General features: G+C 44.6%; 1 protein-coding gene across 3 annotated transcripts; it reads right to left on the bottom strand.

Annotated features, from left to right (window-relative positions):
- Positions 1-287: 287 nt before the first annotated feature.
- Positions 288-63,655, bottom strand: NSMCE1 (NSE1 component of SMC5/6 complex). 3 transcript variants are annotated; one of them, XM_077449106.1, is made up of 8 exons: positions 63,577-63,655; positions 58,475-58,593; positions 36,840-36,961; positions 28,277-28,354; positions 26,958-27,104; positions 13,020-13,136; positions 5,776-5,896; positions 288-1,393 (listed from the first exon to the last, which is right to left on the bottom strand). In XM_077449106.1, the coding sequence occupies exons 2-8, from the start codon at positions 58,578-58,580 to the stop codon at positions 1,281-1,283; spliced, it is 804 nt and encodes a 267-aa protein (XP_077305232.1). In that variant the 5' UTR covers positions 58,581-58,593; positions 63,577-63,655; the 3' UTR covers positions 288-1,280. The 3 variants fall into 3 exon arrangements, with proteins under 3 accessions (XP_077305232.1, XP_077305233.1, XP_077305234.1); XM_077449107.1 differs by having other exon boundaries at positions 63,546-63,644; XM_077449108.1 differs by having other exon boundaries at positions 63,509-63,602.
- Positions 63,656-121,896: the final 58,241 nt, after the last annotated feature.

The following is a 121,896-nucleotide window of genomic DNA, read 5'->3' as shown; positions in this document are numbered from 1 at the left end:
GCAGCGGATTGATAAATATAAAATCACTACAACCATACATATTCCCTTTGCACATAGGCACAGACAAAATGCTATTTATTCAGAATGACAAAAAGGTAGGGATCTGCAACAAAGTTTTTTTTAAATCCCTGCAATGTACATAAACCCAGAGGGGAATCATTTTTTTCTCTCAACAAAAGTAGAGTTACTCTTTAAATACTTGAAATATTTAACTGTATTTGCTGGGCACAGGTTTACTTTAAGATTCAAGGAGTGCAGAATAGAGACATTAATGAGAGCCCCAGCTGTAGCTTTTTTATCAAAGTTTTTATTTGAAATGAACAAGGTTCTTAAAAGGTTTGGCCTTACAGAGAAATAAGAGAACATCAAACATAATGCAGAACAGAACAAAGTGACACGTAGTGCACAAAGAAGCATGTGCAGTCATTGATTTTCCACATGCAGAAATAACCTACAAAAGCTTTCTATAAAACCAGAAGTTACAATATGTTAACAGTTCCTAACTTTAGCTTTAAATAAGCTCTCAGTAAGCTTCTGGCAGTGCTGATGCTTTTTAAAAACCTACTAAAAAGTCACCAAGCCCCCCCCCCCCCCCCTCAAGAAAGGCAGCATTGGCAGCTCCCATATTTCTATCCTTTAAGAATCCCTTCATCATCTATATTTAAAAAACTTAGAGCTAGAGTCTTATTTTGGGTTTCTAGACAGCTGCCCAAACAATTCCATTCCACAAGCATATTGGTGCCCACATAATCTGGTCCAAACTAACTCCTCCTCTGCATGAAACACGCAGCTTTACAAGACTAAACAGGGGCGTTCATCCTATAACCACTCCCCGCAGGCACGAACACGCAAAAAAAAACAGAAAAACAAAACGAGGAATGTGATTGTCACAGGAGGATACAGGTGTTTGTGATGTGCAAGCGGTGATTGACAGCCTGGCTTCACCTTCTCTATTCTAAGTGATAAACAAATGATGGTGCCTAAAGAGGCAATGTGCCTAAAGAGGCAATAACGGGGTCTCAGGGGATAGCCGGATAGAATGGAGAAGTATTTATGTTCACCAAGTTTTTTTTTATAAGCAGAGTAGTTTGTATTTGGCAGCACTTTCTGTGAAAACTGGAAAAGGAAAAACTGCATAATCCTAAAAGTCAAAGTGTGTGCAGTCCAGAGGATGTTCATAGAAGACTGCCCAGGAATGGACTAAAAAAAAAAAATACACAAAACTGTATGAAAGCACAAATTGCATATATACAAAATCAAAACCACAAATCATTCTGGAGTTATAAATGTCGTCTTGTCCTAGTGGATGCTGTTGAAACATTTTTTCTTCTCCCTTCTTCCACTCTGGACACCTGGGAAGTGGATGGCGTTTCAGGACTTTCCTGTGAAAATGCTAACAAACACAGAATATCCTCATTATGTAAAACAAAAACAATATTACTGTAGTATTTTGGTATTATAGTGCAAAAATAAATAGTCTGTAGTAATCCACAGCAACTAGAAATCAGATTTCAGCAATTTGCAGTGGGTAGACACATTAGGCATGGTTTACTATACTCCACTGGCATTTGCCCAATCAAGTTTTATTAAAGGAGTTGTAAAGGCAGAATGTTTTTTTATCTTAACCCTTTCATGACTAAGCCTATTTTTGGCATTTGGTGTTTACAAGTTAAAATCCATATTTTTTGCTAGAAAATTACTTGGAACCCCCAAACATTATATATATTTTTTAGCAGAGACTCTAGAGAATAAAACGGCGATTGTTGCAATATTTTATGTCACATGGTATTTGCGCAGCGGTGTTTTAAATGCAACTTTTTGGGAAAAGGGACACTTTCATGTCACACTTTATAATTGCACGCACTCGTGGATTGACGACAAAGTACGGTACCTAAAAATCTCAATAGGCCATGCTTTAAACATTTTTTACGGTTACCAGGTTAGCGTTACAGAGGAGGTCTACTGCTAGAATTATTGCTCTCGCTCTAACGACCGCGGCGATACCTCACATGTGTGATTTGAACACAGTTTACATATGCGGGCGCGACTTTCGTATGTGTTATCTTTGCTTTGCGAGCTCGCGGGGACGGTGGGCGCTTTAAAAATTTTTTTTTTATTTATTTTAAAATGAATAAATTGTTTTAAAAAATAAATAAATTGATCACTTTTATTGCTGTCACAAGGAATGTAAACATCCCTTGTGACAGTAATAGGTGGTGACAGGTACTCTTTATGGAGGGACCGGGGGTCTAAAAGATCCCCGATCCCTCCTTTACACTTCAATGTATTCAGATCGCCGAAAACGGCAATTCTGAATACTGTATATTTTTTTTAAACCGGTGCCATTGGCAGCCGAGTAAAGGGGAAGTGACATCATGACGTCGCTTCCGTGTTTACTATTAGGGTACTGGAACGAAGCTGATTACGGCTTCGTTCCAGTTCCTCCCCAGCAGCCGGAGGCATCAGAGCTTGAATCGGTGTTCCCGATTGAGCGGGAACACCGGTAACAGCGGCGGGAGGGGGTACGTCCCCTCCCGCATAACAGCAGAGCGGTTTTTTGGCTTCGGCTACTATGGCTGGATAGCCAATCGCCCGCTGTAAAAAAACGGTACCGGGATGATGCCTGCAGGTGCGGGTATCATCCCGGTATAACCCCCGGAAGCCGAGTACGCAGATCTGCGTACGCTCGGGGGGGGGGGGGGGGGAGGGGTTAATGCACTCTATGCATTAAGATAAAAAACCTTGTGTGTGTAGAAGCCCCCCCCCCAGCACCCCTCTAATTACCTACCTGATCGCCTTCTCTTTCCAGCAATGTCCACGATCCCCTGAGCCATCCAGTACACTTCTCCTGATTGGCTGAGACAGCAGCAGAGCTTTTTGCTCCCGTGGCTGTCAGTCAGCCAATCAGGAGAGAGGGGGCGGGGCTAGGTCGGGATCTGTGTCTGAATGGATACACGGAGCTCTGACTTAGCTTGGGTGATAACTTGTAGCAAGCTGCCGGCTGAGGGGCAATCAAAGGAGGGAGGGGCTAGGAGCAACAAAAGAGGGACCCGAGAAGAGGAGGATCTGGGCGGCTCTGTGCAAAACCAACTGCACAGAGGAGGTAATTATAGCATGTTTGTTGTTGTTTTTTTTTCTTTAAAGTGAGCCTTTACAAATCACTTTAAAGGGCATGTCTACCCAAAAATGCTTGTATTTTGCATAAATGATGGCAGTCAGATTTAAAGCTAAAGTTAAGCTTTAATTTTTTTTTTTCTACAGCTTTAGTCAGATCACAGCAAAAGCAGTCACTTCCAGCACTCAGAGGTCCTCAACAGTTGAATAGGACTACGGGACAACAAATCCAAATGCTTGGCAGATGCAGCCCTCCTCGGATAGAGGAATCCAAAGTGAAACTACAAAAGAGCACCTAGTGCATTGTCAAAAATTATTTGAGATATAGAAACTGGAAAAGATGGATACTCAGAAAAGTACAACTTGTGAAAGACAAAAAAAAAAACACAAGATGCCACAGTGCAGGATGCGCGTATTCCAGAAACACACTATGCTGGCAAGCTGACGTGTTTTGGGAGCACACCGCCTTCCTCAGAGCTATGCTGACCAACACATCAATGTTCAAATGCTTAATTACAGACACACATACATATCCCCATCCCAGAAAAACTCTGCCCCCGAAACGCATCAGTTTGCCAGAATAACGGGGTGTTATTGGAATACACGCATTCTGCCCTGTATGGCATCTTGTAGATTATTGGCTTTTACAAATTGTACTTTTGTGATTATCCATCTTTAACAGTTTTTATCTCTCAAATAATAATTTTTGGTAATGTACAAGGTGCTTGCGCCTTCCTGTTTGTTCTTTTGTGCCCGTACACACGATAAGAAGATCGGAAGAAAAAATTTGTACGACAAATGATTGACCGATTATCTGATCGTTACTATAGTGCTTTTGACAGCTGATTCTGACTTTGGGGATCTCAAGATGCAGGCTAGAAAACGTTGATCATACGTGAACACAACATCTGATTATCGTTCAACCACTTGCTGACCGCTGCATGCCGATATATGTTGGCACAATGGCAGCGGTGGGCAAATGAGCGTACCTGTACGTTCTTTTAATTAGCAGGACTAGCCGCATACAGCGTGACCGTGCACGGCGGACTCAATGTCACGGAGCCGCAAAACAGGGAAGTGCCTATGTAAACAATCCATTTCCCCGTTCTGCCTTGTGACATGACAGAGATCACCGCTCCCTGTCATCTGAAGCAGTGATCGCTGTCATGTGAGTTGAAGCCCATCCCCCTCCATAGTTAGAATCGCTCCCTAGGACACACTTAACCCCTTCATCGCCCCCTAGTGGTTCACCTTCACTGCCAGTGTAATTTACACATTAATCAGTGCATTTTTATAGCACCGATCGCTGTATAAATGACAATGGTCCCAAAATAGTGTCAAAAGTGTCCAATGTGTCTGCCATAATGTCGCAGTCACAATAAAAATCGCAGATTGCTGCCATTACTAATAATAAAAAAATAATAATAAAAATGCCATAAAACTATCCCCTATTTTGTCGACGCTATAACTTTTGGGCAAACCAATCAATATACGCTTATTGCGTTTTTTTAACCAAAAATATGTTGAAGAATACATATCGGCCTAAACTGAGGAAAAAAAAATTGTTTTTAATATATATTTTTGGGGGATATTTATTATAGCAAAAGGTAAAAAATATTGAATTTTTTTCAAAATTGTCACTTTTTTTGTTTATAGTGCAAAAAATAAAAACCACAGAGGTGATCAAATACCACCAAAAGAAAGCTCTATTTGTGGGGGTAAAAAAGGACATACATTTTGTTTGAGTGCAACATCGAATGACTGCGCAATTGTCAGTTAAAGCGTTGCAGTGCCGAATAGCAAAAGTGCTCTGGTCCGGAAGGGGGTAAATTCTTCCGGGGCTGAAGCGGTTAATTAGGACAGTTTTCGTCCGAAAAAAAATTGTAAAAGCAAGACTATACAAGCTTGGAAATAAAAAAAATACATTACATCACATCCGAAGTTGTATTCTGTAGTTTGAGAATTTTTATAAGTTGACTAAACTCTTTATTTTCGATAGGATGTTCAATAGAAACCGGCCAATGTACTGCAGCCAGTCCGACAGAAGCTGGTCATTCGGCCGGCTTCTGTCAATGGGGCATGACCAAATAAGGTTTGCCGATCAGCTCCCAATGACTCCCAAACACTCGCCGGAGTGTTCTGGCAGGGGGCCGTCACCCGTCAGAACACAATAGCACAAAACGGGGAGATCACTGTACGATAACACCGAAAAGAGGAAGGAGCCATGCATAACATCACTATCACGTTTGTGCACTTGTGAAAAGTGCCAGAAGTGGTTTTACATTTATTGAATAAATGATTATACAACAGAGAGCATTAGATTCTATTTGCTTTTATATCGATATCCACAATCCTACGGAGGAATCGGCTCTCTTGGATCCACTCAGACGATTAGGAGATTATTGGATCTCTTCATGGGAATGCTTGTTTGACCACCCTGTTGGTTCAGTGGGTCATAGTCCTAAGATGAGCAGCCATCTGTGTGTATGGTGGAGGTGCTGCATATTAAATGACACTTGCATATTCAATAGAGACAACACCTTGCACCATCGAGGATCTTTTTTATGAACTTTTTATGGAAGTTTATTTGGACTTTCTCTTATATATTTTATAAGGTTTATATGTTTATATTAAACCACAATAAAAGTTAGAACAACATACCTGGAATTTCTTGCATCCATTGCTCTGTACACTGAGGGCATCTTGGCCCAGACTGTCCTCTGAAATACTTTTCCACGCATGTCAAGTGAATCTTGATACCACAGTTCTCACAAATGTGTCCCTAAGCACACAAATGATAATAGAAAGCAAGAATTGAAGTTTACGTGTGCATTCTTTGCGGGCTATTGTATTTGTAATGACATCAATATTTATTGCACTGTAACCCTTTCACGGTCTGGCCCCACACTCCACTTTTAACCCCTTCACACCTAAGGGGAAAACAAAAATTAATGCCCAAGCACAATTTTTCTACGTTAACATGTGTTAGTAAAACCGTACATATCATCACCACTTTTTGCAACCAGGTGGATAGTACCTTTTTTTTTTTTTTAGGACAAATTGGACTTTCATTTGGTGGTAAATGGTAATGGATATCTCCTGTTTATATTTTTTATTTAAGAGAAAAGGAATCCGCTGCTCCAGGTATATGCAATACCTCTATTGGAACCAAGTAGGAGTGCTAGCCCCGGCCCACCTGTGGAAACTTGAGAAAAATAGGATTTTTAAGACAGCTTACCTGTAAAATAAGTTTCTTGGAGTACATCATAGGACACAGCGCCTCAAGTAATTACTTGGTGGGTTACGGGCCTACCTTCAGGTGTTGACACTGGTATAACCAATACAGGAATTTGACTCCCCTATAGAACGCCTCATCCTTCCAGGAGTACCTCAGTTTTTGTAGCCAAGCAATACAAGTAATATACTCTCACCCCATCAAACAGAGGGGCGGGAGCTCTGTGTCCTATGATGTACTCCAAGAAAAGGATTTTACAGGTAAGCGGTCTTAAAAATCCTATTTTCTTTATTGTACATCATAGGACACAGACCCTCATGTAATTACTTGGTGGGATGTCCGATAATGCTACTTGAGGGGAGGGAGACACAACCCGTAGGGTAACCCCCAGACCTGAGGACTTATACTGCTGCCTGCAGCACACTGCACCCGAAGGCGATATCCTCATTCCATCTTACATCCACTTGATAAAATTTTGCAAATGTATGTACTGAAGCCCGAGTCGCGGCCTTGCAGATGTGAGACATGGAGGTCTGGTGATGCACTGCCCAAGAAGCACCAACTGCTCTGGTAGAGTGCGCCTTAACTTGAAAAGGGGGAATCTTTCCCTTTAAAGCATAAGCTTGAATTATAACTTGCCGAATCCACTTAGCGACAGTGTATTTTGACGCTGCCTGTCCTTTTTTAGGACCCTCTGGCAGAATAAATAAGACATCAGTCTTATGAATCTGAGCAGTTTTCTTCAAATAGATCTTCACTGCTCTCACTACATCAAGACAATGTAGTGATTTTTTTCCCTGGAACATGGTCTTGGGAAAAAAGAAGGCAGGACAATATCTTCATTCAGATGAAAGCCTGAAACCACTGTTGGCAAAAAGCCTGGACGAGGGCGTAACACCACTCTGTCCTCGTGAATAACCAAATATGGCTCTTTACAAGAAAGAGCAGCCAATTCTGACACCCTCCTTGCTGAGGATATAGCAACCAAAAATACCAGCTTCCTTGTCAAAAGTACTAAAGGAATATGCTGTAACGGTTCAAAAGGCTGTTTTTGTAACACAGACAAAACCAAATTTAAGTTCCAAGGGCTTAAGGGTGACTTAACTGGCGGATTAATCCGCAGTACTCCTTGCATGAAACCCTGCACTAAAGAATGCGTAGCAGGCGGACTTTGAAATAAAATTGATAAGGCTGAGACTTGGCCATTAATAGTATTTAGGGCCAACTTCACCTCTACGCCCAACTGTAGAAAGGAAAAATTCTGCCTAGGATCTATCTCCAAGGGTGCCGACCCTTGGATTCACACCAGGAAACATAAGCTTTCCAGACTCTATAATATATAGCTCTAGAAGCTGGCTTCCTAGCATTAATCAAAGTAGAGATAACTGATCTGGAAAGCCCACGTTTCTTCAAAACGTGGGTCTCAATAGCCAAGCCGTTAAATTTAGCGTTCGTAGGATAGAATATCGGCCCCTGAGATAGCAGGTCTGGCCTTAGTGGGAGGGGCCATGGACCCTTACAATCTCTGCATACCATGACCTTCTGGGCCATGCCAGTGCTACCAGTATTACCAACTTTCTTTCCAGCTTGGTCCTGCAAAGAAGTCGAGGCAGCAATTGAATCGGGGGAAATGCATAGATTATTGAGAAATTATCCCACAGGGTCACCAACGAATCTGTTCCGTATGCGAGTGGGTCCCTTGTCCTGGACACAAAGTTGACTAGTTTTGTGTTGAATCTGGACAGCTTGAAACACTTCAGGGTGAAGAGACCTTTCCCCCGGGAATAACTGCTGGCGACTTAGATAGTCTGCCTGCCAATTCTCTACTCCTGGAATGAAGACTGCCGAAAGGCATGGGACATTCTCTTCTGCCCAAGTTAGAATCTGGTGCACCTCTCTCTGGGCTGAGAGACTTCTGGTGCGCCCTTGGTGATTGATATATGCCACAGCTGTGGTATTGTCAGATTGGATCCTGACAGGACAATTCTTTAACCTGGAGGTCCAGGTCTTTAGAGCCAGATACACTGCCTGAATCTCTAGGATTTTGATGGGCAAGGTTCTTTCGGTTCTTGACAGTCGTCCTCTCTAGTACTGCTCCCCAGCCTGTAAGGCTGGCATCTGTCGTTACTACCTTCCAGATAATTGGTCTGAAGGATTTCCCCTTCAGTAAGTTCCAGGATAGTAACCACCAACTGAGGCTTTGGGACAATCTTGGGGACAGCCGTATTGGCAAGTCCAAAGCTTGAATAGTTTTGTTCCAAGCAGACAGGATACTGTTCTGAAACAGTCTTGAATGGAATTGGGCATAGGGAACTGCTTCGAATGAAGGTACCATCTTCCCTAACAACCTCATGCAAAGGCGAATTGAAGGATTTCTCCTTGACCTGATCATCCTCACTAGCTCCTGTATGGAGCTGATCTTTGCGGGAGGCAAGAACACCCTTTTCTGGGCTGTGTCTATGATCAGGTCCAGATACTCCAGCCTTTTCAGTGGCTTTAAGGACTTCTTTAGGTTGAGAATCCAACCCAAACCTTCCAGGTAATTGCTTATAATGGCTACACCTTGCTTTAAGCGAGCCACTGACTGGTCTATTAAAAATAGATCGTCTAAATAAGCCAAGACAGTTATGTCCTGTGCCCTTAACCTGGCTAGAGGTGGGGCTAATACCTTTGTGAATACCCGAGGTGCTGTAGCAAGCCCGAAGGGCAAGGCTACAAACGGAAAATGCTTCTGTTTTACTTTGAACCGCAGAATCCTCTGGTAAGGAGTAAATATAGGGACATGCAGATATGCATCCCTGATGTCGATGGATGCCAGAAGTTCTCCTTGCAGGATGGAAACAACTGAGTTGATTGACTCCACGTGAAAGGAGTGGATCCTCAGGAACTGATTTAGATTCCGTAGATCTAGAATTGGTCTGGTATCTCCATTTGGTTTGGCACCGTAAATAGGTTTGAGTAAAACACCAAACCCTGCTCTTCTTTGGGAATCCGTATGATCACCCCTTGAGCCAAAAATCGGTCTAATGCAAAAGGGATGGTCTTTTGCCTGGATCCCTGGGAATGTTTGATCTGAGAAAACGGGATGGTGGACCCTCTTGAAATTCTAGCTTGTATTCTAGGGATACAGTGGAGAGAGTCCATCTGTCCTGAATTTCCCCTTGTCAGACTTCTGAGTACTTCAGAAGTCTTCCCCCCACTTTGGTGAGGGGAGATGCCTCTTCATGAGGAAGCCTTGGTATTTTGCTTTGCAGACTTGCGGTCTCAGGTCCTCCTTTGTGCCTGGGCTTAATGACCCTGGGATCTTCCTGTAGAGTCTGACGGCAGAGGCCGTCGCCCCTGCCTAGAGGTGGATGCCCTTGGTGCGGGGGGAAAAGTCTGTTTAAATGAAGAACGTTTATATTTTCTTTTGACTGGCAAAAGAGTACTCTTTCCTCTGGAAAAGGTTTGAATATATTTATCCAAACTATCGCCAAATAGTCGTTGTCCCTTAAAAGAGAAACTAGTTAAAAAGGTTTTTACAAGGTGTTTCCGCTGACCAACCCTTTAACCAAAGGGTCCTTTGCATGCGTACAAGTACAAGCACCAGGCATGATGCCTGGTGAATAGAATCCTTTATAGCATCTATGGCAAAACATAATTCTTTAGGCAGCTCGGCCAACTCCTGAACTTGTTGTGCAGGGAGCTCCTTGAGGGCATCTGTGAACTGGTCCTTTAAGGACTGACAGATGCCTATGGCTACAATTGCATGCTGGGTTACGGTCCCTGCTGAGAAAAAAGAGGATTTTAACAGACCTTCCAACTTTTTATTTGTTGGATCTTTAAGCATATGCACATTGTCCACTGGACAAGTTAAACTTTTATTCACATTGGAAATTGCAGTGTCCACTGCTGGAACTTTCCATCTTTTAGTGAATTTTTCCTCCATAGGATAGAGACCCGAGAATCTCTTTGGAGGGGAAAAATGCTTATCCGGATGATCCCATTCAGAATAAATAAGCTTTTCTAGTAATGGGTGCACGGGAAACGCATGCAAAGGCTGTAAAGGTTTCAAAAAACCCAAGGAGGAGATCGGACCTTCAGCTAACTAGTTAGGGGTAGCATGAAGGCAGAGCGGACCATCTCTGTAGGGCTCTGTACTTCAAATTGTGAAGTTGAGACTTTAAGTATTGTTTCCTCCGCAGAGGAATAATTTTGTTTTTCTTCCCGATCATCTGAAGGGAATACCTCGCTTTGTCCCCATAGTTCCTTTGGACCCTCCACTGACTGTAAAGAGTCTAAGGTGGGGGAGGGGGATCTAGGACGTTTGCTATCCACGTGAATGGAGGATGTGATTAAAGTCGCTAATCTTCCTTCTAAGCCCTGCATGGCAGAGGAAAGTGCTTCCTCAGTCACGTATATAGGGGCTGAAGTGTGTGAAGCAGTTGCACCACCGCTAGCTTACAATGACTCACCGTGGCTTGCCATGTCAGATCTTTCAGAAGAGGATGACAGTATGGAAGCATGACTAGGATTCCCAGGACCTGGGTGTAACACCTTAGGTACCTTTACGGTAGGTCTGGAAGACATGGTGCAAGGCACAAAAGCAGAGGTACACAATACAATTTGCTTAATAAATATAGCAGAATAATGTCACCATTATAACAGCTTAAACTGCTAAATAGGAATAGAGTTTCCTGTACTGGAAATGCCCTAGTATACACCCTCGCGTGCCCAGCACTCTGTTGTCTCCTGGTGTGACCGACTCTGCTGCCAAGAGACTTGCAACTGAGTGTCTGCATAGAAAAAAATCTCAGGTGGGACCTGATTGGTGTCCTCAGCGTCCTTCCCCCACTATGCGCTGTGTAGAGCCTACGTTTTGTACACGGTGCCATGTGACCTATAGACACGCCCCTATGCAACAGCCGCCCTTCGCCTAGATATGCCTAGTTCGCGCGCGAACAGCATGTGGGTCTGCGATAGCAGATCCTGAAAGGAGGGGATGACGCTGCCGCTATTGTCGGCCTAATGCCTGCAATACCAGGCGTGAAAGACGAGCGAGCGAGCGAGCGAGAGAGAGAGCGAGAGAGAGAGAGGTGGGGGTTCTGTCATCAGTCTTACAGAGTTAAATTCTGCAGGGTGGAGGTGCTGCCAAGCTGAAAAACCTGCAGATATGGGGGCACCGATCTCTTCAGGGACCCCCCACCAGGGTATATAATACCGTTGTAATGTTACTGCTGTATTTAAACAAGAACCCCCTCTGCTGGGACCACACAGCTATAGGAAACAGAGCAGCTGAAAAACGCATATGTTTAAAATGACTCCCTGTAAGGTACAAGGTGTATAGAACGAAAAAGCATTAGCTTCCTCCCTCACCCTGTCCTCGCTGCAGGATACTGCTGTAAACAGACAGATCCAAAACTTCACCCATCACGGCGGGCAGTGTAGTTTAAACCTTCAAAGCCTGGGGGCCCTTTAAAAGGGGTTCCGCTCCTTTGGGCCTTGTATAGCACCCCTCAGGACAACTTTAGGTAATGTAGCAAGACCAAAAAGAGTCCTGGTTCCTAGGGTCCAGCTCTCAAAGAGAAGCATTACAGGCAACACCTCGTTCTTCAATGCAAGGCCCGGGTACCATCTTATGGCCGCAGTGGCGTGGCTGGTTCCGGTTGTGGAGGTCTTTTTTTAAATCCAGCATGGATACCTCTTGGAGCTCCGCAGAGCATACCTTCACTCGTGACCAACACCTTAGACCAGTGATGGCGAACCTCGGCACCCCAGATGTTTTGGAACTACATTTCCCATGATGCTCCACTACACTGCAGAGTGCCAGGGCATCATGGGAAATGTAGTTCCAAAACATCTGGGGTGCCAAGGTTCGCCATCACTGCCTTAGACACTGGCGAAAAAACTGAGGTACTCCTGGAAGGAGGAGGGGTTATATAGGGGAGTCAACATCCTGTATTGGTTATACCAGTGTCAACACCTGAAGGTAGGCCCATAACCCACCAAGTAATTACATGAGGCTCTGTGTCCTATGATGTACGATAAAGAAAAGAAGAAATGGCTGCACATCTAAATGCTCCAAAACAAAATGCCTTTTATTGAAAACGAACAGGATATGCTTAATCATTACACACAGGTCAGATGTGTGAAACGAGTCTACGTGACTAATACCTGGTGTCCTTGGTGTATCTTGGTCGTTTCCAAAAAAAGGCATTTTGTTTCTGGGAAGACTGTCCACAAGGTTTCTGAGAGTGTGTCTGTGGGAATGTTTGACCATTCCTCCAAAAGCGCATTTGTGAGGTAAGGCACTGATGTCGGATGAGAAGGCCTAGCTTAGTCTACGCTCGAATTCTCCCCAAAGGTGTGAAGTACTTATTTGCCCATATAGCAGAGACAAAAACAAATATTTCTGAATATAGAGGGAATGCGTGTTGTAATAAACTAATACTGCCCAAACTTATAAGCAACTTTTTAGCACCAGATCAGAAGGGAACAGAGAGTTAATATATTGTACAGCTCAAAAATGATTTACACATTCAATACAAAGAATGATGGGGGGCAAAGTTCAGTAATTCATAGCAACCAGATTACCACGTTCTAATTTGCTGCTATACACCTGATAGCGTGTACTCATAACTATGCAAATTGTGAACACATTAATATAGACCCATTAAATCAAATGTGATACCTGAATTGCAATGTTGTGGCAAATGTTGCATTGTTTGACCACATCTTGGTAAGTATTCTGAATATAATGTTCCATTTCCATTATGCATCGAGTGTGAAGACTGTACTCTCCTTCTTTCTATTAAAAAAGAAAAGCAAGACAATGAGTGGAAGACTTTACAAAGGCTTATTTTGAAGTCAGTTAACCGATTATAATGCAAGCTACAGCACAAAGTCAGATCATATGAAGGTACAAATGCCGGAGGCTTTTTAGTGGTCAAATAAGGTAGCAGAAACTCTTATATTCTGATTTAACTCTGGATCTAAACTGGATGTAAAAGAATGGAGATCAGTGTGCTCCCTGTATTCTAGCACCACTGTCTCTTGTAAGAGATATCATATGATACAAGGCTGCTATCTTAACCAAAAGTGCAGTAAAAGTCTGTTATATATGGCTTCAGTGGGTATGAAACCTGAATTTCAAATACTGAGCCTACTTTACTACATTTAGGGATAATGTATACAAACATCTATTTTTACTTTTGTACATCAGTTTGTAAAGCATTTATAAAAAATAAATCTTTAAAGCAGTGTTTGAATTGAAACTTATGAGGCAGGGTACATTTAAACTGAGCTCCATTTTATTTCAAATGCATGCGCTCGGAAAGTAAAACTGTATTAATAAAATATGTAGTTCCCGGCTATTATACTGATCTATAAGCTGCAGTGCTTTCTTGATCAAACTTGAAACAAATATGCAGATCAGTTAGAAACCTATATGCATATTCTAGGTCAGTACTGAGTGCAGAGACAGCCAGACGTTTTCAGGAAGAGGTTAACAATTCCATCCCCTGAGGATGCATTTTCATGCGAATCGCGAAGGGTTGAATTTCAGAGCCAGAACGTGGCACTGCCACAGCAGAGGTCTGTGTGGCGGTGTTATAGGTGAGACTAGTGGCACGATATATTGTTTTATGCAATTTTACCTGTTCATTGTATGTCCTTTAATAAATACTACACTATGAGGCATATCTTTTGTTTATGGCCTTTGGTATTTTGGGACATATGAATGGAGCTCTAGCCTGTGAAGTGAGATAATATGAGAGGAAATCCTTGTACTGAAACCTGTGGACATTCCCGTTTTCACCTTTGATGCTTCTTATGATCTTTTGTAAGTGCGCACAGCATTGGGGTGAAAGCTGGTGTTCAGCAATTGCACTTATATTTATGCATGGAGTGTTACTCACCTGGGTGTAATTTATCAGAGTGGTAACAATATTACACCATATTATTTTTTTTTCTTTTTCCTGCCTATCTGGAGTTCCAGCGATAAGGATCAAAGGAGAGATTCATCATACTCCATGTGAGTGGCATTGTCAAAGTGTGTTATCTGCACTTGTGTAGCCACAAATTCTGGTAAGTCTTCAATCCTTATGGTGGTCAGACACCTTCCTATGCACTTACAGAGTGGGAATATTGGACTTTTTTGTTTAACACAGAAGTTTATGTAACTAGCGTTTACAGCGCTGTATATTTTACGCTTATGTTAATTCCATCCTCTGAATTGCTCTCCATACAGCATTCTTTTAAAAACATTGCAGTGCCAACAGGTTCAGTTTAAAGCAAGCCCAAGAGAAATATGTATGCTGCCATTATGGACTTCCTGTAAATGCCAGCTGCCTGGCTCTGTTCTGCCTCAGAACCTAGCATTTTCAAAAGGGAATTTCAACAATGGCCACCTACATATTTTCTCACAGGCTACCATTAAATGAAAGGCGCTGTATAAATGTAGGGGTATAGATACTTGCTATTCTCTTCAATAAAGTGTTTGTGAACCCTAAAAATTAACTTTTCTTATTTGCTCCCTTCTGCTCTAAATCACTGGTTCTCAACCTTCCTAGCTCTGTGACCCCTTGATAAAATTTCCCAAGTTGTGGAGACCCCTAACAGTAAAATTATTTTCATAGCGTGGGTTGTCAGCACCCAAGGCAAGACAAGTAATTTGCACCCCAACTCACAGATATTTAGCACTTATGATACATTTTAGGATGTACCACTCCTTTCTTTCCCTTTTATCTCTCTCTATCCCAATTTCTTGTAACCGAATCCCTCTCTCTAGCCATCTTTCTTGTTCTTTCTCTCCCTTTTTCTTTGTTTCTCCCCCTCTTTTCCTCTCTCTCTGTTTTTATTCTCTTACTCCTTGGTGGGGGGGAATGGGAGGAGTGGCAGTACTGGGGGAGTTCTGATCAGCCAACTTAGGTGCTCTTGATCAAGGTAATCTCTGATCTGAGAACTGTACTGGGGACCTTTAATGGCAACTATAATCACAGGTAGTGTTACTCACTGTCAAACAATATAATGTCCTTCGAGCCACCTCTATACTAAAAGCCCAAATCGGGTCTCTCAAATTACACTCTTATTTTGAATCAGCAGCTAGTGTTGCACATGTCTCATAAACCATGCAAAGATCATCCAATATTCTAAAGTACGCTGAACTTTCAAACATTAAAATCCAAATAGTGAAATAAAAAAATGTAAAGATTTGCTATATGTCAACAGCAATAAAGTGATAACGTGCTAAGTTACAAACAATATTCCAAATAAAGTGCTTTTGTGCGAGATATGATAAAACGTCCATATGTTAAGAAAAAAAGCAATCAATAAAATCCTAAAAACAATATAATGGTGAACCAAACTAAAAAAATATCCTTATTACAATAATATGTATATGTCTTTATATATATATGTGAGAAAAGGTGCTTCAATGTGCTGTGCTATCAAAAAAGTTCAATGGTGCTCCAATGTAATCCATGCGATTCAGTGGTTGCTGTGATATCAATTCAATATTAAGGTGCTGTGTGTGCACTCAGGTGTTCCCCCCAGGTAATGGCCACTCACATTAGAGCGTGGGACCTTGCTGATTAGGCTTGGTCAATGCATGCATTGGAACCTGTAAATGGTTCAGTGGTAAACTAGTGCTCCGTCCTGTCCCCTTCCCCAACGCGTGTCAATACAAGGGATTAATTCATAATCACCCCCTGAGGAAGATACGAATTAACCCCTTTTATCAACACGCATTGGGGAAGGGGACAGGACGGAACGCTAGTTAGTACATCCACTAAGGACGATCAGCATACCACCCCGATATCAGCTGCTACAACTCGGAGTGGCTCCCTGTAGCGCCATGCAAATGTGAGTACCCTGTACAGGATCCTGTGTTCATAATAAAAGTATTAAAATACTACACTATGAAGTCCTCCTTTTTCTATTGATATTACTGAGGCACAAAAGGGGACTCTATTACCATATTGAAGCACAGAGTGAGGCTACCACAGGAATCCGGATTTACCACTGAACCATTTACAGGTTTCAATGCGTGCATTGACCAAGCCTAATCAGCAAGGTCACACGCTCTAAGGTGAGCGGCAATTACCTGGGGGGGGGGGGGGGGGGGGGGTGGACACCTGAGTGCACACGCAGCACCTTAATATTGGATTGATATCACAGCAACCACTGAATTGCATGGATTACATTGAAGCACTTTTGAACTTTTTTTGATTGCACAGCACATTGAAGCACTTTTTGTCACATATACACACACACACACACACATATTATATATATATATACACACACACACACACACACACACACATATATATATACATATATACACACACACACACACACACACACATTATTGTAATAAGGATTTTTTTTAGTTTTCGTTATCACTTTATTGCTGTTGACATCTTTACATTTTTTCATTTCACTATTTGGATTTTATGTTTCAAAGCGCAGTGTACTTTAGAATATTGAGTGTTACTCACTGCATCTCCAGCTTTGGGGTTGATAGGGTCTCCAGCCACTCCCACTTCACATTCCTCTCCATTCAGCTGACCTCTAGTCTCTGCCCCCATACCATGAACTGAATGGGCGGCTGCAATGAGGCTGAGTGGGCGGCTGCGGGTTCCAGGAACAGACCAGCTGGGCGACCACGAAAAGGCTGGGAGAGCGGTACAGGTTTCAGGAACAGGCCAGGATTCGGTGACCCCTGGCAAATCGTCAATTGACCCCAGAGGGGGTCCCAACCCCAGGTTAAGAACCACTGCTCTAAATAAACCATTGAAAGTGTTTTGTTACATCAAATAAGTGCAAAAAATACGTGTTCATCATGTCAGAAATTCAGAGCTGCCCTGTGTACACTTCCTGTGTTATCTCAATAAGTGGAATTATCTCTCCAAATTCTTATGTTGGGACTACAAAAACATTAGGCTTTATATTGAAAAAGTACAGGAGGAAGGTTCTGAATAATTTAGCAAAAGAAACCTGGGCACAGCTGACACCAATCAGTTCACTACAGGAATTAGGCTGGGTTCACACTGCTAAGACAATACAGCTGTCCTACCTTGGATCCGACTTTGTCCTGCGACATACGTCCGACATTCAATGAACAGGGATCCGACTTAGATCCCCGCCAATAACAGGCACGGTTATTGGTATGAATCTTGAGGGGAAACTCCACACCAAATTTTAAATAAAAAAACTGGCATGGGTTCCCCCTCCAAGAGCATACCAGGCCCTTGGGTCTGGTATGGATCTTAAGGGGAACACCCCCAGCCAAGAAAACGGCATGGGCCCCCCCCCCAAAATCCATACCAGACCCTTATCCAAGAACGCAGCGGGCCGGTCAGGAAGAGGGGTGGGGGCGAGCAAGCGACCGGAACCGGTACCAGACTGCATGCCCTCAACATGGGGGGGGGGGGGGGGGGTGTGTTTTGGGGCAGTGGCCCCACCCACCCCAAAGCACCTTGTCCCCATGTTGATGAGGACAAGGGCCTCTTCCCGACAACCCTGGCCGTTGGTTGTCGGGGTCTGAGGGCGGGGGGCTCATCAGAATCCAGGAGGCCCCTAGATCCCAGCCCCCCACCCTATGTTACATAGTTAGTCAGGTTGAAAAAAGACACAAGTCCATCCAGTTCAACCACAAAAAAAATAAATAATAATATCATACAATCCCATATACCCAATTCTATACCCACAGTTGATCCAGAGGAAGGTGAAAAACCCCAGCAGAGCATGATCCAATTTGCTAAAGCAGGGGAAAAAATTCCTTCCTGATCCCCCGAGAGGCAATCAGATTTTCCCCTGATCAACTTTACCTATAAATGCTAGTACCCAGTTATATTTTGTACATTTAGGAAATGATCCAGGCCTTTCTTAAAAGCAATCCACTAAGCTGGCCAGAACCACTTCTGCAGGGAGTCTATTCCACATTTCCACAGCTCTGTGAAGAAACCTTTCCGTATTTGGAGATTAAATCTCTTTTCCTCTAGACGTAGAGTTCCCCCTTGTCCTCTTTGTTGACTGTAAAGTGAATAACTCAACACTATATGAATAACTCATTATATGAACCCCTTATATATTTGTACATGTTGATCATATCCCCCCTTAATCTCCGGTTATCAAGAGTGAATAAATTCAGTTCCTCTAATCTTTCCTCATAGCTGAGCTCCTCCATGCCTCTTATCAGTTTGGTTGCCCTTCTCTGCACTTTCTCCAGTTCGCCAATATACTTTTTGAGAACTGGAGCCCAAAACTGAACTGCATATTCCAGATGAGGTCTTACTAATGATTTGAACAGCGGCAAAACTATATCTCTCTCTCTGGAGTCCACACCTCTCTTAATACAAGAAAGGACTTTGCTCGCTTTAGAAACCGCAGCTTGGCATTGCATGCTATTATTGAGCTTATGATCTACCAACACCCCCAGATCCTTCTCCACTATGGATCCCCCCAGTTGTACTCCCCCCTGGTATGTATGATGCATGCATATTCTTAGCCCCCAAGTGCATAACTTTACATTTATCAACATTAAACCTCATCTGCCACATAGTCGCACAATTAGACTGAGCATTGAGGTCGGCTTGTAAATTGGAGATATCCTGTAAGGACGTTATTCAACTGCATAGCTTGGTGTCATCTGCAAAGACAGAAATGTTACTTTTGATCCCAGACCCAATATAATTTATAAAGATATTAAAAAGTAAGGGTCCCCACACTGAATCTTGGGGTACACTACTGATAACCTTAGACCATTCAGAGTAAGACTCATTAACCACTACTCTGAATTCTGTCTTTTAGCCTGTTTTCTATCCATTTACAAACTGATATTTCCAAACCTGTAGACTTTACCTTACACATGAGCTGTGTGTGCAGAACTGTATCGAATGCTTTTGCAAAATCCAAGTATACCACGTCCACCGCCACCCTTCTGTCCAAGGTTTTACTTACCTCCTCATAAAAATAATTTTTTGGGGTTTGTCCTATCTTTTGCAATCTGTCTTTCGTTTTGACTTTTTGCATCCTTGATTACCTTTTTACATATTCTGTTATATTCTTTGTAACATTTAAATGACACTAGTGTTCCTTCATTTTTATATTTTTAAAAGCTCTTTTCTTATTGTTTATAGCTTTTTTTTTTTTTACTTGGCCGTGAGCCACATAGGTTTTATTTTTAGCCTTTTAAACTTATTGTCCATGGGAATATACTTTGCAGTGAGTTTCCAAACAGTCTTTTAGAAGAATTCCTATTTCTGTTCTGTGCCCATTGATGCCAATATTCTCTCCCAGTCTAAGTCCTGGAGAGCAGCCCTCATCCTTGAAAAATTTGCTCTCTTGAAATTATCTTTCCCGTATGTGAGGTTTGCTTACAGCTAACATCAAATGAAATCATGTTATGGTCACTGCTACCCATCTCTTCCTTTATCTGAAGATTAGTAAGACGCTCTGCATGGTTTGAGATTACCAGGTCCAACAGATCATCATTCCTAGTTGGGGCCTCAATAAATTGGACCATAAAATTGTCCTGTAATAGGTTTATAAAATTTTGCCCTTTAACTGTCCCAGCAGTGCCATTACTCCAGTCAATTTCTGAGCAGTTAAAATCACTCATTATTATCACTGTCCCAGCCCTTGCAGCCATTTCCATCTGTGCAAGGAGCTGAGTCTCCACCTCTTCATTAACATTGGGTGGTCTATAACAAACCCCAATAATTAACTTTGAACTACGCACAGCTGTATGCAGTTCCACCCATAATGCTGCAGACTCATTCACACTGGCTTTGAGATCACTTCTCACATACATACAGACCCCTCCACCTTTCCTTTTTACTCTCTTTCTGAAAGAGTGCATAGCCAGGAATATTAATAGCCCAGCCATGTGAGGAATGAAGCCAAGTTTCAGCAATACCAATTACATCATAGCTTGGCAGACTTCTGGCATTGGTGAACAAACACTTTAAGGAATTAATATATTTTGAACCGTCACATACTATCCTCTTGGGTGTTCCGAGATTGCAACTAGGACTTGCTACTATACTTACCTTGGGTTTATGTGCTTTGGTTACCCTACCACTAATGCCCCTAATATTACCCTCTGGAATATGTTCCACACTGACTATCTCTGGACCCTCCCCCCCACCACCTAGTTTAAAAATCCCTCTAACTTTTTGCCCATCCTTATTCCCAGCTGATCTGTACCCTCCTCATTTAGGTGCAGTCCATCCCTTCTATAGTACCGCTTAATGACTGAAAAGTCACCCTAGTCCTCCAGGAACCCAAACCCCTCCTTACTACACCAGCTCTTCAGCCACTTGTTTACTTCCCCAATCTCCCTCTGCTCATGTGAATGAGTATGGGGTACATCATACCCCTACCAATTCACTTGGGGGAAAAGTGTCAATAAAAAAAAAAAAAACACACTAGACAGGTTTTTAAAAGTAATTGATTAGTCAGCTTCCGGGGGTCTCTTCTGACTTGGGGGGGGGTCTCTTCCGACTTCTTAGTTCTCTTCGGCCTCTTCTCCCGCTCTTCAGCGTCTTCAGCTGGGCTCCTCTGCTTTCTTCTGCTCTTTTACCCGCTCTTCAACATCTTCTTCCCTCGGGTCTTCTTCCGATGGTGACACGATGCGCTCTCCCCTGTAATGCTGTGTGCGAGGTGTGGAATGACTTATATAGACATGGGGGGGGGGGGGTCACCGGTTGACATCACTCGTGACCCCCCCATGCCTATATAAGTTGTTGCGCACACAGTAATACAGCGGAGGGTAGAAGATGATGGAGAAGACCGGGCCAACACTAGCAAAAGAGCAGAAGATAGCAGAGGAGCCCGGCAGAAGACACACCGGAGAGCGGCAGAAGAGGCCGGAGAGCGTGGAGAAGAGTCAGAAGAAACCCCCAGAGCTGCTTAATAAATTACTTTAAAAACCTGTTTAGTGTTTTTTTTATTGACACTTTTTCCCCCCAGGTGAATGAGTAGGGGTACGATGTAATCCATACTCATTCACATAGGGTGGGGGGGCATGGATCTGGGAGCCCTCCTATTAAAGGGGGGTCCCAGATTCCGATGAGCCCCCCCAACAACCAATGGCCAGGGTTGTCGGGAAGAGGCTCTTGTCCTCATCAACATGGGGACAAGGTGCTTTGGGGTGGGGGGGGCCGCAGGGTGCCCCCTTGACCCAAAGCACTCACCCCTCCATGTTGAGGGCATGCGGTCTGGTACGCTTCATGAGGGGGGGGGGCACTTGTTCGTCCCCACTCCTCTTCCTGACCGGCCGGGCTGCATGCTCGGATAATGGTCTGGTATGGATTTTGGGGGGACCCCCCACACAGTTTTTTTCCGGCGTAGGGTTAAAATCCATACCAAACCCAAGGGCCTGGTATGCTCCTGGAGAGGGAACCCATGCCTTTTTTTTGTTAAAATTTGGTGTGGAGTTCCCCCTCAAGATCATCAGAACACAAGTCGCATGCCAAAGTCAGATCATGCAAGATGGCGATCCAACTTCAATGATAGTCAATGGGCTGAAGAAGGATCAAGGTCAGACCAAAGTAGTACAGGGAGCATTTTCGTTCGGACCGACTTGTGTCGCACCAGTTAAGATGGCTCCCATAGGGAAACATTGATTTTCACAAGTCATGCGACATGAGCTCCCAATGTCAGAAGCGTTTGTCGTACCAGTGTGAACCCGGCCTTGGGCCCCTTTCACACAGGCAGACTGATTGGGTTCACCTGTCAGTTTTTCAGGTGGACCTGATCAGACCTTTCATTATACCCTACGGAGCAGTGGATGTAAATGGACATGTGTCCAATGGACATGTGTCCGATGGACAAGCGGAGCAGACACAAACAAGCCATCCACCTGCTCATCGGGGATCAGCGGACAGATTCCCAAGTCCATCCCATGTGATAAGGGCCTTAGGAGCCATTTCCAGCACATCACTTTTTTTATTTTATTTTTTATGTACTTTTAATGCTAGTTCACACCAGATGCAGTTCCCTGCGCTTTTTTTCTGCACTAAAATGCATGCACAGTGTTTTCCACGTATTCCAATGGCTCTAGTTCACATCAATGCAGTCAGTTCCAGTCAGTTTCTGCACCGTAAACTGACTGCACTGGTGTGAACTAGAGCCATTGGAATACATGGAAAACACTGTGCATGCATTTTTAGGGCCAGTTCAAACCACAAAATTCAATTATAAGTTCCGGATCAGTTTTTACTTACAGTTCACACCACATGCAGTTCCAGTGCATTTTTATACAATTTGCTAGGTTCCAGTACAGGTTTGTGCAGAAAAAAAAGCATACGCTACTTTTTTTCTGCACTGGAAACTGGTATGAACTAGAGCCATTGGAATACATGGAAAACACTGAATGCATTTTTAGTGCAGAAAAAAAGCGCACAGAACTGCATCTGGTGTGAACTAGCATCCAGGGTGTTCAAAGAGATACAACTGCTATGTGCATATATTACAGATTTGTAGCCTATATGTAAGTATATGTGTGTAATCACAGTACACATTATATTACACAATATACATCCCACTGACAGCCATCTAGGTGCAAAGAACAGAGTGATTAAGGGCAGGCAGCTTGTGGTCTATCCTTTTAGGTAGAACGGTTAAGCTCACTCACTATACACATTTTACAATATGAGGACCATACAATCAACTTTAGATTTACCATAACTAAACAAAAGCTGTTGGCAGATCTAAAATAGATTGTACAGTTACATTGTAATGTGTGAAATGAGCTTAAGTTCGAAAGCAAATGTTTAATCTGAGTCACTTTTGTGGGAAGCGCTTCACCATGAGGCAATAGAAAATACCCCACAAGCCAGCTGCACACCTACAAAGAACTGCAAAAGATGTGTTAACATTTTTCACTAAACATTTTCAAAAACTGACAGCTAGAATCATAAAGGTCTACAAAGCTGTAGTTGTAAATGCAGGATTCATTGACAGCAGCTAAATTTGATTACTAGACCAGTTACAGGAAATTAAAAAATAGTTATAAAATGTTCTGTGTACCGTTAATACAACTGCTAACAAAAACATTTACATTTCTGAGCCATTCTTAACTTTTGAATGTTCATGTTTGTATAAGTGTAATGGATTTTTAATGATCTTGCACCTGGGCTAAAAGTCTTCAAATTTACCCCAAATTTTTTCATTGTAACATACTGTAAGTAAGGAGAAATTCTGCAAGCCATTATATAATAGGTGAGGTTGAAAAAAGTCCATCAAGTTCAACCTATGTGTGATTATACGTCAGTATTACATTGTATATCCTTGTATCTTGTGGTCATTCAGGTGCTTATCTAATAGTTTTTTTAAACTATCAATGCCCCGCTGAGACCACCACCTGTGGAAGGGAATTCCACATCCTGGCCGCTCTTACAGTAAAGAATCCTCTACGTAGTTTAGGGTTAAACCTCTTTTCTTCTAATTTTAATGAGTGGCCACGACTCTTGTTAAACTTCCTTCCGTGAAAATGTTTTATCCCTATTGTTGGGTCTCCAGAGAGAATAAGTTCAGTGCTTTTGACCCTCATAACTAAATATCTCCAGACCCTTTATTAGTTGTGTTGCCCTTCTTTGTACTCGCTCCATTTCCAGTACATCCTTCCTAAGGATTGGTGTCCAGAACGGGACAGCATACTCCAGGTGCGACCAGACCAGAGTCTTGTACAGTGGGAGAATTATCGCTTTATCCCTGGAGTTAATCCCTTTTTTTAATTATGCCAATATTCCGTTTGCTTTGTTAGCAGCATTGCATGCCATTGCTGAGCCTATCATCTACTAGGAACCCCCAGGTATTTTTCCATCCTAAATTCCCTCAGAGGTTCCCTCACCCCCACCCCAGTGTATAGATTGTGTTAAAATTTTTGCCACCCAAATTCATTATTTTACATTTTTCTACATTAAAACCTCATTTGCCATATAGTTGCCCACCCCATTAATTTGTTCAGATCTTCTTGCAAGGTTTCCACATCCTGTGGAGAAGCTATTGCCCTGCTTAGCTTCGTATCTCTTGAAAATACAGATACTGAACTGTTTACCCCATCCTCCAGGTCGTTTATGAATAAATTAAATAGGATTGGTCCCAGCACAGAACCCTGTGGGACCACACTACACACCCCTGACCATTCCGAGTATTCCCCATTTATCACCACCCTCTGAACTCACCCTTGTAACCGGGTTTCATTCCAGGTACTAACCCTATGGTCCATGTCAATGGAATGGAATGAATGGAATGAACTGTGTCAAATGCTTTTGCAAAATCCAGATACACCACGTCTACAGGCCTTCCTTTATCTAGATGGCAACTCGCCTCCTCATGGAAGGTTAATAGATTGGTTTGGCAAGAACGATTCTTTATGAATCCATGCCGATTACTGCTAATGATACCGTTTTCATTACTAAAATCTTATGTATAGTCCCTTATCTCCTCCAAGAGCTTGCATACTATTGTTGTTAGGCTAACTGGTTTGTAATTCCCAGGGATGTATTTTGGGCCCTTTTTAAATACTGGTGCTACATTGGCTTTTCTCCAATCCGCTGGTACCATTCCAGTCAGTAGACTATCAGTACAAATTAGGAACAATGGTTTAGCAATTACTTGATGGAGTTCCCCAAGTACCCTTGGGTGCAAGCCATCCAGTCTCGGTGATTTATTAATGTTAAGTTTCCCAAGTCTAATTCTAATTCTGTCCTCTGTTAGCCATGAGGGTGCTTCCTGTGACCTGTCATGAGGATAAACACTGCAGTTTTAGTTACTAAAGCCCCCTGATTCCATTGTGAAGACTGAGGAGAAGAAAAAATTCTATACCTTTGCCATCTCCCCATCCTTTGTAACCAGATGTCCTTCCTCGTTGTTTATGAGGCCAATATGGTCTGTCCTCCCTTTTTTACTGTATACATACTTTTTGCTCTCCTCCACTATGTGTCTTTCGTGTTCTATCTTAGCAGTCCTAATTGCACCCTTACATTTCTTGCATCATTCTTTATAAAGTCTGAATGCTGATGATGATCCTTCAACCTTGTATTTTTTGAAGGCGTTCCCTTCTCCTTTGCTTTTATATGCATTTTTACATTGGAGTTAAGCCATCCAGGACTTTTTTACGCCCTTTTAAATGTATTACCCAATGGGATGCACTGGCTAATGCCCTTATTTAATATGCTCTTAAAGCGAACCCATGTCTCCTCCGTGTTCTTTGTTCCTAAGATTTTATACCAATTTATGCCTTCTAGCAAGGTTTGTAGTTTAGAGAAGTTGGCTCTTTTGAAATTCAGTGTCTTTGTATTCCCCTTATGTTTCCTATTTGTGCGATTTATACTGAAGGCAATTGACCTGTGATCGCTGTTTCCCAAATTCCCCCGTATTTCCACATCCATGATCAGGTATGTATTGTTGGTAATCAGTAGATCTAGTAATGCTTTATTTCTAGTTGGTGCGTCTACCATCTGACCCATGAAATTGCCTGCAAGACATATAGTAACTGGCAAGCCTTAGACGAATGCGTGGTTCCCTCCGCCCAAAGTCTATGTCTGGATAATTAAAATCCCCCTTCCATCCTTGCTGCTAATCCAAATTGTGATACGAGGTCCACCTCTGTCTCCTCCCTCAGGTTAGGGGGCCTATAGCATACGTCCAGTATTATTTTACCCTTAGCTTCATCCCTTTGGAGCTCTACCCATAAGGATTCCACCTCCTCCCTAGCTCCCTTAGTGATATCTCTCACATTCACTTGTACATTATGCTTTATATATAGACATACCCCTCCCCCTTTTTTACCCTCTCTATCCCTGCGATAAAGGGAATTCCCTTGAATGGTTGCCAGCCAAACATGAGAGCTGTTGAACCAGATCTCTGAAATTCCCACAAAATTCAAATCCTCCTTATACAACAGTATCTCTAGTTCACCCATCTTGTCCGCCAGGCTCCTGGCATTGGTGAACATGCCACGTAGTTTAGACCGGTCGCATACTATCCTCTTATTGGGTGTTCCAAGATTGCAACTAGAACTTGTTACTATAAATTACTTTGGGTTTATGTGCTTTAGTCAACCTACCACAATTCCTTTTTGAATAACAAATGGAAAAATCTTCATGTTTTCTAACGACGTTTAGGATTTTGCAAGAAAAGCAAAGGTCATATATATAGCATATATAATAGACAATTATATTGTCTAGTCTGCTCTTCCAGGTGGCTGGATGAGCTTTCCGACATGCTGCAATGCCTCAGCACTCTAGAAAGGAACGAACACCAAGAACTGATCACCAGCTTTTACAGTCTTTGGTTCTTGCCCAGTACTTACTGCATTTTGATTTTGGGCCGTGGGACTGCCAATCGTAATGATTTGTTAGTGGTGAAGTAAAAGCCAATTATATTTGACAGCAGTTTCCATAGAAAACTCAGTTTCTAGGGTAGAAGGTAACTCTGCAACATTCAGAAAGTTCACTTGGAGGTGCCAACTAGACAACATATGTGTCTATTACATAAGTAGTCTATGGTCAGAAGTTCCCTTTAATTTAGCAATTTTTGAAAGCTTTTTTTCTAAAGGGAACGTCAAAAAACCAACTGTTCTGCTATAACAAATGTTTCTTGCCAGCCAACACACCTCAATCAACCACTTGTCTTGTACAAACTGTTGCAATAGTTGTTCAATCTCCTTCTTCTTCATTTTCTTGGTTTGAAGCTGGTCCGCAAGATTCAAAATGTTTGTGGAGGATGCAAACCCGCTGTCAGAGTCAATAATTATATCCATCTGTTCAGAAAAAGATACAGCAAAGAAAATGGTGTAAGATGTGAAAACAATGTGTTAAACCATTTTTGGTCCAGACGAGGGTAAAAAAAAAAAGAGCAAAAGATCATTTGTACATGGATCTGTTTCTACAGACCAATACCAATAACCAAGATACACAGAAAAGCTGCTGAAACACAAGAATCTCCATAATTACTTAAAGGCTATGTTCACCTTAAAAAAAATTATATAATATAAAAAAAAAAAAATTATATTATATATATATATGCACATGGCTCTACATAGGGCTGTTTGCCCATACCTCTCATATGGGCAGACAGTTACTGAGGCACAGGAAGAGGCAATGAACTACAAAGGCAATCGTTAGTGCTCCTGTAGTTCATCGAGAACTATGAGCTGTCTGTTGTGGTGGCCGATGGGATTTGTAACTCAATCATTCACAGATCTCTGTGAAAGAATGATGCAGCTGTGTGGATGGAGCTTTGCAAAGCTGCGCTGTTTTTAAAATGTGATAGTGTGTGCAGGGCAAGGATCCCAAACCCACCGTCAGGGGGGGGGGGGGGGGGGGGGGGTTGACTGCTGTAAAATTACATGTTACATGTAATGCCCTAAATATTAAAGTAAGATGCGACATGTTGCCAACGGTGAACTTATCCTTTAAAAACTGCAAAGTGAAGAGGAGAGGTGTTGTTACACCATTAAAGCATTGTATAGGAAAATAGTGAGCAGCCAAGCAGAGCTCACTGGAGAGATGTACAGAAAGTAGAGTGCCAAGCAGAGATCAGTAGCATCACAGGGCACATGGACAAGCACAGAAGACCCTACACTATATATCACTGTGCTCTGCATCTGGCCTCAGCAAATTTTCAATGCAGCTTTCCTATGTAGAAAAAGTGACAGCTCCTCTTTGCCTGTCAATCTCTGCCATTAGGCTGAATAAAGCAATGTTCTTATTTTGCTTCTGTTCTGCAGAAGTGGACACATCAGATGAACAGATCGCACACAGCCTGGCAAACCATGAAACAAGCTGCGTCTAATTTGTACACTTGCCATCACATGTACTTAATCCCAATCAGGCAAGGTGGAGTACAGAAGGGAGAGGGCATTAATAGCACTGCGTGCACTATGAACACTAGGTTAAAAAAAAAAAAAAAAAAAAAAGGAGCATATCTTACCGTTTTTCTGAACAATTCCAGCTCATTCTCCCCATAATCTGAGGCCATTTTAGTAACATCATTTTCTGCAAGGTTAAGCTAGGGAAGAAGAAAAATATTACATTAGGTATTCAGTCCAATCAGGTTATACACCCCCCCCTCCGGACAACAAACCTCAGAATGTGTACTGCATAGGTCATTACACAATCATCTTCTGATCCTTATGTCATTACATACAGCAAACATTAAATAAAACATCTTCTTTATTGAGCTAACACGTTGTAGGAGTTCCAAAATGTATAGTTACACTGAACAAAAATCTATTATCCCGTGGCAGCCTCTTCAGGATGCGACACATCTAGGACTGTAGGATGCCTGTGTCCCTTGCACAGTGATTCCACCTTTAGATCCCTATGTCACTGCTAAGCCCTGTAATGACATAGGAGTCTGAGGATGGAAGCATTGCAAGATGGAATATTAACCAAGAAACTGTAAACCCCAACAATGAACTTCTCTTATTTACACCCCTTTGGTCCATTAAATATACAATTTAAAGCATTTGTTATATCTTTCTGATAAGCGCAAATAGCCCATTGATCCTACCATAAATCCTGTGAGCTCCTAACTTCCTGTACACTGTGCCTGAGCTGCACTGTGATCAGTAATCAGTATTATCAGCCTTGCTCAGGTCTCTGACTACAGAAAACCTTCCACTAAGCTGTGAAGATGGGGAGGGGGATTGGCGGCAGTTCTGTAGTCCTAACTTCCTGTCCAGAGGTGAAAATGCCATCTGTTTATAGATACAGTACAGACACGCATATGTTGTCACCCCTGGACAGGAAATGTTACTTGCAGGATCAGCAGGTGGGCAAAAAAGAAGAAAGTCTGAAAAATGAATGTAGCCACCACATTTCAGAACTGCGGATAAGGAAGAAATATTTGATCTCCGTTAACCACTTAACCCCCCTTAATAACCAGACCAATTTTCAGCTTTCGGTGCTCTCACATTTTGAATGAAAAACTGTACCTATATGACATCTTTGTCCTTTTTTTTTTTTTTTACACAAATGGTGCTTTCTTTTGGTGGTATTTAATCACCACTGGGTTTTTTATTTTTTGTGCTATAAAAGAAAAAAGACAGAAAATTCTGTAAAAAAAAAAAAGAATTTTTCTTAGTTTCTGTTATAAAATTTAGCAAATTAGTACATTTTCTTCATAAATTTTGGCCAAAATTTATACTACTACATATCTTTGGTAAAAATAAGTACAAATTGGTGGATATTATTTGGTCTTTGTGAAAGTTATAGATTCCACAAGCTATGATGCCAATATCTTAAAATTGATCACACCTGAAGTGCTGACGGCCTATCTCATTTTTTTTGAGACCCTAACATGCCAGAAAAGTACAAATACCCCCCAAATTACCCCTTTTTGGAAAGACGACATTCCAAGGTATTTAGTAAGAGGCATAGTGAGTTTTTTTCCCACAATTCTTTGCAAAATCAAGGGGTTTTTTTTTCCCTTTTTTTTTTTCACAAAATTGTCATATATTAGCAGGTTATTTCTCACACACAGCATATGCGTATAACGATACCACATGTGTGAGATGTTTACACAGCGTGGCCACATACAGAGGCCTGAAACAACTAATCAATTAATCGACAACTAATCGATTATGAAATTAATTGATTATTATTTTCATAATCGATTAATCGGCCAGTAATATAATGGGGTTAAAAAAAACTAAACTAAAAATTAGCCCTTTATAGTACAAAAAGAGCAAATAATCGCTACTGTAAATATTACTCACTGTTCTACAGTAAACAATGAACCCCTTACAGTAGTGATTATCTTCTTTTTTTCTACTATAAAAGGGCCAATTTTCGTTTTTTTAACCCCATTATGTTAGTAAACGTCTTAGACTTGGTTCACATCTATGTGCTTTTTGCAGAAATGCACTACAGTTCATTTACATGGTTTCCTATGGGACACGTTCACATCTGAAAGGGTCAGGGACTTTTAACGCAAAATTATGCTTTATTGGTTCAATATACTTAAATGGAGAAGCTGCACAAAAGCATGTAATGCGTTTTTGCACCAATTTGTGTTTTTTTAATCTGCCCAAAAAAAAGGCAAAAATGCAAATTTCAGTAAAATCACGTGAGCAAAAATCAAAACGTACAGCAAAAAGCACTGCAGAAACAGATCAAAAGCAAACTGCATAGGTGTGCACCGTGCATTATGCTGGCCACACAGATCAATTTTCAGATGAGAATATTCAGACGAAAAATCTTTGTACATTCGCCGAATGAAAGAATTTTGTTTGAAATTTTCACTTGTTTTTAACATTCTGTTTTTAAAACGAATGTAATTTCTGAACAAAAACCACATACACTGTCTGAAAATTCCTTTGACTAAGAAGTTTTCTATTATTTCCAAATTTTCCCGTCACTGTGGTTGAAAATGAACATCAATTTGACCCACTTTTTTTTTTAAAGGTTATTAACCAATTAATCGAAACAATAATCGGCCAACTAATCGATTATGAAAATAATCATTAGTTGCAGCCCTAATTGGCAGGGCATTACAGAGTATTGGCAGGGCATTGCAGAGTACTGGCAAGGCATTGCAGGGTTAATTGTCAGTGAGCAGGGCTGTGGGCACCGATCTCTCCCCTCGCACTGTACCGATCATTACAAAGAGGGGAGGGAGGAAGCGGCGTCATGACGCGACACCGGTTTGTTTACAACTGATCGCTCCCTCATTTGACGGAGCGAACACGTGGTAAACAGCCGCAATGATCGGCCGTTTACCGTGATCCAGTCACGGATGTTCGAGTGCGCGTCCCAGGGGGAGCGCGAGAGCGGAATTCTGGGAGGACGTCATAGTATGTCCTCCCAAAGTTAAGCAACCACCCTGTACCCGTCATTCTTGTTAAGTGGTTAATGGGTTTAGGTATACTTTAATCTGCATAAGCTCTATATATGATCATACAAAGATATATAAATATTTAAAGTGGTTGTATACTAAATTTTTTAACTTTTACCTACAGGAAAGCCTATAATAAGGCTTACCTGCAGGTAAAAAAAATATATCTCCTAAACCTGTACGGTTTAGGAGATATTCCCCTCGGTATGCGCCGCTGACTGCAGCGGCGCATGCGCACAAGGGGATTCTCGGCCTGAAAATCCGGCAGTGGCCGGCCGGAATGAAATCTCCCGCGCGCATGCGCGGGAGTGACGATATCGCGGCTCCGGCCACTCACAGCACCGGAGTCGCGATACCCGGAAGAAACGCCAAGGGAGCATGTCAGCTCCCTCGGCGTGGATCGGGCCAGATGTCGGGGCCTCGTTCTAAGGTAAGTATTTCATAATGAGCTAGTATGCGGTGCATACTAGCTCATTATGCCTTTTGCTTTGCAGGTTTAAAAAAAAAAAAAAAAATGTGCGGGTTTACTACCGCTTTAAGGTGACAAATTATTCCAGCTAAGTATATGACTGATCATATCAGTGCATATAAAGGCCAGGTTCTGCTTCTGCTGGTCTATATGAACAGCCCTTTACAATTTCCAACTTACTAAACAATACATTATTGTATTTCTGACCTTAAAAGTTATATATATAAAAAAAATAAAAAAAAACATCAACAAATATGTTTTTTGAAATTCAACCACCTCCACCACCACCTGCAAAACATCACATCTGTTAACCTGCAAAGTTCATCTCTGTATACGGGCTGTCATTGAACCTCCCCTGTTGTGCAATGTATTTTTTTTTTTTTAAACAGGGATAGATGTCTGCTACTTAATAGTCTCCCTGTGGTCTGCTTTAGCACTAGGCAGAAGTTCCATTGCTTGCCAGGAACTTTGGCATTTACAGTGCACCTGGAAAGTATTCACAGAGATTCACTTCTTCCCCCATTTTGGTATGTTACAGTCTTATTCCAAAATGGATTAAGATCATTATTTTCCTCAAAATTCTACAAACATTACCCCATAATGACAATGTGAAAGAAGTTTGTTTGAAATCTTTGCAAATTTATTTAACCACTTCGCTCCCAGGCCAATTCTGACATTTCTCTCCTACATGTAAAATTCCTAATTTTTTTCATAGAAAATTACATAGAACCCCCAAACATTATATATGTTTTTTTAGCAAAGACCCTAGAGAATACAATGGCAGTTGTTGCAACTTTTTATCTCGCACGGTATTTGCGCAACAATTTTTCGAACACGTTTTTTTCAGAAAAAATGCTTAAAAAAAAAAAAAAACAGTAAAGTTAGCCCAATTTTTTTGCATAATGTGAAAGAGGAGGATACGCCGAGTAAATATATACCCAACATGTCACGCTTCAAAATTGCACGCGCTCGTGGAGTGGCGCCAAACTTTGGTATTTAGAAATCCCCATAGGCGACGCTTTAAATTTTTTTTACTGGTTACATGCTTTGGGTTACAGAGGAGGTCTAGAGCTAGAATTATTGCTCTTGCTCTAACGTTCACAGCGATACCTCACATGTGTGGTTTGAACACCGTTTTCATATGTGGGCGGGACTTACGTATGCGTTCGCTTCTGTGTGCGAGCTCACGGGGACAGGGGCGCTTTACTTTTTTTTTTTATTGTTAATTTTTTTTTATTTTTTTAGTTCGACACTTAAAAAAAAAAAAAAATAATAATAATGTAATGTAAACATCCCTTGTAATAGGAATATGGCATGATCGGACATATTTACAGTGAGATATGGGGTCAATAAGACCCCATATCTCACCTCTAGGCTGGGAATAAAAAAAAAAAAAAAAAAAAAAAGAAAACCATCCTTGCTTCCTACCCAGATCGGCGCCATTAATTTGAATACAGAGGCCGGGCATGACGTCATAACATCACGCCCGGCCTCCGAACGATCATAGATACTCCGGGGACAATCTGGTCCGCCGGAAATCTCTATGGTAACTTGCGGGGGCCAGCGGATCCTGTGACCGACTCACCGATGGAAGCGGTGAGTCGGTACAAGCACCGGAGGGCGGCGGGGGCGTCCCCTCCCGCCGCCCGTAAGAACAATCAAGCGGTGGAACAGCCGCTATGATCGTTCTTATGGGGCAGGGAATTGCCGGCTGAAAACGCCGATATCTGAATGATGTCTGTGGCCTCAGGCATCATTCAGATATAACCACCGAAAGCCCACGACGTCAATAGATGTAGTATGGGCGCCAAGTGGTTAAAAAAAAATATATATTATATATATATATATATATATATATATATATATAAAATCACATGCACACAAGTTTTCATAGCTTTTGCCATGACACTCAGAATTCAAAATGACACTTAAGACCGGGTTCACACCGGAGCGATGCGGGAACGCCGCGAATCCGCGGCGGTTTCCCGCATCGCATGCCTCCCGCCGGCAGTTCACACTGCCCTATGCGGACTGCTGGGAGTGTCAGTGAAATGTTAATGACACCCCCAGATCAGTCCGCATATCGCAGTGCGATCTGCAAACTCGGACAGGAATCGGATCGCATGGTGTGAACACCCATGCGATCCGATTCTGCTGCGGACCAAAAAAGGGTCCCGTGCGAGTTTGCGGCGGGTGCGATGCGAATTCAGCCATACTATCTGTATGGCTGAACTCGCATCGCACAGAGATCGGATGCGATTTGCACTGCAGTGCGGTGCGAATCACATCCGGTTCTCGCTGCCGCAGCGGTGTGAACCCAGCCTAAAATTGAGATGTTTCTACAACTTGATTAGAGTCCACCTGTGGTAAATTCAGTTGATTGGATATTTGGAAAGGCACACCTCTGTCTCTATAAAGGTCCCACAGTTAACATTTCATTTCAGAGCACAAACCAAGCAATTGTCTGTAGACCTCGGAGACAGGATTGTATTGAGGCGCAGATCTGGGGAGAGGTACAGAAACATTTCTGCAGCATTGAAGCAATGAGCACAGTAGCCCCCATCATCTGTAAGTGGAAGAAGTTTGGAACCACCAGGACTCTTCCTAGAGCGGGCCGCCCGACCAAACTGAGTGATTGGGGGAGAAGGGCCTTAGTCGGGGAGGTGACCAAGAACCTGATGGTCACTCTGACAGAGCTCCAGTGTTTCTCTATGGAGAGGAGAACTTTCCAGAGGAACAACTATCTCTGCAGCACTCCACCAATCAGGCCTGTATGTTAGAGTGGCTAGACGGAAGCCACTTCTCAGTAAAAGGCATATGATAGCCCACCTGGAGTTTGCCTAAATGCATCTAAAGGACTCTCAGACCATGAGAAACAAAATTCTCTGGGCTGATGAAACAAAGATTGAACTCTTTGGCATGAATGGCAAATGTCATGTCTGGAGGAAACCAGGCACTGCCAATACCATCCCTAGAGTGAAGCATGGTGGTGGCAGCATCATGCTGTGAGGATGTTTTTCAGTGGCAGGAACTCGAGAACTAGTCAGGATTGATAAAAAGATGAATGTAGCAATGTACAGAGATATCCTTGATTAAAACCAGCTCCAGAGCGCTCTGGACCTCAGACTACATAATTAAAAACTGTGGCTCCACAGTTTAATTAGAGCCCACTGGTAGTCTACAAACTATACCAATGCCCTAAAGCACACCTACAAATTTTGTTAAACATAGAGAATGCAGGCCACCCCCCTACCTCATCATCCTATTAGCCAGCAACACTTTCCATTATGGCGATGAGCAAAAAAGAAGGTGGTGGAGCCTGCAGGGAAGCTGATGCCTGCATTTTAATCCCGATGCCATTAAAGCTGACATACATGGATCGAATTTTAGTCAGTTCAGCAGGGACCGAATTTTGATCCATGTATGGGGTAGCTGGTTATACATATGTCAACCTATCGGGTTTTTCCCGAACGATCAGTGCCGCCGGCTATAGCCAGAAGGGCTCCCCGCTGGCAGAATACAGTGGGGGAACTGTTTTTTTTTTTTCATTCAACCCACTGGTTGAACAATTTTTTTTTTATCATATTATCAGTATTATAATACTGGCAGCTATGCTTTCAGTAATGAAGTCAAAACGAATACAATGGTACTTCTACATATTTTAAATCAACCGAACATTATCAAGCAATCTTTATAAGCCCATATATTGATCTGACGCTAATAACAATGGCCAAGTCTGCCCCATTCACTGAAGCAAAGCTGTTTAGTGTGTGGGCAACTATTAGTTTTGGCTGCACAGAGCTGTGGTGAGGAGGCAGTGTAATGAGCATTTCAGCGCATCACACCGTTGCATTTTTTGTCAGCTTTATTTGAAGCCCACAAAGTGACATTTCATTAACCACTACAGATCCGCGCTATTGCCAAATGACGGCATTAGCGCGGACCTACATTTCCGGGACTACGTCTATTGACGTCGTCCCGGTTACGAGCGGCCTGCGCGCCCCCTGAGGGGCGCGCTCTGTGATCGGCGAGTCCGTGAGACTCGCCTGATCACCGATCCGTGTAAGGGGTCGATCCCGACCCCTTATCATGTGATCAGCTGTCAGCCAATGACAGCTGATCATGTGATAGAACGGAGCCGGTAATCGGCTATTATTCCTCCTCGCGCTGACAGCGCGAGGAGAGAAAAAAAAAGCCGATCACGGCCATCAATACAAGGGACCACCTGCCACCTGCCTGTGCCCACCTGCCTCCCGCAGTGCCATCCTGAAGTAAAATAAAAGCAAAAGTAAGTGCCCCCCGTCAGTGCCCATAGTGCCCACAGTGCCACCCACAGTGCCACCCAATCTGCCTCAAAGGTGCTGCACCCCAGTGCCGCCCATCTGTGCCCAGCAGTGCCGCCCATCAGTGCCCAGCAGTGCCACCTATCAGAGCCACCTATCAGTGCCACCTATCAGTGCCCATCAGTCCCATCTATCTGTGGTACCTATCAGTGCCCATCCGTGCCACCCATCCGTGCCACTTATCCGTGCCACCCATCCGTGCCATCTTATCTGTGCCCATCTTTGCCCATCAGTGCCGCCTTATCTGTGCCCATCGGTGCCGCCTTATCTGTGCCTATTAGTGCCGCCTTAACTATGCCTATCAGTGCCCACCGGTGCAGCCTATCAGTGCCCACCAATGCAGCCCATCAGTGCCCACCAATGCAGCCCATCAGTGCCCACCAATGCAGCCCATCAGTGCCCACCAATGCAGCCCATCAGTGCCCACCAATGCAGCCCATCAGTGCCCACCAATGCAGCCTATCAGTGCCGCCTAATCAGCGCACTTCAATGAAGGAGAAAAATGACCCGTTTGCAAAATTTTATAACAAACTATTAAAACATGATTTTTTTTTTTTTTTGCATCTTTTTTTGTTTGTTTAGCAAAAAATAAAACTCCGAGCTGTAACTAAATACCACCAAAAGAAAGCTCTATTTGTGGGAAAAAAATGATAAAAATTTCATTTGGGTACAGTGTTGTATGACCGCGTAATTGTCACTCAAAGTGCATCAGCGCTGAAAGCTGAAAATTGGTCTGGGACTGAGGGGGGTTTAAGTGCCCAGTAAGCAAGTGGTTAATGTCCCCCGCAAAGCAACGCAGTTCATTGTTACATACGCAGTTCATTGTTACAAAAACGTTACATACCAGAGCATAGTATTTTTTTCCATCATTTTCATCAGTTCCTTTCCTTATCTGCATAAACACAGGCTGCAAATGTTTGTTGATGATAGACACAAAATCATCTAGCTTGTCATGCATATACAGGACTGAAAAACAAGAAATGTGCATGAAGCATCAAAAGTCTAAGTACAAAGTGATGTGTTTCCAAATGTACCAAACTCCTTAAAGTGTAAGCAAACCCCCCTATCGTTTTCAGCCAAGGAAGCTGCCATCTTTGCCTCTGTTTAATCTACAACTGCCATGATGCTGCACATGTGATCAGTTATGACAACAGCAATTGGATGGTTTGACAGTTTGGTTGAGAGCACAACCAATAGGAGTGTTACATTTCATACATAAAACCGTTTTATGGATAGGTTTACTTCCGCTTTAAAAGGAGTTCTATAATCACAGCACACACTTTACTTTTATAACATCAGTATTGTGATAGCAATACAGACAGTTATTTTGACAATACAGTATAAGCTTACTGAAAAATCGCCATGCATGTTTTGCTGCTTCTCTTCTTATTCCGTTGGTTTACTTTCAAATTCTAAGAACTACATACCTCATGGAACCTTGCAGCCTGCAAGCAGTGATTCCTGCACAGACTCCGTCTCCTGAAACTCCTCCTCTCCACACCTCTGTAGTTCAGGAGGCAGGCTCTCTGAATTCTGTGATATAGCAGTGCCTACCTACAGAGCATAGTGAATTTGTGCCGCAAGTAAATGTGTGAAAATTCTTCTACAAAGAAAAGTAACAAACGCCAATATTGTTCAGATTAATAGGAGTATGCAAGAAAGAATTGAAATTCTTTCTTGCAGTTTACAAATCACCCCTCTGTAGCTCAGTAAGATTCTAATAGCTGATGAGATCTCCGAGATCTCTGCTGGACAGAATGGATGGTGTGAAATGGCTAGTTTGCTGCCTAAAACGTGAATGTTTTTAGATACAGATAGATTTTACTTCTTGCTAAAGCCCAAGATTTTACTTTTGAATCCCAATCAAAAAAATCAGACCCAGATAAATGTATTTACAAGTGAAAACTTGGACTAACATTTTTTAACCCCTAACCGATGCACATACGTAGTGGGAATCTCAGCACCGAGACTGAACTCCGGGTCTCGTACAAACTATCGGAGGATAGTAGGACTGGCTCTCGCTCACTTGATTGCTGTGAAAGCCTGTGAATGGCTGTCACTAAGATCAGTCACTGTACAGCTCACCCCTGTTGTTCACTCTAACCTCTTGAATGAAAGAGATACAGTGTATCTTTTTCTATTTTTCAGAGGAAAAGATTGTAAACCAAAAAAAAATTAAAATAAAAGAAGTTGTTTAACCACTTGAGATCCGCGCTATAGCCAAATGACGGCTACAGCGCGGATCTCCTTTGCCGGGACTACGTCTATTGACGTCGTCCCGTGCACGAGCGGCCTGCGCCCCCCCTGGAGGGGCGCGCGCGGCGCGCTCTGTGATCGGCGAGTCCATGAGACTCGCCTAATCACCGATCCGTGCAAGGGGTCGATCCCGACCCCTTATCACGTGATCAGCTGTCAGCCAATGACAGCTGATCATGTGATATATTGGAGCCGGTAATCGGCTATTATTCCTCCTCGCGCTGACAGCGCGAGGAGAAAAAAAAAAGCCGATCACCGGCGCCCGTGATCGGGACATCAGTCCCGATCACGGCCAGCCCTGCTAGTGCCCACCTGCCCCCTGCAGTGCCAAATGTTTAAAAAGTGCCCCCCAGCAGTGCCCACAGTGCCCCCCAGCAGTGCCCACAGTGCCACCCAGCAGTGCCCACAATCTGCCTCAAAGGTGCTGCACCCCAGTGCCACTTATCCATGCCCATCAGTGTCATCTACCAGTGCTCAGCAGTGCCGCCCATCAGTGCCCAGCAGTGCCACCTATCAGTGCCACCCATCAGTGCCCATCAGTCCCATCTATCAGTGGTACCTATCAGTACCCATCCGTGCCCATCTTTGCCCATCAGTGCCGCCTTATCTGTGCCCATCGGTGCTGCCTTATCTGTGCCTATTAGTGCCGCCTTAACTATGCCTATCAGTGCCCACCAGTGCAACCTATCAGTGCCCACCAATGCAGCCCATCAGTGCCCACCAGTGCAGCCTATCAGTGCCGCCTAATCAGCGCACTTCAATGAAGGAGAAAAATTACCCGTTTGCAAAATTTTATAACAAACTATTAAACATGATTTTAGAGTAGAGAGTGTCTAGCTTGTATAACAGTGTAAATTTGCTGTCCCCTCAAAATAACACAACACACAGCCATTAATGTCTAAACCACTGGCAACAAAAGTGAGTACACCCCTAAGTGAAAATGTCCAAATCGGGCTCAAAGTGTCATTATTTTGTGTGGCCACCATTAATTTCCAGCACTGCCTTAACCCTCTTGGCATGGAGTTCACCAGAGCTTCACAAGTTGGCACTGGAGTCCTCTTCCACTCCTCCATGACAACATCACGAGCTGGTAGATGTTAGAGACCTTGCGCTCCTCCACCTTCTGTTTGAGTATGCCCCACAGATGCTTAATAGGGTTTAGGTCTGGAAGCATGCTTGGTCAATCTATCGCCTCTATCCTCAGATTATTTAGCAAGGCAATGGTCATCTTGGAGGTGTGTTTGGGGCCCAGTCTCCAAAGGGAGGGGATCATGCTCTGCTTCAGTATGTCACAGTACATGTTGGCATTCATGGTTCCCTCAATGAACTGTATCTCCCCAGTGCCAGCAACATTAATGCAGCCCCAGACCATGACACTCCCACCACCATGCTTGAATGTAGGCAAAACACATTTGTCTTTGTACTCTTCACCTGGTTGCCGCCTCACACCTTTGACACCATCTGAATCAAATAAGGTTATCTTGGTCTCATCAGACCACAGGACATGGTTCCAGTAATCCATGTCCTTAGTCTGCTTGTCTTCAGCAAACTGTTTGCAGGCTTTCTTGTGCATCATCTTTAGAAGAGGCTTCCTTCTGGGGTGACAGCCATGCAGACCAATTTGATGCAGTGTGTGGCGTATGGTCTGAGCACTGACAATGCTGACCTTCCCACCCCTTCAACCTCTGCAGCTATGCTGGCAGCACTCAAACGACTATTTCCGAAAGACAACCTCTGGATATGACGCTGAGCATGTGCACTCAACTTATTTGGTAGATTATGGTGAGGCCTGTTCTGAATGGAACCTGTCCTGTTAAACCACTGTATGGTCATGGCCACCATGCTGCAGCTCAGTTTTAGGGTCTTGGCAATCTTGTTATAGCCTAGGCCAGTGATGGCGAACCTTGGCACCCCAGATGTTTTGGAACTACATTTCCCATGATGCCTATGCACTCTGCAGTGTAGTGGAGCATCATGGGAAATGTAGTTTCAAAACATCTGGGGTGCCAAGGTTTGCCATCACTGGCCTAGGCCATCTTTATGTAGAGCAACAATTTTTTTCTTCAGTTCTTCGCCATGAGGTGCCATGTTGAAATTCCAGTGACCAGTATGAGAGAGTGAGAGCGATAACACCAAATTTAACACACCTTCTCCCCATTCACCCCTGAGACCTTGTAACACTAATGAGTCACATGACACCGGGGAGGGAAAATGGCTAATTGGGCCCAATTTGAACATTTTCACTTAGGGGTGTACTCACCTTTGTTGCTAGCGGGTTAGACACTAAAGGCTGTGTGTTGAGTTATTTTGAGGGGACAGCAAATTTACACTGTTATATAAGCTGTACACGCACTACTTTACATTGTAGTAAAGTTTAACTTTTTCAGTGTTGTCACATGAGGGATGTACTCACTTTTGTGAGATAATGTAGCTAGATTAAGGTTTGATCTAGGCCAGGGGAAATGCATTAACATTCACAGAGGTCTGATTAGTAAAATATTTCTCTAGGAGAGGTGCGAACTGCATGTTTGTGTAACTCAGGTCCTTCACATCACAGAACCCTTCCTTTATTTCACAATCCTTTTCTTACATCGGTATCTTCAGTCCCTCTGCATATCACAATCCCCCTTCAAATTACAGCTTCCCCTTCACAGCAGTGTTCTGAACTAGGGGTGCACCAAATGGGTTTTTCGGTGCCGAAACCGATACCGAAAATGAAAAATACACTAGGCCGAAAACCGAAACAGCACAGATACCTACGAAACATATTTAAAAAAATAGGATTTTTGTACTCACCGTAAAATCCGTTTCTTTGTAATTCACTGACCGACACAGCTCCTCTCTGTAACTAAATGGGTTGTATAGCCTGCCATTAGGAGAACTAGGCACAATTGTTACACAATACACAAAACTTTTAATTCCGCCCCAGGGGGGCAGACCTTGTGCTATCAACCCTCCTCACTGCTCCCAGCAGCTTCAGTACGTCAACAAGCAGTAGAACGTAGAAAAAAGGAGGGGTGGGTGCTGTGTCTGTCTGGGAATTACAGAGAAAAGGATTTTACAGTGAGTACAAAAATCCTATTTTCTCTTATATTCACCGACCGACACAGCTCCTCTCTGTAACTAAATGGGACGTCCCTAAACAGTGCCAAACGAGGGGTTGGAAAAAACAGCATAAAAACTTCATCCATCGTGGCAAGTGGGAACTAGTGAAGCTAAACCCACAAAAAAACAGCAGTGTGTGGAAAAACTCCACCATATAACCGGGCATCCTCAACAGGAGTGATCCCCAAGACCGCAACATTGCGGAAGTAATGCAACAGTGCATCAACAAAACAGTACTGCGTTTTTATCGAAAAACCAGGAAAAAAAACTCAATTGCAACTACACAGCCACCTGCAAAACTTTGCGGCCAAAAGAGGCATCAGCCGATGCACTGACGTCTACCTTGTAGAACTTGGTAAACGTATGGACAGACGACCAGGTCGCCGCCTTACACACCTGAGCGACAGGCGCTTGGTGTCGGAAAGCCCAAGACGTTCCGATTGCTCTTGTAGAGTGGGCAGTGACTGGAAAGGGGGGCACCTGCAGCTTCAAGGCGTAGGCTTGTACTACAATCTGTCTGATCCACCTGGAAATGGTGGCCGACGAGACCGCCATGCCTTTCTTAGGACCAGCCACCGAAACAAACAGTGAGCCTGACTTCCGAAAGGGGGCTGTGACAGAAAAGTACACCTTCAGAGCCCTAACCACATGGAGAGCGTAAAGGGCCACCTCCTTGGGGTGCTTCGGCTTAGGACACAACGATGATAATACAATGTCTTCATTGATATGAAAGCCAAAACCACCTTTGGTAGAAAGGACGGTTGCGGACGCGACACCACCTTATCCCTGTGGATGACCAGATTAGGCGACTTGCATGACAAGACAGCCAATTCCGAAACCCTCCTGGCCGATGTGATGGGCACTAGAAAGACTGCTTGACTGAAAGGGTCAACAAGGGAATCTCCCTGATATTCTCAAACAGCGGCTTTTGAAGCACCGACAACACCAGGTTCAAATCCCACGGAAGTAACGGAGGATACACCGGAGGGACAGCCAGAGCTGAAATTTGCCCCTTGATGGTGCTCAACACCAACTTCTGGTCTACACCTTGCTGAAGAAACAGCAGAATCCTGGATATAGAGAAAGGGTGGCATCCGCGCTCGCTTTCTCCTCACACATGGGGATATAGGCCTTCCAAGTACGATGGTATATCTTCCTGGAAGAAGATTTCCGCGCCCTCAACATAGTTGGAATCACCGAATCTGACAGACCCCGGCTTTCAGCAGCCATGCTGTTAAAGCCAGCGATCGTGAAGCAGGGTGAAATATCAGACCTTGAGATAGGAGGTCCTCTCGCAACAGCAGTCACCAGGGAGCGTCTGCCACCAGACGCACCAGGTCTGCATACCAGGGCCGCTGAGGCCAATCTTGGGCAACCAGAATTACTGGGATCTCCTCAGCTTCCACTCTGCGCAGCAGGCGTGGCAACAGCTTTAGTGGAGGAAAGGCGTAGATCAGCTGGTACTGACTCACGGAGCCACCAGCGCGTCTGACGCGTCTGCCCACGGATCTCTGGTGGTGGACACAAATCTTGGTACCTTCCAATTGAGACGGGAGGCCAATAGATCCACATCCGGTGTGCCCCTTCAGATGCAATTCCCATTCTCCTGGGTCCAGCATCTGTCGACTCAGATAGTCCACCTGCCAATTTTCCACCCCTGGGATGTAAATGGCGTACAGAAGTATGTGAGCGACCTCCCGAGCAGCGGCTGAACTTCTTGTGCCCCCTTGGTGATTTATGTATGCCACAGCCGTGGCGTTGTCGGACTGTATCCTGATCAGACGCCCTTGAAGACTCATTGACCATGTGTGGAGGCACAGCCTGACCGCTCTCAATTCAAGCAGATTGATCAGCAACTTTGATTCCTCCACCGACCAGAGGCCCTGAGCCGACTGAATCCCCATCACTCCCCCCCCCCCCCCCAAGCCGGACAGACTGGCGTCCGTAGTGATCACCGTCCATGTCAGAGGAAGGTTCGATTTTCCGGACTGAATCACCAGGGACCTCAACCACCAGATCAGGGAGTCCCTGACTGATTGACTCACCTGGATCTGCCGATTCAGGGACAACTGAGATTTGTCCCACTTCGTCAAAATCTCCTTCTGCAGGACTCTGGTCAGGAACTGGGCATAAGGTACCGCCTCGAAGGAGGCTACCATGAGCCCCAGTACTCGCATGCAAAAGCGTAGCGACGACCACTTGCGGCTCATCAGTAGATTGACCGCCAATCCGAGAGTCATCAATTTGTCTGAGGTGAGAAAAACCCTCGCTGCCCTGGAGTCCACCAGGTACCCCAGACGCTGAGTCGGTACGACCACCAACTTCTTTAGGTTCAACAGCCACCCAAATTCTTGAGTCTGCAAGGTGATCGCCACATCCTCCTCCAATTCTGAGGCGGAAGATGCTCTCAGGAGATCGTCTAGGTAACCCACAATCGCAATCCCGCGTTGCCTCAGCAACGCCAATACTGGAGCCAGTACTTTGGTAAAGACTCGGGGGCTGATGCCAGGCCAAAAGGAAGAGCCACAAACTGGCAGTGGGCTTCCCCGACTGCCAAACGCAGAAATTTGAAAGCAAATGGGTATGTGCAGGTAACGCCAGGAAGTTCCCTTGATGGAGTGCAGCGACTACTGAGCAAACTGATTCCATTCTGAACCTCTGCACTTTTACAAAGTGATTGAGGGCCTTCAAGTCCAAGATTGGACGTACCCCTTCCTTCTTGGGAACCACAAACAGATTTGGAGTAGAACCCCTGGAAGAGTTCCGATTCCGGAACAGGTACAATCACCCCGATTCAGCAAGTCCCTAACAGGGCCTCTCAGCGAACCGGGGACACGGGTGCAAACTCCCGAAGACGACCCCCCACCCGAAAAGTGGGTGGGGGCAAACCTTCATGCAGTAGCACTTTTGTTCGCAGGCTTGGTAGGCTTGCGGTTCCAGGGACGCTTCTGACCATCCGTGGGCTGGGGGCGTTTTGCCAAAGCACCGGGCTGACGAAAAAGCTGCTTGTGAGCGGAAAAAGAGGGCCCTTGCCTGCGGAAAGGCTCCTTAGCCTTCCTGGCCTGTGGGAATAGTGTACTCTTACCACCAGTGGCATTTTTAGTAATGTCATGCAACGAGGCTCCAAAGAGCCGCTCGCCAAGGAAGGAAAGATCAGTCAGGGCTTTCTTGGATGCCTGGTCAGCAGACCAGCATTTCAACCAAATGAGGCACCTCAGCACCACAGCTGAAACTGAAGCCTTGGATAACAGAGGGAGAGTATCCAGGGCCACGTCACAAACGTACTTAAGGCCTTGCACTAGTTGGTCTGCTAGCTCCATGCAGACAGGGGAGGCGTTCTGCTCTCCCAATTCGTGGTGCAAAAGTTTTGCCCACTCCGTCAGTGTCTGCGACACCAGTGAGGATGCCAGTACAGGTCGCACGGCTGACCCCACAACCGTAAACAAGGAACGAGCCACCGTCTCTGCCTTCCTGTCCTTGGGATCTTTGAATGCAGGAGTCCCCTCAACCAGGATCGTGGTTACTTTATTTAACCTAGATACAGGGGGGTCCACGACCGGAGGAGCCGACCACTTTTTGAGAAGGCTATCCTCAAAGGGGTAACGCACTGTCAAATTTTTGGGGACCGAAAACCCCATTCCCTGTAGATGAATTTGTCAAAATAAGTCAAATATGGGAACACCTTAGGTGAACGTGCTGGCTTGCAGGACCCAAAAGGGACCGGTACATCAGCAGAGGAATCCGCTGGCTCCTGAATCTTCAGGGTATCACGCACAGCTGTGATAAGTGCTCCAACAAGCGCTCTGTCGCGCCCGGACGGGGAATAGTCCTCACTGTCCGAATGGTCCTGGCCAGCCACGTCTGATAGGTCAGAGCAGGGGTCACCAGCTGTAGCAGGGCCAGAGTCTGCATCAGAGCTCTCCCCAGAGGACGGAGGGGGGGTCAGGCCGCCGGACAGCGACATGGGGTGACAGAACAAAAAATAAAAATGTGCTGCCTACCTACAGCCAGAACAACCTCCACAAACACCATTTGGGACCCCCCAGACCAGGACCAACGCCAGCCGCACAAAGCCCCCACAGGTGAGAAAACAGCGAACCCACACACACACCGCCCGCAGCGCATGCAGCCACCCCCCTCAGAGGGGGGAAGGAGGGGTGATAGGGACTTGGGAGAGAAGATAGGGAGGTGAGGTGGCCCCCGAATCGACCCCCCAGGGAATGCCCAGCCGCTCACCCCACCGAGGCAGGGAGAGCCGTACTTACCAGTCCTGAAGAGCTGGGAGACATTCCATCACAGACCTACTCCTGCACAGTTACAGGGTAGCTGTTGGCCCAGTATACTGTGATCCAGACAGCAGTAGCCCGGTCATATGTATACCCCGGAGCATTGAAGCTCACCGACCACCTCTGGAGCTGAGGCATGTCGTGGCCTGCCGAGCCTTAGCTGCAGCCTGCTCACACTCGATGGCCGGACTGGGGAGACTACAAGGATATCATTAACCAGCCTGTCACCCAGCCGGCAGTTGATGAAAGATCCTGAGATCTTCTATATTGCTCAAAAAGCAGCAAAAACATGGACCGAGAGGGCCCGCATGGTTCCTAGGTCATTCTCCTTAATAGGCAAAAAAAAAAACTGAAGCTGCTGGGAGCAGTGAGGAGGGTTGATAGCACAGGGTCCACCCCCCTGGGGCGGGATTAAAAGTTCTGTGTATTGTGTAAACTATTTTGCCTAGTTCTCCTAATGGCAGGCTATACAACCCATTTAGTTACAGAGAGGAGCTGTGTCGGTCGGCGAATATAAGAGAAAAATATTTTTATACAGGAGATGGTCAGAGACTGGGGACATGGTACAGGAGATGGTCAGAGACTGGGGACATGGTACAGGAGATGATCAGACTGGGGACATGGTACAGGAGATGGTCAGAAACTGCACACATGATACAAGAGATCAATGCAGCCTCACCAGTGCCCCTCAGATGCAGCCAGCCAGTGTCCCCATTGCAGCCAGCATGTCCCCCATTGCAGCCAGCCTGTGAAGGTAAGAGGAAAGCCACCTCCGCCGCCGCCTGTTTGATCACAGCGCCGGGAACATCACAGCTTTCATTTCAATAGCTGTGTGTTCCCGGCCACGCGTCGTCACACACAGCCCCTCCCCATTGTCCGGGCACTTTGATAGACAGATCATCCATCCAATCCTGAGATTGCATTACAATACCCTGCAGCTCTGTTCCCCCCTTCTCATCAAAACCCCCTGCAGCTCTGTCCTCCCCCCCTCTTTCATGGCCCAGTGTCACGGTCCCTACCATGTCTTTTAGATGGCCCGGCGTGGTCACGTCCCAAGTGGCTCTAAGTGGTATTGAACTAATGACTGTTTGTTCTTGCTCCTGTTTCTTTACCTCTGAGCCACACCTCAGTTCTATTCTGCCTTCTTTCCAGCCATGCCTAGTTTTGCATAAAGTACTGTGGGCAATTCTGTTTGTACCTGTCATTCTTGGATCAGCTGTGGCAGGTTACTCAATTAGCTGGGTATAAAACCCTGTCTCACTCTGAAGGCTGGGTCAGTTCATTGTCTTTTGTCACCAAAAGGTACCTGTGTTCCTGTTTTCAAGTTACAGTGTTCCAAGACTGACCCCGGCTTCTGACCCTAGCTCGTATATCGTTTATGCTGACTTCTGGAATCCCGGACAACGGCTTTACTTCGACGATCCCTTGGCTTTTCCTATCAAGCCCCCGTGCACAGATTCACAGCCCAGGTAGCTTACCTCTTTGCTACCGTGGGCTGTGTGTATTTGCAAGGGTGAACGTACATCTCTGCACCATGGACTTCAACCTAGGTAAGCCCTCACACACAGCTCGGCCCGTTCCTACCTTAAGCCGGCCATAGACAGTTTGAATCTCGGCTGGTTCAGCAGGGACCGTCTTAGACTCAAACCATGTTTGGGCAGGCTGACTGTAACCAAGTTAATCGATCAACTTGGGTACAACCAGCCTGCTCGCGTTTTCATACAATTATTGCCAGCAGCTGAAAAAAAAAAAAATTGCAACTTTCTTTCCTGCCACCCATGGTAGCAGGAAAGAAAATTGCACTATACAGAGTAAACCAAAAATGTTTTTTTGTGCGTTGCGCTGCTGGATTATATATGTCCAGGATGGGGGGAGGGGGGGAAAAGGGGGGAGGTTTGTGGGGAAAAAACTGAAAAAACGGAGGGGAGAACAATGGGATGGGGAAATGGGGGTATCTGCTGTGGTTTTTGGTGTATAACAGATTTAGGGTTTCAGATCTGCTGGTCCACAGAATTTTGGCAGTTCTTAGTGAATATGGCAGAAAATATGGCAGATGATAGTCAATCGGTAGCTGGCAGGTTTTTGATACAGAATCATAGGTTATGGTCAATAGTCAATAGTTATAAGGATAGCCATAGGAAAAGGAGGATTTCTTAGCACAAGCAGGTAGGCAGCATGTTCAAGGGTAGAAGGCACCTTTAAAAGATATAAAAACAGAAGAAAAACAGCGCCAACCAAAGTGCAGTATTTTAGATCACAGGTATTTATTTGAAAAGTAGTACACTCACTCTCTATCGGAATGTTTCAGGCACATCACGTTTTACGTGTAGGAAAAGCTTTTGGGGGACATCACAGGGCTCCCGGGGAGAAGCGGTTCCTCTTTCAGCTGTTTCTTTCGTCCGGTGGTTCCCAGCGTCTCACGGCCCGGTGTCGCAGCGTCAGGGAGGTCCGTTCGTTGGTCGTGCGGGGTCGCGCTGTGATGATGTTCGTTGCACGCGTTCGGAGCATGCATGCTCCTTCCTCAGGCATATCGACCACCATATTGGAAGTGGTCAAATAGGGAGAAGGCAGTTCTGATTGGTCCATCAGGTTTGGGTGCCACCCTCTGTGGGGCGGGGTTATTTCAGCCAGGTCCTAGTGTTAGTAGGCTATGTGTTGCAGGCTGGCTGCATATCATTGTGCGTGTACCTATGTAGAGGACTTGGTCATTGTGAAAAAACCTTTTTAGGAGTGGTATATTTGTGAAATAAAAAAGTTTTATTTATGAATATATGGGTAAAAAATAATGTGGGTAAAAAATAAAAATAAAAATAATAGTAAAAAATTATAAAAGATGGAATTTTTATTATTAAAAGCAAGGGAAATTTATACGAAATCTCACAGTAAAACGCTTTTTCAATATCAAATCCAACAAAGAAAATCCCATCAATACCATAGAATCCAGTGTGAATAATACTTCCCCTTTATGTACAAAAAATGCAGATCAAGATGATCCTTGCCTAGCCATTTTGGAAGAATTATACAATATGAATGAAGACCCTGCCACCACCACCAGTCTCTCAGACACTTCATTTGTTACACACTATCAGTTAGATTCCCCCCCAGTGAAACATACCCCATTTAGGCCCAAATCCATATTCAACCCCAGCCAGGCCAAAGGCCCATACATACAAAGTTTCTACCAGGTTGTTTATGCAGATATAAAACGTCTTTGTAAACTTAAGCCCACCTCTCCCTTACAGCACTACAGGAACAACCTCACTCCCCAAGAAACTCGGGCCCTTCAGAATTTAACAAAAAACAACTCCATTGTCATCAAAACAGCGGACAAAGGAGGTGGTGTAGTAATCCAGAATTACGATGACTATATAAACGAAGCCAACAGACTACTTTCTGATAATAATACATATAAACCCTTAAAAAGTGACCCGCCCCCCCTCTTCTCTCTAGAAGCTGAAGCACTCATAAAACAAGCCCTTAGGGACAAAATTATCACAAAAGCAGAAGCTTCTTTCCTATCAAAAACTAGGGATGCACCGAAATTTCGGCCGCCGAAACATATCGGCCGAAAATGGCCTTTTCGGCATTTTGCCGAAAGAGAATTCTTGCCGATAATGGCGCCGAAAATCGCGCATGCGCAGTAGCGGTGGGAGAAACTTCGGATGACATCACTCGTTCTGTGGGCGGCTTGCACGTTCCTCGCGGATAAGACGCCGCACTCGTAAGCACGTTCCCTGCTGAGACGCTGGCACCTTCCCCGCGGACGCTCCTCGTGCTTGTGAGACGCTGCTGGGACCCGAGAGACGCTGCTGGGACCCGAGAGACGCTGCTGGGACCCGAGACGGCTTCATAGAGGGCTGCACATACTGAAGTACAACAGTGGGCACTGTCCCTCCTGGATGGCTACCATTACTACTATTCGCCGGTGAGCAATGCATTGCCTTTTTGCCTTAAACTGCCAAACAATCCAACTAATTTATTTTACTATACTACTGAAACTGTCATAGCAGTCAAACAACATGTATTACTTACGCCTTTGTGCCTTTTGTGCCATGCAGTATGGTATTAATGAAATGTCTTACAGTACATCGTGATGTAGCAAAAAAAAAAAAAAAAAAAGTAAACTGATTTGAAATGGAATGGCATGCTATTTATTATTCTGTAGTACTAGTATACTATAAAATGTATGCCCTTGTTGTCATTGAATTTGTCATTTGATATAGTATAGCACACTGACATGACATGATTTTTTTAAAACATGACAGTACGCAATATAATATATTATATTTAACAACTATATATATATATTATATATTTTATTGTACAACAACAAGCACATGAAGTTATAGTATTATATTATACTGCAGAATAGCGCCCAAAAAATTAAATATAGCATGAAATTGCAATTGCAATTTGCATGCAAGCAATCCATTCCATTTGCAATGAAATTTAATCAGTGCAATTATATTATCTTTTGGTACAAGTCAGGAGATATACTGCAGTGCAGACATATTAACTACCTTGCATGGCAAGAGCTGCAGCGTTTAAAAAAAAAAGTGATAGTTTGTTATTTTTTAAAGCTGCCTCCTGGGGTATAGCTTTAAAATTAATTTCGTCCGTTTTTTTCTTTTCCCCCTCAGATTTCACTCCCACTATAGATCATTCTATGCTATTATTCTGCGCTACCAGAAAAGGTGGACCATGTCTGCAGTGTGGAAATATTTTAAAGTTTCTGATAAAGACCCCAAATTTGCAATCTGTAGTCTTTGCTCAGCAGAAATTTCAAGAGGGGGTACAGTGCCAAGGCATTTTTCAACAACAGGTTTGATACACCATCTGAAAACACGACATCCAGTTCAGCATTCAGATTACAAGAAAACAGTGCATCTTCCAAAAAGTGACTCAGGCTCAACACCATCTGTGGCCACGGTCTTTGAAAAGGTTAAAAAATTTGCAAGTGACAGTCCCAAAGCTCGTGCCATAACAGATAAAATTATGGAATTTATTGCATTAGACGACCAGCCATTCTCTGTTGTGGAGGACATTGGATTCCGTAGGCTTATGCAACATATTCAGCCGCGTTACTCACTACCAAGCAGAGGCTACTTTGCAGATACCTGTCTACCTGAATTGTTTTGCAGTGTTAGAAAACACGTTCAAGAGCTCATGACTACCGACATCATAGCAATCAGTTTTACTACCGACATTTGGAGTTCAGACGTCAGTCCAACGAGCATGTTTAGCCTGACAGCGCAGTGGATAGATGACAAACTTCAATTGCAAAACATCCTACTTAACGCACGTGAGTTTGTTGGATCACATACTGCAGCAGCAATAGCTGACACTTTAAAATCCATGCTTGACACTTGGCACATTGAGAAGTCTAAAGTGCATTTGATTGTACGAGATAATGCGCGGAACATGGCAAAGGCAATGGAGGACAGTGAACTTAAAAGCATACCGTGTATGGCACACACGCTGCAATTGGCTGTGTTTTAGCTGCATACATTGCAGATTACGAGCTGCCGGCAACACTGAGTGCACATCAGTGGATGTTAGTTGAAAATAGTTTGTCTCTTCTATCTCCATTTGAACAGTTAACAAAAGAAATAAGCTCAACTAATGCTTCCATTTCTGAAGTTATTCCCTTGATTGCTGCACTGAAGCGTCTGCTAGGAAAAGCGATAGAAACAGACCATGGCGTAAAAACGGCTAAAACCACTCTACTGGAGGCTGTTACCAACCGGTTTCAAGACACCGAGTCCAACCCTCTGTACTGCATTGCAACAGTTCTAGATCCTCGATTTAAAGTGCATTATTTTAATGTTGAGAAAAAGCAGCGTGCACGGGAAATGATACAGGCACAAATGGAGGTGGTGGAAGCATCCGGTGAAGGAGTTTTGAGGTGTAGCACAGAGGAAAGTGAGAAGAAACTAGAGGTCGACCGATATATCGGCCGGCCGATATATCGGCCGATATTTGCCGTTTTTTAAATAATCGGCATCGGCCGATTCTGCTGATAAAAAGCCGATTCTACAGCGGGACTTTGAAATGATTTCTGTAAGAAGTCAGTGTGAGTTGCCTGAGTCGTCATAGCAACACTTTCCTCCTCTCTGGGCAGACTGCCAAGAAAAGAACTAAATGATACAATGTTTACACTTCAATGAATGAAGTCATCTCTGTGGAAGTTCTCAGTTTAACCATTTAAAGACTAAATCTTTTCTGACACTTGTTGCTTACAAGTAAAAATCCTGTATTTTCTGCCAGAAAATCACTTAGACCCCCCAAAAATTATATATATTTTTTTAGCAGAGATCCTAGGGAATAAAATAGCGGTTGTTGCAATATTTTATGTCACACGGCATTTGCACAGAGGTCTTTCAAATGCATTTTTTTGGGAAAAAAATACACCATTTAAAAAATAAAAATAAAATAAAAACAGTAAAGTTAGCCCATTTTTTTTTTTTTTGTCCAAAAGTTTGGCTACCCGTTTTTATTTAATATATAGTTTTTTTTTTTTTTTAATCTAGATCATACATACAAGGAAACTGATTGGAGGTTTGTTTTGTTTAATAAATGTTTAAAGCGGGAGTCCGCCGGGACTCCGCGTTTTTTTTTTTTTTTAAAAGCCAGCAGCTACAAATACTGCAGCTGCTGACTTTTAAAATAGTGACACTTACCTGTCCAGCGCGCCCGCGATGTCGGCACCCGAAGCCGATCTCTAGATCGACACTCGAGTGCTGCCGCCGCCATCTTGGGTATGGGAATCAGGAAATGGAGCCTTTCGGCTTCATTTCCCGGTTCCCTACTGCGCATGCGCGAGACGTGCTGCGAAATGAGGACGGTCCCCGCTGCCTCTGGGATCTGTGTGTTTCCCAGCAGGCAGCGGGGCACTTGCGGAAGGGGGCGGGCACTTGCGGAAAGGGGCGTAATGTACGCCCCTTTCCGCAGAGAGCTAGCCCGGAAGTGGGTGCAATTACCTGGATTATCCAGGTAACTGCACCCCCCTCCCACCTGAAAGGTGCCAATTGTGGCGCCGGAGGGGGGGAGGAATCCGATGAGCGGAAGGTCCATTTTAGGGTGGACCTCCGCTTTAAGTGTAAGAAATTTTCTGTATCACTTATGAAGGCTGCTTTCACACTGGAGCGGGCAGACGTAGATGGTAAAACGCAAGTTTTAGCGGCTCTTTACCATCATTTTAGCGGTGCTATTTGGCTGCTAGTGGGGCACATATAACCCAGCTAGCGGCCAAGGAAGAGGTTAAATGCACCCATGAAGCACCGCTGCCAAATCGCATTGCATGCGCTTTGGCAGTGGTGCCCATTCATATCAATGGGCAGGAGTGGTGGAGGAGCGGTATACACCACTCCAAACGTGCTGCTTGCAGGACTTTTTTTTTAAGATCCTGCCAGCGCATCGCCTCAGTGTGAAAGCACTCTGTCTTTCACACAGACTGCAGGGGAGCCATTTTGCAGGCACTTTACAGGCGCTATTTTTAGCCCAAAAGCGCCTTAAAAAACGCCCCAGTGGGAAAGGTGTGTTAGATCAAGGGGGATTAAAAATAAATAAATAAATAAATAAATAAATAAAATAAAATCGGCCTAACATATCGGCCCAAAAAAAAAATCGGCATCACATATCGGCTATCGGCCGCCATGATTTCTAATCGGCATCGGCCAGAGAAAAACCCATATCGGTCGACCTCTAGAAGAAACGGTTGCATACAAGTGAAGAGGAACACGCTCCCTCCATATCTGATATGTTTGAAGAAATTTTACATGAATGCACCCCGGTCCATAGCAGTGCAACAACAAGTGCAGCTACCCAACAGCTGGACATTTATTTAGCTGAACAGCCTATCGCCAGAAGTGACAATCCCCTTGTGTACTGGCGCATCAACAAACAACGTTTTCCTTTGCTTGCACAGATTGCACGCAGATATTTATCTGCCCCAAGCACCAGTACAGAGAGTGAGAGACTATTCAGTCTAGCATCTCATATTCTTGACGAGAAGAGAAACCGCCTCTCCTGTGAGAAAGCGGAGCAACTTTTGTTCTTAAAGCTAAATCTGCCACTTATACTGGAATAGATTTATAAATCCGTAGCATAGACTAATTCCTTTACCATGTTGTTGAACATAGTAAATGAATTGGCATTGGACTGTGCTATTTGGACAATTGGAACATACAACATAGTATGACTGACTACCAGTATGTTCCAGTTGTCTAGTTGTGCCATACTGCCATTAGTTGTTTGTTCATTGTAGTAGTTCTACAGTTTTTGCACTTCTTCAATTTAAGAGATCTCCAGTTTTAGTACTGTACACACACATCATACATAGTTTGTTGCTGTTGGGCCAAACTATATCTCTCTCTCTCCCTAAGCTTTCAGCCCGCTGCATGTGCAAAACTGTATGTCCTGTATCTGTGGCTGTCTACATATTCCAGTACTATACACTATACCACACTGTGTTCCAGATATGGGCAGAGACTTCCAGAAACAGATTAGTCTACATTGCTTGCTGTGATTGCCCGAACACCGCTGCTGTAGACCAGACTGTAGACTGTGTTCCAGGATGTCTCTGCTCATACCCGGGGGCCGGAAAACAGTGTGGTCTACTGTATGACTGTGTGTGTAACCCGCAGCTACATACATACACTTTTATTGCACATGCAGCCGCTGACACCTTAGGGAGAGATAACTGAATTACTACTAGTTCTTCTGGTTTAAGTTGAAAATTAATAAAGTCTAAGACATTAAGTCTTCTTAGACTTAGTCTTAGTCGTTTTATTTTTATATTATTTTATTTCATTTTTTTTATTTATTTTGTTGTTATGGTTCAATGTGCACTGACTGCAGTCTACACTGTAGGATATGCGGTAGTAATTTATCATTTAATTTTGTATTTTATTTGATTTTATCTTCTGTGTCCACTGTCCAATTTATTTGGGTTGCTTTATTAAAGTACTGTTATTTTCCATTACTGGACTATTCTTTTATTCATAAAATTAATGATTCAGTTGAATATGAATACTATAATGAATAATACTATATAAGGCAATTTTATATATATATATTTTTTTTTAATATATAAAAAAAGCCATTTTCGGTTTCGGTGCTGTTTCGGTATCGGTTTCGGTTTTCGGCCTAGTGTATTTTTCATTTTCGGTATCGGTTTCGGCACCAAAAAACCCATTCGGTGCATCCCTATCAAAAACATATTATATTATAACACTCCATACTTTTATCACCTCCCGAAAATACATAAAAATTCAGAAAATCCCCCAGGTAGACCTATTGTAGCTGCAATGGAAAGCATAACCAGCTCCTTCTCCATCTATATTGATCATTTTCTACAACCATTGGCGCAAAATCTCCAAACCTACATACGAGATGGTACACACCTGCTAGATATTCTAAAAACCTATCCCTGGGAGCCCACCTACCAGTGGGTCTCTTTGGATGTTAACTCCCTTTATACTTCAATCCCCCATGCTGTTGGCCTTCGAGCAGTAAAACATTTTTTAGCCCTAGACCCATCCCTAAAAACTGCACAAGCAGAGTTCATCCTAGACTCCACAAATTTCTGCCTCACCCATAATTACTTTTCCTTCAACAAAAAATTCTACCTACAAACCCAAGGGACAGCTATGGGCGCTAATTTTGCACCTAGCTATGCAAATCTGGCAATGGGCTTTTGGGAACATCTATACATCTGGAACAACAATCCCTATACAGAACACATAATCTACATAGGTCGTTACATAGACGATATTATCATCATATGGGATAGTACCGGACCACCCATAGATGATTTCGTATCCCATTGTAACGCCAATGATCTGGGCCTATCTTTTACCTTTGAATCCAGTCCGGATAGTCTACCCTTTCTAGATCTTGAACTTTGCCATATTAACAAAACCATTTTCGCAAGAAACCATATCAAACCCACTGCAGGAAGTTCGTATCTACACTTCCAAAGTTGCCACCACCCGAGGTGGATCATTAATATCCCAAAAAGCCAATTTAATCGTCTGAAACGAAATTGTACTCACAATTCAGACTACATTGAGCAAGGTACCCTATTTAAAAGAAAATTCGAAGACAAAGGCTATCCCCCCACCCTAGTGGAGGAAGCCTTTGCCAAATTCCTGGACACCCAGTCAGAAACACACCAGGACACACTCCAACAACAGGAAACCATACCGAACAAACAGACTGATCATTCCCAAACTCATATCACCAGATTCATCACCCAATATCACTCTCAACACAAAAAAATGGAAAAGATTTTCCAAAACCATTGGGGTATCCTTCTGGAAGACCCCCTATTAAAAACCTCCATTACAAATACCCCCAGGATCACATATCGCAGAGCCCGCAATGTAAAAAGTCTCATCGCCCCGAGTAAATTGAAAACAACCAATACCAAGTCAAAACCACCCAGGACATTTCTCACCCTGAAGGGCATGTATCAATGCAAAAAACTGAAGTGCCTGACCTGTAAATTCATCCACCATCGCCAAAAATCTTTTACCACTAAGGGCAATACATATCAATTTAAAGAATTTTACAACTGCTCCTCTGAATTCGTAATATATGCGATCCGCTGCCCCTGCAACCTACTCTATATTGGGTGTACCATTCGTACCCTAAAAAAGAGGTTCGGCGAGCATCGCCGATCAGTGGAAGGAGATTCCAATCTCACCATCCCACGACATTTCAAAGAACACCACCAAGGGTCTACAGAGGGCATGCAAGTATGGGCCATTGAACAGATACCTGGATCTTTCTCCCTCGCAGAGCGTTTTAAACGTCTCTGCGAGAGAGAAACTTTCTGGATATACACGTTAGACACTCTCACGCCTGGAGGCCTCAACGAAGAAATAGAAATAAACTCAGTTGTGTAATCTTCATCCACTATGCCTTCCTAACGAGACCATATCCCCCCCCCCCCCCCCCCCCCCCCCCCCCCCACAACACAATTTAAAATTGACGCGCTTTTACAGATCCCCCTGTTCATACTGTATATTTGACTCTATATAGGAGTGCACACGTGTATATAGTAGCGCACGGAAGCACTCCTCATATCATCTTCACATTGTCTTCGTTCTCGTGTGTGTGTGTGTGTGTGTGTGTGTATGTATGTGTATTTATATATGTATATGTGTGTATGGATGTATGTGTGTGTATCTGTATACCTCCTGGTCCCACCCACATGTTCATATACGTACATGAGTGTGTATATACATAGTGTGTACATATATACACCATCTGAACCCAACCTACCTACCAATTCTACTTATTCTACACTATTCGGTTATCATCCAAAGTATTCCCCCCTCCTTTCCCTTATGTACAATTAATTCTATCTTGCATATATTTATGTTCCCATATATTTTCTCTTATTTCATATCCCTCACACATGTGTGTGCATGTGTGTATATATATGTATATGTGCATGTGTAATATATATATATATATATATATATATATATAATTTTAAAACAAAATTTTTTTTTATTATTGATTCTTATATTATCAAATTCTCTATATTTTTTAAAAGAATTAACGTCCAAATATCCCTTAAAGAAATACATCCTTGGTGACTCTTTTTTCCCCCCTTTTTTATTCAATAAGGTGTATACTCAGTTTTATTTTTGTTCTTGTTTTTATTTTTATCTTTACTCATATAATTTTCATCTGTTTATTTTTATTTTTACTTCTATTTTCATATTTATTTTTAATTTTATTTTTATTTTTCTTCGCAAAAATCCCCTTGCTTTTAATAAAAATTCCATCTTTTATCATTTTTTACTATTATTTTTATTTTTTACCCACATTATTTTTTACCCATATATTCATAAATAAAACTTTTTTATTTCACAAATATACCACTCCTAAAAAGTTTTTTTCACAATGACCAAGTCCTCTACATAGGTACACGCACAATGATATGCAGCCAGCCTGCAACACATAGCCTACTAACACTAGGACCTGGCTGAAATAACCCCGCCCCACAGAGGGTGGCACCCAAACCTGATGGACCAATCAGAACTGCCTTCTCCCTATTTGACCACTTCCAATATGGTGGTCGATATGCCTGAGGAAGGAGCACGCATGCTCCGAACGCGTGCAACGAACGTCATCACAGCGCGACCCCGCACGACCAACGAACGGACCTCCCTGACGCTGCAACACCGGGCCGTGAGACGCTGGGAACCACCGGCGCCACCGGACGAAAGAAACAGCTGAAAGAGGAACCGCTTCTCCCCGGGAGCCCTGTGATGTCCCCCAAAAGCTTTTCCTACACGTAAAACGTGATGTGCCTGAAACATTCCGATAGAGAGTGAGTGTACTACTTTTCAAATAAATACCTGTGATCTAAAATACTGCACTTAGGTTGGCGCTGTTTTTCTTCTGTTTGTATAAGAAAATTGCACTGTCTTTGACCAGCTTAACTCAGGCACACAGAACGGGGGACGTAGCAGCACTGGATGTAGGGCGGGAGGTGCCAGAGTTAACTTTTGATATTAACAAGCTGATTGGTTGCTAGGGCTGCCCTGCGTCCCAGCAACCAATCCCCAGGCTGTTAAAATGAAAAATTTATTCTGGCAGCTCATAAAACATGGGCTTTTTTTGACAACAAAGAAACATAAGACATGTGCAGTTATTTTTTGTGAGACAGTACTGGTACCATCCAGTTAAATAGTGTACAAAGTTCACACCTTTCAACATATGCTCACTTCGATCATGTGATTTTTGTCTTTTGTACAAAGTTATTAAACCACACAAAATGGCACCAAAATTATATTATCAATTACACACGAACCTTTGTGAACTTCACAACAATGTCTATGCAACCCTCTTATAACAGATGCTTCCAATATGCCATGGGACATTAACACCTGGAGGAACCTCTGGTGGGCTTGGTTCATCGTTAACCTTCCGCTGTAAAATAGGAGAAAAAAAAAAAAACATATATACATACAATTCCAATTCACTAATGTATTACACTAATCTGTTTATGTTGCCCTTCTGCTCTGACACAGAGAAATTGCCCCTGGAAGTCTTAAGAAACGGAAACCCAGGAAGGAGTGCCAATCTCCCGTTCCTACCACTGCGATCTGTGGTTCCTCACTCTGACCCCCAAATCACTACAGGACAAAAGAGGGAACCATTGAACACCCCCGGGGGAACAGGAGATCAGCACTTTTGGGAGTGCTTGTTTTTGAAGAAGATGTTTGGGGGTGTAATTTCTCTGCTTTGGAGAAATCTACGTTTGCATTTTAGACCCCTTTCACACGGGGGTAGTGGCCAGGATAGCGTTAAAGCGCTGCTCATTTTTAGCAGCATTTTAGGGCTATTTAAGCAGTGCTTTTTGACTGCTAGTGGGGTGCCTTTAACCCAAAGAAGGGGTTAAAAACGCCTGTGTTGCAGCGTTTCTGAAGCTCTGCCCATTCATTTCAATGGGCAGGGTGTTTTGGAAGCGCCAAATACATCGCTCCCAAACCGCCCTAAAGATGCTGCTTGCAGGACTTTAACGTCCCGCCCTGCCCCAGTGTGAAAATTCACACTAAAATGAATGGGAGGCAGTTTTCAGACGCTATTTCTAGCACTAAAAGGCCTAAAAAAACACCTCAGTGTGAAAGGAGTCTGAGATGCTCACTTTACACAGCCATTTCATGCAAAAAATAAAAAAATGAAATAAATAAATGAAATAAATGAATAAAATTTCAATTCCAGTCCTATGTATTAGAGCTGCACGATTAATCATCAAGAATCGTTTTTTTTCGTTGCCATCAGGGTTTCTCAATCTTTGGTATGCAGAGAATTTTCTCTCTGCTGTCAAAAGTCAGTCTGGGCAGTCTGCCAAGTTTTAAAACATTCACATCAGTGGAATGTTAAGTCTAAAGATTGTATCAATTTGTCTTTTACATCAAAGGAATAGACTTGGTTTAACCACTAAACCTTTTTCTGACTGTTGTTTTCAAGTTAAAATATATATTTATTTTTTTTGCTACAAATTGCTAGACATTGCTTAGAACCCCCAAATAATATATATATATTTTTTTGGGGGGGGGGGGGGTTCTTTAATGCATTATAAAAAAAAAAAAACGTGAAAGATTTTATGCTGCGAGAATCGCGATCTTTATTCTAAGCAAAAAAAAAAGAAATCATGATTCTCATGTTGGCCAGAATCGTGCAGCTAAACTATGTATATAAATTAAAATTACTGCACTTAGAAAACAAAGAAGCAGATGGATTGCCAGATGTCTTTAGTCTTTATAGCGGGACAGAAGAGGCACTCAGAAACTTGGCCAGAAAGCAAGGTAACTTTACCCTGTGTGGAAATTACTGTATTATAAATAGTTTTTTTACAATTAATATTTTTACTTGGCTCCTTTTTGAATTTTTCTGAATTGGGATGAAAGTGGGGTTCCGACTTAAAAAAAATAAAAATAAATTAAAAGTCAGCAGCTACAAATACTGCAGCTGCTGACTTTTAATAATTGGACACTTACCTGTCCCAGGGTCCAGCGATACGGGGGAACGAAGCCCCACTTGTCCCCCCCTCCGCTCGGTGGCGCCAGCATTTTAACTGTGGGCGCCCGGCCGTGGTTTCACAGCTGGGCACCCACTGCGCATCCGTGAGCCGCACTGTCACTGGCCGTGCAATCATCAGGGACCGGTCACGTGTCCCAGATGATTGACAAGAGGGAGGGGAAGAGGCGATTTCCCTTCCTGCGCCAAGGGAAGTGATGTTACCAGCCCAGGCGCCGAAGGAGGCAGACTACGAGGGACACCCTAGCAACAGGCATTTAGAGTTAAAAAAAATAAAAAATTCTCCAAATGTTTGTTTTTAAAGCACATTAATAAAAAAAAATTTTTGGGGTGGAACTCCACTTGAAGTTCCTTTATAAGGGTTCTTTCACACGTGAGGAGATCTCCAACGCAAAGAAATGCTGTCCTCAGCAAGGGCGCACGGAGAACAATTGTTTTCTATGGGTCCTGTTTGGGCAGCTGCTGAGAATTGCTGTGAAGAAAAATAAAACCTGTCTACAGTGTTCAGTAACTTTCACACCTTGTGTTTATTGCACCACATTCCACTTTTTAAATAATAACAAAAAAGAAAAACGGTAACCAGTACCTTGACACCCAAACTCCTTCCAAACCCAACATAACTCCCGTGGTTTAGTAAACTGGTGGCCTTATAAAGCACACATAATATACTGCATGCAGGATTTGGGAGGAGGAGGGAAGAAAACACTCTCCAGCAGCAATGCTGAAGGTGGACATGTACTCCCTCATACTTGTCCTCATTGGTTCACTTCAAAATCAAAATGACAGGAAAATTATTCAAAATGTCATTCTGATCATCATCATTTATTTTTAGCGCTGGCAGCCAATGGCAGAGAGTGCTGATCGGAGTGTTCTGGAGGTGGTGGGGGGGGGGGGGATCCCCCTGTCAGAGCACAATAACTCAGTGGGGGGGCTGGGGTCGCTCTACTAACATAACCTAGTTTGTACAGGGGCTCCTCTCAAGGTCTTGGTTTTTTCGTTCAGCCCGTTGGATTGAACGGAAAAAAAAAAAAAAAACGAATAGCGTGTACCAGGCTTAAAGCGGTTGTATACTCTTTTTTTTTTTTTTCACTTTTACTTACAGGTAAGCCTATAATAAAGCTTACCTGTGGGTAAAAAAATTATCTCCTAAACCTGTATGGTTCAGGAGATATTCCCCTGGCAGTGGCGCATGCGCACAGTGGTTTTCTCGGCTGAAGCCCGGCAGACGCAGGACCCTGCCGGAAAAAAAATCTCCTGCTCGCGTAAGTGACGATATCGCCGCTCCGGCCACTCACAGCGCGATATCCGGAAGACACGCCGAGGGAACATGTCAGCTCCCTTGGCATGTATCGGGCGAGATGTCGGGGCCTCGTTCTAAGGTAAGTATTTCATAATGAGCTAGTATGCGGTGCATACTAGCTCATTATGCCTTTTGCCTTGCAAGTATGAAAAAAATAAAAATTTCAGTTTACTCCCACTTTAAGGCTCATTCACACTAGCGGCAAAGACTGCCGTTCCTCTGAGAAGTGATCCACGTTGTCTGTCTCCTCTTCACCACCTGATTTAATGGGTTGAGGCTGCCCACTGAGCATAACAGGGAGTACAATGCCTGTATTCTGTCAAATTAACTTGTCAGAAACTCCAACCATCTCACTTCCGGTATCTTTAAAAGCAGGGGTCTCCAAACTTTCTAAATAAAGGGCCAGTTTACTATCCCTCAGACTTCAGAGGGGCCAGATGTTGGGGTCGGTGGGAGTAACAATGCCCAATCACTGGTGTCAGTGGGAGGAATAGTGCCCCATTATTAGCGTCAGTAGGAAGATTATTGTCTCATTGTTGGTGTCAGTGGGAGGAATAGAGAACCCAGTCATTGGTGTCAGTAGGAAAAGTAATGCCCCATTGTTGGTGTCAGTGGGAGGAATAGAAAAATAAAATAAAAATTACAACGCTCACATACAAAAATGACATTTAACTCCCGCAGGGCTATTTAAAAACACCTGAGCACATTCAGAAAATATGGGAATTTAGTTACATCATATGGCCTTATAGTGCTAAGCTCACTACTACATCAAAGTACCGCAATATCAGTGGGTCCAATTCTATCCATAGAACGGGAGAAATACACGACTCTATATGGGAGAACTAAAGGACTCCTCCTATAACACAAGAGGCAATGATGGGGGGGGGTGCTCCAGCCCAAAGGGATTTGGCCAGAATCCATACACTAGACAAAGATTTGGGGGGCACACCCTCTAGTTTATGGATTCTGACCAAATCTCTTTGGGCTTGGGATTAGGTCAGAATCCATCCAGTTCTTCCATATAGAGGAGTGTATTTCTCCCACGGTTCAGAGAAACAGGATCTCCTATTCTATGGATAGCATAGAACGCACTAATGGGGTACTTTGATGTAGTAGTGGGCTTATCACTATAGGGCCATATGGTGTAACTAAATCCCCATATTTTATGAATATGCTCAGGTGTTTTTAAACGGCTTTCTAGGAGTTAAATGTAATTTTTGTATGTGTGCGCTGTAATCTTTTTTTTCTGGCCGTATGGTCTTATGTCTTATGGCTCAATCTATAATGCATTTTTTAGGGTGTGGGCCCCAAAATCTGTCTAGTGGGAGGAATAGAACCCCATTGTTGGTGTCAGTGGGAGGAATAGTGCCCCTATCATTGGCGTCAATAGGAAGAGTAATGTCCCACTGTGGGCGTCGGCGGGAGGAACACACCCCCACTGTGGGCGTCTGTGTATACTTGAGGTCTATGGCCCTCTACTCACATGAAAGTTGGACCAAAAGTACCACAGGGACTACTTTGAACATGGGCACGACTTGAAGTGGCACAGATATGAACGGTTATCGTCGGAAATCACGGGTACAACTTGTCATGTGACTTTGCAGTCCCAAGTCACACAAGTGTGAAGGGGACCTTATTTGACAGAACACCAGCCAAGCAAAGCAAAGCATTGCACCTGCAGTGTATGCACACCCCGTCCGCTGCCTTTGCAGCAAAAGGGGAGGGGTAAAAATGTGCCTCAAACACAAGGTTTTACACCCCCTCCCTCCCCTTCACATGTCCTCACACTCTTAACATGTGTTGAGGAGGAAACAGAAAGTTCACCATTCGCCCCCTTTAGTTCTACTTCAACATCCTCACTTCAAACAACGATTCTGTACATATTTGTCTCCATAGCAACCAACTCTGTCACACTATGCCTGGTTGCCCCGGGTTACCGCCCCTCCTCCTGGACACAGACATACTACACACTGATCTATGGACAGCACAGAACTACTTTACCAAGGTAAATACCCCCTCCCCCAGCAGCGGCTCTCACCACACTCTCAGATACAATCACATGTACATACAGTCCACGAGAAAATGGCGGGTAGAAGCCGGACACAGGAACTGCCAATAACGCCGAGGAAGAAGGAGGGGAGCACTGCGCATGCGCATTGTACGTATTAGTGGCGCGCCGTGAAGTATTAGATGCAGTATTGAATGTTGTCACTAGATGGCAGTGCGTCACTGTGTTATTCTGGTCAGCAACTCAATGCGCTCTATGTGATACCTCATGATGAATAATAGAGTAAAACATTTTCCCAAACATTTCAATATTGGGAGATTTCATATTTTACAGCAAAGAAATCTAGAAAGATGTGCCTGATGTGTAAATGGCGCAGTGTTAGTGGTCAGGGAAGAGATGACTGTGTAGGCATTTTCTGTAGAGAGATGTCTGTACACAGTGGTGATCGGTGGAGAATGGTGCATGGTTGGTGGAGAAGGGTCCTGGCACAGTGGTGGTCAGTGAAGACGGGTGCAGGCACAGTGGTGGTTGGTGAAGAAGGGTGCAGGCACAGTGGTGGTCGTGGAGAATGATGCAGGCACAGTGGTGGTCGGTGGAGAAGGGTGCGTGGTTGGTGGAGAAGGGTGCGGGCACAGTGGTAGTCGGTGGAGAAGGGTGCAGGCACAGTGGTGGTCGGTGGAGAGGGGTGCGGGCACAGTGGCGGTCGGTTGAGAAGGGTGCGGGCACAGTGGCGGTCGGTTGAGAAGGGTGCGGGCACAGTGGCGGTCGGTTGAGAAGGGTGCGGGCACAGTGGGGGTCGGTTGAGAAGGGTGCGGGCACAGTGGTGGTCGGTGGAGATGGGTGCAGGCACAGTGGTGGTAGGTGAAGAAGGGTGCAGGCACAGTGGTGGTCGGTGAAGAAGGGTGCAGGCACAGTGGTGGTCGTGGAGAATGATGCAGGCACAGTGGTGGTCGGTGGAGAAGGGTGCGTGGTTGGTGAAGGGTGCGGGCACAGTGGTGGTCTGTGGAGAAGGGTGCAGGCACAGTGGTGGCCAGTGGAGAAGGGTGCAGGCACAGTGGTGGTCGGTGGAGAGGGGTGTGGGCACAGTGGTGGTCGGTTGAGAAGGGTGCGGGCACTGTGGTGGTCGGTTGAGAAGGGTGCGGGCACTGTGGTGGTCGGTGGAGACGGGTGCAGGCACAGTGGTCGGCGAAGAAGGGTGCAGGCACAGTGGTGGTCATGGAGAATGATGCAGGCACAGTGGTGGTCGTGGGGAAGGGTGCAGGCACAGTGGTGGTCGGTGGAGAAGGATGCGTGATTGGTGGAGAAGGGTACGGGCACAGTGGTGGTCGGTGGAGAAGGGTGCAGGCACAGTGGTGGTCAGTGGAGAAGGGTGCAGGCACAGTGGTGGTCGGTGGAGAGGGGTGCGGTCACAGTGGTGGTCGGTGGAGAGGGGTGCAGGCACAGTGGTGGTCGGTCGAGAGGGGTGCAGGCACAGTGGTGGTCGGTCGAGAGGGGTGCGGGCACAGCGGTGGCCGGTTGAGAAGGGTGCGGGCACAGCGGTGGCCGGTTGAGAAGGGTGCGGGCACAGCGGTGGTCGGTTGAGAAGGGTGCGGGCACAGCGGTGGTCGGTTGAGAAGGGTGCGGGCACAGCAGTGGTCGGTTGAGAAGGGTGTGGGCACAGTGGTGGTCAGTTGAGAAGGGTGCAGGCACAGTGGTGGTCGGTGGAGAAGGGTGCAGGCACAGTGGTGGTTGGTGGAGAAGGGTGCAGGCACAGTGGTGGTTGGTGGAGAAGGGTGCAGGCACAGTGACAGTCAGGAGCAAAGTACACAGATGCAGTGTCGATCAGTAGCTCAATGTGAGGGTATCCTTCTGAAGTTTGCAGAAGCAATGGCAAAGTGCACAGGCTCAGTGGCGGTCCGGTGATGAAATGCATAGAACCCGTGGAGACTGGGGCAGAAGTGTGTGGGTGCAGTGAAACCGCAAACAGGAGTATCTCCCCTTCTTTGTAGAACTGCTCCCAGCTCCTGCCTGCAGAAACTACCAGCCCACCTAGCTGCTCCAAAGATCTCCCAGGGCAGGGGATAGGAATGGTTAAACTCAGCGCTATCCTCCCGAAAGCTTGCTACATGTGGCAGTTTCTCCCCTTGTGAATCCCTGAGTGTGCTGATGTATTCACTCTGTCCTCCTTGCTCCCTGCTGCTTCTTAGGCAAGATTCCTCCTGAAACAAAGATGCTGATAAGATCTTCCCAAGTCAGCCCAAGCCCAGCCCAGAGGCAGACCCGGAAATTCCCTCCTAGGCCACCGACATCCTCCACAGCACTCCATCTTCCGCAGACATCGGTGAGTTCTGTGGATAAGCAGTCGCAGGTAACAGACAACCCAGCTTCATCTGTCTCTGCATCTCTCCCTCCATGTCAGGTCAGGGAATCGCCAGCCAGGGGGTTGAGAATGAACATGGCACCCTAAAGTTCATTCAGCAGCTGGAGTCACCCCTAAGGGCAGACAGGTCTGTTGATGAACCATCAGAAGTCCATGGGGATGAGCAGAGGGGTTACAGACTGGCAAAGCCAGTACTAGCCCAGAAATCTCAGTGCTCCTTCCAACATGTGTGGCGTCCCGGCTGTGGTGGATGGTGCCCCGGCTGTGGTGGATGGTGCCCCGGCTGTGGTGCAAGGTGTCCCAGCTGTAGTGAATGGTGTCCCGGCTGAGGAACAGAAAAGGAAAGAGGTCTGCAAACAGCTGTCTGTTGGAGTTTCTGCTATAGAGAAACCCTTTGCAGACATGGAGGGAAAACCCCTGACAGAGGTGTCATCAGACCACCAGAGCAATGTGGATGGATCTGCATCATACACCCCGGACATGGATTTTGCTGCTCCTGCTGAGACCTGTAGTTCCATAAACAAGATGGCTGCCAGCCCCAAAGAGCCTGGGCTGATTGATGCAGGTGGGGGCGGGGGTCAGCACAGTGCAGCATGTGAAGTGGAAACAGCCATGGAAGTCTCCTGCAATGATTCACCTTTTGCTGTATTAGAACAACATTCACTCAGCTGAAAGTCCTGTCCTGATGGAGGAGAAGAGTCTGCCTGGAGGTGAAGTGTGTATGGAGAAAGCAGTGAGTGAGAACACAGCAGGAACTATGAATGTGGCAGAAAATAATGACAGCAATAATACTGATAAAGCAAAGGATGTGTGGGTGGTGGTGAAGGGGTTAATGTGGCTGCTATAGGTAAAAATGACATTTCTCCTGCTCACCGAGTCAGCAAAGGAAAGATTCATCAGGTGTGCAATCCAATCTCAAATCTGTGCAATTGTTATCTGTCAAAGTTGTTTTAGATGTTTCTAAACGCACAAAAGGATCCTCTGCAGGGAGGAATATGGGGAGTTATGCGTCTGTTTTGGGGAATCGCACCAAGGAGGGTGGAGGGAATTTTGTAAATGTTAGTCACAATTTGGGGAGGTTTGGTGGTGGGATGGTTGGTGGGTATAGGAGGAGGAATGTGGTTCAGTTGAACACTGAGTTGGTTTTGGAAATGGGGTTTCAAGCCTCGGATATATTTGCTTTGATTTGCCCAGTGGGGAGTTATGAATTTGATTTGTCCTTTGTAAAGCCTGAGGGTTTGCATTTATTTTGGGAGCAATATAGGAGGTGCAGGAGCCTTCCGCAGTGCAGTGATTTGGTGCCAATGGAGATTTCAAGGCAGCCTCTGATAAAATCGGTGATGATCCGGGCGCGTAACAAATCCATACTAGAGGCTGATTTGATAGTATGGCTACGCTGATATGGTGTGGTCCTCGCTCCACTGCGGAAGGTCCTGGATGAACATGGTATATGGAGAGGGGCCTGGACAGTGTCACTAAAACTGGGGGTGTTGGGCAATGTAGTTCAACACCTTCCCTGTTCAGCTTTTCTGGGGAGGGATAGGCTGACCATTTTCTACCAGGGTCTGCCTAAAGTCTATAATAAATGTGGAGACAAAGGCCATTTTGCATCAAACTGTACTCGCAAGAAGTGCTCACTATGCCAGGATTTGGGCCACTTGGCAAAGGATTGTACCGAGATTCGGTGCAATTTGTGCCAGAAGCTCGGTCATGCTTATAGTCAGTGCCCGGAGGCATTACATAACTTGCCAGGATTGGAGGCTGAGCTGCAGAGGCTCGATAAAGAGGATGAGGCCACTAAAGTTAGGGAGGAAACGGTTATTACCCCTCCTGTGTCTGTTACATCTGTTTCAGATTCTGTTTCCCCTATTAATGTGGTCCCTGAGTGTGTCCCTCTTGTGTCTGTTACATCTGTTTCGGATTCTTTTTCCCCTAGTGATGTGGTCCCTCAGTCTATCCCCCATGTGGTGGTCTCTGGTCCTCCAGACTAGCAGAAGCTGCTGGGGGGGGGGGGGCAGGTTTAGCAGATCTTTCCATTCAGCCCCCAGTCCCTGTCCCTCAGCAGTGCAAACGTGGTCAGGGGAATGTGGGGGGGCTGATGGAAGGGTGTCCATATTCCATGTCTCACCAAGTCAGACCCAGGAGGGGTTCCTCTTGCCAAAACTTTTTAGTTTTGTCAGGTGATGATATATCTTTCTCTTTAGCATCCATGGATGAGGGGGAGTCACGTAGTTTGAAGAGAGCTGTTTCTGGTGATAAAAGTGTGGTAAAGATTAAGAAGCGACTACCCCAATCATCCTGATGGCAGTTCCCATTCCGATAAATGTGGTGACCATTAATGTCGCCAGCATTAAATCTACAAGAGCTCGTGATGTTGTCTTATTTTTGCTCAGCAAAATTTGATGCCGAGATTTTATTTTTGAAAGAGACCTGGCTCAATACTTTGGCCAATGTTCATCTAGCAAAAAGGGAGTGGAAATGCGGTCCCTCCTTTGGTCTCTTATGGCTGAGCCCTGCAACAGAGTTGCTGTCCTTTTTAAAACCGATATGGTAATGTGCCAGTGGGTAATTGAGGTAGAAATGGGGAGATGCATGGTCTTATGCCGCGTACACACGACCGGACTTTTCGACATTAAAGGTCCGACGGAGCGATTCCGGCAGACCATTCGATCGTGTGTGGGCTGCAGCAGACTTTTGATTTGCAAAAATCCGTCAGACTTTAGAAATGGAACATGTTTCAAATTTTTCCGCCAGAACTCCGCCGGACCCAGTTCTTACAGAGAAATCCGCTCGTGTGACAAAAACTGACGCGAGGGCAGCTATTGGCTACTGGCTATGAACTTCGTTATTCTAGTCCGGTCGTACATCATCACGTTCGAATCCGTCGGCCTTTGGTGTTATTGTGTGTGGCCAAGTCTGTTCATTCGGAAAGTTCGTCAGAACTCTGTTAGAACTCTGTCAGAACTCTGTTAGAACTCTGTTAGAACTCTGTTAGAACTCTGTTAGAACTCTGTTAGAACTCTGTCAGAACTCTGCCGAAAGTCCGTTGGACCTAGTCCCTCAAAGTCGGTCGTGTGTACGCGGCATTAGACGTCTCGGGGCAGGACCTGCACCTGATCAATATCTATGGACCACAGTCAAAATGGGGCAGGAAATGCCTTCTCACAGAGATCAAGTCCTTCCTTTTTATGTTCCCGCAGGTTGTCTTTGGAGGTGACTTTAACAACATAATTAGGCCTGAGGACAGGAAAGGCTCCATAGACAGGCTGGGTGACAATAGTGTTTTTCTTAGAGATATAGTTAGACACGCAGGTTTGGTAGATGTGCATATTAAGCACTGCCCTGGCAGGATGGGATTCATATTTCAGAGAGGGAATAGTCAGAGTAGGATAGATAGGTTTTTTTTAAAGGAGAACTATGCTTTCTCAGCTCCTGAGTTGAGGGCGGTGGAGTTCTGTGACCACTGTATGCTGTCTGTGACTCTGAGTGCCTCGGACACTCCACCCAGGGGAAGGGGTACCTGGAAACTGAATTTGGCTCTCCTGGAAGATGTAGAGGTAAGACAATCCTTTGAGGATTTTTTTTAAGGCACAGGTTTCTATTCTGGACTTTTTCAGCAGTAAGTCAGAGTGGTGGGAACTTGTGAAACAAAGGGAAATTGGACATAAGTAAGAGTAAGCAGCTTGGTATGTACATTGCCTACCAGCTTTGCAGAGGAAGCTTGATCGTCTTGTCTCGTATAGAGGAGATCCAGGGGAGATCTCTGAGGTGAGGTTTCTTCTTAGGAAGTGTCAATATGATCAGCATACTGTACCTCCTTGGTTCTGGAGAGGGATTATGGAAAATATCACTCGCCTGATCCTTAGCAGAACTGTAAGCAAGGCATAGCAGTTAAGACGGCATAGGCTTGAGGTATAGTACAGGTTCCCTGGTGAAGTCCAGATCAGGGATCCTGGAGATCTTCAGGTCATATTACGCAGACCTTCTGGGAAGAAAGGACCTTTGTCAGGACAGGATGGAAAGCTTTCTGGATTCTACTCCAGGATTGTGAAATGGCACGTTGCCTTTGATGGATTGCTATAGAGAAGCTGGCTACCAAAAAAATCACCTGGGCCAGATGGGTGGACAGCTGAATTCTACAAGTGTTTTAAGTCTATTCTGGCTCCCTTTTTAGCAGATGTTTATAAAAGCTGTCTAGAAGAGGTTTCGCTCCCTCACTCCATGAGTCTATCCTGTGTTATTCTTCTGTCAAAAGGTAAAGACCCCTCAATGATTGAGAACTGGCGCCCCATCAGTCTTCTCAATGTTGATAGAAAGATCTTGGTGAAGATTTTTTTTTGGCACTTGTCGTCAGTGGCAGGCGATTTGTTGTCCAGTCATCAGCACTGCTCGGTCCAAGGCAGAAGTAGCTTTTCAGTGGTTTTAGCTGTCCAAGAGGCTTTGGAACAATGCAGGGCTGCTGGATGGAGAAAGGGCTTGCTGGCATTGGATGAGGCAAAGGCTTTTGATGGAATCAATCATGAGTACCTGTATTTACTACTTGGTAGATACGGCCTGCAGGGAAGGTTTATAAATTGGCTGAAGACATTATATAGAGGGGCTGAGAGCTTCCCACTGGTTAATAGTTGGGTTGTTTTGCCTTTTGATGTTGGCTCCAGAATGCACCAGGGATGTCCTCTGAGCCCCCTGTTAAATGTATTTGTAATCGACCCCTTCATAAGAAGGCTAGAGAGTTGATCTTTGTGCAGGGTGCCTTTGGGCATTGCTGGTGTGCCGCCTTTGAAGGTCACAGAAAAACAAAGAAAAGGCACCTCTAAGTGTAGAATTAAAAGTTGTTTAATTTCCCCGAAAAGGGTTAAAAACACTTACAAGATATGTAGACGGGCAGAGCATATCATTAATATCCATGTAGGTGGTCCGGCATGAATGCAGTGGTCACTGGCATATACCAGTTCTTTAGGCTGTATGTGTCCAGTAGCAGGGAGGTCCAGGGGATGCCAACGGGAAAAACAGCAGGGAGCTCCAAGAGAACTGACAGGCCAGCCCGCAATCACAGTCTCAAAACACGAGGATCCTGGAAGTGACGTCAGCAGCAGGAGACAATAACCAGCGTGGACCACAAACAGGAAGCAAAACAGGAAGCGTTTCGGAACATCTCATTGGTTCCTTTATCAACCTGATGACTGTGTGTGTATGGGACTAATTAATACTACCTGGGCGGACCTTAGGGGCGGGAATATGTAAATGGAGCGTTATCACAATATAAAGGTATAGGACAGGAGGAGAAACAAAATCCCTATCCAAAAAAAAATATATATATATATATGATTTCATACAGAACAACAACCAATAAGCGACATTTAAAAATAAACATAAAAGGAAAATGAGAATCAATATTTTTACACAATCTTCAATAATGCTTAAGACTAGGCATATATATAAGACTGAAGGGGAGGAAGTAGGGGAAAAAAGGGAGGGGCAAAAGAAAAAAGGGACTAAAGGGGCAAAGAGAAAATATTTTGAAAAATATCTAGGGCAAAAAATATGTATAAATATATTAGCTAAATATAATATATATATATATATATATATATATATATATATATATACCGAAATGGTTAAAATTATTTAAAAATATTTACCATATTTAAAATAATATACTAATAGAAAATTATATACTAATAAAAAATCTTGCACAAATATATTAGGAAGGGAGGAATCTAGAGAATGTCACTAGTTTCAAAGTCCTCGTTCAACCCTCCAGGGGCAAGAATATTTAAAGTAAAAATCCAAAACATTTCTCTATGACAGAGTTTTCTGAAACGTTCGGCTGAGGGGAGGTTATTTGACATTGTCTCAATGACCCAGACCCTTAAACCATCTGTAGATTTTTGATGGTACTTGAGGAAATGCCTAGGAACACTGTGATTATCTAATCCACCGGAGATGAAACGGCGATGCTCGCCGACACGCTTGCGAAGTGGCCTAATGGTTCTCCCTACATAAAACAGGCCGCAAGGACATGTTAGACAGTATACCACATGGTCAGTGGAGCATGTGTGAAAACCCTTGATAGGGTATGTTTTTCCTTTTACAACAAAATCCCTCTGGCCATGTCTCACAAACTGGCAGGTTTTGCATAATGGTTTGCGGCATTGGTACATACCCGATATAGCTAGAAAAGTGGGAATAGAGCTACCAGGGGGAGGAGGTTTCTCTTTAAGTTTACTTGGTGCCACTTTGCTCTTAATATTAGGTGCTTTTCTGTACGCAAACTTTGGCCTATTGGGAATAACAGGAAGGAGATGCTCATCCTGAAGCAGCAAGGGCCAATGTCTCCGTACAATACTCTCCATCTGTTTGTGACGAGAATGAAATTGAGTGATGAAGCATAAATCATTAAGATTTTTACTACCACGGATAGAGGTATATGAAGAGGGAGTTGTATTTTTGTATTGAGAACATGCTGTTTCCACAAGATTTACTGGGAACCCTTTATCAAGGAATTTTGCTTTTAAAGTCTTACTCTGATTATCGTAATCATCAATTCTAGTACAATTCTTTTTCAATCTGCAAAATTGGCTCTTAGGTATATTGTTGAGCCATTGGGGGTGATGACAACTTTTATAGTGGAGAAATTAGTTCCCTGCAGTAGGTTTGGTAAAATTCTTGGCATGAATATCTTTGCCAACAGAAAATAATTCCAAATCAAGGAAAGCTAACTTATCTTTATCCAGAACAGAGGTAAACTGTAAGCCCATATTATTATTGTTACAATGTGTAACAAAATCTAAGACTGAAGATGCACTGCCATCCCAAATAATAATCACATCATCTATGTAACAACCATAGGTCATGGCCTATGCCAATGATGTGTCTGTTATTGTCTCTGGGACTGTTAGGACCTGGACTTGAACCTGGGACCTCAGCTGTGTCTGGCAATGAATGTTCTCACTGAGCTATCTGAGGTGCTGGACAGTGCTTTGTCAGATCCTTTAGACAACCCTGCCTTGTACTTTGATTTTAGCTGAACCTTAAACTCTTTGCTCCTCTCATGAACTTCCTGATATAAGCCATGTCTCTGCACTTCCTCCTTTCCAGAATATTGTGCTATCTCCAGCCTGTATCTCGCTCCTGTCTTCCCTGCTGCCGTTTATATTTGCTACTGCTCGTTTTCGACCCTTGGCTTGTTCCACGACTACGCTTCTGCCTGATCCCAACCTGCAACAACTCGTGACTCCCTGTGTACCTATCCTGCTGGTTAGTGGTAGTCCTGCAACTGCTATAGCAATTGGTCTTCAGGCCTGACCCCTGATCGTGACAGGGACGGAGGAGGCACAGGAGGTGGTCTCTATGATAGAGCAGTACACGGAGGCTTCTGGTTCTAAAGTTAACCATGAAAAGAGTGACATTTTCTGAATGGGTGAGGAGGGTGAAAGCTTTGAACTTCCGAATGCCTTCCCAGAGCCCCAGCAGGAACTTAAAGTGTTGGCCATCAAATTTGGTCCTGGTGACTATGGTCATCAAAATTGGGAAAGCAGGTTGGTGTTTGCCAATGCCAAAGTAGTAAGCTGGAAGAAATGGAAGCTTTCCTTGAGGGAGAGGGTTGACTTGATCAAAACGTACCTGGTCCCAATCTTTTTTATATGTCAGCTTCTCTTGCCAGCATCTCTCTGTGCAAGGATGTACAGCTGTTTTTTTCCAACTGTTGTGGGGAAATAGGCTGAACCTGATCAAACGCAATGTAACTTGCCTGTCTAGGCGGGAGGGTGGCCTAGGAATGGTCAACCGAATCGTTTTCTTTTCTATGCTGTTTTTAAAGTACAATCCTGGTAACCATGCTATCAGAGAACCCCCCGGGATGAGTGGGTATTTTTCAATCCTTGTTTTAGGCCTTTTCTGCGATTCTGGGAAGATGGTGAGCCAGTGAAAATTCTGACAAGTCCGGCTTGGCAAGCTCCTGGCTTATGGTGCTCCGTGTCTGAAAATACTTCCGCAGGTTACAGTGGAGGATATCAAGTCCCTCCCTAGGAAGCTTCTGGAGAAGAGAATTTTGAACTCCACTTTCAGTTTGTCACTGGCCTTAGGGGATTGCCCAGGCTCTGTCACGAGGGAGGGGTTGCTTTAATCAATTTAGAAAGAATCCCTTTGACGTTTAAGGATCAAGCTTGGCTCGCTTTCCATGGAAGGCTCTATGTGAGAGGGAACTTGAAGCATTGCCCTGTGGATGATCGGGATTGTCCTAGAGCAGAGTGTGTTGGTAAAGTGGAGTCTATGGACCACTTGCTGCAGTGTCCCTTTAACATAGACGTGTATAAAAGGGTGGGGAGGGCCCTAGTCATTCCCTTTTTCTATCGCATGAGTTATGCCGAGTGGGTGTACGGGGCATTTTTGTCTTGCTGGGATTTTGATTTCGATACACATTTTATAGTTAGTTTAGTTGTCCGGGTAATGTGCAGTGTTAGTTTTCTTCCACACACAGCGTTATGCTTTTAGGCAGGGGTCAAGTCCTGGGGAAAAAAGTGTGGGAACTCCCAGCCAAGATCCACTCCCCCACCAAAAAAAAAAAATGATACGCTCATATTCACGAACACTTCAAAACTGGTATTTTTCATCCAATTTTCCTATTGTGTATATGAAGCTTAACTGTTAGTACATAAAAAAAAAACAATCCTCAATAAACATAAATACGGTAATTCTCTGAATAATCAGCATTCATTCAATTGTGATTCCATGCAAATGTGAACATCATGTTCTGATCTTTATTAGGGAATGTTATTTTGTATATAGAGTGTTTATATGGTGAGTTTACACTTTTCATTGAACAGAGTTTGGATAACACAAGGTTAAACGGAAAGGTCATAAATTAACTGCACATTATCTGGACAGAATGCTTGGGGAGATAGTGATGTGTTCCTGCTTAGGAGATGTGATTGACAGGTAGATCGAAGCGGAAGCTGTCATGGGGCCCCCTATTGGCAATGCCTGAATGGTCAGGTGTGCGGCACTTACTATTGCTGCTGGTGTAGCACCTGCCACACAACTCGCATACTTCAAAGTCTTACAGGACGCGGCTGCTAAAGGGAACTGAGTTCCTGTTGTGGAAAAAGTACAGGACTCCTATGAGTGCCCATCGTCAGTGCCCATCAGTGCTATCTCATTGGTGCCACCTCATCGGTGCTGCCTTATCAGTGCAGCTTATCAGTGCACATCAGTGAAGGAGAAAATTTACTTATTTGCTAAATTTTATAACAAAACAAAAAGAAATCTTTTTTTTTTTTTTTTCATCTAGCAAAAAATAAAAAACACACAGGTGATCAAATACCACCAAAAGAAAGCTCTATTTGTGGGAACAAAATGATAAACATTTAGTCTGGGTACAGTGAAGCATGACCGTGCAATTGTCATTTAAAAAGTGACAGCACTGAAAGCTGAAAATTGTCCTGGTCAGAAGGTGTGAAAGTGCCCGGTATTGAAGTGGTTAATTATCTTGTGATAGGCGGGGTATGACCTTACCCTGTCATCGCCTTGTTTAAAGTCCCCAAACCCCCCCCCCCCCCTCCCTCAGACTAAACAGCAATGTACCCTTGCAGTGTGGACACAACCCCACTTCAAGGGATCATTTGTAAGTTTACCAGAGTTGGGATTTCGAGTAATTTATCCAAAAAGTGCTGCTGGCCGGTATTATATGCAGACAGCTAGAGGAGTTTACACATACACTATATTGTCAACAGTATTGGGACGCCTGCCTTTACACGCACATGAACTTTAATGGTATAACTGTCTTAGTCCGTAGGGTTCAATATTGAGTTGGCCCCCCCTTTGCAGCTATAACAGCTTCTACTCTTCTGCCAAGACTGTCCAAAAGGTTTAGAAGTGCGTCTATGGGAATATTTGACCATTCTTCTAGAAGCGCATTTGTGAGGTCAGGCGCTGCTGTTGGATGAGAAGGCCTGGCTCACAGTAAAGATGTTCTATCAGGTTGAGGTCAGGACTCTGTGCAGGCCAGCCAAGTTTCTCCACCCCAAACGCACTCATCCATGTCTTTATGGGCCTTGCTTTGTGCACTGGTGCACAGTCATGTTGAAACAGGAAGGGGCCATCCCAAAACTGTTCCCACAAAGCTGGAAGCATGAAAATTCCAAAATGTCTTGGTATGCTGACGCCTTAAGAGTTCCCTTCACTGTAACTAAGGGGCCAAGACCAACCCCTGAAAAACAACCCCACACCATAATCCCTCCTCCACCAAATGATTTGGACCAGTGCACAAAACAAGGTCCATAAAGACATGGATGAGCGAGTTTGGGGTGGAGAAACTTGACCGACCTGGACAGAGTCCTGACCTCAACCAGAGAGAACACCATTTGGATGGATTACAGTGGAGACCGCAAGCCAGGTCTTCTCGTCCACATCAGAGCTTGACCTCACAAATGCGCTTCTGGAAGAATAGTCAAACATTCCCATAGACACACTCTAAACCTTGTACACAGCCTTCCCAGAAGCGTTGAAGCTGTTATAGCTGCAAAGGGTGGGCAAGCGTAATATTGAACCCTACGGATTAAGACTGGAATGCCATTAAAGTTCATGTGCATGTAAAGGCAGGTGTCCCAATATTTTTGACAATATAGTGTATGTGCAGCATAGTCAGTCCCTCCACTCCATGGGCTGCTCTGAGTGTAATCGTGTTATTGAATTAGGTATAGCAGGTTTATATGTGAGGATTTTATTCATTTTATTGAGTATGAATTTAATCAGAATCGGACAGTATTACACTATAAGAGACTTTTATCGCGAGGGAACAAGCAGATGGCGTTTTCTAGTTTGTTCCTCTTTGGATAATTAAGAATTGGAGTCCAACTGGTGTGGACCAGACAGTTCCATACTGATGATATACCAGGCACATTGGAGCTGCTATTGTTATGGAGTTTATTTCTCTCCAGACGAATTCAAAAAGTGAGGATTTGCTGTTATAGAGAATATCTAGAAATGTTAATTGTGCCTAATTAGTACCCTGAGAAATCTGCCTTTGATCTTTAGTTCCTCCTAAAAAAACAGCACTTCCTGGTATGTGAGTGTGCCTAGGCACTCCTGTATCTACCTTATCATAGCTGTTTATCTGCAGTGTGAGATCTAAGGCACTGCTTCATATGAATGCTAGTCTTCGGGTGGCTTGGAGTGAGATTTAGTCATGTGACCGGTGTTCTTCTCACTGTTCTCCTTGTTGGAGGCTCTAACATGAGGAGGTAATCCCCTACCTCTACAAAGATGGTCGCCTCCACATGGAAACACAGTGCAGATCAAGGCTTGGTAAGTAAATAATGAGAGAAACAACCAGCTGTAGGGAGACCACATGCAGTGAGCAGTCACTGAAGATCTGTCACCAGGATATTCCACTGCATCCAACCCCTTTAGTTAAATCTTGGGCCGCGTACACACGAGAGGATTGTCCGTCCAACTTAGTCCTCTGAAACGTGTTTCAGCGGACAATCCGCTCGTGTGTGGGCTTCAGCGGACTTTTTCAGCGGACAGTCTGGCGGACTAAGTCTTTCGGAATTTCCGTAATTTTGTCCGTCCAAACTTGGTTTCAGCGGACAGTCTGCTCGTGTGGCAAGTTGGACGGACTAAGTATGGCGCATGCTCAGAAAGGATTTACACGCCGAAGGTTGCATTGCAGTGTATTGGACGTCGTATTTCTAGTCCCGTCGTACGTGCTGTACACGTCATCGCGCAAGCTTTCAGCGGACTGTCTGTTCATCGTGTGTCAAGTCTGTTCATTCAAAAGTTGGACGGACTGTCTGTCGGATTGTCTGACGAACTTAGTTGGGCAGACAATCCGCCCGTGTGTACGCGGCCTTAGACTCCACAGTTCATAAAAATTGGAAGGCACATAGTGTAAAACCATTTCTCTGATGTAAGTTTTCTACCTTTTAATAAATTCTGTGAGAAATGGTATTACACTAAGTGGAGGCCGTCTGTTATTTATGAACTGTGGAGCCCAAGATTTACTGATGGGGTTGAACGTAGTGGAATATCCTGGTGACAGATCTTCAGTGACTGCTCTCTGGATCATCATTCTACCGTTTCCATCCTTATGCCTGTTTGACTCTTTGACGGTGGCAATAGGGTCCACGCATTCCGGTAAGCGTATTTACTCTCTCCTCTGGGTGGGGGAGGCATACATCTTAGTTGTCTTTACAAATATGAAATTATAACATTCTTTAACCACTTGACCACTGGGCACTTAAACACCCTTAATAACCAGACCAATTTTCAGCTTTCGGTGCTCTCACATTTTGAATGACAATTTCTCAGTCATGCAACACTGGACCTATATGAAATTTTTGTCCTTTTTTTCACACAAATGGAGCTTTCTTTTGGTGGTATTTAATCACCGCTGGGTTTTTTATTTTTTGTGCTATAAAAGAAAAAATACAGAAAATTCTGTAAAAATAATTTTTCTTTGTTTCTGTTATAAAATTGGTGGATATTATTTGGTCTTTGTGAAAGTTATAGAGTCCACAAGCTATGGTGCCAATATCTGAAAATTGATCACACCTGAAGGACTGATGGCCTATTTCAATTCTTGAGACCCTAACATGCCAGAAAAGTACAAATACCCCCCAAATGACCCCTTTTTGGAAAGAAGACATTCCAAGGTATTTAGTAAGAGGCATGATGAGTTTTTTGAAGTTGTCATTTTTTCCCACAATTCTTTGCAAAATCAAGATTTTTTTTACTTTTTTTTTTTTTTTCACAAAATTGTCATATTATCAGTTTATTTCTCACACACAGCATATGCATACCACAAATTACACCCCATCTGCTATTACTCCCGAGTACGGCGATACCACATGTGTGAGACTTTTACACAGTGTGGCCACATACAGCGGCCCAACATGCAGGGAGCACCATCAGGCGTTCTGGAGCACCCAGGACAATTCTGACATTTCTCTCCTACATGTAAAAATCATCATTTATTTGCTAGAAAATTACATAGAATCCCAAAACATTATATATGTTTTCTTAGCAAACACCCTGGAGAATACAATGGCGGTCGTTGCAACTTTTTATCTCGCACAGTATTTGTGCAGCAATTTTTCGAATGCTTTTTTTGGGGAAAAAAACAGTTTTGTGCTAAAAAAAAAAAAAAAAAAAACCACAGTAAAGTTAGCCCAATTTTTGCATAATGTGAAAGATGAAGTTACGCTGAGTAAATAGATACCTAACATGTCACTCTTCAAAATTGCACACGCTCGTGGAATGGCACCAAACGTCGCTACTTAAAAATCCCCAAAGGAGACGATTTAAATTTTTTTTACTGGTTATATGTTTTAAGTTACAGAGGAGGTCTAGGGCTAGAATTATTGCTCTCACTCTAATGTTCGCAGCGATACCTCACATGTGTGGTTTGAACACCGTTTTCATATGTGGGCAGGACTTACGTATGCGTTCGCTTCTGCATGCGAGCACATGGGGACAGGGGCGCTTTAAAAAAAATTTTTTTTTTTGTTGTTCATTTTACTTTATTTATTTTAGTTTGACATTTTTTTTTCCCCAAAAATAAATTTTTTGATCACTTTTATTCCTATTACAAGGAATGTAAACATCCCTTGTAATAGGAATATGGCATGACAGGTCCTCTTTATAGTGAGATATGGACCCTACATCTCACCTCTAAGCTGGGAAGCCTGAAAAAAAAAAAAGATTCTGGCTTTGATCGTATTGGCGAGTCGGTAGAAGCACCAGAGGGCGGCGGGATGGGGGGGGGGTGTCTATGGCTGGGTATTGCAGGGTATCTCCGAGTATGGCTGGGTATCTCCGAGTATGGCTGGGTATCTCCGAGTATGGCGTTGCAGAGTATTGCGTTGCAGAGCATTGCAGGGTATTGGCGGGTGCTGCAGAGCATTGCAGAGTGTTGCAGGGTATTGGCGGGTGTTGCAGAGCATTGCAGAGTGTTGCAGGGTATTGGCAGGTGTTGCAGAGCATTGCAGAGTGTTGCAGGTTATTGGCGGGTGTTGCAGAGCATTGCAGAGTGTTGCAGGGTATTGGCGGGTGTTGCAAAGCATTGCAGAGTGTTGCAGGGTATTGGCGTGTGTTGCAGAGCATTTCAGAGTGTTGCAGGGTATTGCAGAGTGTTGCAGTGTATTGGCAGGTGTTGCAGAGCATTGCAGAGTGTTGAAGGGTATTGGCGGGTGTTGCAGAGCATTGCAGAGTGTTGCAGGGTGTTGCAGGGTGTTTCAGGGTATTTCAGGGTATTGGCAGGTGTTGCAGAGTGTTGCAGGGTATTGGCGAGTGTTGCAGGGTATTGGCGAGTGTTGCAGGGTATTGGCGAGTGTTGCAGGGTATTGGCGAGTGTTGCAGGGTATTGCAGAGTGTTGCAGAGCATTGCAGAGTGTTGCAGGGTATTGGCGGGTGTTGCAGAGCATTGCAGAGTGTTGCAGGGTATTGGCGTGTGTTGCAGAGCATTGCAGAGTGTTGCAGGGTGTTGCAGGGTATTTCAGGGTATTGGTAGGTGTTGCAGAGCATTGCAGAGTGTTGCAGGGTATTGGCGGGTGTTGTAGGTTATTGCAGAGTGTTGCAGGGTATTGCAGAGTGTTGCAGGGTATTGCAGGGTATTGCAGAGTATTGCAGAGTAATGGCAGGGAATTGAGGGGTTACATTTCGGTGAGCAGCGATGTGGGTACTGCAGATGCAGCCCACAGCGCTGCTGACACCGATCTCTTCCCCCTCCGCTGTACCGATCGGTACAGAGAGGGGGAGGGAGGAACTGGCGTCATAACATGATTTGACGGAGCGATCACGTGGTAAACGAGAGCGGAATTCTGATTCTGATTATAATTCTAATTCATATGACGTCCTCCCAGAGTTAAACAACCACTCTGTAGCCGTCATTCGGCTATGGGCCGGTTGTTAAATGGTGTAGACTGTTAACTTTGATCTCTAGCTCTCGGTATTGTTGCATTTGTATGCCTCCCAGGGCTCAGTCTACGTACTTATAATCACTTTCAGATATCCGTCAAGATTGTTCCAAGCTGCATTTTTGTATTAATAATTTTCAAATCAAGAAATAGGATACTGCTGGGATCATAACTGAGAGTAAAGCGAAGGTTGAAATCATTTATATTCAGTAACTCAATAAATTCAATCAGAGATGTTTATGATCCTGTCCAGATTAGGAACAGGTCATCAATAAATCTGTGCCAGCAAAGGACCTGGTTCAAGAAGGGTTGGAGTAAGTCATCTGCAAACACTGTTCTCTCCCATCCCCTTAAGAAGAGGTTGGCATAGGAGGGTGCACAGGACATGCCAATAGCCATACCCTGTGTTTGCAGATAAATTTGATCCATATAAAGTATTTTTTTGTCAAAATAAATTTCAATAATTACAAAATGAATTTGTTTAGAGGCCAAGTATTCCGGTCTTGCTCCATCAGAAGGGTACCAGCCATTCGGACACCCTGCTTGTGGGGAATGCTAGAGTACAATGCCTCAATGTCAATAGCCATAAGTAGGGCATCCGCCAGAGTGATCTGGACCCCCTCGATGTGCTTGAGTAGATCTGTTTTGTCACAGATGTATGAGGGTAGGCTATGGACGTGGGGCATCAGGAATGTGTAGATGAATTTGCTCGCATTTTCTGTTAGGGAGTCAATTCCCAAAACGATTGGTCTCCCCGGTGGAGATTAAATGTTTTTATGGGTTTTTGGGAGTGTATAGAAGGTAGGCATATGTGGGTTTTTTGTATTGATAAAGTCTAATACCTTGTACACACAGTCGGAAATTCCAACCACAAAATCAGTCAGATTTTTTCCGAAACTAGTGTTGCATACACACGGTCGGACTAAGTTGTCAGAAAGTCAGATCGTTCAGAATGTGGTGACGTTTGTTGCGTACAATGGGACTACATAGAGGCTAGTAGCCAATATCTTTGTTCTCGTAATTTGATCTGAGCATGCGTGGCACTTTGTCTGTCGGAATTCTCTACAAACGATCGGAAAAAGTCTGGTCAGATTTTTTTGTCTGAAAATTTTAGATCCTGCTCTCAAATTTTTTCTGTCTGAATTTCTGACGGAAAAAGTCCGATAGAGCCCACACACGATCGGATTTTCCAACAATTTTTCCGATTGGACCTTTTCTGTCTGAATTTCCGACCGTGTGTACAGGGCAAAAGGTGTCCCTATCAGTCGAGTCCTCCCAGAATGCTCCAATACAAAGGCCCTATTAATAGGTCTATACCAGGTGGAATTTTGTAAAACATCTAGGCACATTTTTTGGTATTGAGGATGTGTCAATTTATAATTTGTAGTTTTTATTAAAGTTTTATCTAAAAACAGTATACAAAACAGAACAACTAACCCCGTTTTTTTTTTATAATTGCAGTTTTTATTAACATATTATCTAAAAACAGTGTACAAAACATGCCAACTACCCCAGCTTTTTTTATAATTGTAATTTTTATAGTATATAAAACAGGAAAGCTACTGCAGGTTTCCCAACACACTTACCAGCTAGCCTGCAAATAAAACAAAATGGCACATTCTAATAGTTGGTCTTAGGGTCCGAGGGTGCGAAGGGTACAATCTCCCACTGTAATGGGTCTCCACTACAGTGGGAGATCACGTACCTGAGGGTCAAAGTCACGGCCAATGTATGGGATTATATGCCACTAAACCTTCTACCACTAGTTCCTCGCCTGACGCAAAAAATACAGGCTTGGAAACGGCTTCCTCTAGCTCTATTAGGACGTATAAATCTCCTGAAAATAAGGTTCTTGCCAGTAATTCTATATTTTCTAAGGCACTCTCCAGTATGGGTCCCCAAATCATTTTCCCACAAACTGAATAGTATTATTAGTTCCTTTCTGTGGTCTCCCAAACCACCCCGCATAAGCATAAAGGTACTTCAGGAACCATGGGGGCAGGGGGGACTAGCACTACCTGATTGGCAGAAGTACTACTTAGCTGGACAGATGGTTTTTGCAAGACACTGGTTGATGGCGGAGGATGGGGACTTGGCCACGGTCCTTGAGGCTGTTCATTTGGGCTCCTATGAGAGATTGAGACTTGTGCTCTATAGAGTCCCAAAAACGAATCTACCTTTAACGGATTCCATGAAGGCAACAATTAAAGCCTGGGAAATGGCCACAATTCAAATGTCCCCCAGCTATGTGGGAATTACTCCATCTGCCCCATTATGGATGAACCCCAACCTACCTCAATTCTATTCCCTGCCAGATCCCATAGTTTGGGCTAGTAGGGGGGGTTAAAGTACTAGGAGACATTACAAGAGAGGGCGAACTCTTAACGTTTGACCAACAAAAAGCAAGACATATCTTACATAACTCTGACTTTTTCCAGTATTTACAATTATGCCATGCGTTCCAGACACACTTTTCCACTCAGAGGGTGGAGGTACCCCCCTCTGCTCTGGAAGATCTATTGGCGGAAGATGAATTGCCCAAACCTCTATCAACTATGTATAATTTCTTTTTCAAAAAAATGCCACCCGCGGTAACTAGATGTAAAGAAAAATGGGTAGCGGATGTCCCTGAAATCCAAGGAGAAGACTGGGAGGATATGTGTGACCACCCCTTTAAACACTTGGTATCTGCTAGGGACCACCTTATACATTTTAAGTATCTGCATAAGATCTACTATACTCCAGCTAGGTTGGCACACATATATTCCTCTGTCACAGATGAATGCTGGAGGTGCTCTGCCTCACCGGCAAATGCAGAGCACATTTTCTGGAGTTGCTCGTGGATCCAGAGCTTCTGTTCCGTGATCACCTCTTGCTTGGCAGAGGTTCTCAGTATCCCAGGCCCTACAACCCCAAGAGTATGCCTCATAGGTTTAGTTGAGGAGGTCATCCCTTCTTTGTCTCACCGCACTTTGCTTAATATAGGTCTGTTGGTAGGAAGGCTATTCTATTACATTGGAAAAAGGCAAATGCTCCTACAATAGCATACTGGAAAGGTCTGATGAACTCAGTTATTCACCTATATAATGCTACCTACATTTCTAGGGGCTGCAAGAAAAAATTCTACCAAGTATGGCAACCATGGTTGGACTCGTCAACCACTGTGAGTTGATACAACCAATTTCTGCCCTAAAAATGTACATATTCTCCCCAATAGGAATTGGCTGATGTAGTTGTTTAATTCCAATGTTGAAGAACCTGCTCTACATGAATATATGATCGCTCTTCTAACTATCCCCAAGTGTTTTTAGATGGACAAGTCACACAAAGGAGCTCTAACTACAATTGACTGGTGTAATGTTTATTCTTGACTAGTTCTGATGGTTGAGTTTTTGGGGGGGATGGGGGGGTTGTTGATTTTATTATGTGGTTAGTTGGACTATGTTAGTTCCAATGTTAGCCCTGTGTGGCAAAGAGGAGAGAGTGTATGTTGGCCTCTATGTTTTGTGTTTGTAAAATATGTGTGAAAAAACTGAAAAAAGAATTTATAAAAACAAAACAAAAAAAACCCAGAGGTCTTAGTTGCACACATTTGCAAATGGGGAAGCCGCACTTCTTCACCAAAGCTCCTCTGTAAAGTGAGGTCCTAAGGCCTCGTTCACACAAGACATATGAATCCATACCCCGTGTGAAGGCAGTGGGTAAAGGCGCTCCATGCATCCCCATGCAGGAAGTCACATTGCACACATTTGCAAATGTATGTGAAAGCTGCACTGCCTTGTCAAGGCTCCTCTGTACTGTGCAGGTTTTTTTTTTTTTGTATGATAATCCAGTCCCCACAGTTGATATAGAGGAAGGCGGAAAAAAAACCCTGATAAAGCGTGGTGTAATTTGCTCCAACAGGGAAAAAATTCCTTCCTGACCCCCTGAATGCGATCGGATTACTCCCTGGATTATACATCTGTGGGTTTTGTCACATCAAGAAGAATTGTCCAAATATTAGGAATCTTCATCATAATGTCTGTCCACCCCTGTAAGGGGACGCAGCCGCTGGACAAACACAGGCTGGGTCCTAATTTGACAGGTGTGCAGGCGTGGATGAGTGGCCCTGAATGCACACAAAATAAAAATTAAAAATAAATAAAAAAGACAATTTTTTTTTTCGGTTATAAAACATATCCAATTTAAAAAAAATTGCTTCATACATTTAGATCAATGTCTGCTACATATTTTTGGTAAAAAATCCCAATAAGCGTATATTGATTGATAATTAAAAAAATCTAATTTCTTCATAAATTTAGGCCAAAATGTATTCTGCTACATGTCTTTGGTTAAAAAAAACAGCTGGTGCAATAAAGATTGTAATGCCAACCAAGCAGATTTTTGGCGGAGGAGACAGAGGAAGCGTCCGGCTACATCCAAAATGAAAAAGAGAGTAACTAATGCACAAAACAACAATGAAAATGGACCGGCCAATGAGTAGCTGCCAATATAAGAGGGTGTTCCCACACAAAATATAATATAAAAAAGAGAGTAATGTGTCATAATCAACTACTATAAAATAGATATAAAGCGCGGAGTTCAAAGAAATATTTGTAGCAATTTGTGACAGTGACAGTACAGACTACAATAAAAAATCTTTAGTGCAGTGTTCAAGATAATCTTCATAGAAATAACAGTACTGACTACTAGGGATGAGCTTCATGTTCGAGTCGAACATATGTTCGACTCGAACATATGTTCGACTCGAACATCGGCTGCTCGCCCGTTCGGCGAATTCCGAACATTATGGGCCGTTCGCGCCATATTCGTGTGGAGCTCACGGCCCACAATGCACGGCGATGGCGCAGTGCATTGCTGGCTCATGATTGGCCAAGCATGCACTGTGACCCCGCATGCTTGGCCAATCACAGCGCCGGCAGCGAGGAGAGCCATGATTGGCCACAGGCAGGATGCCTGTGGCCAATCATAGCTCAGGCTGTGTAGTACACGCCCCACACTACATAAGGCCGCCAGCGCGGCGGCCTTGTGTAGTGTGTTGGCGTCTGAAGTAGTTAGTGGGTGTTCTGTGTACCTTCAACACAGTATACACCGATCGTTATCGGCCTATTTTTCGTTCTTGCTCTTCTGTAGTGGTTGTTGTCTGCGTGCCCTGACCGCAGTATACACCGCTATATTCACCTATATAGCTAGCGATATATCTATCTTTTATAATAGAGCTTGCAGTCAGTGTTAGGAGATTGTGCGTGCTGTCTGCGTGCTCTGAACCCAGTACACACTGCTATATCCACCTATATAGCAAACTATATTGCTCGTTTTAAATAGAGCTTGCAGTCAGCGGTAGGAGCTTGTGCGTGCTGTCTGCGTGCTCTGAACCCAGTACACACCGCTATATCCACCTATATAGCAAACTATCTTGCTCGTTTTAAATAGAGCTTGCAGTCAGCGGTAGGAGCTTGTGCGTGCTGTCTGCGTGCTCTGAACCCAGTATACACCGCTATATCCACCTATATAGCAAACTATCTTGCTCGTTTTAAATAGAGCTTGCAGTCAGCGGTAGGAGCTTGTGTGTGCTGGCTGCGTGCTCTGATCTCTGAGGACTTCCAGTGTGGTGGAGAAAGAGAGGGAGCTGATGACTTCAGTCAGCCCAGGCCAGGTGCCTGTCTCTCAGCCTAATGAAGGACGTGGAGCCCCTAAGCTCCTGGAGCTCGTCAAGGAGGAGAGGTTGTTTTTGGAGAACCAGCTGGATCTTGCAGATTGGTCTCTGAGACAGCCAGGAGAGGATGCGGAGAAATCTGCAGACAGAAGGAAGAAAGCTAAAAGCTTAATTGTGAAGGCTTCCCGCAGCTACTGCGAGAAAATGAAGGTCCTGGCGGAGCTAAGGAACCGGAGAGACAGATCGGGTGTTGTAAAGAGACAGGAGTTCAAGACGGTGATAGACGGGTTGAAGAAGCAGTGCAACTTGATGGGTGAGCTGTTATCCAACCTGATTGACAGTGCTTCTAGTGAGAAAGAATTCCTATCTAATGTGGACAAAGCGATGAGAATTGCGTGTGACGAGGGGACCCAGGCAGGGAGACGCCGCAGACAGCGTTCAGCCCCTGACACAGCGCCTGAAGAGGAAATGGCGGGTCCCTCTGTGGAAGCCAGCCATGAAGAAAAGGAAAGTGCGGTGGAAAGAAAGGTGGCCAGTGACAAACCAGAGGGAAAGACTGTGGTGGAAAGAAAGCCAGCGGTGTGTAAAGAAACAGTTTTGGAGAGAGAGAGTGCTGTGAAGGCTGGAAATGTGAAGAGCATTCCTGATGAAAAGACTGCTAGCCCTGCTAACTCCGCTAATCCTGCAGAGGGGTCAGGTAAGCTTAAGGGTTGCCAGCCTATGAATGAGGCTGTGTCCCCAGAGGGCAGGTTAGACCCCGGTGAAGTGGGAAGGAGGCAGCAAAAGGACATTAAAGACAGGAGTGTTGTTAAGAAGATACCAGTGGTGCAGCTTGCTAGGATAGTAAGCAAAGGGAAAATGGACTTACCTGTACAGTCCCCAGTGATCCCAGCCAGTGGTTGCAAGCAGGGCACGCCGTCAGTTGCGTTGTCGGCTGCCACTGCTGCAAGCCGGTCTCAGGGTAAGGGGACTAGGGTATATGAGAGTCAAGCCAGCTTGGCTGCCGCTGTGGGCAGCGGTGCAGTGTCGGCCGGCGGCATGGCATCTGACAGTTCGGGAATGGCGGCCGTGAATAAGAAAACGCCGTCTTCCCGCGGGAGGAGGGGTGGTGCTACTGACCGCGAGGCCAATAGTAGCACGGGAAGGGGTGATGACGCACTTCCGGTGCGCGAGCTGGTTCATGGCGGGAATAGCCCGCGGCCGGAAGTGACGGTGGCGGGTCCGGAAGTTGACCCCGAGGGTCGTTTTCAAAGGACTTCCGGTCTGCTTTCTGGTCAAGAGAGTGTAAACAGTAACAGTAATGTTGAAATGTCTAGTTGTATAGTGCCAGAACAAGCTACGGCCTGGGGTGACTGCCCAATGGGCGAGCTTGATGGTGAGAACCCTGCAATGACGTTCATTCGCGGCTTGGAGGGTTCTCAATCAGGGCCGAGCCAAGTGTCAGTGGATTCCTGCGGGGCCCATATGGAGGTGGAGTGGCAGGAAGCCTGGGAGGCTTTGCTTTATAGCTCTGAGGATGAGACCTATCCTAAAGTTCAGGCTGGGGTAAACGATGTGGGGAGTGTGACTTCCCATGCCGTGAGTGGGGGGGCTGCTTCTCATGTTGTACCCCCAGTGTCTGTGGCAGAGGCTCCTCCTCCGGGACCCGTACTAAGGGGGACACCGGAGGTAAGGTTGCTGACGGCACTTGGTGAAAGGCGTTCCTACGCCAATGTAGCTGGGTCCAGTGTGCCTCTGGACCACCTGTACCACCAGTTTGGGGCCAGTAACTTTCGGGTACCCCCGGCTGGTCAGACCCCTGGGGCCAGTACTTGGTCTAGGGGGACAGGTGGTCCGGAGCGCAAGCGTAGGAATGTGGTCCAGCTGAGATGGGAGGGTGAAGGTCAGTGCCCCACGAGGGGTCAAGTGGTTGACATGGTCCTGGCGTTGGGGTTCAGGGTGGCTGAGCTATTTGCTGTGATCCACCCAGCTGGCACCCCTGACTTTGATGTCAGTTTCACCAACGCTGTGACCATGGAGCGTTTTATAACCGCTTTTGGGTTGGTTAAAGGGGCTGATCCCTGGAAAGGGTTCCGCCTGATTCCTTTGAGTAGGCAGGAGGAGATTAAAAACCTGACGGTGTTAGTAAGGAACGAGAGCCTGCCCCCGGAGGACATAGCAACTTGGCTGGGGAGACACGGCCAGTTGCAGTGTCCTCTAAATAAATGCTTAGACGAGCGTGGGGTATGGACTGGAGCATGGAACACCAGGATTCGTTTGAGAAGATCTGGCAACACGGTTGCACATGTCCCAGGAAGTGCTTTCCTGGGACGAGACAGAATCCTGGTGTTCTACCCAGGCCAGCCCCGTAGGTGTTTCAGGTGTGGGTGTCCAACCCACATGAGTGCAGATTGCACAGTTGTGCGCTGCACTAAGTGCAATAAGTTTGGACACTCAGGTGACACGTGTGGGTTGATCTGCTGCAACCTTTGCGGTCAAATGGGGCATCCCTTTAGCAGATGCCCCAGAGCCTACAGGGGTGAAGCTGCAGCAGGTGGTGGGCCAGGAGGGGATAGTGCACCTCCTCCTGCTGGGCAGAGTTCTGGAGGGAAAAGGCAGGGAAGCGCTCCTACGGCGGAGCCACAGGGTGCACCTCGAGCCCAGAAGGCAAGTAGGGTCCCTCAAAGAGAAAAGGGGGTACGGCCTGCAGATGTTGCCCAGGCCCCTGTCACTGAAGTTCAGGTGCCCGGTCCAGATATTGGTCAGGTGGAGGTAGTTGGGCCTCCCCTTTTGGATAAGGGGGGGGCACAGGGTTCTGTTTCCCAGGTTACTGCTCCCACTCCCCTTCCTCGGAGATGTAGGCCGGGCAGACGTCTGGTCACTGTCTCCTCATCCGATTCTTCGGCTGGGGATGACAGGTCTGGGGAGGAGGAGATGGAAGTCTCGGTTAAGGGGGCTCAGAAACGCCCAAAAGAAGTATCGGATGAGGAGGGTGAAGTGGCTTGGGTCACGATTAGGAAAAAGCAGGGGAAGAAGAAGAAAAAAAGGGCCCCGTTACCTGAGGTGGATCCTGGGCCACCAGAAGGGCCTAGCAGTAGGGGTGATGCTCTACTTATAAATTTTTCTTCTGGGGAGGAGGAGGGGGAAGATGACATGTAAGTTGTTTTTTCCCTTTTGTTTGTATAGTTTATTATCTGTTAAATTGCAAAGTGTATGTTAACTGATATTTGATTTGTAATGAAAAATTTGTATGTTCGGTAGCAGATAACCATTAAAAAAATATCCACCTATATAGCAAACTATCTTGCTCGTTTTAAATAGAGCTTGCAGTCAGCGGTAGGAGCTTGTGCGTGCTGTCTGCATGCTCTCAACCCAGTATACACCGCTATGTCCACCTATATAGCAAACTATCTTGCTCTTTTTAAATAGAGCTTGCAGTCAGTTGTAGGAGATTGTGCGTGCTGTCTGCGTGCCCTGAACCCAGTACACACCCCTATATCCACATATATAGCAAACTATCTTGCTTGTTTTAAATAGAGCTTGCAGTCAGCGGTAGGAGCTTGTGCGTGCTGTCTGCGTGCTCTGAACCCAGTATACACCGCTATATCCACCTATATAGCTAACTATCTTGCTCTTTTTAAATAGAGCTTGCAGTCAGTTGTAGGAGCTTGTGCGTGCTGTCTGCGTGCTCTGAACCCAGTATACACCGTTATATCCACCTACATAGCTCTTCTCTAATTGAGCCATCTGCCATCTGCAGGAGTTAGTGGATGTTGTGTGTGCCTCCAGCACAATATACACTACCCAATTGCTGGTTTTCCCATCTCCCTTCAGGCCATTACCATGTCTGGAAGGCCAGCAAGGAGAGGCAGACAGGCGCGAGCCGATAAAAGAGGGCGCGCAGGCTCTGTGTCTAGAGACAACAGTGCTGGTCGTGGACGCAGTGCATCGTCATCATCAGCACGTGGCCATGGGACACGCTTGTCCTTCTTTTCGGCAGCTGGACATGTTGAGCCACAACATGCCAACGACTTGGTAGAGTGGATGACCAAGCCCTCTTCATCCTCCTAATCCTCTCTCATCCAGTCTCAGGGTACTAGCAAAGCAGCTGCCAACGCATCGTCTTCCCTCCTCTCAATGTCATCATCAGTGACTCCTTCCCTAGACCCCCCACGTCCTCCTGAGGAGTCTCCTGAACTCTTTGAGCACAGCGTTGGGTACATGCTCCAGGAGGATGCCCAGTGTTTTGTAGGCTCTGATGATGATACTCAGCTAGAGGAAGGCAGTAGCGTGAATGCAGAGAGAGGGGATGCTCAAGAAGGACAGCAATCTGGCAGTCATGTTCCACAAGCTGCAGCATACTGCCAGGTTTGCTCCAGCGATGAAGAGGGAGGGGATGATGAGGGCACTGACTCCATGTGGGTGCCTGGTAGGAGAGAGGAGGAGGAGGAGGAGGAGGCACATGTCCAACGAGGCAGGATGCCCTCCGGGGGCCAGCTTAGGGGCAGCACACCGACTGAATCACACCGCAGAGCTCCGACTGTGCAGGGCGCTGCCTCTGCGTGTTATTCTAAAAGTTCTTTGGTGTGAGCCTTTTTTGAGACGAGTGCATCAGATCGCACCGCTGCTATTTGCAACATATGTCTCAAGCGTATCTCGCGTGGCCAAAACATCAGCCGCTTGGGCACCACATGCTTGACCAGACATATGTTGACCTGCCATGCAGCTCGTTGGCAAGCGTACCTCAAAGACCCACACCAAAGAACAAAGCGGACCTCTCCTTGCTCCTCATCAGCTGGCATCTCCAACCCCACTAGACCTTCAGTCCTCTCTGAAACCTGCTCTGAGAGGAATGAAGGTGTAGAATTAGGTGTGTCACAGCCAAGTGCTTCCGGGCACTCTGCTAGCAGTACACCCACGTCTGATTATAGCAGGAAAATGTCCCTGCCCCAGCTGCTGGACCGGCGAAAGAAGTTCACTCCCAGCCATCCACATGCCCAGCGGTTGAATGCTAGCTTGGCTAAATTGCTAGCACTTCAACTGCTGCCTTTTCAGTTGGTAGAATCGGCCCCCTTCCGTGAGTTTGTACAATGTGCGGTTCCTCAGTGGCAGGTCCCCAAACGCCACTTTTTCTCACGGAAGGCGATTCCGGCTCTCTACCAGCATGTGGAAGGCAATGTCCTTGCCTCGCTGGACAGGGTGGTCAGTGGTAAGGTGCATATTACCGCTGACTCATGGTCCAGCAGGCATGGACAGGGACGTTACCTGTCTTTCATGGCCCATTGGGTCACTCTTCTGGCAGCTGGGAAGGATGCAGGACAAGGTGCAGTAGTGTTGGAGGTTGTTCTGCCACCACGCCTCCAAAATGCTACTATTGGTTGTGACACATCTCTCTCCTGAACCCCCTCCTCTTCTTCTTCCTCCATGGCCTCTTCCAGTGCTCTGTCCTCAGAACCAGCGTTGCTCCGTAGGCGTTCCAGGGGCTACGCAAGTTTGCAGGCAAAACGATGCCATGCCGTGCTTGCGCTGGTTTGTTTGGGGGACAGGAGCCACACTGGGGCGGATTTTTGTCAGCTCTGCAGGGGCAGGCCGAGAGGTGGTTGATGCCACGCCAGCTTAAGCCAGGAATCGTGGTTTGCGACAATGGCACCAACCTCCTCTCCGCCCTCCGACAGGGACAACTGACCCATGTTCCCTGGGTAGCTCACGTCCTTAACCTGGTGGTGCAGCGGTTCTTGGGCAGGTACCCGGGCTTACAGGATGTCCTGAAGCAGGCCAGGAAAGTCTGTGTGCATTTCCGCCGATCATTTAATGCCTGTGCTCGGCTGGCTGAGCTCCAAAAGGAGTTGAACCTGCCCAAGAACCGCCTTATATGTGACATGCCCACCAGGTGGAACTCAACGTTGGCCATGCTGCAGCAGCTGCACACGCAGCAGAGGGCCATCAATGAGTACCTGTGCAACTACGGCACCAGGAAAGGGTCAGGGGAGCTCGGTTTTTTCTCACCACGCCAGTGGGGCATGATCAGGGATGCATGCACTGTCCTGTCACCATTTGAGGAGGCCACAAGGATGGTGAGCAGTGACAGTGCATGCATCAGTGACACTGTATCTCTTGTCCACCTCTTGGAGCATACGCTGCGTGGAATAATGGACAGGGCACTTGAGGCAGAACAGAGGCAGGAAGAGGAGGACTTCCTTGCCTCTCAAGGCCCCCTTTATCCAGACAGTGTTCCTGCTGTGCCACCCATCACACAGGAAGAGGATGAGGAGGATGAAGAGGAGGAGGAGGATGATTGTGTCAGCATGGAGGTGGAGGCTGGCACTCAGCATCAGCAGCAGCAGCAGTCTTGTAGGGATTATTTACAGTCCCAAGAAACCCGTGGACTTGTACGTGGCTGGGAGGAGGTAGCTGCGGATCATGTTGTCCTTAGTGACCCAGAGGACTCCGGACCGAATGCCTCAGCTAACCTACGCTGCATGGCCTCCCTGATCCTGCAAAGCCTGCGGAAGGATCCTCGTATTCTTCGGATCAAGGAGAGGGACCATTACTGGCTGGCCACTCTCCTTAATCCACGGTACAAGGGTAAGGTTGCCGACCTTATCTTGCCATTGCAGAGGGAGCAGAGGATGAGACATCTCCGGGAGGCCTTGCAGAAAGGTCTGTGCAACGCGTTCCCAGAGACTGGGAGGTTACAGACTCCTGGTCCTGGACAACGTGTTGCTGAGGCATCGGTCAGAAGGAGCGATGGAGAAGGTGGCCGTCTGACCGATGCTTTCAGACAATTTTTTAGTCTGCAGCCCCAAGGTATGATCGGTTTCCAGCAACTATCGCCAGCCTCTGATTTACATGGTGCAGGAATACCTAGGGGCAAGGTCAGACTTGGACACCTTTCCCACCGAAAATCCTCTGGCTTACTGGGTCTTGAGGATGGATCACTGGCCAGAGCTTGCACAGTATGCAATTGAGCTACTGGCCTGTCCTGCATCCAGCGTTCTTTCGGAACGCACCTTCAGTGCTGCTGGTGGCTTTGTTACCGATCACAGGGTGCGCCTGTCCACCGAATCAGTTGATCGACTGACCTTCATCAAGATGAATCAGTCTTGGATCACCCACAGCTACCAAGCACCTGAAGCTGATGTAACCGAATAATTTTTTTTGAAATATCACATCCCTTCAAGACTGCCTATGCTGATGCTGAGTGACTGTCCTGTTATGTTGATTGTCTATCCTCTTCCTCCTCCGCTGATATGTTGGAAGAACATTTCTGGTTCTGGGTGATGCCATCAGCCCAATTTTTCTGCCCCCGTTTAACAGGGGCGTTTAATTACAATTTTTGATGCAATGCTTTGCAGCAGGGTTAATTCCTGCACTAAAACTAGAGTATATGGGAGAGGTTGCAGTGTCGTGGCACCAGCACCAGTGCCTAAGGCCCAATTTTTCTGCCCCTGTTTAACAGGGGCGTTTAATTACAATTTTTGATGCAATGCTTTGCAGCAGGGCTAATTCCTGCACTAAAACTAGAGTATATGGGAGAGGTTGCAGTGTGGTGGCACCAGCACCAGTGCCTAAGGCCCAATTTTTCTGCCCCTGTTTAACAGGGGCGTTTAATTACAATTTTTGATGCAATGCTTTGCAGCAAGGCTAATTCCTGCACTAAAACTAGAGTATATGGGAGAGGTTGCAGTGTCGTGGCACCAGCACCAGTGCCTAAGGCCCAATTTTTCTGCCCCTGTTTAACAGGGGCGTTTAATTACAATTTTTGATGCAATGCTTTGCAGCAGGGCTAATTCCTGCACTAAAACTAGAGTATTTGGGAGAGGTTGCAGTGTGGTGGCACCAGCACCGGTGCCTAAGGCCCAATTTTTCTGCCCCTGTTTAACAGGGGCGTTTAATTACAATTTTTGATGCAATGCTTTGCAGCAGGGATTATTCCTGCACTAAAACTAGAGTATATGGAAGAGATTGCAGTGTCGTGGCACCAGCACCAGTGCCTAAGGCCCAATTTTTCTGCCCCTGTTTAACAGGGACATGTAATTACAATTCTTGATATAATATTTCACAGGAGGGCCCGTTCCTGTGCCCACCCAGAGTAACTGTGAGGACTTATAGTGTTGTGGCACCAGCACCACAACCACCAAAGGTAAATTTTTCTACCACTGTTAAACAATGGCATGTAATTACAATTCTTGATATAATCGTTCACAACAGGGCGCTCCAGCGCCCACCAAGAGTCCCTTTGAGGGCTTACAATGTTGTGGCAAAACCAACACCTTGTTCCGCCATTTCTGCAGAGCATATAGGGCAGGCCCCTACTTTCAAACATCCAACTTACAAACATCTCCTACTTGCAAACGGAAGGAGACAACAGCAAGTGAGATGAAAAAAGATGGACGACAAAACAAATTATACAGGGGTGATAACCCTTCCCTATGTTTTCCAAAAAGCTTAAAAATTGTTTTTTTGACTGGAGCTACACTTAAAAAATGTACCAGTTGAAAATTACAAACAGATTCAACTTAACACAACAAACCTACACAGTCCCTGTCTTGTTTGCACCGCCTGTATACTGCTGTTCTGAGTATATAGGGCCTGGGGGCCACACGCATTTCCTTTTTTTAATATGGGTACGGGGTTCCCCTTAATATGCGTACAAGACCCAAAGGGGCTGGTAATGGGCAGGGAGGGCTACCCATGCCATTTTTCTCAATGATTTTCAACCATATTGCAGGAACCAGATATAACATTAAAACCGCAAGCAGTTTTAAATGACGTTATTTCCGTTAAATGTCATTTTGTGCAGGGACTGTTCTAAACACGGAAAACACGTGGCACTTCACAGGCATACTACAGACACCTCCCAGGCACGATATTTAAAAGAATATTTCACTTTTTTTTTTCACTTTAATCGTCATTAACCACTTTCAGACCGGACCAATTTGCTGGTCAAAGACCAGACCACTTTTTGCATTTCGGCACTGCGTCGTTTTAACTGACAATTGCGCGGTCGTGCGACGTGGCTCCCAAACAAAATTTACGTCCTTTTTTTCCCACAAATAGAGCTTTCTTTTGGTGGTATTTGATCACCCCTGCGGTTTTTATTTTTTGCGCTATAAACAAAAATAGAGCGACAATTTTGAAAAAAACGCATTATTTTTTACTTTTTGTTATAATAAATATTCCCCAAAAATATATAAAAAAACATTTTTTTTCCCTCAGTTTAGGCCGATACGTATTCTTCTACATATTTTTGGTAAAAAAAATCGCAATAAGCGATTATTGATTGGTTTGCGCAAAAGTTATAGCGTTTACAAAATAGGGATAGTTTTATAGCATTTTTATTAATTTTTTATTATTTTTTTCTTACTAGTAATGGCGGCGATCAGCGATTTTCATTGTGACTTCGACATTGTGGGGACACATCGGACATTTTTTACACATTTTTGGGACCATTGTCATTTATACAGTAATCACTGCTATATAAATGCAGTGATTCCTGTGTAAATGACACTGGTAGTGAAGGGGTTAACCAGTGGGTGGCAGTGTAGGGGTTAAGTGTTCCTAGGGGTGTGTTACTAACTGTGGGGGGGTTGGGCTTTCATTTAGTGAGCACTGATCTCTGCTCCAGTCACATGGAGCAGAGATCAGCGTCACTAGTTGCTAGGCAGAATGGAGAAATGCTGTTTACAATGGCATTTCTTCATTTGGCCGCTTCGTGAGACGATCGCGGGTATGCCCGCGGCGATCGAGTCCGCGGGTCCCGCGACCGGACTCATGGGGGTCCCGACCAGCGTGGGAGCGCGCCGCCGGCGGCGCGCTCCTGATGGTAGGGCGGCAAATTTAAAGGGACGTACATGTACGCCCATTTGCCTGCCCGTGCCATTCTGTCGACGTACATCGTCGTGCGCTGGTCGGCAAGTGGTTAAAATCAGTGCTCCCGCCAAAACGGCCATTTTTAAAAACATTTTAGGCATTGACCCATGTCCCCTGGGGCAGGAGCCAGGTCCCCAAACCCTTTTTAGGACAGCATCTTGCATATTAGCCGTTAAAATTAGCACTTTTAATTTAGAATGTTCGAGTTCCATTGACTTCAATGGGGTTCTAAAGTTCGTATGAATTTGGGGTCTGTTCGAAAGTTCTGGTGCGAACCGAACCGGGGGGTGTTTGGCTCATCCCTACTGACTACAATAAATAGATAGATAATCTTCATAGAAATAACAGTACTGACTACAATAAATAGATAGATTATCTTCATAGAAATAACACCGCTGACTACAATAAATAGATAGATAATCTTCATAGAAATAACAGCACTGACTACAATAAATGAATCTAAATTGCAATATTCAAGGAAAAACTTCATCCACATGTGCAAAAAAATACAACATCAAAATTTTTTGGATGGAGTGGAGACATTGGTGGAAACATTTGGACGGAGTGGATCTCTTTCATATCTGCACATGCACTTTATTCCATCAACTGTCTATCTGAATCTTTTTGAATGGGTACTATTGTTGCACTAATTATCACTCTTTGGAGCATTTCTGCACTTTATCTTTTGAAGATTTTTGCACTTTGAAATATTTTTGATGATGTTGTATTTTGTTGCATATTCCTTGAATATTGCACTTTAGATTAATCTATTGTAGTCAGTGCTGTTATTTCTATGAAGATTATCTATCTACTTATTGTAGACTGTGCTGTCACTGAGTTATTGCTACAAATATTTATTTGAACTCTGCACTTTATATCTATTTTATTGTAGTTGAGTTAGCACCACATTACTCTCTTTTTTTTTATGGTCTAGCTACATCCGCTGCCTGAAAACGCCCCCCGCAATAAATTTCTTTACTAAAAGCAAGCATTTTACTGAATGAAATGGATGTGTTTTGTTGTGATTAGTTGTGATTGGCCCAGTCTGTAGTATGTGATCACTGTGACCAATCAAAGCTAGCACCACAATTGTCGGGGGAAAAGGGCCTTAGTCAGGGAGGTGACCAAGACCCCCATGGTCACTCTGACAGAGCTCCAGCGTTTCTCTTTTGGAGAGATGAGAACCTTCCAGAAGAACAACCATCTCTGCAGCACCCCACCAATCAGGCCTGTATGGTAGAGTGGCTAGACGGAAGCCACTCCTCAGTAAAAGGCACATGACAGCCTGCCAAGAGTTTGCCAAAAGGCACCTGAAAGACTCTCAGACCATGAAAGACAAAATTCTCTGCTCTGATGAACCAAAGATTGAACTCTTTGACCTGAATGACAAGCGTCATGTCTGGAGGAAACCAGGCACCGCTCATCACCTGGCCAATACCATTCCTACAGTGAAGCATGGTGGTGGCAGCATCATGCTATGGGGATGTTTTTCAGCGGGAGACTAGTCAGGATCCAGGGAAAGATGAATGCAGCACTTTACAGAAACATCCTTGATGAAAACCTGCTCTAGAGTGCACATGACCTCAGACTGAGGCGAAGTTACACCTTGCAACAGGACAACCACCCTAAGCACACAGCCAAAATAACAAAGGAGCGGCTATGGGACAACTCTGCGAATATCCTTGAGTGGCCCAGCGAGAGCCCAGACTTGGACCCGATTGAACATCTCTGGAGAGATCTGAAAATGGCTGTGCACCGATGTTCCTCATCCAACCTGATGGCGCTTGAGAGGTCCTGCAAAGAAGAATGGGTGAAACTGCACAAAAATAGGTGCGCCGAGCTTGTAGCATCATACTCGCAAAGAGTTGAGGCTGTAATTGGTGCTTCAACAAAGTATGGAGCAAAGGCTGTGAATACTTATGTACATGGATTTTTTTCGTTTTTTATTTTTAATAAATTTGCAAAGATTTTTTCTTTCATGTTGTTGTTATGGTATATTGTTTGTAAATTTTTGAGGAATATAACGAATTTAATCCATTGTGGAATAAGACTGTAACATAACATTTTTACTCACTATACAGATCAACTATAAGTTCAAAATGTGGTACTGAGTCATCAGCTCCGGGTATCACATTTTGAACTTTTAGTTGATCCGTAAGTAAAAATGGTGGAGTTTTATGTTATTCCCTTCCCCCTCCCCTCTACCCTTGGCCAACTATTAGATTATATTGAAAATAATTTTCAGATGTAAGGGGGCGGGCAAATCAATTGGTATGTCACAAATAGCCGCTCAGATGCCGGTGCCCACCCCTCATGGACTATGTTAGCATGACGATGGGAGGGTCCTGTGGCTGCACTTCAATATAAGTATTACCTTAAGTGGCACACTCATTTTCTTTGGTCCTTGCTATGGTGGGATAATATGCACCATCTTGGATTAGGGCCTCTGCACTTAGCATTACAAGATATCACTTTATTGTATTGTATTGTCACTGGTCCCTATTTTGGTGTTCAGTCTCTTTTTTTTTTTTATCACCTATTCTCCATTGGCAAGAGATGCATGTTTTCCCCTTAGTATATTATTGTACTTCCTTTCTTTACCTGGGGCTATTACCACCAATATTGCTCATATGAGTTATAGCTTCTAATATAGAATCAGATATATGTTACTATGAAAGCCTGCGAGATACACAGGACATCTGGCACTGTATCTCGGCGGCACCATTTTTAAAGTCTGTAAATGACACTGGGGCAAGGCTACAATGGCAAGGTTGCAGATGACACTGACAAGGGTGCAGATGGACACTGATAAGGGTGCAGATGGACACTGACAAGGCTGCAGATGGACACTGACAAGGGTGCAAAGATGGACAAGGCTGCAATGGACACTGATGAGGCTGCATTGATGGGCATTTAACTGTAAGTTTTTTTTCCTTAAACATCCCTCCTAAACTTGGGGTGCGTGTTATACGCTGGCGTGTGTTATACGCTGATAAATACGGTATATGAATTAATAAATGTGATCTTTATATATCTACCATGGTTCTATGGTTCTACCATGGTTCTATGGTATGTATGGTTCTATGGTTGCGATATCCTGACCGGATGTCATATGACGTTCTCAGGATAACAAGCCACAGCGATCGTTGTTGTGGTGTGTCAGTCTGACACACCGCAACTCCAATCTAGGTGAAGAGTCTCTTTACCACATGATCAGCCGTGTCCAATCACGGCTAATCATGATGTAAACAGGAAGAGCCATTGAGCGTCTGTCAGATGCGAGTAGAGGAGAGTCGATCAGCTGCTCCTCTGACAGGGAAGTCTGTGCTGATTGTTATCCGCACAGCTCCCCCTCGGATGCTCGCCCAGGACCACCAGGGATGGCCACCACACCAGACCACCAGGTATGCCACTCTAGACCACCAGGGAAATTATTTGCCAATCAGTGTCCAGGCATCTGCCAATCAGTGCCAGTGAAAAATTCCTACTTGTGCCACCAGTGATGCCTATCAGTGAAATCCAGTGCCAACCATTAGTGCCCATCAATGCCCATCAGTGCCGCTTTTCAGTGCACATCAATTCAGCCTATCAGTGCCCGCCAGGAAGAAAATCACCTGGCTTTTAGGAAAAAACTCAAGACCTTCCTCTTTTAGCAGATGATCAAAGCTCGCCACAGCGCCTAGAGGCGATTCAGTTCGCATTGTGCGCTATACAAGTATTTCATTCATTCATTCATTCATCAGAGCCCAGCAGTGGCGTCTATAAGTGCCATCCATAAGTACCCATCAGTGTCGCCCAAGGGTCAAGTCCTGGGGAAAAAAGTGTGGGAACTCCCACCCAAGATCCACTCCCCCACCAAAAAAAATGATACGCTCATTTTCACGAACACTTCAGAAGTGGTATTTTTCATCCAATTTTCGTATTGTGTATATGAAACTTAACTGTTAGTACATAAAAAAAAATCCTCAATAAACATAAATATGGTAATTCTCTGAATAATCAGCATTCATTCAATTGTGCTTCCATGCAAATGTGAACATCATGTTCTGATCTTTATTGGGGAATATTATTTTGTATATAGAGTGTTTATGTGGTGAGTTTACACTTTTCATTGAACAGAGTTTGGATAGCACAGGGTTAAACGGAAAGGTCATAAATTAACTGCACATTATCTGGACATGCTTGGGGAGATAGTGATGTGTTCCTGCTTAGGAGATGCATGTTAGCTTGGGGGGCTGCAAACCCTGCAGGGCTCCAACACAAACTCGCTGCTATTCCAACCCTTTACATATTTTCACATAAACTTCCCTCCTGGCATTAAACTTTGCCAGGTATTGTGCTAAGCTTACCACCCCAAACTAATGTTACTCCCTCAGCTCACCTCTCTCCCTGCATTTCCTGTGAGCAGAATAGCTGTGCTCCTCCTCTGGGTTCTCTCATCATATGGCACTGAAGATAGAGGAGGGGGAGTTCAGCGGGACACACAGAGCAAGTATGCCGGAGACAAAAAATCAGGAGGGGCCGGCGGGGAGGAGCGCATCACGAGAGGTCTGACTAAATACAATCTGTGATTGACAGGTAGATCGAAGCGGAAGCTGTCATGGGGCCCCCTATTGGCAATGCCTGAATGGTCAGGTGTGCGGCACTTACTATTGTGAGCTGTGTCGGCGGCTGCTGGTGTAGCACCTGCCACACAACTTGCATACTTCAAAGTCTTGCAGGACATGGCTGCTAAAGGGAACTAAGTTCCTGTTGTGGAAAAAGTACAGGAACTCCGTTCCCATGCGTTCCCGCAGGACTTGAGCCCTGGTTGTCCGTTACTTCACATGGAATTCACAGTGCCAGATTACCCTGCGGAAGAAAGTGCTCTCTGTTGAGGTGGTGGTGCACGATATTCTGGGTGACGTTGGGAAAATTTCAGGTCTTGAAGGGCAGGGAGCCTTGGGTGGTCTGGAAAAGGGCGTGGAGGAATATCAGACCTGCCTTTGGTGAACTGGCCATCTCTGGGTGAGGAGCTCTTTTCTTTTTCTGTTTCTTTCACTCTCTTAGCATTTGTTGGTTAGTTTTTTCTTTTTGAAGAAGGGCTGCATGCATGATGGGTGTGGGTTTGTTTCTTGATCTCGCAGGTTTGTCTGGTGTAGTGGTGTGAGTTGTAGTGAGATTTGTCTTCCCCAGTAATGACATGATTATTTGAGATTTTTTTCTTTTGCTGTAAAGTCTTTCTTTGTTTGAGAGCAGATTTGCTATATTTATTTGAATTTTTATGTAAGTATGTATATTTTATATATATATTGTTTTTATGCTTATTGATTGCAAGACTTTTAATAAAGAGACATTGGGGAAGTGATTGGGCACATTGGTAATCGGTATAGAAAAGTGTAGGAACATCAGTGGTTAGTAGAGAATTGTGTGTGCAGCGGTGGGCTGTGGAGAAGTGAGTGGGTGAGTGAAGTGGTGGTCAATGGAGAAGTGAATGGGCACAGTGGTGGTTAGGGATGAGCCGAACACCCCCAGTTCGGTTCGCACCAGAACTTTGGAACGGACCGCAAATTTGTGCGAACTTTAGAACCCCATTGAAGTCTATGGGACTCGAAGGTTCGAAATAAAAAGTGCTAATTTTAATGGCTAATATTCAAGATATTGTCCTAAAAAGGGTTTGGGGACCTGGCTCCTGCCCCAGGGGACATGGGTCAATGCCTAAAATGTTTTTAAAAACCGCAGTTTTTTCTGGAGCACTGATTTTAATGACGATTAAAGTGAAAAAAAGTGAAATATTCCTTTAAATATCGTGCCTGGGGGGTGTCTATAGCATGCCTGTGAAGTGCCACGTGTTTCCCGTGTTTAGAACAGTCTCTGCACAAAATGACATTTAACTGAAAAAAAGTCTTTTAAAACTGCTTGCGGTTTTAATGTAATCTGGTTCCGGCAATATAGATGAAAATCATTGAGAAAAATGGCATGGGTAGCCCCCCTGCCCATTACCAGCCCCTTTGAGTCTTGTACGGATATTAAGGGGAACCCCGTACCCATATTAAAAAAAGGAAAGACGTGGGGCCCCCAGGCCCTATATACTCAGAACAGCAGTATACAGGCGGTACAAACAAGACAGGGACTGTGTAGGTTTGTTGTGTTAAGTAGAATCTGTTTGTAATTTTGAACTTGTACATTTTTAAAGTGTAGCTCCAGTCAAAAAAATCTATTTTTAAGCTTTTTGGAAAACATAGGGAAGGGTTATAGGAGTGTGGTCGCCTGTGTGCGGCCGCCTCCTCTCGTAGTGCATGGCTCAGCGTGACGTTGGTGGGTCACCGCCGGTGGGCGGGCTGGCTTTCTTTCCAGCATCCAGGGGCTTTATTTTCATGCCTTTACCGGCACTTCCATTACACTTCTCCCCACTCACCTTTACCAAACCTAGGTATCCACTGCCCTATGTGCTGCTACCTGGTGTTTCTGATTGTTTATGTCACTTTTTCTATTTAATTTCACCTTGACTGCCCCTTTTTTCTTTGCACTTTGGTGTTGTTTATCAGCTCCTTCACTGCTCTTTACATCTACTTTTCACCTTTCCATTTCCTTCCCACCCTTCTTTCTATAGCCCCGTACAATATATACTTGGATATATTATATACATCATATATATATATATATATATATATATATATATATATATATATATATAATTATTTTATTTTATTTTAGATCCAATTGGGGCTCTCACCGACTCCTACAGTATTGGAAGGGGGATCTTGCTCATGCACACTTGCACTTTTCTACTCCCTGGTTGGCTTTGCCCTGCTGCCTCTGTGTTACCACCTCAGCTCCCGTGTGGATGATTTTTTCATCCCCTGGTGCCTTTCATTATCAACAGTCCTATTTGTAATGTCTCTCTACAAATCTTTTTTACATTCACAGGTAAGAGTGTTAGGATTGTAGTTGATGCTCCCTCTCTTCCTGTGTGAATTAATGAATATTAATTATTTACTTATTACTCATTTTAGACATCCCTTTTTAAACTGCTCCTGATGAGTGGATACAAATCCACGAAAGGCATAGAGCTTATATATTTGATGTCATGTCACAGCAACCATGTCCATACCATGGGTTCCATTTGGATGAGTCATCAATTTATTGAATACTAGATGGTTATACTGTTCCGCTGACCATTCTGGACGTATTGCTTATATTGATTTCATTATATGATACCTTGTCTACTATGTTATATTTTTTATGATGTCTCAACAATGTTTTACTAATTTGTATCATACTTATTGTATCAATTAAATGCATATTTATCATTGTATTATGTCCATTATCGTCATCTTTGATTAATTTAGATATTATATTGTATGTCCCATCCTACCCTGAGGGTTGTGTTATCATATAAAGTCCCAACTTTTTCCCCATCCCCCCATTTCTCCTTATTTTCTATAGGGAAGGGTTATCACCCCTGTATAATTTGTTTTGCCGTCCATCTTTTTTCATCTCACTTCCTGTTGTCTCCTTCCATTTGCAAGTAGGAGACGTTTGTAAGTTGGATGTTTGAAAGTAGGGGCCTGCCCTATATGCTCTGCAGAAATGGTGGAACAAGGTGTTGGTGTTGCCACAACATTGTAAGCCCTCAAAGTGACTCTTGGTGGGCGCTGGAGTGCCCTGCTGTGAACGATTATATCAAGAATTGTAATTACATGCCATTGCTGAATAGTGGTAGAAAAATTGGGCCTTAGGCACTGGTGCTGGTGCCACGACACTGCAACCTCTCCCATATACTCTAGTTGTAGTGCAGGAAGGAGCCCTGCTGCAAAGCATTGCATCAAACATTGTAATTACATGCCCCTGTTAAACAGGGGCTGAAAAATTGGGCCTTAGGCACTGCAACCTCTCCCATATACTCTAGTTGTAGTGCAGAAATGAGCCCTGCTGCAAAGCATTGCATCAAAAATTTTAATTAAATGCCCCTGTTAAACAGGGGCAGAAAAATTGGGCTGGTGGCATCACCCAGAACCAAAAATGTTCTTCCAAGATATCAGCGGAGGAGGAAGAGGATAGACAGTCAACATAACAGGACAGTCACTCAGCATCAGCATAGGCAGTCTTGAAGGGATGTGATATTTAAAAAAAAATTATTTGGTTACATCAGCTTCAGGTGCTTGGTAGCTGTGGGTGATCCAAGACTGATCCATCTTTATGAAGGTGAGTCGATCAACTGAGTCGGTGGACAGGCGCACTGTGATCAGTAACAAAGCCACTAGCAGCACTGAAGGTGCGTTCCGAAAGAATGCTGGAGGCAGGACAGGCCAGTAGCTCAATTGCATACTGTGCAAGCTCTGGCCAGTGATCCATCCTCAAGACCCAGTAAGCCAGAGGATTTTCGGTGGGAAAGGTGTCTAAGTCTGACCTTGCCCCTAGGTATTCCTGCACCATGTAAATCAGACGCTGGCGATGATTGCTGGAACCGATCATGCCTTGGGGCTGCGGACTAAAAAATTGTCTGAATGCATTGGTCAGACAGCCACCTTCTCCACCGCTCCTTCTGACCGATGCCTCAGCAACACGTTGTCCAGGACCAGGAGTCTGTAACCTCCCAGTCTCTGGGAACGCGTTGCACAGACCTTTCTGCAAAGCCTCCCGGAGATGTCTCATCCTCTGCTCCCTCTACGACGGCAAGATAAGGTTGGCAACCTTACCCTTGTACCGTGGATCAAGGAGAGTGGCCAGCCAGTAATGGTCCCTCTCCTTGATCCGAAGAATACGAGGATCCTTCCGCAGGCTTTGCAGGATCAGGGAGGCCATGCAGCGTAGGTTAGCTGAGGCATTCGGTCCGGAGTCCTCTGGGTCACTAAGGACAACATGATCTGCAGCTACCTCCTCCCAGCCACGTACAAGTCCACGGGTTTCTTGGGACTGTAAATCATCCCTACAAGACTGCTGATGCTGAATGCCAGCCTCCACCTCCATGCTGACACAATCATCCTCCTCCTCCTCCTCCTCCTCTTCCTGTGTGATGGGTGGGACAGCAGGAACACTGTCTTGATAAAGGGGGCCTTGAGAGGCAAGGAAGTCCTCCTCTTTCTGCCTCAAGTGCCCTGTCCATTATTCCACGCAGCGTATGCTCCAAGGGGTGGACAAGAGAAACAGTGTCACTGATGCATGCACTGTCACTGCTCACCATCCTTGTGGCCTCCTCAAACGGTGACAGGACAGTGCATGCATCCCTGATTATGCCCCACTGGCGTGGTGAGAAAAAAATGAGCTCCCCTGACCCTGTCCTGGTGCCGTAGTCGCACATGTACTCATTGATGGCCCTCTGCTGTGTGTGCAGCCGCTGCAGCATGGCCAACGTTGAGTTCACCTGGTGGGCATGTCACATATAAGGCGGTTCTTGGTTTTGGAGCTCAGCCAGCCGAGCACAGGCAGAGCTGACAAAATATCTGCCCCAGTATGGCTCCTGTCCCCCAAACAAACCAGCGCAAGCACGGCATGGCATAGTTTTGCCTGCTTACTTGCATAGCCCCTTGAACGCCTACGGTGCACCACTGTTTCCGAGGACAGAGCACTGGAAGAGGCCATGGAGGAAGAAGAAGAATGGAGGAGGGGGTGGAGGAGAGAGGTGTGTCACAACCAGTAGTAGCATTTTGGAGGCGTTTTGGCGGAACTACCTCCAACACTACTGCACCTTGTCCTGCATCCTTCACAGCTGCCAGAATAGTGACCCAATGGGGAGTCAGTGCCTTCATAATCCCCTACCTCTTCATCACTGGAGCAAACCTGGCAGTATGCTGCAGCTTGTGCATCCCCTCTCTCTGCGCTGATGCTACTGCCTTCCTCTAGCTGAGTATCATCATCAGAAAACCCACGTGGGGGTGACTGGGACAAATCCATTTAAAAAAAGGAAACTCTGTGGCTTGAGAAATTAAATGCTATATTTCCCCCGGGGATTAATGAATCCCATTCCTATAGACCTTTTCTATAAACCTCACTCTCTGAACCCCAATTATTTCCCTCTATCTCTGGAGTACTTTATCTAGGCAGTATTAACAAAAATCATATTGATACAATAGACCCGTATCTAAATGTGTGTGTGTGTGTATATATATATATATATATATATATATATATATATATATATATATATATATTGTTGTGTCTTCTTATTTATTATTATGATGTATATTTTATTATGTTTTGCATTTTGTGATTTGCCTTTTGATTTTTCCTTCTGTCCACTCGATTGTATTCTCTGTTATACATTATTACCTTGTATAATATAGTCTTTAGATATTACTTATTGCTATTATATTATCTGTAATTTCATGACACTTTTCATTCATGTTGCTTGTCCCTAGGAGGCGACGTGGGTGGCCGCGCTATGCCGGTCTTTGGGCACTGTGCGGCCGGTAAGCGTCACAGGGTTTCTCCTGATGACGCGTATGGACCTCCTCTGCAGGTCGATGGTTTGCCTGTCGTACAGGCTCAGGAGATCCTACTCTGACGGTGTCCTTCGTTCCCCCTCATCCCCTGTGTCTGGCTCGGTCTTGCACATTTAGGGAGACGCCGTACAAGCGTCTCCTCGAGATTGGAATTCATTCACATCCTCCCTCTGGTCCGTTTGACACCGCCGTTTTATACCTTGCTTGAATAGGTAATCCATCTTCGTAGAGTATATACTGTGATTTCCTTATACTCACTACCATCATCTTTCCTTCCCTATTGACACAACCATATTTTAACTTATACCTTTCAGACATTAGCCCTTTTTGGTCTGCTTTATTGGCTGTATCTGCGAGCTGGCTGTTTACATTTGATGCCTAGAGATGTGTTACCATTACTATCCACATTGGATTATTTTGAAATCAATGCAGTGATTACTTTATACTGGTGAGCTTTCACTAATACCATTACCATGTTACTATATATACCCAGATATATATATATATATATATATATATATATATATTATATAACACACTGGTATCCAATATCTTTACATAAATCCCCTTTTTCCTTTTTGTATTCTATTCTAGTTTCTGATCCATATACTCTGCACTCCTTTGTATTTATACGCCATACTACCTGCCGACTAGCGCCATCTCCAGAGGGTAACTGTGTAGTCTATTTTAACCTATTAATTCTACCTTATTTATTTTTATTTTTATACGATATTGGGTCTGCCCCCACAGTGCCTTAATATGACTTTCCTTGTGCGTCACGCCCATGTCGTCTTTTGACAAGCATCGTGGTGTATATTTTAATTAATAGATTTTTTGTTATTTGTTATCAAAATATAGCTTTGTATTATATTTTATTTGTGATGTATGTTTCTTTCTTTGCCTTTAAGAACTTTACTGCGCCCCAGAAGAAGCGTCTTTGGGACGCGAAACATGTCGGGCATAAGCATGGGACCCTATATCAGCACATCATTTTAGTGAATATATATTTAAATGTTTATTCTCAATGGCTTATTGTTAGCTATCTATTATATTCAAGTATCACATGTGTTGCAATATGATGTTACTTGCTGATTAAGGTCTTGGCGAATGAATGTACTCTCTATTTTTGGCTTTTAATCATTTTTTGTATATCTTTTGAATAAAATAATAAAAGTTATTTAACGTAAAACAATTCTTGGTATATACCGGTGCCTATAAAGTCCATAAGTCCCTTTAGTCTTCGTTCTTTGTACACAACACCCACTAACTCCTGCAGATGCCTTTATTATAGAACAACAGGAATGAAAGGGTAGATACCGGTGTATACTGTGCTGTGCTGGAGGCACACAACACCAACTAACTCCTGCAGATGGCAGATGGCTCAGTTAGAGAAGAGCAAAATAGGTGGATAAAGGTGTATACTGTGCTCAGGGCACACAGACAACACCCATAAACTCCTGCAGATGGCTGATAGCTCAATTACAGAAGAGCAATATAGCTATATAGGTGGATAATGGTGTATACTGCACTCAGGTCACACAGACAACACCCAAAAACTCCTGCAGATGGCTGATAGCTCGATTACCGAAGAGCAATATAGCTATATAGGTGGATAATGGTGTATACTGCACTCAGGTCACACAGACAACACCCAGAAACTCCTGCAGATGGCTGATAGCTCAATTACAGAAGAGCAATATAGCTATATAGGTAGATAATGGTGTATACTGCGCTCCGGGCACACAGACAACACCCAGAAACTCCTGCAGATGGCTGATAGCTCAATTACAGAAGAGCAATAACGCTAAATAGGTGGATAATGGACGGTGTATACTGCGTTGAAGGTACACAGAGAACACCCACTAACTCCTGCAGACGCCAACACACTACACAAGGCCGCCGCGCTGGAGGCCTTATATAGTGTGGGGCGTGTACTACACAGCCTGAGCTATGATTGGCCACAGGCATCCTGCCTGTGGCCAATCATGGCTCTCCTCGCTGCCGGCGCTGCGATTGGCCAAGCATGTGGGGTCACAGTGCATGCTTGGCCAATCATGAGCCAGCAATGCACTGTGGTGGCACAGTGCATTGTGGGCCATGAGCGGCACACGAATTTGGCGGGAACGGCCCACAGAGTTCTGGCTTCACCGAACGGGCGAACAGCCGGTGTTCGAGTCGAACACCAAGCTCATCCCTAGTGGTGGTCAATGGGGAAGTGTGTAAGAACATCAATAATTAGTAGCGAATTGTGTGTGCAGCGGTGGTCAGTGAGAAGTGGGTGAGTGCAGTCGTGGTCAGTGGAGAAGGGAATGGGTACAGTGGTGGTCAGTGGAGAAGTGAATGGGCACTGTGGTGGTCAGTGGAGAAGTGTGTGGGATCATCAAAGTTTAGTAATGATCTGTGTGTGCAGCAGTGGTCAGTGGAGAAGTGGGGGAGTGCAGTAGTGGTCAGTGGAGAAGTGAATGGGTACAGTGGTGGTCAGTGGAGAAGTGTGTAGGATCATCATTGGTTGGTAGTGAATTGCTTGTACAGTGGTGGTTGTCAGTGGAGAAGTGTGTAGGAACATTGGAGGTTAGTAGCTAATTCTGTGTGCAGTGGTGGTTAGTGGAGAAGTGTGTCAGCGCAGTGTCAGTTAGTGGCAAAGCGTGCAGGTGCAGTGGTTGTCAATAGCAATCAGTGCAGAGGCAGTGGTGAAGGGCACAGGCACATTGGTGGTAAGTTAAGATGTCAGTAACCACAGTGACAGTCTTGTAACAGTCAGTGGTGAAGAGTTCAGATAGCCCAGACAACCACTGACACAGCCCAGTTCAGTGCAAAATCACATGGAAAATTATTTTTCACCCTAAAGCAGGGGTCAGCAACCAGTGGATCATGGACAGATGACTGGTAGATTGAAATCTGGTCTTGCTGAACCACCATCCTAGAGCATCAGAGTGCAATGCAGAGGGACTACTTGTAAATTTGGAGGTGTAGTAGGGATGCCTCCTCTGTAGTGCTGGCTCCTGTCCCTTGCGGAGTGATACCAACTGCACTCTACCTCTTATCCTAGCTAGCAATCTCCAGAGTGGTGCCAGCAGCAGGAAAGAAGAGATCTTCAGGTCAGTGTGAAGCATGCTGTAATAGTATAGGGCTGCTTTCACACTGATACGCTGTCGTTTACCCACACGGCGGGTGCAGTGCAGTGTACTTGCAGATTTCCTGTGGGTTTGCTGTGCTTAGCCAAAGACTTCTATTATATCCTGTGGGTTTGGTGCAATTTCTGAAAGCACATCACACCTGCAAAATATAATAGAAGTCTATGGCAATGTGCAGCTTACCCCGCAGTGCAGGTAACCTGCAGCACATGAGTGTGAAAGCAGCCTTATAGGGGGTTTTACCACCCCCAACTATACATGTGAACAAGTACTAAGGGTGCCACTGCCAAATTCAAATAAAGTCTCTTTCACAAGTGGGGCAGGCGACGCCCTCCTGAAAGTGTGTTTGACAGGTGGTGAGGAGGCAATGTCACCACCTGATTTAAACCCATGATTGGCATGCAATGCATATTATTGTGACACGGTAGTATGGCAATTAGAGGTGTAAATCAGGTGTGAGGAAGCGACACTGTGCCTGATGATCTTTGACCTTTCCCATGTTGTGCAGGTAGATCTCCACCTCTTCAAGGTTGCCTACCGCTGCCCTAAAGCCTAACTTCAGCCAAAATTATTACTTTTTTTTTTGAGTCGGCCAAGGAAGGAAAGAGTTCAAATTTATGACAGATTTTATTTCTGTCTGTGACCATTTTTTTTTTTTTAACTTAATTTCCCTGACACCATCACCCACATAAGACGTGCGTGCCATCAATGGGACATCAGGACAGGAAGGAACAGACAGCAATAAAAAAAAAGTGGTAGAAGTTCCAATCCTTCATCACTCTTTAAAAAATATGTTTTTGTTGTATCTTTTTCACCATTGGAGCAATTTCCCATGGCCTCTTATCCTAACAGAAAATGAGGGGAAATCCAAGCAGTTGAGACTATCGCAAGTTCCTTGGCCAAGTACCTGTGTACAGTTCTGTATTTAGCCACTAAAGATCTCAGGCAAAGTTCAGCATTTCCAATCCACTTTTTTTTTTTATTGTTGAGCACAAGCACAGACGCTCCACCCAGGATCCTCCTCCTAACATGTTTCAGCTCTTTGTAGAGCCTTGTATATTTATAGCAAGAGAAGGGATGCTGGAGATTAAATCAGCAGGAGGAGCAGCCATTTGCCAGAGGAGTTGAGCAGGGAAGCCTTCAATTACAGCTTCTGCACAACTTATGGCACCGTCCCAGAGATTGCCTTCTTAGCTCAGGAAAAAGGGGCTGAGATTTCTTAACCCAGGTGGGGGAACATGTAGATCTTACATAGGGGGCAAATATTTTTTTTCAGGCCCTAACCATAGACATTCTATTCACTTTTTGAATTGTTTACCAACATATTCAATACGTGTATCAACTGTAACAGGGCCAGGAAAACATGAATAATGGGAGCATATGTTCATAATAAATTGTATGTTACTAAACCCAGTAATATGAAAATAGTTGATCTGCCCCCCCCCCCCCCCCCCCCCCCACAGTTTATATAAATATTCTTTTTACACAGTGAGTAAACAAGTATGCTATGCTGCATATACAGAGTAATTTTACTGTTGTGGGTTTAGTAACACTTTAAAGTGGTTGTAAACCCTTACAGAAACCAAGTGATGTGGCTGGCCTCAGGTAATACACATGAAAACAAAACTTCCTACAGAAGTTGTACCTGTTTATCTGCTTCACTTCCTTCTCTACAGCTGTTCACAGCACACAGGAACAGAGCTGAAGCTTTCAATTGCAGACTGTGTGCAGGAGCTACATCCCCTTTCACCCTTTTTCTCTTGTTGTCAGGAAAACTTGCCAGTGGCTCATGCAGATAGCAGTGGAATGAGGAAGCAGACTGAAATTGCACTTAGTTTTCTGGACTGGGACAAGTGCATGCTTTAGAGGGATATGTTTTGTTCATACTTCATGTCTGAGGTTTACAACCACTCTAAAGGAGTTTGCAATGTGGACTAAAGGGAACAGCCAGGTTAATCTGCACCAAAATGGTATACAGTCTTGAATTGACTGTAGTCAGCTTACATAATGAAGTAAACATCAGACTGGTATCCAATTGTGTATCTTTCCACACTCATACCTTGACCCTGAACACAATTGTAGCTGGGTTTTTCAGAGGTAGTACAAGGAATGCAGTGCTCTGGGATGAAGAACTTGTCTCACATAACATGGAGAATGACCTGTAGACACACTGACCAAATTTATAATTTAAAAAAAATCTGTTTTAGAACTTTAGGAATTGTAGTGAAATATAGTTTCTCAGCTCTGAAACAGACAATGGCAGAGAATGATCCAGGGGAGCATGCTTGGATATAGAAAGCACATTCAGTAATTAAGTATTTAATAACTTGTTTTAATCCTGTTTGATGCTAGGTCATCTATGTGTTTAACCACTTAAGGACCACCGTATTGCCATTGTACGTCATCGCAATGGCACAGGCAGGCACAAGCATGTACATGTACGTGCCTGCCTTCCAGCGGGTGGAGGGTCCGATCGGACCCCCTCCCGCTGGATACGGAGGTCCGGTTCGCTGCAGGAGCTATCCGTGATGAGGGGATGGCCATTGGTTTCTGGCCACCCCCTCTCGATCGCTCCTGGCCAATGAGAAGCTTCCTCCCACTGTGTATTGTATACACAGGAAGGTGGAAGTGATGTCATTCTCCTCGGGGCGGTCTTTTTGACCGGACTACGAGGAGAAGACAGAAAGTAAGTGTGCACCAACACTACACTTACATGTAGGTACACACAGGCACACAACCCCCCCCCCCGATCCCCCCCGCCCCCCCAGTCACAGTGTCACTGATTGTAGTGATCATTTATTTACTGATCACTGCATTCAGTGTCAGTTGTAAAAGTAAAAACTGTCAGGGCAGTTAGTGTTAGGTCCAGGGTAGCCCCCTATCACCCCCCAATAAAGGTTTAACCCCCTGATTGCCCCTAGAGTTAACCCTTTCACCCCCTTTTGCCAGTGTCACTAAGTGATCATGTTTCTGATCGCTGCATTAGTGTCACTGATGTCGCTAGGTAGTTAGTTATTTTTTTAGGTTCACCGCCAGGTTTTTATAGCGCTAGGTACCCCGATATACTACCCAATAAAGGTTTTAACCCCCTGATTGCCCCTAGTTAACCCTTTCACCCCCTTTTGCCAGTGTCACTAAGCGATAATTTTTCTGATCGCTGCATTAGTGTCGCTAGTGTCGCTAGGTAGCTAGTTTTTTTTTTAGGTTCACCGCCAGGTTTTTATAGTGCTAGGTACCCCGATATACTACCCAATAATGGTTTTAACCCCCTGATTGCCCCTAGTTAACCCTTTCACCCCCTTTTGCCAGTGTCACTAAGCGATCGTTTTTCTGATCGCTGCATTAGTGTCACTAGTGCCGCTAGGTAGCTAGTTATTTTTTTAGGTTCACCGCCAGGTTTTTATAGCGCTAGGTACCCCAATATACTACCCAATAATGGTTTTAACCCCCTGATTGCCCCTAGTTAACCCTTTCACCAGCGATCACAGTATAAGTGTCACTGGTGACGCTGGCTAGCCAGTTAGTTATTTAGGTTCCCCGTCAGGTTTTTATATAGCGCCAGGGACCCCCATATACTACCTAATAAAAATTTGAACCTCCTGATTGCCCCTAGTTAACCCTTTCACCAGTGATCACCGTATAAGAGTTACGGGTGACTCTGGTTAGTTTGCTTTTTATAGCATCAGGGCACCCACCATTTATTACCCAATAAAGGTTTAACCCCCTGATCACCCGGCGGGTGATATCAATTAGGTTTTAGGGTCAGGGACTGCGTCGCCCCAGGCAGCGCTAGGCTAGTGCCAGTATTGCTAACACCCACGCGCAAAGCATAAACCTCCCGTAGTGGTATAGAATCTGAACAGATCAATATCTGATCTGATCAGATCTATACTAGCGTCCCCAGCAGTTTAGGGTTCCAAAAAAAACGCATTGTTAGCGGGATCAGCCCAGATACCTGCTAGCACCTGCTTTTTGCCCCTCTGCCCAGCCCACCCAAGTGCAGTATCGATCGATCACTGTCACTTACAAAACACTAAACACATAACTGCAGTGATCGCAGAGTCAGGCCTGATCCCTGCGATCGCTAACAGTTTTTTTGGTAGCATTTTATATTTAAATCCGGAAGGCAGTGCTTGGTTTTCGGGGTCCCGTGCGTGGCTAGGCTCCCAAAAAGTCCCCCACATGTGGTATCCCCGTACTCGGGAGAAGCAGCAGAATTTATTTTGGGGTGTAATTTGACTTATGCCCATAGCATGTGTGAGCAATATATCATTTAGTGACAACTTTGTGCAAAAAAAAAAAAAAAATTAAAATTCCTGCAACTTGTGGCAAAATATAAAATATTTCATGGACTCAACATGCCTCTCAGTAAATAGCTTGGGGTGTGTAATTTCCAAAATGGGGTCATTTGGCGGGGTTTTGTGTTATTTTGGCATTTTATGGCCTTCGAAACTGTGATAGGTAGTGAGGAGTGAAATCAAAAATTTGCACCCTTAGAAACCCTGAAGGCAGTGATTGGTTTTCGGGGTGACGTACGCAGCTAGACTCCCAAAAAGTCCCACATATGTGGTATCCTCATACTCAGGAGAAGCAGCGGAATATATTTTGGGGTGCAATTCCACATATAACTATGGCATGTGTGAGCAATATATCATTTAGTGACAACTTTTTGTAAACTTTTTTTTTTTATGTGTCATTATTCAATCACTTGGGACAAAAAAAAAATATTCAATGGGCTCAACATGCCTCTCCACAACTTCCTTGGGGTGTCTACTTTCCAAAATGGTGTCATTTGGGGGGGGGGGGTGGGTTGTACTGCCCTGCCATTTTAGCACCTCAAGAAATGAGATAGGCAGTCGTAAATTAAAAGCTGTGTAAATTCCAGAAAATGTACTCTAGTTTGTAGACGCTGTAACTTTTGCGCAAACCAATAAATATACGCTTATTGACATTTTTTTTTACTAAAGACATGTGGCTGAATAAATTTTGCCCTAAATGTTTGACTAAAATTGAGTTTATTCGATTTTTCTTATAACAAAAAGTAGAAAATATAATTTTTTCTCAAAATTTTCGGTCTTTTTCCATTTATATCGCAAAAAATAAAAATCGCAGAGGCAATTAAATACCATCAAAAGAAATCTCTATTTGTGGGAAGAAAAGGACGCAAATTTCGTTTGGGTACAACATTGCATGACCTCGCAATTACCAGTTAAAGCAGTGCAGTGCGAAATTGTAAAAAGACCTCCGGTCCTTAGGGTGTTTATTGGTCCGGGGCTGAAGTGGTTAAGTTATAACTTCTGAAGTCTTATGGCATCCTCTGGTGTACATGTTTGGAAATTTTCTAACAATAGCCCCAAACTAGACCCTGACTGTGCAAAGACAGAGGAAAAAGGGCTTTGCAGGTAGTAGCTTTTTTAACTAAAGGGTAAGTAGTTGAAATAAATACATGCTCAGGCTTGAATCTACTGGAAAGAAGATCCCTTCTTCATACCTGACCCATCAATCTACCTCCCCTCCTACTAATACCTGACCCTTCCACCTACCTCTGCATATACAATTGTTGTAGACTTTATTCATTATCCATCAAGACAATAAAATAATCCATAGCATAAAATGATAAATGCGTTTCTGCCCTTTCAAGGCCTTAGGCATTATGACTAAGGCCCAGAAGGAGCGGAAACGTGTTACTCTTTTTATACTATGTATTTTTATACTTTCTTGATGGATAACGAATAAAGTCTACAACAATTTTATTCCAAAGTGTGTCAGACTTCCATTCTTTTCATGGTTATCTACCTCCTCATACCTGACCTGTACACCTACTTCCTAATATCTGACTGTCCATCTACCTCCTGATACCTGACCTGCCCACCTAGTTCCTCATACTTGACCTGTCCATGATGAACCCTTAGGGGGTCATAGCACATCGCTATGATCCCAAATCTCTCCCATATGACTGCATATTTTCACGATTGCTCTTGTATCATCATGATTACCCACTTGTCGTCTACCGTATGTATTCTAACAATTGCAGCATGCGTGAGATATGGACAAGAAAATCAGGAAATATCAGGAAATAAAGTACAATGTGTACAATTCAGAGAGGGAAAGGAGAATTTGTGCTGGAGGTGGATTTGCTATGGGGTTGGGGGTTGTACTGGAATGTGGGGGGAATTTTTGCATGGGAAGCACGCTGCTGGGAATTTATCAAAACTGGAACAGCTGGAATCTTAAGCAGCCGTGCATTGCAACTAATCAGCTTCTTTTTTTTTTTTTTACCATAATTAACTGACAAACTGAAGATGGAAGCTGATTGGTTGCCATTCACAGTTGCTCCTAATTCTGGCTTCTTCACATTTAATAAATTCCCCCCTCAGTGATTACTTACATTTGACCTCTGCAATATGTGTAATACCCACTCCTGACCCCTGCACTCTGTGAGTTGCTTACTCCTGCCCCTTGCACTCTATGTGTAATTTATTCCTGACCCCTGCACTCTGTATTTTACTTATTCCAGACTTCTCACTCTCTACCCACAGTAAGCTCAGTTTTTATTTAAACATACCGTTAGGATTCTTACACTATTAGGCACAATTTGGCCAACTCACCATTCAGCACAGCATGCAATATTAACCCCTCCCCTTTCTCCTCCCCTGCCCCATCCTCATTACCAGTGGCCATGCTCGGTAGGGTGTCTGTAGATTTCATTTTGAAAACCTAATCTCCTTACGCTACAAGGAGTCGGAAAAACACAGTATTTAAAAAAAAAATATTTATTACAGGTACTTGTATGGCACCGCCAATTTACGTAGTGCTTTACATTTACAGTATTTTGTACATTCACATTAGTCCCTGCCCTCAAGGAGTTTACAATCTAAGGTCCCTAACTCACATTCATACGTACACATACTGGGGCCACTTTAGACAGGAGCCAAGTAAAAAATGATTTAATGAAAAATAGATTATAGTTAATTTTTGGAGAATAAGGGTATCGTTTAGTATCACTTTTAGCCCTTGTACACACAGTCGGACATTCCGACAACCCAATCCGTCGGATTTTGTCCGACGAATCTTGTCCGAAACTGTTGCATACACACGGACGGACAAAGTTGTTGGAAAATCCGATCTTTCAGAACGTGATGTCGTAATTTCATTACGATGAGACTACGTTCAGGCTAGTAGACAATAGCTTTGATGTAGGAATTTGATCTGAGCATGCGTGGCACTTTGTCCGATTGGAATTCTCTACACATGATCGGAGTATGTCCGATCGGAGCAGTTTGTCGGAAAATATTTCCGGCAAGTTGGAAAATTTGGTCTGACGGATATTCCGATGGAAACAGTCTGATGCATACCACACACAGTCGGAATATCCGACAAAACGCTCCGATCGGACACATTCCGACGGAATCTCCGACCGCGTGTACAAGGGCTAAGTGTGATTCTGCCCCAACTGCCATTTTTAAGCTATTTTCTCCATGTCTGAAATGTTAGTGATTTTAACAAAATTACAATACCCACAAAGCTATTTTGAGTTTTCACATAGATGTGATAAGATCATATTGTCTCAGCGAAAGGACACCTAATTGGTTATGTGGTGGTATTCGGTCATTTTGGTTATTTGCTTTTCTTAAAATAATTTTATAAACTACAGATGACAAGCTGGTCCCCTTTTAGATAATGTAATAAAGGCACCCCAATATGGCTCACTTCCTTTTTATACATGAAGGTATCTATTTGGGTTTTATTAATGACACACTGCAATAAAACCACAGCATATTGCACTACAACCCTGAAATGCACATAACCGCTAACTGAATCATAGTCATTTCCTTAACTAGTGAAAAAGTCCCCGCTTCATATTTACATGTGATGCAGGGGTCCTTTCCTAATTTAGCATTTTAGCAACTTAGTTCTGCTTTTGCTTTCCTGTGGACGGACTTTTTAATGTACAAATATCTATAGTCAGAGGTTAATGTAAACTATTTATTCATCTATATAGGGAGTTAGATTTTACCCATGACAGCTGTGGATGTTCTCATCAAGTGAGGCTTGGAAAAACCCCACTTTTACCTAAAGGAACCAGACACAGTTGGCCTTATACATGGGTCTTAGAATTCAGTGTTACAGTATAATAGTGTAGAGCTCACCACACATTACAGTCTGTTTGTACAATCTCTTTTAGATCTACCAACACCTAGGTAATAGAGCTGCACGATTCTGGTCAAAATGAGAATCCCTATTTTTTTGCTTAGAATAAAAAGATCACAATTCTCTCACAATTCTCACAACGTAAAATCTTTCACATTATACAAAAAAGATTGGGCTAACTTTACTGGTTAGTTTTTATTTTTTTCCCCCAAAAAATTGCATTTGAAAGACAGCTATGCGCATACAGTGTGACATAAAATATTGCAACAACCACCATTTTATTCACTAGGGTCTCTACTAAAAAAATATATATAATGTTTGAGGGTTATAAGTAATTTTCTATCAAAAAAAAAAACTTATTTTAACTTGAAACCAACAAATGTCAGAAAAAGGTTTAGTACCTGTTCACACTACAGCAACTTGGGATCCGACTTGGCAGACCTCAAGTCGCTGGACATAAGAAATTCCATTGAAGTGAATGAGAGCTGTCGACTTCAAGCCGACTTGTACCTATAGATTTCAATGGAAGTTGCCTCCAAGATCTTTATCTTAACTCCAAGTTGCCTCTGTGTTGCCTCTGTGTTGCCCCTGTGTTGCCTCTCGGTTGCCTCAAGGTTGCCTCCAAGTTGCCTCCAAGTTGCCTCACAGCGCCGTCCAATGTATGTAGCTGATGCTACATACCGTTTACACAGCCCTGACAGTGGGTGCATTTTTTAATGGTGGAAATGATTTGGTTTAGCCAACCTGAAGGAGCCGCTGTTTCTTTGGTCCCCTGTTCCTGTGCCATGACTCTGCAAATAACACCACGTATTCTGACTAGGGATGAGCTTCGTGGTCGAGTCGAACATATGTTCGACTCGAACATCGGCTGCTCGCCCGTTCGGCGAATTCCGAACAATATGGGCCGTTCGCGCCAAATTCGTGTGGCGCTCACGGCCCACAATGCACTGCGATGGCGCAGTGCATTGCTGGCTCATGATTGGCCAAGCATGCACTGTGACCCCGCATGTTTGGCCAATCACAGCGCCGGCAGCGAGGAGAGCCATGATTGGCCACAGGCAGGATGCCTGTGGCCAATCATAACTCAGGCTGTGTAGTACACGCCCCACACTATATAAGGCTGCCAGCACGGCGGCCTTGTGTAGTGTATTGGCGTCTGAAGAAGTTAGTGGGTGTTCTGTGTACCTTCAACACAGTATACACCGATCGTTATCGGACGATTTTTGGTTCTTGCTCTTCTGTAGTGGTTGTTGTCTGCGTGCCCTGACCGCAGTATACACCGCTATGTTCACCTATATAGCTAGCGATATATCTATCTTTTATAATAGAGCTTGCAGTCAGTGTTAGGAGCTTGTGCGTGCTGTCTGCGTGCTCTGAACCCAGTATACACCGCTATATCCACCTATATAGCAAACTATCTTGCTTGTTTTAAATAGAGCTTGCAGTCAGCGGTAGGAGCTTGTGCGTGCTGTCTGCGTGCTCTGAACCCAGTATACACCGCTATATCCACCTATATAGCAAACTATCTTGCTCATTTTATATAGAGCTTGCAGTCAGCAGTAGGAGCTTGTGCGTGCTGTCTGCGTGCTCTGAACCCAGTATACACCGCTATATCCACCTATATAGCAAACAATATTGCTCGTTTTATATAGAGCTTGCAGTCAGCGGTAGGAGCTTGTGCGTGCTGTCTGCGTGCTCTGAACCCAGTATACACCGCTATATCCACCTATATAGCAAACTATCTTGCTCGTTTTAAATAGAGCTTGCAGTCAGCGGTAGGAGCTTGTGCGTACTGTCTGCGTGCTCTGAACCCAGTATACATCGCTATATCCACCTATATAGCAAACTATCTTGCTCGTTTTAAATAGTTTTAAATAGAGCTTGCAGTCAGTGGTAGAAGCTTATGCATGCTGTCTGCGTGCTCTGAACCCATGATACATCGCTATATCCACCTATATAGCAAACTATCTTGCTCATTTTAAATAGAGCTTGCAGTCAGCGGTAGGAGCTTGTGCGTGCTGTCTGCGTGCTCTGAACCCAGTATACACCGCTATATCCACCTATATAGCAAACTATCTTGCTCGTTTTAAATAGAGCTTGCAGTCAGCGGTAGGAACTTGTGCGTGCTGTCTGCATGCTCTGAACCCAGTATACACCGCTATATCCACCTATATAGCAAACTATCTTGCTCGTTTTAAATAGAGCTTGCAGTCAGCGGTAGGAGCTTGTGCGTGCTGTCTGCGTGCTCTGAACCCAGTATACACTGCTATATCCACCTACATAGCTCTTCTCTATTTGAGCCATCTGCAGGAGTTAGTGGAAGTTGTGTGTGCCTCCAGCACAATATACACTACCCAATTGCTGTTTTTCCCAACTCCCTTCAGGCCATTACCATGTCTGGAAGGCCAGCAAGGAGATGCAGACAGGCGCGAGCCAATAAAAGAGGGCAAGCAGGCTCTGTGTCTAGAGACAACAGTGCTGGTCGTGGACGCGGTGCATCGTCATCATCAGCACGTGGCCATGGGACACGCTTGTCCTTCTTTTCGGCAGCTGGACATGTTGAGCCGCAACATGCCAATGACTTGGTAGAGTGGATGACCAAGCCCTCTTCATCCTCCTCATCCTCTCTCACCCAGTCTCAGGGTACTAGCAAAGCAGCTGCCAACGCATCGTCTAGACTCACCACGTCCTCCTGAGGAGTCTCCTGAACTCTTTGAGCGCAGTGTTGGGTACATGCTCCAGGAGGATGCCCAGTGTTTTGTAGGCTCTGATGATGATACTCAGCTAGAGGAAGGCAGTAGCGTAAATGCAGAGAGAGGAGATGCTCAAGAAGGACAGCAATCTGGCAGTCATGTTCCACAAGCTGCAGCATACTGCCAGGTTTGCTCCAGCGATGAAGAGGGAGGGGATGATGAGGGCACTGACTCTACGTGGGTGCCTGGTAGGAGAGAGGAGGAGGAGGAGGCACATGTCCAATGAGGCAGGATGCCCTCCGGGGGCCAGCTTAGGGGCAGCACACCAACTGAATCACACCGCAGAGCTCCGCCTGTGCAGGGTGCTGCCTCTGCGCGTTATTCTAAAAGTTCTTTAGTGTGGGCCTTTTTTGAGACGAGTGCATCAGATCGCACCGCTGCTATTTGCAACATATGTCTCAAGCGTATCTCGCGTGGCCAAAACATCAGCCGCTTGGGCACCACATGCTTGTGACACACATGTTGACCTGCCATGCAGCTCGTTGGCAAGCGTACCTCAAAAACCCACACCAAAGAACAAAGTGGACCTCTCCTTGCTCCTCATCAGCTGGGTGTCAGGTCACCTAGAGCCCAGGTGACAGATGCACACCGTAGGGTTAGGGGTGCACCGCAAGGTTGTGGACCCTACGGCTGACTGCTGCAGACGGGGGACAGATCCCACTGGGGTTAGAGCGTAAGGTTCCCCGGGGCGCGGAGTCTAAGAGCCAGCAGGTGTTCACCAGAGCCTCGAGTGGTGAGGATGGACTTGGCTGCAACTGGCTCCAGGTCGCGACCCCCAGGGTCCCCCAGCTCACACCCACAGTAGGCAACAGGAGGATAGGGATGGTGAGGGACAAAGCCAAGGTCGGGGCCACAAGCAGACAAGAATAGTCGGGTACACGCCAAACGGTCAGGGTCACAGGCAAGCAGGGATAGTCAGACTACGCCAAGTCGGTAACGGAAAACAGTAGCAGAGCACACGGCAGGAAACAGGAAGCTAACACACAAAGGTTGATCAGCAGGATAAGCTAGCAGTGCACAGGTTAATATAGAGTTGTCTGATAGGAGCTAGGGTGGAGCCATGCCAGAGGAAGGAAATAAAGGCAGTCAGGTGAAGCTCGGCTGGTCTCTAGAAATGAACACATGCAGACAGGT

The sequence above is a fragment of the Lithobates pipiens genome, unplaced genomic scaffold, assembly GCF_037356315.1.
Source record: "Lithobates pipiens isolate NorthernLeopardFrog02 unplaced genomic scaffold, aLitPip1_a1.2 Scaffold_22, whole genome shotgun sequence".
NCBI classification, from domain to species: domain Eukaryota; kingdom Metazoa; phylum Chordata; class Amphibia; order Anura; family Ranidae; genus Lithobates; species Lithobates pipiens.
Note: the sequence above shows the minus strand (reverse complement) of the source record. Positions and strands in the feature narration are given on the sequence as shown.

Excerpts from the sequence above, each read along its gene's own strand:
- NSMCE1 (XM_077449106.1), bottom strand. The coding sequence starts at position 58,580 with ATGAACCAAGCCCACCAGAGGTTCCTCCAGGTGTTAATGTCCCATGGC. Across the intron at positions 36,962-58,474 it reads TTGTTGTGAAGTTCACAAAG|TCCTGTATATGCATGACAAG; the intron begins GTTCGTGTGTAA and ends CTTGTTTTTCAG. Across the intron at positions 1,394-5,775 it reads ATGGATGCAAGAAATTCCAG|CATTTTCACAGGAAAGTCCT; the intron begins GTATGTTGTTCT and ends TGTGTTTGTTAG.